We start from the raw sequence: 144,179 nt of genomic DNA, 5'->3' as shown, positions 1-144,179 counted from the left end.
ATTTTATTTTATACTTTATACTTTTTTGTATGCCTGAAAAGTTTTATTAAAAAAATCAAACCCTTCACCTTGGCAGTAAAGCCACCTATGATCTTGCCCCCTCAGAGGCTGTCTTTGCCACCCTCTCCAATCTCCCACCCACCACGCCCACGTGTTATACTATTGGGCTGTCGATATACCGAAGTTTGTGTCATTTCCTGAATGTATTTCTTGTCACAGCTCCATGCCTTTACTTACGCTGTTCCCTCCCTCTAGTCCCCACCTGGAAAACCATTCATCCTTCCAGATTCGCTTCATATATCATCTCTGGTGTTCTCCAAGGTATGCTTCTCAAGCTCTCATGTGCAGAGGAGTCATCCTCAGATCTTGTTAGAACGCAGGTTCTGATTCTGCTGGTCTGAGAGGGCCTCCCGCCCCCGAGGATTGCACCGAGTCCCAGGCCCTCAGGACCCCACCCTTTTCCCGCAAAAGTAGGAGCTCCCCACTTTGGATTCCCACAGCCTCCCCTACGTTCCCCTCTTACAATACTTATTGCATTGTTCTGGGTCTCCTTTCTTTCTTAAAAATACATATCCATCTTTTTCATGAAACTCTTAAGGGTAGTAATCTAAGGGTAGTTATCCTGCCCTGGACGTCACCGCACTGCCAGCACCTCGCATTCATTTGCTGAATATTTGAAACATTCCAATGATGAAAGTATGATTGTCTTTTGCACCTCAGGTGAAGCCTTATTAAACCTGTTCAAACGTATCTGTTTAAATTGTGTTTTATATCTCAGGCCAGTAGCAACAGGTAGGTCGGGAAGTAAATGCGTATTGTGTGCAGATCAGGTCTGAATAAGTTCCTAATTACAGTGCTTGTTGGAGAGCTGAGTTGGAAACCCTTAAAGATGTTCACATCCCCTAGGGCAGAGAAAGCTTGGGAGATGCGAGGATTTAGTTACTTAGTCACAGGGCATGGATTTTGCTCTGAGCATTAAGATGGCTTAGGGGAGCTTTGCTAAGAAAATGGGCCCTCTGAGAGCAGGAAGAGTGAAAGGGCAAACGAAGGGCTGCCCGATGATGATTAACTCTAATGGCCTGGCCGGGGCTCGCCCGCTGCGCTGCCCGGCCCGTGCGTGGGCAGGGAGCCCGCCGGGCTGGCACCTGCCTGCCCGATTCCGCTGCGGGCACTGCTACTTGGTGGCCACGCCACCTTGAGCAACTCCCTTCACCTTTCAGGGCCCAGGGGTGCTGGATTCAACAAATAAAATGTTGCATGGGAGACACGTAGACTAAAAAAGCATTCCTTGTTTCTCTGAAATTCACATATAATGGGGCCTCCGCATTTCATCCGGGCCTTGCTTTCTTCTTTCCTAAAACGGGGATGGTAACCTTTATGATCCGTATATGGTGGGGAGGATGAGATGGTTTAATGTATGGAAGGTGCTGAGAACGGAGCCTGGCTCGGGGTCCAAGCTCGCTGGGGCAGCTTTAGCGTTACTCCTCTGTCGCTGTTGTCAGCATCGCTTGCCTGAGCCGCTGCCAGAACCGTTGCCACAAGCTCTACCGGGTCACCCTAACTCCGACTCCTTTTCCCACCTTTCCTCTGTGTGACGACAAGGATGTCACTCGAAAACAGAATTCTGAGTGTGTGTTTTCGATTCTGAGGCACCTCTTTTCATGGCTCCCAAATCCACCATCCTCTGTCCTGGGCGACCTTTGTGGAGGAAGGTCAGAGTGGAGCTGGCCAGCTGAGAGAGCTCCCCACCGTGTGGCCGCTGAGGAGGCGCAGCTTTGCGCGTCTCAGCCTGGATGGGATCTCAGCTCTTGACCACTTGTCCTAATGAAGACATCCAGAACATCCGCCAGAAGCTCAAGATGCGTAGCACACCCTTAACCTACTACTTAGCAGATCGCCTGTCTACTTGTCAGACCCCTACTCCATCCCTTATGAACAAATATTTATTTCTTGTGTCAGAGAACAGCCTTGTGGCTTTCGCCTTTATAAGCCCCTGACTCTTTCGGTTTTACCCGAATCTGTGTCTCCCGAATTGCAATTCTTAAGACCCCCAGATAAAGCTCTTTGTTCTTCAAAGCCTTGAGATTGGTTAGTATCTAATGCCTACAAGATTCCCCCCCCCCACTCACCTTTCCCAGCCCTATATCCACCACCTTTGCCCCATGTGCTCCCACGCCCAGCCTCTCCCAGGCCTCTCTCCTCCCTCCGTGTCCTTCCAAGGCCGCCCCTTCTACCTGGAATCCCTGTCTCCCCTTGGCCCCTGATAACAGCCTCTCATCCTCTGGAGCTCTGCTGAAGAGTGCCTTTTCTGGAAGCTTCTCTAAGTCTCCACAGTGAGCCTCACCCAGTCCTCACCCATCTCCACATTTGGGTTCTCATACCTTTATCTGCTTCTACCACACTATATTATAATTATTTCCATTTTTATGTTGTATTTTCTCTAACAGGATAACATCTGTGTGTACATTAATATTAACCCACAGCCTAGAGCTTTTAGTTAGTATTTGAAGTATCTTAGGAACTCACTCATCAAGGGTGGTTATCAATTGTTATAAAAAAAAACCCTGGCAGGAGTTCACAGCCCAGAGAGGGCTGCAGCAGCTTCAAACATCCTCATTGCCACCTGCACCAGAGGATTTGCTCTTTGGCTAAGGGATGCAGAAGCACCTTTTCATTTCTAGGATAGTCAGTATTCAAAGACACATGCTGGACCAGAACGACTTGTACAAGTCCTGTCACGGGCAGAAGAGAGGGAGCCCGAGGTCTTCCACTTCCTGGAGGCTTCTGCCATCCGATTGAGTTGATTTATTGTTGGGATACAGTTGCATTGTTGGAGAGGCTGAAAGAACAGAGTCACAGGGACTTCACCAGAATTAAGGAACAGCGGGAGAGACTGGTTGGTGTTCTACCTGCTTGCTGACAGAAGTTGGCTCCCGTTTGGGAATGTGGCCTAAGACTTGCTCTCATTGCAACACACCACCTGGTGGGGAGGTGGAGGACAGGAGGCACTTGTATCCTTCCATGCATCCTGGATCATTGAAAGCCACTGTCATCCACCAAAAAGGACCTGACCTTGGTTTAGCTTGCGGTCCCTTGTCTCTCCAGCTGAAGGTGAGCTTGAGCGTGGACACCTATATTCATCCCCTTTGCGACTCTGGCCCCTCCCCCTGCAGCTAGCACCACAGGGGGTGCTCATAGTGAAGGAGCAGGAGAAGGTCAAGGCCCTTTCTTTAAAACATTGAGGACAGACTCAGACATCTGATTAGCAAATAGGGTCAGGATGAAACCACGTAGGGAAACAAAGAATACATGAGAAAGGTACCTTTTGCTATCTCTTCCTTGACATTTTTTCCATAAGAAAGAGCTTGCCCTCTTGAGAATTCATGTTATTCCATTAGCATTAAAGGTATTGAGGAATCTTTTTTTTTTTTTTTTTTAAATCCCTTTCAGGCACTTTGCCTGTTGGTATTCTTCCTCAAAACCCAGATCTTTAGTCTAAACCATGAGAAAATATCAGACAAACCCAAATTAAGGAACATTCCACAAGATATCCGGGCAGCACTCTTCAGAACTGTCAAGGTCATGATAAACAAGGAGAGACTGAGAAACTGTCAAAGATTGGAGAGGCTACGTGGACATGATGACTAAGTGCCACGTGGGATCCTGGAACGGAAGGACAGTAACGGAAAAACTGACGTGATCCAAATACGGCCAGAGTCTAGTCGGCAGTACTGTACCAATGTTAATTCCTTAGTTTTGACAAGCGTGCTACGATCATGAAAGAGGCTAGTGTTAGTGGAAACTGCATGGAGGACATTTAGGAATGCTATATTGCAACTTTTCTTTAAAACTAGGATTATTACAAAATAAGTTTATTTAAAAAATAAATGTGTTTTTAAAATAAAAGTAAATATTTGACTGACTGGATCTCTTTTAGAAATAAGGAGGAATCTTTTTCTTGATAATAACAAAGTTGAAAGTGAGAAAGTAAGGCTTTGGAAGAAGTAGAACAGCTTCTTCAGGGTTGAGTCTACAAAACTAAAGGCAGAGAATCAAACATCGCAGCGTCCTAACCAGTCCTTCTAGTAAAGATTAAAATAAACATCAAGGCTCATTCCCTCCGGCGCCCACCACAGTGTGGGGCGCACTGTCGGTACGTCATAACTATTTGCTATGTTCACGCCACTGTAACCCAGTTCACGCTTCCCACACTTCCTTCGATGGGGAAAAGGACAACCAAAGTTGATAAAAAGCTCAGCTCTAAAAAAAAAAAAAAAAAAAAAGCGCAGCCCTGTTTTCTGATGTTTGCGTTAGGGTCTTCAAGTCTGAGATGAGGGGAACTAGTATATCCTTTTGAACTAGATGTTTTCGCAGGCAGCTATTCTACATATTGGTGATGTAAACGAATGAAACAATTAGATGAGGATTTAATGTTACACAATGTCTACAAAATAATTTATTGCTTTTCTGACTGTAAAGTGAATAATGCTCTCTAGCAAACATTGATACCATAAAAATAGAAAAAGTCACACCTCATCATTCCACAACCCAGAGACAAACCACTTTAACATAATGATGCGTTTTCTTTTTATGCAAATACAAATTTTTCACACGATTGGCATCATATTATATAACCAACTTTTAAATGATTGTTCCAGTAATCAGCTTTCTGACTTAAATAGATAATAGCAGCTAATACTTATAGAGCACTTATTATGGGCCAGGTGGTGTTCTAGGGCTTTACATCTATTAACTCATTGAATGCTCACAAGAATCCTGTAAGCTGCTTATTTTCATTCTCATTTTGCAGAGGAAAAGAGTGAGACACGTACTGGTGAAGTGTCTTGCTCAAGATAATACACATTCTGACATTTGATAAAACCATTATACATGGCTGAACTAAGATTCAAATTAGGTGCTTTGGCTCCAAAACCTACACCTGTAACCACGACGCTACATCGTTCCGCGTGATTCATTTACAGAGTTGGAGACTGCGTTAGCCAGCCTCCAAGAAGATGCTCACCTCCCGGGATGCATCCCCTTGTGTGGTCCCGTCCCGAGAATCAGGATTAGTCTGAGTATCCAATAGAATACTGCAGAAGTGACCGTGTGTGACATCTGAGGCTAGGTCATAATAAGGCACTGCAGCGCCCCCTTGGTCTGGTGGGTAGCACTCACCTTGGGGCACATTGCCGCAAAGAGGATAATTGATGGAGAGGAACCGGCATGGCAGCCACGTGAGTGAGCCCACTGAAGGCAGATCCCCCAAACCCAGCTCAGCCTTCAGGTGACCGCAGCCCCTGCCGACATCTGACTGATCCTAAGGAAGAATCGAAAGCCAAAACTACCCAGTCAGGCTGCTCCCAAATCCCTGACCTACAGGAACTAGAGAAAATAAATAGTCATTGTGTATTTTAGTCACCAAGCATTGGGATAATTTTTACACAGCAGTTAGATAACTAATATAGAAACACTAGGAAAGGTGTCAGAAAATCTCTTCAAATATTAGAATTCCAAAATCACTTCATCATAGCTTGGATATAATCCCTTCTTTTTATGCATCAACATGCTTAAATGAAACGTGTGTATAGTTTTAAAACATACAGCGGGGCTCATAATGTTAGTTCATTTTCGTATACTGACGTTTTCCCACATACTATATAAATACATTGTAGATAACTTACCCATGTCATTAGAAAATTCTTCAGAAATATAAGTTTAATGGCTTTATAATGTAGCAAATGAATGGTCCACTACCGAGCCATGTGTTTAGCCATTTTAAGTTGTTGACACATTTCTGCTGTTATAGGTGTTACCACAGGAAATATCTCAGGATGAGACAGTATAGTGAATTATTAAGACCTGTGAAAAACTGGTCAACAGAAACCTCAAAGAAAAAGAGTCAGGAGACCAGAATGGGGAGCTCTCACATCCTGTGACACCTCTTCTTTCCTGGCAAGCACTCAGCCAGTGAAAAGCCATGGCTTCTGTGTCTACTGTAGCCCTCCCAGCTTCCTGTTCCTCTTTATAAGTGTTTTCCTTCCCTTGCTGTGGAGGGACGTGCCCTGTGGCTCACCGTGGTTGCAGACCCTAACTTGCAGTCCTCTGCTGATCTCAAATAAACCCACCTGTGCTGGGGAAATATCTGGCAGTCTTTCTGTTTTAGGTCAACAGGCTCGGAACTCATTCTGTGTGCAAATTCAAGTTCTGCGCCTTCTTAGTACCCTTTTGAGCAAGTTCCTTGGTATCTGTGCAATTTCCTTCTTCTATAAAAGAAGGATTGCAGTGTCCCTGCTGGTACTTATTATTATTTTTATTGTGGTAAAATATACATAACATAACATTTACCATTTTAACCATTTTAAAGTGTGTAGTTCGGTGGCATTAAGTACATTCACACTTCTGAGTAATTATCCCCACCATCCATCTCCAGAACTTCTTCATCATCCCAAACTGAAACTCGGTATCCATTAACCAACAACTCCCCATTCTGTCTTCCATCCAGGCTACCGTCACCACTATTCTACTTTTTGTCTCTATGGATTTGACTATTCCAGGTATAACGCTTGACCTTTTGTGTCTGGCTTATTTCACTTGGTGTAATGTCTTCGGAGTTCATCTGTGTTGTAGCATGTGCCAGAATCTCATTCCTTTTTAAGGCTAAATAACATGACCTTGTATGTATACACCACATTTTGTTTGTTCAGTCATCCGACAATGCCCTTTTGATTTGTTTCTGCCTCGTGGCTATTGTGGGTAATGTTGCTATAAACATTGGTGTACAAATATCTGTTCCACTTCCTGCTTTTGATTCTTTGGGGTTTATAACTAGAAGTGGGGTTGTTGAATCTTATCATAACTGTGTGTTTAATTTTGGGGGTGAGGGGAACTGCTGCACAGTCCTCCACAGTGGCTGGACCATTTTTCGTTCCCACCAGCAACGCGTGAGAGTTCCAGTTTCTCCACATCCTTGCCAACATTTACTTTCTGGGTTTTGTTGGAGGGGCAGGCGGAGTGGATAATGGCCATTATAATTATTGGGAAGTGGCAGCCCACTGTGCTTTTGGTTTGCGTGGGCCTAAGGATTAGTGTGGTCCAGCATCTTTTCACGTGCTTACGGACCCATTTATATGTCTTTGGAGAAACGTCTATTCAAGTCACCTCTTGACCACCACCTCTGTCTTGGAACTCCTGTCTGCCTTAACGTCCAACCACCTGCTTTCCTCTAGTTCTCCCTCTAGCCCTCTGATCAAGCCTCCTTTCTTCTCACCCACGGCGGTAGAGTCCCCTAGAGTTAGTTCCCTAGAGTTAGTCCCCTAGAGTTAGTCCCCTAGAGTTAGTCCTCTAGAGTTAAGTCTCTGACCCTCCCTGTACTAATTGAGCTCATGCAGCCTCCTCAGGGAATCTCATGGCTGATGTGAGATTTGAGGGACTGATTTCCAATGAAGAAATTGGGTATTTAATTGATACATTATAAATAAATAAATAAAACAAGAGGTTCAGTTAAAAGGCCAATAAAAGAAGAAAAACTGAACACCAAGAAATAGGTAATCAAAAGAAATCAGGAAAAGCAAAAAAGAGAGAGAGATCAAATGGGACCAGCAGAAAAAAATAGGAAGATAAGACCTAAACACAAAGATCTCAAAAGTTACACTAAATTTAAAATGGACTAAATGTTTCAATTGAAAGAGACTGTCAGGCTGGATAAAAAAAAAACGACGCAAGATCAAATTTTATTCTATAAGAGACATATTTTAAATATAAAAGTATAAGTAGCTTAAAATTATGGGAAAATATGTACCATATGAACACCAATCATAAGAAAGCTTGTCTCTGTATTAATATCTGGACTTCAGACTTTCCTCACCTGCCCCCACAACCACATATTCCTTGCAATAAATCTTTTAATGTATCTCCTACTAATTCTGTTTCTCTGATTCAGCCTTGAACGATACACACTGATACCCAAACTAGTTAGCAACAGGCAGTGCACCTGGCAGATCCACGGAGCTGCTCTTGCTTCAGTGGTGTTTGGATGAAACAGACCCAGGGATGTCCCTTCTTCCAGACTCTGACAACCTTCCAGCCTCTTTTCTGAGAGAAATTAAAGATGCAAATAAATAGATCGTGCATAGGTTGGAAGGCAATATTGTTCTGACGTCGTTTCTCCCCTTGTTGCTCTATAGATTCAGTGCAGTCCCACTCAAATCCAAGAAGACTTTTATTGTAGAAATTTGCATGCTGATTCTAAAATTTATAAAGAAAGGGGATTTCCCTGGAGGTCCAATGGTTGGACTTCACTTTCCAATACAGGGGGTGCAGGTTTGATCCCTGGTCGGGGAGCTAAGATCCCGCATGCCTCGCAGCCAAAAAACCGAAACATAAAACAGAAGCAATATTGTAACAAATTCAATAAAGACTTTAAAAATGGTCCACATCCAAAAAATCCTTTAAAATAAATAAATAAATAAATAATTTATAAAGAGGTACAGGGAACTTAGAATGGCCAATTTTGAACGGGATTCAAAAGTTACTTTAACTATAAACTGTAAAGTAATAACAATTCTGAACAAAATGTCGTGTTAGTATAAAGTTTCATTAATCAAGAAAGCATGGTATTGATGTAAGGTATACCTACACATCAGCGGGACTAATAGACCCTCAATTGTATGGTCAACTTGTATTCAGTATGGCTGCCAAAGCAAGTCCATGGGGGAAAGCCTCTTCCACAAATGGTGCTGGAACAACTGGATGACCATATAGAAAAAATGTCTTGACCCTAGGTCACACCATACCCCAAACTAATTATGGATTAGAAACCCGAATGTAAAAACCAAAACTATAAAGCTTTTAGAAGTATGCATAGAATATCTTTTCAAGCTTAGAATAGGCAAAAATTACATAGATGAGACAGAGAACACTATCCAATGTTTTCTTTTAGAAAGTGATGATAAATTGGACTTCATAAAATTCAAATGTCCTGCCCATCAAAAACCACTATGAGAAAATTAATAGGTAAGCCATGGATTGGGGGAAAAATTGCAATAGATAGATAGATAGATAGATGATAGATAGATAGATAGATAGGCAGATAGAGATGTCTATAGATAGATACATAGATACCTGACAAAGGATTTATATTTGGAATGTATTAAAAATTCCTGCAATTCAATAATAAAAAGATTTTCAACCCAGTAAGTGAATAAGTGATCTTGATTAAGATCCTGAGTGCAGGGTTTGCCTCATATATAGTCTCTGGAGACAAAGAAATGAAAGTCGAACTATACTGGGAGAAAATCCACTCCATCATCAGTAAGGTTCTCCAAGGCCTTCAAGAGAAAGTAGCCACGTAAATTCAAGATACAGTATCACGGTTCCAGTCACCTTGGTGCATTCTGTACAGAGGGTCCACAGAGATCTTTGGAAAGATTAACCAGATAATCCTCACAGTTTCCCTAAGAGTCAGGTGAGGGAGTGAACAGTTCAGCCCAATCCCATAAAGAGAGGGGGCCATGGAAGGTCTGCGCCTGAGCGCAGCGACCCGGGCTCCAGGCAGACAGACGGATGCGCGCTGTCGCCGAGGCGGGACCAGCTCTGCCAGAGCTCGCCTTTCCCACCCTTCGTGCCTGACTCACCCGCCCGCCCACTCGGCAGTTAATCACGCCTCCCTGCCTGTGGAAGTCAGGACTTGTAGCCCGACTGTGGCCTCTCCTTCTAGGAGCCTGTGGTGACTCACTTCCTGCTGCAGCACGCAGCCGGGACCCCCGGGCTCCACGCCTGGGCCTCTCTCTGCTCCTCGGCCTCTCCGGGGCTCCTCTCCATCTTCCCTCCCCATCGCTGCGCTCGATGTTGCTGGAGTAACAGGAGTAACGTCTCTCTGCTAAACCCCGGTGTGGACTCCCCGCGCTTCCAAAGCTTCACCTCCGTCCTGGCCTCGGAGCCTTCGTGGCTGCTGGTGCCTCACGCGCGATGCCGTTCCCACCCTTCGGCTCCCCAAACAGCAGCGCGGTTGGTAACCCCCATGCCCGTGAGGTCCTCCCTGCATCCTCTCTCCTCCCAGCGCGGCATCCCCCGCACTCGGGGACTTTACGGTGTGTACCACTCCACAGCTTTGGCCGCCTCGGAGAAGACAGACGTGAAACTTGTAAACACATAAATGAGACAACCCAAAGTGCAGATAGGTGTCATGGAGAAAAGAAAACATCCTACTTGACTTGCGATGAAGTGTGGGGGCGTTTAGGCGGCGTAACCTCTGAGCAGGCGACGTCTGAGGACAGACCTGAGGGGTGGAAGGGAGCCAGCCTCCAAAGATCCGGGGAGAATGCATCTGGCAGGAGGCACAGCAAGTTCAAAGGCCCAGGGGTGGGAATACTTGGGGCGTTTGAGGGAAAGAAGGAAAAGCAGCGTGGCTGGGATGGGGGCGGGGGTGGTCCAGCCAGGTCAGTTCAGGCAGGATTGGGGGGAGATGAGGAGAGGCAGGTGGCACCCTAAGTGTTTGTGGAACAAGGACAGGACCAAGGGCTGTGCGCTGGGCCCTGTCTCCTGACATCACTGGGACCCCACGGGGGAGAGGCATTTGGTCTCTTCTTTCACAGCCTCGGGAGTGGAGCTTTATTTGCCAGGCCTTTTGTCAAACGTTCCGCATACCACCCTGTTGGAAAGAAAGTAGTTCCCGTTCAGCGGCCGTAGAGAGGGAGCTGCGGTTTGAGAGGGCCCTAGACACAAATCCTTCCCAATAGTCAGGAGACACAGCAGAGAATTTTCTAACAGCTTCTTTCCTCCCGCCTCCTAAGAGCTAGAAAACCAACCTTTCATTTTACATAAATCAGACCATCAGGGGAAACTCTCAGTGTCTCTGAATGATTGAAAAAAATTTTTTGTAACGACAAATAGGTTAGAAAGTGGAAGAATTCATGGGGTGAAAGTGACTGGTTCCCAATTCAGTTTCCAGTCCATTAGCCCTGAGCTTTGAGAGGTCAGATGAAGGGGTGTGGTCTGTGAACTTCCTTCCTCTTCATAATCGTAACCATAACAACAAGCACGTTTTGAACACACCCTGGGAGCCAGGCACACATCATGTTAAGAAGTTTACCTGGGAAATTCACAATCTTCACCACCACCCATTTTTCAGATGAAGATCAGGAGGTTGAGGAATCTGCCCATGATCACATACTTGGTCAGAAGATTTTGGACTCAAACTCTGATTCTGGACTCTAGGTTCTTAATCCCTGCCTCTGGGTGGCCACGCACCTTCGGCGTCTGCTCCAGGCCTGCTGGGGCCTGGCAGAGCTGCTCCCTGGGCCTGGCAGCTGACCCGAGGCTGGGCCTGTTCGAGCAGGAGCCGCCGGCCCTGGGAAGCCAGCCACCACTGTCAGGGCTGAAGGACAAAGCAGAAGGGAGCCCAGGATTGGCCGCGTCAGGCCAGTCCCCTGAGAGGGAAAGGTGACGAAACGGTGGTTTTTATGAACGCGTTTACCCTGGCCTCTCCTTGACTCCACACCCGAGCACACCCAGCCTTCTCTAGAAGCTTCTTCCTAGGTGATGGCTGAGACGTGGACAGTGGAAGGAGAAATTCCCCACACTGTTTATTAAAGCAGCACGCATCTCTTAGGTGCCGTGATCCTCAACGCTGAGCCCTTGTCTGAGCAGAGGCCCTAGACATGTGCTGTTCTAGATTCAAAGACGGAGCTGACCTGGTCAGCAAAATCGGTTTAAAATGAGAGCCAGGTGTGACAGTGAGGGGCACCCTTGGCGAAGGTGGTTTGCCCCCAAACAGTCCCATGGGTGGGCCCGGGACCCTAGGGTGCACCCGTGCAGTGGGTGAGCTGAGGTCCCCAAAATACATGCCCAAGTCCCAACTCCCAGAACCTGCGACTGTAGGCTTACCTGGAAAAGGTGTCTTTGCGGATGTGTTTAAGATCTTGAGATGAAATCACTTTGGGTTTAGGGTGGGTCCTAAGTGCAATGACAGGTGTCCTTAGAGGAGCAGAGGGAGGTTTGGGACACGGGGGAGAAGGCACGAGAAGCTGAAGCAGAGGCCGGAGCAATGCGCACAGGCCAGGAGGCTGGGAGGGGAGACAAGTGTCGTCCCCCGGGGCGCGTGGCCCAGTCCACACCCGGCTTTCGGACTTTCGACCTCCAGAACCAGGAGGGGTGAATCTCTGTTGTTTTAAGCCTGCCAGTTTGTGGTAATTAGTTAAGTGTCCCTAGAAACTAACGGAGGGCTCTGCCACCCTGGTCCTGAGGCCGGACTTACTAGCTACCCTGCACCCCCTCTGCCCCAGGGCAAGGGGCTGCCTATTTCTAGGGGAGGCCACGCCTACCCAGTGCACTGTCCCTCGTGGGCAGCGCCCGGGGGCAGGAAGTGGATGCTGGCTGGGATCCAGCTTCAGGAAGGCCACTACTCGGCACTGGGGGGGACCACTTCTCCCAGCCGGACTCTGGACAGCTTCGGGGGTCCAGCCAGACCCTCCCTCCCTGCTGGGGGCAAAGGTCGGTTTGTCTTCGGTGATCCCCTCTCTTCTCACCATTGTAGGCTCCAGAGTCACCCTGGGGATTCTCCCTGCCCTCCTCTGGGCAGGGCCTGATGGGGCCGCCAAGTCCATATCACACAGGCCTGCGCTTCTCATCGAGCCACCTTGAGTGTTGAGGGATGCCAGTTTCTTTGGTCACATGTTTCCCAACAAGTCCCACCAATGGCTGATCCCATCCTTCCCTTGCGGATTTTTGTAGTTTCACTGTAAGCACAGTTTCCAAGGTCTCGAGGGGTGGGGGCACCCCGTGGTTGGGGCTCCGTGGGGACACCTACCCGGGGACAAGCTGGTCCTCTGTGAGCTGAGTAGCCACCGCAAGATGCCAAGGGGATGTCCTCCAGTGGGCGTTTGCCACGGGCAGGTCCGTCCTCCCCGCTCGTTTTCTCCTGTGTGTGAGGGAGGGAGGGAGAGGCTGAGCGTGTGTGCTGCGGTGGGAGTCTGTCACCAGCCGCCAAAGTTGTTGGCTTTCTCACACTAAATAAAGGGAGGCTTTGAAATTCTTACTCTTTTTGCCATCAGCACGAAAACCCTGAGATTCTGTGGAGCTTGTCCCAGAAGAATTTAAAACCAGAAATAATGCGTTCACGCGTGCTTTCAACAGCTCAAGCTTACAGAGAACTCCGAACCTACAAGAAAAAAAAAAAAAAGAACCCTTTCAGACCCTCTTCCTCGTCAGCCCAGCGTCTGCAGCCACTGACGCCCTTGGGGGCAGACGGCACTGCTCACGGTGAGGGACTCACTTGTGCGGTTGGTTTGTTTTCGCAACATCTGTCCCTGAGCCACCTTCCAGCAGGCCAGGCTGCCGCCCGCCCGCCCGCCCGCAGCAGGGGCCTGAGGCCGCCCGGGAGGCCCGTCTGCAGGCGGCCCCCCCTCAGCTCAGCACCTCTCATCTTGTCGGCCCTCTTCTGGGCAGATTTCCTGGACCTCGATAAAGGTGGACAGTGAAACCCAGGACGTGGCATGAGGCAAGACGTAGACCCAGGGAGGTGCAGGAGCAGGAAACAGTGAGCCGAGGCGCCGTGGCACGTCTGTCCAGCTCCGTTTCACCCACTCCTGCATCCCCAGGGGCCCCACTGCCCCAGGGTCTCAGGATGCCAGAGAGACGCTCACGTGAAGATGTTGTGGCCTCCACGTGCCGGCCCTCGTGCGAGGGCTTTGCGCTCTTCTCCCTGCTGTTCCTTCTTTGCTTTGTCTGCCCTGTGTGTGTGGACGTGCTCTGGGGAGTGGGGCGAGTGGGTGAGTAGGGACTGATCTCCCAGAAATGGGCCTTCTTGTGATGCTGGGCCACCCTCGGTCGTACTCAGCTCCACCCAGTGGAAAGAGCAGCCCAGGTACAGACCTCACGCAGAGGTTTACAGGAACTTACATGTAACTCTGGTTCCTGAGACAGATGAGGCAGAGGCCAGAGAGACAGCCTAGGAGCATATATGGGGTTGGCCAGACAGTTAGTGCGGGTTTTTCCCGAACATCTTACGGAAAAACCCAAAGGAACTTTTTTTGTTTTAATTAATTAATTAATTAATTAATTTGGCTGTGTGGCTCTTAGTGGCAGCACGCGGGATCTTCATTGCAGCATGCGGGATCTTTAGCTGCGGTGTGCGTACTCTTAGTTGCAGCACGTGGGATGTAGTTCCCCAAACAGGGATCGAGCCCGGGCCCCCTGCATTGGGAGTGCAGAGTCTTAACCACTGGACCACCAGGGACATCTCCTGAAGGAACTTTTTGGCCAACCCAATGTATTCAGATATGGTCTAAGAAGAATACGGTCCAGCTGCGATCTTGTCCTCCTAGGCTCCTTCATTCGCTCCTTCCATTTGAGAAACACTGATTGTGTGCCTTCCCTGTGCCGGGCCTTGTGCAGGATGCTGAGGTGTGCACAGGTGAGCAAGCCCGGCATGGATCCTGTCCTGGACGCAGGTGGTTGGCTTCCTTTCCTGATGCTGAGGAGGTGCCCAGGCAGGAGACCATGGCTGTCTCCTCCCTGCCCCTAGTGCGTGGATCTTGGAGTTCAGTGCCTGCCCCAACTCCTACGTTTGAACGCCCCATCTCTGCCCCCGATCTGCAGGGAGCCGAGCTCCACCACCCCCAGCACCAGGCAGCCCTCTGGCCCTGGCCCTGGCCCTGGGCTTGCTCTTTCAGGCGTATAGCACCCTCTGTTGGTGACCCACACCCAGTGCCCTGGCCTTGAGCTGGGACTCCGTGCGGCACTGGGAGCCTTTTCTATCATCTGAGCCCTGTGTGTGGCTGTTCACCCATCCGTCCATCCATCCAAACAGCCACTGCTGAGGGCCAGGCCCTGTCAGAGGGAGTTAAGGATACAAAAAGCAGTCTTCTCACAGGTTTCACGTTCTACTCCCTTCCCTTGAATGAGGATCCCTATGCTGGTGGATGGATGGCGGAGGGGGTGCTTTCCAGGTCCCATAATCTCTTTCAAAGGGCCTGGGCTGAGGGGTCCTGCCATCAAATGGACCATCTGTGGTTGTCCTTTGTGTCCTAGAGATTCCTACCTAAGTGGGCAGATCTGTCCCCGCTCTGTGCTACGTGTGGAATAATAGGCTTAATTCCCTTGGGGGAACAAACTCCTATCCCCCAAACCCACCTCCACCACCACCTCCCCCCCCCACCCCGCCCTGTAACTCCTCCCTTCCCCTCCCCAAAGGGGAGCCCACTGGCCATGGGTGTGAGCGAGGACGGGCAGGGCATGATCAGGATCTCCTGCCACCTTCCCTCCAGCCACCCACTGCTGCTGGGCTCTTCCTGCACCTGTTCCTCCCTGCCTTCAGCATGCTGGTCCCCCACCAATCCCTCCATCTTCTAAAGGCCAACCCACACACCTTGACTCTCGGCAGTGACCGTGGGGAGACTCACCCTCCTTTTCTTGCTCCAGCAAGTCTCAGAAAAATGCAGGCGTTGTGGCGTGCGGCCCTCCAGAGGCCAGCAAGGGTTCCCACATCCCCTCAAAGTGAAGACCACCTCTCTGAGGGACCAGCCCTTCAAGTACGGAGTCTTTCTCGCTGGCAGAAACACAGAGCACAAGCTTTTTTCTGTCTTTCTGTGGTTTAACTCTTTTTAAAAAAATATTTTATTGGAGTATAGTTGATTTACAATGTTGTGTTAGTTTCTGCTGTACAGCGAAATGAATCAGTTATACGTACGCATATATCCACTTTTTGGATTCTTTTCCCGTATAAGTTATTACATAATATTGAGTAGAGTTCCCTGTGCTATACAGTAGGCCCTTATTAGTTACCTATTTTATATATAGTAGTATGTATATGTCAATCCCAATCTCCCAGTTTATCTCTCTTCCTCCCCCCGGTTTAACTCTTTTTAAGCTTTTGTTTCGATATAGCAGCTTTACTGAGCTGGAATTCATATATTATACAATTCACCCATTTAAAGTGTACGATGCAATGGTTTTTAGTATATCCAGAGTATTGCAACCAACACCCGATCAACTTTAGAACATTTTCCTCACCCTAAAAGGAAATCCGTCAAGCCTGTTAGCTGTCACTCCCCACTTCCCCCCAAGCATGCCCAGCCCCTGGCAACCACTAATCAACTTTCTGTCTCCGCAGATCTGTTTATTCTGGGTAACTCATATTGTTGGAATCACATAATACGTGGCCTTTTATGTCTGCGTGGCTTCTATCACAAAACAAGCTTTTGCTCCTTATTTCATTTACACTTTAATTAGACTGATAATATAATTTATCAACCAAAATGGGACACTTGTAGAGTGAGAGGGGTGCTCTTGAGAATTACCCCGTGACATCAGGCATAAACGGGGGCCACCCCTAGCCGACCTGGCAAAGGCGTGGGCATCCTGCCTTCATCTGAAAATGGTGCACCTCACACCCACTGTGAAGCCACCAACCTCCCCTTCCCTAAGTCAGAATTCCCAAATCACCCTCAGCAACCTCGGGTCTCACCGGGAACTGAAGTTAATTTACTTCCAGAGCTGCTAATGCTCTGTTCAGAGCTGAGGCGTGCTCGTGATTTATGGGAGAAATAAGACTAATTTCCCCCAAAGAGATGAGAACCGGCGGTTATATTTTTCATTTTGGAAGCATGAAATTTGACTGCACAGGGTGCAAACTGCAAAGGAAAGCAGACGCGGAAAACAAAGCTGTTGTGACAAACGTGAAAGGCATGGCGTGAACTGTGGGCTGTCAGAATGAGCCTCTCGGAGGCTTAATTGGGTGGGTCACGCGTCGCGGCTCTGAAAAGGGCAGCATAATTATTTATCGTTGGGCTGTTAAAGGCACTTGGCTTCGTGTCCTCTCAGACTGTGCCTGTCCCTCCCAGGCTCTTTTTGGTACTCTGGGGAATGTTCTCAGTGTTGGTAAGCAAATGAAAATTTTATTATTTTTTAATTATAAGTATCTGCTGGGTGGAGATAGAAGTTATGCCTTTTGGACAACAGCTTCTCACGGTCACTGCTGACTCATGAGCATGAGATGCATCTCAGCAGTAAATGTTTTTAACTGTCCATCCCCCACCCTTGTTGCAGGAAAGTGGCAGCAAATAAAGAGATCTTTATTACCAAACATCAGCATCACTGTCACCAAACACACATTGATCCCCTCGCCACCCACCCATGCAAGATGCTCTGCTCCACGCTGGTGGGGCGGGGAACAAAATACACTTAGGCTGCCCTGAAACGCTACACCCAAAGCAACAATTACGTACAGTAACCAAGAAGTGGTCTTCTCCAAATCTCTGGCTCTGATCATACCTCTGCCTCAGCCTTGAGTCTAAATTCTCTAAGGAATCCAGTGATGTTTCCATGATTCGTTTGTGTTCTGAATTCCCTACCCAGGCCAACTGGGGGCCGCCTGTCGCAGTGTGGCTGGGGATCTCCCCACGTGGAAGCTGGTTTTGATTCCCGCTATTCAGATGCAGGGAACGTCCTGGGAGCCAGACGTTGCGTCTAGACGCTCCCAAGCCGAGGGGGTCCCTCGCACCAGCCCGGTTCTGGGCCCCGGATACACATGTCCTCCTCTGGTGTCCAAGCAGCTTTTGTTTGTGTGTGTTTTGTGCCTGAGCTCCTGCGTCTGGCTCCCCTTCTGCCACCTTTTCTTCTGTTTACACCCACAATCTCAGTTTGTCTTCCAGCGCTTTCCAAACCAATTACGCTCTAGACAGATTTAGTCCTTTTCTAGGCCAGATGCTCAAATACATCCTTTTCTGCATTCAAAATAATCAAAGTAGGCTCCCAGCCAGCCGCAGGATTTACAGACCCTTGAAATGCTAGGAGAAACGCGCAGAAACTTTTCTGATTCTGGCGTGATCCCCAAAATTCATTCATCAGGGGAAAAAGGCATCAGTTTCATAGGAACGTGGAAAACATCTTAAGTGTTGGTGAGAGCACCCAGTCTCTCACAGTCAGAAAATCTGGCCTGGACCCACCGGCACAGTTCTTTCCCGATGAGAGATTCCTCCCCAAGGAGCTCACTCACCTCTCCCGCGCAGGGCAGGCCGCTTCGGAGCCTTCCCCTGGAATTCATCCCTCCATCCCCTCCAGCCTGGGAAGCTGTGGCTTCCTTGTCAGCACTCTGCTCTCCACTTTATTGCTTATTTGGGTGCTCTGTGTGCAGATGCGTCATATTCTCTACGTGTGTCGCTGTTTAAGCTAGGACCGGCATTTCTCACCTCATCTTAAACTCCAGGAAAGTGTTTGCTGATGAAATGAGTCTGGCATTCCAAGGAGAAAAAGCTCATGCCATCGTGCCCAGGGGAGGAAAGCAATTCCCGAGCTGGAGCCCAGCAGAGAGCTTGCAGAGCAGGTGCTGGTGCCACTGGGAAAGACACAGGATGCCGTGGGCTTCCTTGCTGGCGGGAGAGCCGCCCACAGGCAGATGCCTCTTGGCCACTCAGACTCAGACAGAGGGCTCCCTCGGCTTCCCGGGCAGAAAAGCCAGTCTCAGAATCCAGGGTGCGAAAGACTCCAGCCTCCTCCCAGGGACCTCGATGAGGTGTCATAGGTGAGGCCCAGGAATCTGCAGGTGAGTGGGATGCAGGAGGAGCCAGGTACAGAATCTGGCCACGCTGTGCCACGGCCTCCCTTTATCCCCCAGGATGCTGAGCTCCAAACACACCCAGGTGCTGTCATGCCGCCCCAAGGCTGCGCACAGAGTGGAGGTCCAGCGAGAGTCTCGGGGTCTGAGCAGAGGGGGACTGATGCATCATACCTGGGGCCCAGGTGGAACGCTCTGCATGCAACCCATGGGCAGCGTGAAGAGCCCCTCATCAAATGTACAGTTGGAGAAACACCGTCCCAAGTCACCCCACAGGAGCCTTGGGTCCAAGCATCAGAGGAAAAGAGAGAGATCAAATGTCACCTGTGATTGTCACGACACCATAGGTTAACCGCAGAGGTCAAGGCTTCTCAAACAAAACCAGCTCTCCTTTATCCACGGGCGACATTGCCACTAACTACATTCTGTACTGTATGTATGATGCACGTGGTGTGGTTTAACAAGCATTTGCTCTGGGCCGCAAGGTGGGGGTCCTTCCCGTGAGAGGAGGCGGCACGTGAAGACCCTGCAGAGGTCACTGCTCCCCCCCCCATCGCTTGCTCTTCAGAGTGTGGTCCGCGAGGCAGGGGCAGCGTCGCCTGGGGGGCGTATTAGACATGCAGGATCTCAGGCCCCCAGCCCTCCTGAGTCAGGGGCCACCTCCCACTAAGCCCCCAGGTGATCTGAAGGTGAATTAAACATTGAGAGGCACCGCGCTGCTCCTCTGAAGCCCCCCAAGCCAGGATCCACAGAGGCGGCGGTGTCCCCATCATTGATGCCTGTTCTGGTTTCTGTCTGAACCAATAAATATGCCTCAGCTCATGCCTTTTTTTCTTTTTTCTTTGAAGGGCATGAGTGCAGATTCCTATTAATAAATGAATTCCAAGTGAGTGATTTCTGAAGCCAGAGGGGACACGGCATGGCTGAGCCCGGGGGGTGGGGGGGGGGGTGGGGAAGAGGGGCGAGTGCAGCAAACGGGACTGTCCCCGGCACCTCAGAAGGTGCTTTATAAACAGCCAAGTCTATCCCCTTATTCAACAGCTGCCCCCAAGCCCCCAGCCCTAGAAACACAAGGCCTGCATTTCCTGATGCCGTGGACGTGGACAGGGCCTCCTCTGCGAGGGGAACCAGTGACCACGGGAGCCCACAGGGACCCGGCTCTGTCCCCTGCTCTAAACGCACATGTGTTGGGGGCCGATAGGGCTGGGATCCCAGGATGGAGCCGCCCGCCGAGCCAGGACGGCCTCCCTCTTCCCGACCGCTGGTCTGGCATTCCATGCAGAATACAGCAGGCTCCCTGAGTGACCATCGGATGAAGGGTGACCAATTGGTCGGAGTGCTTATCGCAGGCTGGCGGGAAGAAGGCTTCCGTGCTGGCCTCGGAGCTGGAGCTCTTGTGCCCTACCATCTGCCCACAGCAGTGGCTTCCTCCTCACCTCCCACCTGTTCCACCAAAGGATCAAGGGCCCTTGGGACCGGATTGCAAACGCTTCCCTGTGGCCTGGGCCAGTTTCATCCGTCTTAAGGAATGTCATCTAGTCCTAATATGGACTTGCTGGCTGTGGGCTTCCTGACGTTGCTAGCATCAATATTAGAATCAGTATTCTAAGACATTGCTGAGAGGCGACAGGGAGGGAGGAGGCGGGTCAGCAAGCCCTTCAGCATCCGATGCAGACGCTGCTGCGAAGAAAAGTCCTTTGCTGAGTCCTCAGTTTCCTCAGCCTCAAAATGGTGACGATGTTAACGGTCTCGCAAGGCTTTTTGGAGGATCCGGTGAGAAAACATAAATGAAGCTGCCTCGTGCATATTAGGTATTTGGTAAATGTCTGTAGCATCTAGAACCTTCCTCTTTACCACTAAGTAGAACGTGGAACAGGGAAAATCCACCTGGGAGTCAATCCCCAAGGCTTGGTTTCCGGCGCACGACGTGGGTATCCTTGGAAGGCGATTTGACCCGAAGGTATTCGCGTTCATGGCGGAGCTGTGCTGTGTTTACAGGGGATCCTGACGCAAGGCAGCGCCTCGGCCCCCCAGAGATTCACCAGGAGACAGTGGAAACTCAGACACTATGGATTCTTTCCTGCCAAGCTTTAAAAAAAATTATTTGAGTGTAGTGGCTTCACAATGTTGTGTTAGTTTCTGCTGCACAGCAAAATGAATCAGCCGCACGTATACATATATCCCCTCCTTTTGGATTTCCTTCCCATTTAGGTCACCACGGAGCACTGAGTACAGTTCCCTGTGCTCTACAGTAGGTTCTCATGAGTTATCTACTTTATGCATAGTTGTGTCTATATGTCCATCCCACTCTCCCAGTTCATCCCATCCCACCCCCCCACTTTCTTCCCGCCTTGGTGTCCAGAGTATGTTCTCTACCTCTGTGTCTCTATTTCTGCTTTGCAAATAAGTTCATCTGTACCGTTTTTCTAGATTACTCGGCCATAAAAAAAGGAATGAAATTATGCCATGTGCAGAGACTTGGATGGACCTAGAGACTGTCATACAGAGAGAAGTAAGTCAGAAAGAAAAAAACAAGTATCGTATAATACAGCTTATATGTGCTACCGCATGTATCTGCTGGGCTTTTTTGGAACACAGAACCCCCTTGATCTGTCTACCTTCCGACCTGTGTGCTCACATGAACCAACAGAGGGCAGCCTTCCTGTCAGAAGGTGTCACCTAAGGCAGGGCCAGCTGTGCGGACAACTTGAGGTTTTCCCCTGGGCATGTTGGTACCACGCCCTGTCAGCCAGGCCTGTTCTGCTTTTTACAAGGAAACAGCTGTCTTCTTGTGCCCGCCCTCTCCTGAAAGTGTGTCATCACAGGCCACTCCTGGGCTGCTAGGTCCTGTGGGGCGGTCAGAGGCAGCCAGTGACCCCTGTTCAAGAGAATTTACTTCTCCCCGTATGTAGAAGGGCCGAATTATTAATTTTGCAAGCATCATTGAAGTATTTGGGAATGTTTTCTTCATTAGACAACCAAAGTCCTTCAAAAAGAACAATAAGCATATTTCCATTATAAATGCACTATGAAATGTTCAAGGGAATTAAATCAGCCAAAAGTCCTAAAATCCTTTGGTAAACAATTCCTTGAATTTAAATAGATCGCTAAGTAAAGTAAGATTTGTTAAATTCAACTTAAAAGCTTGAGAAAACCTGAGTTTTACAATGTGTTTTTTTTAAATTGAACACTGCATTAATTTTTAACACTGGAGTCACCAGTTCTTGGTGCTCAAAGTCTCCTTTCAGGACCACAACAGCAGAGGTACGTAGGAGAAGCCAGGTGATGTGCTTCGCTGGGGAAACAAGATTTCTCACCCCTGCTCTTCTGAGTCTTGTTCTTTTCTCACTGGATCTGGTTTTGTCCTTCAAGGAAGAGAGAAGAAACATGTGCGTTGTCAGAGATGGATGACTTCACACGCTGAGCTGTATTTTTCTGCTAAAGAGTAATTCCTTCCGCCCTATCTCCTCCTAATAAATGATCTTCCGTCTTGATTCTGTCTTCCTGAGATATCTCATCTACCTCTGGATCCCAAACCTCTGTGGCTTCTCTTCCAAACACCGGGCCCCCGCCTCGTCCACTAGCGGTCCCCGGGATGGGATGCTGTCATCCCGAATTCAACACATCTGTGTGATCTCCTCTGCCTCCTTCCCCTTTTTCTTGTCACCCGGCTCAGAACCTCAGGCATCTTGGATGTCTTTGCCGTGGTCCCACTTTTATTTAATAAGTTCATTCTTTCTTAGACGTTTCCTTACCACCACCATTACCATCAGAGGCTAATTCCTTACTTCCAGACCACAAGAACTGTTTTTATGGAGGGAGGAGGATTTTTTTTTTTTTTTGGATTGATATGTAAGTCACATACCATGATATGTAAGTCACATACCACTGATATGTAAGTCACATACCATAATATGTAAGTCACGTACCATTGATATGTAAGTCACATACCATGTGGTTTCCACTGTATCCTCAGATATGTACAACGATAACCACCATCTAATCCCAGGACATTTTCATCATCCCCCAAGGGAATCCTGAACAGTGACTTTTGAATGAGCCATATTGCTGGTGATCTTTGCACTTAATTAAATATAACTAGAGGTGGTCTGAGGGTTAAGTCGTGTCCGGTTCAAATGCTGAGTGTGCCTTGTTGTCCTTACCTGAGGTGACTGTGGTGCAGTGGGCTCTGTCTGGGCCCCAAACCCCAGGATTACGGTATACTATTTTTGTGGCCTTAATATTTCCTGTTCTCAGTTTTATCATCTGCAAAATAGGATGACAGTGGTACAGTACAAGAGTAAATAAGAGAAACTGGCATGATATGAGCAACCAATAAACGTTAAGTGGTTATTTTATAAACGTCTGATCCAACGATATAACTTTAATGCATCTTCTTTGCATTTTAATTTTGAGATGACTGTAGATGCACACGCAAGAAATCATATGGAGAGGTCACTCGGTTTCCCCCGGTGATATCGTGCTGAAAAACCATCGGCCGAATCAGCACCGGAAAGCTGAGACTGCTGCGGACAAGACACACAGCGTTTCTGCCACCCCGAGGATCCCTTGCATGGCCCCTTCATAACCACCCACTCACCCCTCAACCCCTGGACACCCCTAACCTGTTCTCTGTTTTATCACTTCCATCATGTTAAGTCAATGCGATCACAGGGTAGTTGGGGTTGACGTTTTTACTCAGCGCAGTTCCCTTGAGTTCCATCCACGCTGCTGTTTGTAGACACCGGATTCACTTTCACGGCCCAGGTGGGTCCTTCGGTGTGGACGGACCACGCGTGGTTTGACCACCCGCCCGCAGAAGGACTTCTGAGTGGTTTCAGATTTTCACCATGACAATAATGCATATTTATTCAGACTTCACAGCTGAGAAAGAACTCTTTCGTACACCTCACCTGTTCCATGCAATAGCTCTGGGAGACAGACCGGGCCGTGTTAGCCTCACTTTATAGCGAGGAAATGGACTTGCCCAGGGTCACCTAGGTTGTATACGATAGACCTGGCCCTCAGATCACCTGAACAAATACCCTGTGCTTTTTCACCATATCGTTCTGCTTCCTTTATAAACTCATTCACTCAACAAACGTTTCCAGAGTGCCTGAGCTCCGAGGACACAAAAAAGATAAGATGCTGTCCGTACAGAGCTTGTGTTAGAGAGGGCGTCAGAAATTCCAGTGACAAAATAACAACACAGAAAGGTGATGACTGTGATGCTCAAGGTGGGAAAAGAGAAGATGTGTTTGAGTAGGAGTTTGGGGGCGGCCTCGCCAGGTCCTGCACGTCGTGGGCACGGGAGCTGGAGACGGATGTCATTCCGTCGAAGGCAGTGGTGTGTGTGCACTGCTGTATAGAAGGTTCTGCTGAGATTTCCCCCAGAGTGTGACCACTCCCGGAAGGCACAGGCTGAGGACAGATGCAGGCTGGGACCAGATATTCTCATTTCTATGACTATTCAAGTCCCAAAGATAAGCAGAGCTTTGTATGCAGAGACCCAGAGAGATACAGCTTTCCTCGGGTGGCTTCTGCAGGAGAAGGAAAGACATTCACATTTGCCAGGAGACCCTAACCTTAGACCCTGCACACAAAGGGACCCTAAGAAAAGCCCCCGGTCGACACAGGAAAGGAGCTCCGCTGCTTCTCAGATCCACGCCACGTGTCCAGGACAGCACACAGCAATGGAATCCCGGCCACCGGATTCAGAAATGATGCTGAGGGCAAGCCTGTCTTCACAAAGGCGGTCATAGTGTCGGGGAGACAGACCAGCTGACGCACAGGGCGAATACAGTGTGGCGGGTGCCGTCCCAGGGACCACAGGGTGCGTGCTGAGGGCACGTGACAGCCCAGCAGAACCTTCCCGCAGGGCAGACGGGCCATTTGAAGGCATGTGGGGAAAGAGTGAAGGCCATGGCGCCCCTTACCAAGTTTGTTGCCCACGGCTTCCTACCCTGTTCCTATCCGGCCAACACGAAAGAGAAAGCACGCATCCCGGACTTCTCAGCTGGGCAGGACCCCGTTCTATTTTAGGTCACAGCTCTGCCCCCGGGGGGTTCTCGGGTGTCCTCTGAAGCATCCTTCCTTCACTGCAAGGGAGGGCTCTCGTTTGCTGCAGAATAGCTTCCTTAGCCTGCTGCCTGCCCACGTCAGCTGGGAGGTCCAGAGGCCTCTTTTCATGTTTGAACCATCTCTGCCCCTTTAAGTTCAAACGGATGATGCACCCATCGATTCAAACCTTATAAACACGGTGTGTGTGTTTCCCCAGAACCACAAGGGGTTTGTAGAAGTCACGCTCACGAACATTTTGAGACGGGGCCCTGTCTAGCTTGGGATTAGATTTAGGATGCTGTGCGACCACACCCTTGAGCGTCTTAGAAGACTTCTGACCGGCTGAGGGGTCTCGGAGGCATGCCCTTAAATAGTCCTGAAGCCAGAAAAGAGAACCACATCCTTGAGAGGACTTTTTACCTTCAGGCCATCTTACTTTGAGAGTAATTTGCCCTCTGGAAAGGCTGGGAGTGTGAAGCAGTTTAATTCTGAACCCAGAAAATCCTGGCTTCTTTATATATTCTCTAAATTATATTTGGAAACTGAAAAATTCTTCTTCTAGTTCATTTCTCTCCACCTGCCCCTTATCGGCTAAAAGAAATCAGTCGATACTTTCAGCATTCTGCCTGAAACCCCCTTAGCCAAATCCATTATCCATTAGCTGTGGGTAATTTTCTTTTCCACATTTCATTTCTACATTTCCACATTTGTCACAGTTTAGCGGGGGACAGCTTTGCTAAACTTTCCGCCACTACATCACACAGATTTTCTTTTTTTGTATCCAGCTCCCAATAACAATTTCCTCCCTGCTTTTACAGGCCCGACAACTGTCTTCCTGAAGCTCTTTAAGCTGTGGCATAGGCTTAAAGCCAGTGCTGTATGATTTACGTTTTTAAATGTCAACACCGCATTCCTGGTACCAATTTCCATTTTGCTTATCACAATATTTTATCATCTTTCACTGCTCTGTGGGTTGACTGGTCAGAGATGAGTGGTGCTCACCGGGGTCTTTTATGTGATCGCAGGCAGGTGTTACTGGGTAGTAACGTCCAGGATGTGAGACCAGAGAAGAAGGTCAGGGTTAGACCTTGAAAGATTCGTGTACCTGAGTAAAGAATTTGAACCTTAAAACACAGCCACTGGGGATTCCTGGGCAAATTTTGAGCAAGAAAGTGAGGTTATTAGCTCTTTCATAAGGAAATAATGAGAAGCCACGTAGGGGTGGGGCCAGGGAGAGGCCAGAGAGGTGCAGGTTGTTAGAAGGGCAGAGGCGGTGGGGTGGGGGAGAGCCGAAGTTCAAAGACAAAAAGTGATGTCCAGGCTCACCTGCTTCTCACCATCAGTCCTGGAAGCATCTCCTGGACGCTGCAACCATGTCATTCTCTTCTACAAGCATCTTGGAGTGGGCTCCGGGTGGAGAGTGGTTTAAGGATATTTGGAAAATTGTTAGGAATTATGTTGGTTTTTAAGGAATTATCTTTTAATAACCATAATAGAGTTTTGTTTTCTTCCTAAGTCTTCCAGAGGACAGTTTGGGGGGCTCAAAGACCACGCTGCCCCCATGTCCTCGTCACGTACTGAACTTAACTCATGCCCTCTGCTGTCATCTGACTTGTCAGCTTGATTCCAACTTTTGATGACTCTTTCCTCCCTGAAATACTTTCTTCCTTCCGTGCCGTGTCCACGACCCTCCATTCTCCTCATCCTTCTACCTCCCTGCCTTCTTCTTTTCTGTGTCTCTGCAGCTGTAGCATCCTCTTCTTGACTATTCCACGTCAGAGTTCCATACCCTCGTCTTGGAAACTTGACTCTGAGCTCAACGACTTCCAGTACTTCTTTGCTCTCATGACTCTTGTAGCAGTTAGGATTGGGTTTGACTATAGATAAGAGAAATCCCAGTATCAGTAGCCTAAATGCTGTAAAAGTGTATTTCTTTTCCAGGAACTAGACTTCTTGTCATCCTCAACATAGGACTTTTACTTCATGGTCCAAGATGATTGCTTGGGCTCCCGTCATCACAACCACATTTTTATAGGCAGGAAGGAATAACACAGGAGGAAGGACACATCCTTTCCTTTAAGGATTCTTGACAGAAGTCATACCTGGCACTGCGTATATTTCATTGGTTAAAATTTAGTCAAGTGACCACTCTGGCTCAAGGGAGGTTTGGAAATGTATGGCCAACGAAAAATTAGATGTTCTAAAACTAAAGAAGGAGTAAGTGGATGGATAGCAAGGTCCAGTTAGTTTTTGCGACAACTCACAGATACATACCTCCAGGCCAGACTTCTCTGTAGTCCCTGCCACTTTGGTACTCAAAGACATCTCGAAACCACATATCTGAGACTGAACTCACGCTCTCTCCCAAATGTGTTCCATTTCTGGTATTTCCTTTCTCAGCGAAGGGCACCACATTATACCCAACTGTGCAAGCCAGAAACCTAGGCGCCATCCCTGGCTCCTAAGACAGACAGCATTAATCGTGCACAGTTCATCCTTGCCGTGGCTTCCCTGGGGCAGAGTCTAATTCCCTGGCCCACTGTCTCTGGGCTTTGCCACTTGGCATCCTTGGGCTGATGGTATATGAGCAGGCACTTTTTAGGCCTTCTCTAGCCAGAGGCTTGAAATGTGCTTGCGTGTTTGGCTTGGCCTTTTGCCTTTCTGCCGTCCACCATGGATGAGCTTGCCCCCAGATAACTGCAGATTCCCAGATGAGAAATGCACGGATCACGTACAACCCGAATCAAAAATGCCCCAACCACCCCGCAGACCTATAACAAGAAAAAGAAATGATTGCTGTAACCACTGAGAATTTGGGGTTGTTTGCTGTCCAACATTACAGTGGAAACCACTATAACTGTTTGTTATTCCACTGCAGTGGAAACCTAATTAGTATAATTATCTTGTTCTTCCATATCTGCTCCTGCATTTAGTCCTGTCAGTTTATCTCAGTAATATCTCTGGAATCTAATCACATCTCTCCTTCTCCAAGACCACCCTTATCTTCGCCCAAGTGATGGTCACTTTTTGCCTGGACCACTGCAAAGCCTCCTGCCTGGTCACACACCTCTGCTCTGGCCCCTTGCATATAGCTCTCCACCCCATAGCCAAACAACCTTTGAAAAAGGCCAATCCTATTTATTTATCTATTTATCTATTTTGGCCAGACCAACAGGCTTGCAGGATCTTAATTCCCCAACCAGGGATCGAACCTGGGCCCACAGCAGTGAAAGCTCTGAGTCCTAACAACTGGACCGCCAGGGAGGTCCCGCCAATCTCATTTTAAAGCGAGATGGGTCTCACCACTTTCTTGGCCCAGGTGATTCTTTTATTCTCACTCATGTACAGGTAAGAGGGGACTTCCCTATCCACGGCACCACGGTCCCCCACTGGAGCATATCTAGGTTACTATTTCACTGTTATCTCTTCAAAGGAGAACTTCTTAAAAATTTATTTTATTGAAGGATAGTTGATTCACAATTTTGTGTTAATTCTGCCATAAAGCAAAGTGATTCAGTTACACACACACATATATATACATTCTTATTCATTATGGTTTATCACAGGATATTGAATATAGTTCCCTGTGCTCTCCAGTAGGACCTTGTTGTTTATCCATTCTATATATAATAGTTTGCATCTGCTAATCCCAAACTCCCATTGCATCCCTCACCCATCCTCCTTGGCAACCACAAGTCTGTTCTCACAAGTTCATTTGTGTCATATTTTAGATTCCACATATAAGTGATATCATATGGGATTTGTCTTTCTCTGTCTGACTTACTTCACTTAGTATGATCATCTCTAGGTCCATCCATGTTGCTACAAATGGCATTATTTCATTCTTTTTTATGGCTGAGTAATATTCCATTGTATATATGTACCACATCTTCTTTATCCATTCATCTGTTGATGGACATTTAGGTGGCTTCCCTGTCCTAGCTGCTGTAAGTAGTGCAGCTATGAACAGTGGGGTGCATGTACCTTTTTGAATTAGAGTTTTCTCCAGGAGTGGGATTGCAGGATCATAGAGCAACTCTATTTTTAGCTTTAGAGGAACCTCCATACTGTTTCCCACAGTGGCTGCACCAACTTGCATTCTCTTGGGGGGAGAACTTACATGTGTCGCGAGCCTTTGAACCAAGGGCGACAGTCTGCATGGGCTGAACAAAGGATGCCGTCGCTCTTACTGGGCTCACGATGCGGGGAGAGCGGGCTGTGAGAAAGATGGCCCCTCAGCCCGGGCCGCCTCCTGACAGCCTGCCCTCCCGGGGTACACACAGGCTGCCCTGTGGGCTCGGGTCCCACCTGGCCCTCCGGTGCTCCTGGGGCAGAGGTTGGGCGGTCTCCCAAGCCCTTGTGTCTGCAGGTTCCCGCAGCCCCGCGCGTCCCTCTGCCCCGCGCTCACGCTCCCTCCCCACCTCCCACCCCCCAATACGGTCCAGGTTATGATCCACTCACTCTGGATGAACTTCATCCACCTGATCTCTTCGGGACTTTGCCGTTTGATTCACTGGGTGCTCTGCTCTTACACATCAGAGCTCTGGCTCTCACAGCTGTTATCTCTGCACCGGAAGCCACGGGCCGGACCTTGCCCCTGTCTTTGTCTTTGCCATCCAGGAGAGCGCAGCCTTCATCCTCGCCAGGAAAGAGCCGTGCTGGTTTAGGAGCGCAGAGAAGAAGAGCACAGTAAGACAGGGACGTATGCGAGGCGTATCTCAACGCATGAGGACGTCCCTGTCCGTCTCCACTGAAAACGACTCCGCAGCCCCCTGCTCATCTCAAGATAAAGAGTCCCTTCTGAAACAGGGCCCCGAAGAGCCTAAATGGTCTGGCTTTGGGCTTCCTCTCCAGCGAATCGTCCGCTCCGGCCCCTCCAGCCTGCTTTCTGTACCTCGGGGGAGCCAGGCTCCCTCCGCCATCGAGGCCCCCTTCCTCGGGGAAGCCCCTCTAGACAACACCCACCCGAGTCCTGTGGGTAAACTCCCGTAGCCTCGCTCCTTTTATCTGAGGAATTTCTTTCATGGGCTGAATTCTTTGGTTGCCGTCTCTCTTGCCCTGAGTCTGTAAGCTGTGAGAGAACTGGCGCGTGGTTGTCTTTTACGTCACTATTTTCAGTCTTTTTTGGCCACACCACACGGCCTGCTGGATCTTAGTTCCCTGACCAGGGATCGAACCCGGGACCCCTGCAGTGCAAGCTCGGCGTCCTAACCACTGGACCTCCAGGGAATTCATTACTGTCATTCTTCAGTGAATGAATGAATGAATGGGATAGATGGATAACAGATGGGTGCAGGGACGGTAGTTACTGGCTAAAGGCCATCTTGCATCTCTGGGTCCTAATCCAGTCTGGCCTATCAGAGTGATCAAGGAGCAGAGGCAGCCTGATGAATGGTCAGAATATATAGGTGCCTATGTGGGATCATTTGAAATGGGAAAATTAAATCCCCCTAAATCACCCGGTCCCATCCCCTGGAAATCTTACTGCTTAGGGTTATTCCTTTATGCTGGTCCCTCAAGAGTCTTTTACTAAAATTCCAATAATGCTCGGAGAGTTCAGTCCTCACGAGCTATATTTTAGGCAGCAGAAGTCATGACTGAGCCCTGGAGATGAAGGGGGTGGGGGAGGGGGGTAGAGGGAGGATGGAGAAGCCAGAGAAATGGAGAGTTGGGGTCCCTAACAGACCGGGAGTAAGACGCTGAGAGGGAGTCAAGCCAGAGGAGAAGTCATCAGCTTCACAGGTTTGCCAAGATCCCGTCCTTTTACTTTCAGGCTTCACAATCCAGCAAAGTCATTCTGCTGTTTTTTTGAGTTTTTCCCCCAAGGCACAAGGATACAGAAACAAACGGGAAACTTCTTTGAGGTAATTGGAAGCACATGGATATGGGGTGTTTAGCATTTGAATAAATCCTCTTGGAAAACTCGTTCATTCATCCATTTTACTCATTAGAGAAATGCTGTTGTCAACCGCGTGCCTGGCCCCGGGCTGGGCACTGGGACTAGAAAATGAACCAAACAGACCATGTTTTTACCCACATAGGAGAGTGGGAACTTCCCACAAGGGCTTTTAGAGAAAAAGACATGTGTTCTTCTGGGTCCACCCAGACTCCCCTGGCTTGTAACTTCCTGGAAGCTGCGGGACAGGGGCTCGGGGGAAAGTTGGGGACTATGTGACATTGTCGGGAGGTACAGAGAGCATCCAAAGGGAAAGGAAAGAATATCCTCCTTTCCCATCTTTTTGAATTTTTGGTGCCAGGACGTGGGCAGATGAGGGGAGGGAGGGATGTGGTTAGAAGCTGGACTCCAGGAAGCGTCATGGCGGTGGTTTGAATGACTCTGATGGCCTGATGCCAGCCTGTAGCTTTGAAGCTTTGCTGCAAAATAGAGAAAAGATGTCTGATCTGCAGAGGAGAGTTTAACTGGCTGGTGATGCGAGAATCAGATTGGTTGCCTCTTACTTCACTTATTTCCTTTTGTTCCCGATATTCAATTTCTATCCTTCTTCAGTTTCGTAAGAGCTGGAATCCTCATGTTCTAGCATCCTACCCTTAATGAAATTCCTTCTGTTCCTTTTCTTTCTTTTATTACACATTCTTCCCCTCAGGCCATTACAGAGGGCACATACAAAATAAACCAATTCTGCAATTTCAATAAAAGCCATGTAATCTCTTACTACAGCACTGCTCCGCTTGGAAAAAAATCAATATTGCTCCAATGGCAATTTCCCATAATGTGGTTAGTTTAACAAAATAAAATGTGAAAAATCAACGTGCTGTGAGAACAACTGCATCCTTCCAAGTTCTCCTTAATCTCCTGCCCTCCAGTGTTTCTTAGACTGTTCCATGTCTTACCTCACTGTTGGCTAAGGGAGAAAGGCAAGAAAAGCTGGCCTTGAATCATTGCGGAAGAAAGGGTGTATTAGTGTCACTTGGTTGTAACGGGATAGAAACTGGCCGTGAGTTTAGCCCAAGTGGAAAAGGTGTGGGTGGAGGGGGTGCAGCTTGTTAGCGGAGGGAGGGGAGAGGGCCTGGGGAACAAAACGAGCAGACGTCCCCCACGGAGGACCAGGCAAGAGGGCCCTTCCCACCCCCACCCGCAGCTGGACAATATGAGGCTGGTAGGGATGAAGCTGGAGGAAGAGGCTCTCCTGTTTGGAAAAGATGTCTGGGCTGAGGGCTTGAGTGCAGTTATTTGGGAAAAGTGATTGTCTTCTTGCCCCACGTGCGGGGCCCCATTCAGACTCCCCTGCTCGGCAAAGAGGAGACGCTTTCCGCGGAGCTGTCTACAAGAGCTGTATCTGCTTCCTCACCAACGGAGCTTCCAGCCGCCTGTCTCTGCCCTGGAACTGTGCTTGGTTAGATTACCCACAACCTCCACGCCGCCCGCTCCAGTGGACTTCCTGGTCCTCCTGTTGCTCTACTGGACGTACGTGACCTCTCTTCCTTCTGGAAACACTATTCCCTGGGCGTCTCCGATACGCCATGTCCTTGCTGTCTCCCCCTGCACTGGCCTCTCTTTCATGCTCTTCTGCTGGCTTCTACTCCTCCTTTTGTCCCCTAAATGTTGCAGTTGCGCAGGGCTTGGTCCTGGACCCTCCTCTAGTCTGTGTTTTCTCGTTAAGCAGATCCATTAATAACATTCCCACTAAGATTTGCCCCGGGGTATCTCTAACTTGACATATGAAACAGAGCCCTCCCTCAGTCCAAGTCTGATCCTCTTCCACTCCTAGTAAGAGGCACCATCACCCCCATAATCACTATCGCCCCCTAGTTACTGGGTTCGATCCCCGATTCCCTGCATTTCCACGCTTCTCTGTGGAACCCAATAGCATGTTCCTTTGGCTAAATTTAAAGTACATCTGCCATGAGCCTGTCTCTCTTGGTCTCCACCATAACCATTTAGGTCAACGCGACCATCACATCTCACGTGGTTGACCAAGCAGCCTCCTAACTGGTCTCACCATTTCCTCTCACCTCCTCCAACCAGTTTTCCATAGAATATTCTTTGGAAGGCAGATTATGTCACTTCCCTACTCACAATCCCTCAGTGATGCTCCAGTGCCCTGAAGATAAAGGCCAATATCTTCGCCAAGTCCCTCTAGTTTCCGCCTGTTCTAGCTCCCCTTCACTGTACAACCACATGCACACCCATCTCCTGCTCTCTCACTCGGCCAAGGCACACAGGAAATCCCTAAATTCTTGGAATACACAAAGCTCTTTCCTGTCCTGGGACCTTCCATTCCCTCTTTCCTCCGCCTGGGCCTCTTCCCTCTATCGCTTGTTTGTTATCTTATTTTTCGTATCATTTATGACTCAGCCCAAGTGTCACCTCCTCCAAACGACCCACTCTGCTCTAATACTCTGTTATTCCCCTCCAGGTACAAATCAGCATTTGCAATTATTTATTTATTTGCTTATTGCATCTCACATGAGACTGTGAGTACCCCAAGGACAGCGAAAATAACACCTGCCGTGTTCTCCGTTTTTCCATAATGCCTGGCAGAAGACCTGGCAGACTATATGTGCTGAAGGAATGGCTTTTGAAGGGATGAATAACAATAGCATCGATGATAACTGATACCATGTCAGGGTTCTCATGTTGACTATTGAACAATAGATATTTTTCATGGTGAAACTTTTGAAGAAATACTTAAATAATCTGGAACAGGGATCATCTTTATGTCTTAAGATGTACTCAGAGAATTCCATGTTGCATTCATTTTCAAACAGAACAAAGCTACATTCCTTTAGAAGACATCAGAGGAAAATTTTTATGGCAAAAGTATTTCTTACTCCAATTCAAAAACTCTCCTTATAAGTAAGATATAAGCAGAGTATTTGAAGTTAACATGGAAACTCTGCATTGGAATCTTGATATGTGATAAAGCGAAAAGGGGGAAGATAAAACCGAGATGCTTTTTGTGGAACAAGATTACAGCTTGCTATCAATAAAAACATTCAGACTCTGACCACTTTTTCCTCCGCTAAAAAAAAAAAAAGTTATTTAAAAAGAATTCTTCAGCATCATCAAGCAGGAGGTAAGATTATCTGAAGATGAAGTCTAAGGAGATATTTGACATTAGCTTGTAATTACCTCCTCACAATTCCTTTTTTTAAAAAAAAGGAAAAAGAGCTTTTTTGGTAGCTGCAAAATTTTCAATAAAAATAAGTTCACGCTTCAACAATGACACCATTGAACCACTTATTTTTCGAGATTGAGCTCTGAAAAAAAGAATCAAATAATCTTATTTTATTTCTGATTACTTATGATTAACTCTTCATTTTATGTAGCTTTTGCGTATTTTTCAAACACTTCACTTTTAATAAGATTGTCTAAAAATGTTATGTTTGAATGATAAAATATAACCATTATAAATGTTTTTGCATATTTGTAATATGTTTATAATTTCTCTGATGTGTAAATACTTGTTTTCACTGTTTTTTTTTAATTTGGTAAATTTCACACTCATAAAAATATCCATAAAAGTTAATGCGAATACTTCACGATAAATCTAAGGAGATGCTGGTGTGACCACACTGCTGTTTGTTCCGGTGCTGCCATCCTACCCTTGCGTCGGCCCAGCGGCCGAAGGCAGCAGATGGGGAGCCTGGTCACCATCAGGGCTCCCCGTCTATTATGTGGTGCTTCATGTTGATGGGGAGTTTGACCTTGATCAGGTTTGGTGATCAAGGTGTTCACAGCCTACCTGCTCTGACCTTGACTTAGCTGGTGCGCCTGATTCGGGCTGAGGTCATGTGGTTCCTCACCCAACCAGGAGGTTGAACCGTCACAGGACATGAGCTTTGTGTCTCTTAATCACTACAATCACGCCATGGTGTGGGTAGCACTGGTAGTGTTTTTCCGTCGAGGACACTAGGGCTTAAAGAAGTTAGTAATTTTCCCAAGATCCTACAGCTAGTGAGTGTAGGAACCAAGAGCTGAGCCCAGGCAGGTCTGATACCAAAGCCTTTTCCGCTCTGTGTCCGGGCCTCGTGGCAGAAACCAGCAAAAATTGTGCTTTTGCAAGAACCTAACTACAACCTTTCTAAGAGAAAGAGGTGAAGGGTCAAAGTGTCTTTGTGTTGTGCTAGACCTGGGATGGAATTTCAGAACCAAGCCCAGGGCGGCGGAGGGTGAAAAGTGGTCCCGGCAAGTGAGCTGGGGACCACTCAGTGGCATCCTACCTTCTGCGCATGCTCTTAGCCGAATGTAACCGGGGGAGGGTGTTTGCTCTCTTTCTGGTTCTTGCCTCCAAGAAGGGTTAACCCACTAGGACGAAAGAAGGGAACTACGTCTACGAGAACATCTACCGAGGCTTTCCTCAAGTTCCAATTCCTGTAAATACCCCAAATCCTGTAAAACTTTAATTGCAGATGTTTCATTAATTAGGTTGGATAATAAGTACTCCTGCTGTTGCTGTTAATACCACCACTATTATTACCGTACTGGTGAAGGTTTTCCTGGAGACCTAACTCCACTGTCCTCTATTGCAGCCTCGCGGTAGACCCATCATCCCTGAGGGTCTGAGGGAGCTATGCAGAGAGGTATGAGCGTGTTGACGACAATTTAAAATAAAACACTTTTATTGCTTTTCGTGTTCAGAAAGAGAAAGTTCACATTTTAATTGGCACTGTAATATTTGAACAAGTTATATGTGAATTATCACTATATTTAGTTAAAGTTAGATATTCTAACTATAACCTAATAGGTACTTGCACCAACTTGCATTAGCACATTCTGCATTCTGTTTGCCTCAAATTGATTTTTAAATAAAATCCATAGATCTTTTTCACCAGGTGGAGCTCGCGCACGTGTGCACGGCCAAGCAGCCAGCCGCTAGCCCCAGAGATCTTTTTTAATCAGCACACATCTTTTTAGATTATTGCGCTTGCTTTTGTTTTGAGCATAAAAGAAAAGCTATTTGCTGCTAAATTGAATGGGTAAAATGTACAAATAATAACTGACATGGCTAGAGTCAAAGTAAAAATCTTTTGGAAATGGAATAAAACAATTATATGCACCAAAAGCATTGTGAAACATGGTTAAATCTCTCACAGGTAATGGCAGATTGCAGGGCCCGTCACATCTGGTTTATGGCTCAATGTCCGAAATAAATTATATCAGCTTTTCTGGGCCTGAGGGTTGATGTTAACACAGAATAATTCGGTTTCAGTACCAAGTCACAATGAAACGCAAATGGTCAGCGGGCCTCGTACATTCCCAGAGCTGCAGCTGAAGACTAAAGTGGAATCCCACCAGGCAACATTCAATTGACATTTTAAGGAATTTAGCACCAAGAAATCAGAAATCCTTTCCAGTTTGGGTATAAGTTCTATGTGTTGAAAAAAGTACATTGTTCTGTTGGAGTTTGTTTTTGTTTTTTGGTTTGGGGTTTTTTTTTGTTGAAACCATGACTTTAAGGAATATGACTCCGCTGAATTCTGAAGAGACTGAGGACTCTGGTTCTTTTTGCCTTTTTCAAAGGCATGACAGTTTATTCAAGCATAACCATTCTTATTCCCTGTACAAGTTTAAAGAAACCAGACTATTTAAACAGCCAACTAAAACTAAAGAGCTATTTTTTAAAAAAAAAATAAAAACTCTACTAGCAAACACTGGAAACAGTTTAAAAGTATGTCAATGAGGAAAATGTTAAAATATAGGAAGATCTCAGAGCCATATAAGTGAAAAAGAGTTGCAAAATAGTATGTACAATGTCATACTATTTACAAAACCATCCTCTAGCTGCATGCATTCACCCTAAGTTATAACAAGGGTTACACGGGGCGAGGAGATGAGGATGGGGTGGAAAGGGGATCTATATGTGTATTATTTTGAAGTTAAACAGTCACGAGCAAAACAAAACCAAATGCCAAAAGGCAAACAAACCAACCAACCCCTGAGGATTCTAAACTACTAACAGACGTATTAGTTTGCTACGGCTGCCACAACAAAATGCCAGAAACTGGGGGACTTAAACAACAGAGATGTATTTTATTTTCCCACAGTTCTGGAGGCAGGAAGTCCAAGGTCAAGGTGTCAGCAGGGCTGGTTTCCTGAGGCCCCCACCCCCTGGCTTGCAGATGGCATCTTCTCCCTTTGTCTTCACGTGGCCTCTTCTTTGTGTGGGTGCCAATCCCAGGCGTCCCTCCCTGCGTGTCCTAATCCCCTCTTCCTATAAGGACACCAGTTATCTTGGATTAGGGCCTGCCCTAAAGATTTCATTTTAGCTTTAATCACCTCTGTGATGACCCTATCTGTGTACACACTCCAAGGTCCTAGGGGTTAGGACTTCAATATAGGAATTTGGGGGCAGACACAATTCGGCCACAACACAGTATTTTTTTTAAATTTTATTTTATTTTATTAAATTTTACTTTATTAATTGTATGGGAATTGACGCTGCCTTCATTAAACACAAGTTTAATAAACCACATTCGGAGAACAATTTTGCATGAATATTCAGACACGAATTACAGACATAATTGAATAAATTTCCTAAACAATTTGAACTAAAATTATAGTCTTACCTAGACTGATCATTTGAAACTTTAAGTATTTTTAAGTGCTAGGCCAGACAGCTTATGGGCCGCCGTATGTTAGTTTTAATAACTGTATGGTTTTACACGATAGAAAAGCTAAAGACACACTGAAGGTGACTTTGAAAATCTGGTAATATCGCCTTCATCTTCACTAGGATGCAATTCAAACTTGCACTTTGTGCCTCTCAACCCAGTAGGCAGTCGTCAGTTCTCTGAGGCTCCCCCCTTCACACTCCCACGGAATCCGTGTTTCCGTCATCCTGCTGACCACGGCCCCAGCTTGCAGAATGCTCCCTGGACGCCCCCAGTCTGGCCCACCTCCCAATGTGTCCAGAGGCAAAAAACAGCTGGGATGGGTCTGTTAAAAAAAAAAAAAAAGGAAAAGGAAAGGGGGTTGCCTTCTTTCGAGCACTTACACACGCGTGAGGCTCCAGGCAGATGTCAGCTTATCGAATCTCAGCAGGGATCAAGCCGCTGGGTCACCGGGTGTTAGATCCCTGTTTCACACGGAGAGATGGATGTGGGGAGGAGGTGAACTCCGTGTCCACACCCATTAGACTGGTGTATGGTGGGCCTGGGATCAAAGGCACATCTGTCTGACTGTTGGGCCTGTGGTTTTCCGTGTTACCGATGGGTTATGTCAAGGCTGTGCAGCTGGGTCTCCAGTAAACAGAACAGGAGGCTAAGGGTATAAGGGGCTGTGAGAGGGTGTGAAGCAGAGCTGAGAGTTTTCGGGCCACCAAGGAGCAGGTCGTCTGATAAACAGGTCAAAGCAGTTCATCAAGAAGAGGAAACTTTTTGAGAAATTTGCTACAAAGGTGTTTTGTCATTATGGGGTCAATGTCATGCTGTCTAAGGCCTCCCACCACCCAAGAACGATCTAACCCCTCCCCCCTGGAAGGTGGGGCTGCGCTGGTGTGGGTTCAGTTGTGCACCATGTCCAGGGGTGTGGGCAGCATGGGGAGGTGAGTGGCACTTACTAGAAGCAGGTGCTGGACACCCGGACACCAAGATGCCAGGTCACAGTCAGAAGGAACGGGCCGGTGCCGGGTATCCAAGCCACGTGTGTGTGTCTGTGTGTGTGTGTGTAAAAGATGGAACCAGTGCTTGAGGAGGTCAAGCAGATGAAAATAGGATAAGTCTGGAGCCATTCCTGATCCGAAGGCAATCTGCTTCTGTGCTTTCTTTCTTTTTTAAAATTGCACCTACAGAGCTTCCCTGGTGGCACAGTGGTTAGGAATTCTCCTGCCAATGCAGGGGACACAGGTCTGAGCCCTGGGCGGGGAAGATCCCACATGCCATGGAGCAACTAAGCCCACGAGCCACAACTACTGAGCCCACGCGCCACAACTACTGAAGCCTGCACACCTAGAGCCTGTGCTCCGCAACAAGAGAAGCCACCGTAATGAGAAACCAGTGCACCACAACAAAGAGCAGCCCCTGCTCACCACAACTAGAGAAAGCCCATGCTCAGCAACGAAGACCCAATGTAGTTTCCAGCTGGCCACATCCACCCTTGAGGAAAGGTGAGACCACAGGTGAGTTCCCGGAAGGCACTCCTGTGGGTGGTTCGTGTTGCAGGACGTAGCCCTTGGTTGCAGGGGATGCTGAGAACAGCTGGGACAAACGGACATGAAAGCAGCTGAGGGTTTCCAGCGTCCCCACGCCCTGGGATGGCTGCACACCTGCCTGGGACGGGCCCTGGGAGTCAGAGCAGCCTGTTCCTCTGAAGAAGGGCCGTGTGTGATGTCACACAGATGATGTCACCCTGGCCTAAGGGTTCTGCCCGGTCTGTCTCCCGAGGGCGGGCCCGGTCCGTCTCTCAATGAGCAGATGCTCCCTGGCGCTGACTTTCCAGAGCCTGCGATGTGGCCCAGCCCGGGGAATGCTCTGTTCTCAGGCCTGGTCGTCAGCCTCTGTGGGAACGTGTCCTGAGACCCTGTCCTGGAGCCTCTCCCATCAGGCCTGCGCTGCAGCCCAGAGGCCTTGGCCTGCAGGCTAGTAATGGAACACGGGCAAGCTGTGCACTGTGTCTGTAAAACAGGGCCCACGCTCTGAGGGGGACCCGCCTTCTTGAGAAAGAATTCTGCTCCGCATCCCTCAGGGCCTGGCCCTGCCCACTGCAGGGATTTCTTTCCAGCAATTACAATAAACAGCCCGCATGTGCACGGCCAGCCTTGGGGGGAAGGTGTCAGGGAGCAAAGAGGTCCCAGAATTTGAACTCAAATGTGTGTGAGAGCAGCTCCGCTCTCTTGGATTAGGAGCTAGCTTTTCTTCGAGTTTTAGAGTCTTAGCAACTTTTGAAATGGAGGCAAAGGCATTGGTTACGTGACCGAACCTCCGCATTTTGTGGCAGAGGAAACAGAGGACGAGATTGTCCCAGATCGCCTCTGGATGGGAGCGCTGAGGCCCTAAGCCCGCTCTGCCCCTTGGGGCTGGTGTCCCTGCCCCGTGAAGGGGACCAGTGGGGACACGGGGCCAGAGGATCCAGGGAGACAGTTACACGCAGGGGAAAGCGAGAGTGGGGGTGAAGGCAGGGGACAGGCGTGAAGGGTGTCCTCCCGGGGCCAGCGAGGAAACGGCTTGATAGGTTTGGGGGGAAAGTGAGAAGTACCTCTGGGGAGTGTATTGGTCAGAACAAAGGATCGCAGAAGCCAGGGTCCCTGGCAGCTAGTTAAAGCAGAAAGGACTTGGTGGTACGTATCACCCAGAGGATGGAGAGGATACACAAACAGGCTCTAAGCTGAGCCTCCGAGAATGACTGCCTTCCCCACGTGGCAAAACTGGGCTGCCGGCAGGGCCGAGGCCTCCCTCATGATCAGGAAGCTTCTACATGAAGATGCTGCCTACAAACCAAGAGGTCACTGCTTCCAAACAAGCCCCTGCACCATCTGTACCAGCAAAACGGATGCTTCATGCCTGGCTGCTCTTCCCACATACCTCAGCTGTGAATCAAAATCCCCCTTGCGTGCATCCGCAGGGAGAAACTTAACTGAAAGCTGGAACTCTAGCTGCAAGAGAGTCAGGAGAACGGATTTTTGCTTTCACCTGTGCAGCTGACTCAAAAGGGCTTGGAACGAGTGTTGAACAAGCCAGTCCCTGGGCTTTGCTGCAGACAGAGAGCCTGGAGCTGCAGGATGGAGACCCACTCTTGGGAGCTTGGATTGCTGTGGTCGGAAGTGAGAAGTCACTACTAAGTTCTTGGCCCTAGGAGAGTCACGGTGAAAGTGGTTTTAAAAAGATTTATCTAAAAACATTATTCCCACTAGATTTGTCACCAAGAAGTCTGAGGTAAAAAAGAATGGGTAGGAGACGGTTGCTGTGATCTGCTAACAATCTCAGAGATAATGGAGGCCTGGAACAGGGACAGCAGGAGCAGAGATGAAGAAAATAATAACTAATAGTAAATAGAGACTGTTTGGTGACTGATGAGATAGGTAACAAAGTGAACCATAAACTCTGTGAGCAGAGACTGTCTTACTTGTCCTTGAACTCTTAGAGTCTCCCCCAGTGCAAGGCTTACAGTAGGTGCCTAATGAGTGAATCTCAGGTGAATGAGGAGGACAAGTCAAAATGATAAGTGATCATCAAAAAGCAAGTGACTAAATAACTATTTGTAACAATGAGACAGTAGATTTTGCTATTTTTCCCTCTTTGTGACCAGCAACTAGAAAGAGCGCTTTACAAAGACCTCGGGGGGGTGGGGGGGAGACAGAGGGGTGAAGGAATGGGACAAAGTGAGCACAAGAGCTGATTCTCTGGCAGAGGTGAGGGTCCAGGACTGTGCCTAAGTTGGGAGAAAAATCCGACCCTGAGTGGCTTTTTGCCAAGGCTTAGCCTGGAGAAGCTGTTGAACTTCAGGCTTAAAGAAATCTCCAGGCATCCAGAAAAACACAAATCAGCTACAAAAGAGACAACTTAGAATGACCTCAGAATCATCCACAACAATCAGAGCCTTAAGACTTTGGAGTAGTGTCTATCAAGTTCTGAAAGAAAATGCAGCCTAACATGATTCCACCCCATCAAGGTGTCATTCAAACATAAAGGCGACAGACAGACATCTTTAGGCAGTGCTGTGAGTCTTCTTAAAAAGCTCTTCTACAATAAAAACTTACCCACTAGTAGATGACTCATGACTTAAAAACAAACAAAAACCATCAGGAGAAGGGAAGCTTTGATGAAAGACTGATAAATGAATGAGTCCACTTAAATATAGAGTTAAAACTGAATAATTATGATGACATACTCATAGAGCAGTGCATATATTAGAAATAGGGAAGGTATTGAAATAACCATAAAACTTACAAAATTCAGAGGGGGTCAAATGGAAGAAGTAATACATCTTTCAGAGAAAGGAATTGATTAGTATTGTCTGAAATTGATACATGAAGTTCTTCTACTTTCCGTCTCTATGAATTTTCCTATCCAAGGTATTTCGTGTAAGTGGAATCATACAATATTTGTCCTCTTGTGTCTTCTTATTTCTCTTAGAATAGTACCTTCAAGGCTTATCCGCGCTGTAGCATGTGTCAGAATTTGCATTCTTTTTCAGGTTGAATAATATTCCGTTGTGTGACGATACCACATTTTGCTTTTCTATTCACCTGTTTGGGTAGTTGCCACCTTTTGGGTACTGTGAATAACGCTGCTGTGGACACTGGCGTGCACATCTTTCTCACGTTCATGGATTCCATTTGGACGTTATCTTCTCTCCAAAGCCAGTTTGGATTCCCCTCTCTGGGGTTGGGTACCTGTCTTTTGTGTTCTCATGACATCTCGTGCCTACACATCAGGTTCGTCAGGTTGTATCACAATTTCTGGCTTCTAAGTTCTGCTCAACATCTTCCTCCACTAGACTTAAGGGTTTCTTGAGAGCAGGAGTCATCTGATTTGACTCAGCATCGCTAGTGATTCTCCTAGTGCTAAGAACACAGGTCATCCTCAACACTGAAAGGGATTTATTGGCCAGGGCTGCACCATATTCTGGTAACACAGCTGGACCAGTGATATCAGGGAACGTAAGAAGCCCATAGATGTTCTAATATGCAAGCCTATCAGAATCCAAAGCTGGTAGGAAAAGAGAACAAAAATCAAAAGCTAAACAGGTAAGAAATAATGAGATAGGATCTCAGAAGATGTCGTTTCCTTGGGAGCTAGGATTCAGATAAACAAGTGCATCAGGAGATAAAAGAGGGAAACACGTAAAGCATAAGGAATATTTGTGGGCTGTACTAAGCGAGACGTGTGTGAATAAAACACATGAGTTTGAAGATTGTGGGGGAAGATCAATGAGAGAAATGCAGCTCTTCTGGAGCTAGCTCTTCGTGAAAGATCCCTGGACCTCAGGAGGCTGTGGGCGCGCGGCTGCATCCCCGGAGCACGGAGCACATGCTGAGCACTGTGGGTGTGTTGGACCACTTTGTCTCCTGCAACCCAGTGAAGCAGACATCCTCCTCCTTTATGAGTGAGAGGAGTCTGCCTAACTCACCCAAGTCTACCTGGCTGGTTGGTTGTGGAGCCGCTTTTCAGAGTAGGTATGCATCTAATTCAAGTTCTTTCTACAATATCCTGCTGTCTTCTGAGAAGCAACAAGAAAGTTTGGAGTCTGTTGTACTTTCATCATTGTCAGGGATGCATGGTTGGATCCGATGGTAGGCAGAATAATAGCCCCACCCACCCCAAGATGCCCACACCCAAATCCATGGGACCTGTGAGTTCCATGTTCCCATTACATGGCAAAGAGGAATTAAAGCTGTTGAAGGGATTAAGGTTGCTAACCAGCTGGCCTTAAAAATAGGGGGTCTATTCTGTACTACCTGGATGAGCTCCGTGTAATCACAGAGGTCTTTAAAAGCGGAACAGATAAGCAGGTCAGAGAGACGCAGTGTGGGAAGGACTCCACCTGCCACTGTTTTCTCTGAAGATGTGGAAGGGCCTGCAAGCCAAGGAATGCAGGCAGTGCCCAGAAGGTGGGAAAAGCGGGAAAACAGATTCTTCCTGAGAGCCTCCGGAAACAAATGCAGCCTCCAGAACTGTAAGGTAATAAAGACGCATTGTTTTGAGCCATGAAGTTGCTGGTCATTTGTTACAGCAGACATAGTCACTCACACAGACCCAGAGCCTTCAGTGTCACATTGTCCTTGTTGTCTTTGCCACGGCCAGCTGTTACTTTACTGTCCGTTCAGGTAACTTAAAGTCATTTTATATATATAAAATATAAGTGTAAGGCGTGTTCACAAGCAGTTCCTCATTTGTCACTAAATCGTTCTTAAAAGAGAAGCGGGACTGACATTCTCTTTCACTTGAATAGGTAAGGGATCTGAAGAATGGGCATTGAAATGGCTTGTTCAAAATCACACAGCTTGGAAGTGACATATAATAATAGACCCCTAAATACGGGATGGTGTCGATGTCTTCCATGTGCCAACTGCTCCAGCTGACAAATTGGGGTGGAAAGAAAGGCCAGAAGAGCATCCAGAAGAAGTTCCCCAATGCACAGGGACATGCAAAGGCCAAAGGTTCAGGTGCAGGGGGCGTGGTGATTGGTGAAGCTGGGAGGGGGAGCGGAAAGGCAGCTGGCCATGCTTTGTTCCGAAGCTGTAGCCAGTCTGATAACACCTTTCCCTCTTTTCCTGCCTAATTTCCGTTTTCCTCTCATTCCTATTGTCCTGGGATGGAGACGTCCAGTAAAGCCTTAGCACGTAAGCTTTGCCTCAGTCTCTACTCTCTAGGAACATTGGCTCAGAAAATTTATATTAAGGGGTGGTCACATTTCAGCTAAAACATGGCGGTAGCTCTTTGGAGAAATTGAGGATGTAAGGGATTCTTAGTAATTATGTAGGGGTCCCAAGATCATCCTCACGGCTAAGAAAGGATGCACTAGAGGGAAGATGGGAGGGGTGGGTGCCCTAAAGTGAACTAGGAGCTGTGTGGGGGCAGGAGAATAACACTGATGCAGGGAAGACGGGCACAAAGGAACAGAGAAACTCAGGAGGGATAGAACCAGATTTGGACCTATGTTAACTAACTCATCCTACAGCCAGTGCACGACTCTGCTCTGCAGCCTCCCTGCACGATGGGGCCTTTGTGCCTTCTGACAGCCACTGCTCGAACATTTCCTGTAACAGCAGTCTCACTACTCAAAAAGAGCTGCTTCTGGGACTTCCCTGGCAGTGCAGTGGTTAAGAATTCGCCTTCCAATGCAGGGGTTGTGGGTTCAATCCCTGGTAGGGGAAACTAAGATCCCACATGCCTTGGGGCCAAAAAACTCCCAAAAAACAAAACCAAACCAAACCCAAAAAAAGAAAAACCCAAAACATAAAATAGAAGCAATCGTGTCACAGAATCAATAAAGACTTTAAAAATGGTCCACACCAAAAAACAAACCAAAAGAAAAACAACAACAAAAAAGAGCTGCTTCCACTTTTGCACAGTTCAGAGCCAAGCGGAATCAAGATCTGCCTTCTTGCAGTCTCTATCCACGAGTTCTGTTCTGACCACCGCAGCAACTCACACGAGGTATCGTGCCTTTCCTACACTGCAGTCCTTCAGATACGTGAAGACAGTTATCCATTCCTTCTTCTTCTTTGGGGGTTTAACAGCTCACTCGTGTTTCACCCACAATTCATTTCTAGGTCCTTCGTTACACTGGTTGGTCACCTTCGGACACACTCAGGTGTGTTAATGAACCGTGAAGGGAGGAGGCTGTGTTCCGCGCTGCCCCCTGCCCCGGGACCTGTGATGCTGGGGCCAGTGTTATTGTCCCCGTGCTGAGCTCTTGTTCGGGTAAGGAAACTCAGGTGGGACTTGCCTTGGGAAACCTTTCCACATATTAGGCCACACGGAGCCTAAAATCAGCTTTAAAACCCAGAGCTGCCCAGCAGGTCACCTGTCATCTGGCAACTTGAACCCAAAGCGGCCGGGCCCCTTACTCCCGTCACCATCTGCTCGCCCGGTTTCCATTTCTACTTTAACGCCACTTATTGCAATCTCTCCACTGTACTCCCTTGTGTTCTTGGTATTTAATCAGTTCTGCAAGAATTAAGACCATTCCGAGCCACGCTGAGATTTATCTCGGCTGATGGGAGAAGCCCAGGCATCAATATGGAAAAGTAAAAAATTAAAACAGTTAGAACTCCTCAGGTGGTTCCGGCGTGCAGCCAGGGTGGACGCCCCGCAGTGTACCCCTGCCGTGTTCTTTCTGTTTTGAACACAGCAAACGTGGACTTTTTATTTCCTTTCAACCCCAGCTCATTGCAGGCCTTTGTAACATCATCCTCAGAGGGGTCTGACACTAGATTCACCCATGATTTACAGAGCCACACTCCCGGTTCTGCTCACGCTTTTAAATTATGACACTGGGGAGCGGACTTGTCGCCACTGTGATCTGTTCAGTCGTTCTTCCTTCCTCATCAGGATGATTTGTGACTATATGGTCAGAATTTACGTGTGAGAGATCTGTACGCAGAATCTTCCTATTTTTTCTCCCCTTTTCGTAAGCTGCTTCTTCATGATGTCTGGAACACACATGGGAGCCTGGCTCTTCACTTCCGGCATAAGGCCCTCTGACAGGTTTGCTGGTCAGCCAGATAAGTTCTTGGGCCATCGGTGCTCAAAATATCTATTTTAAAATAACCCTTACAACCCTACAAAATAGCTATTATTCTTACTCTATATATGAAAAAACGGAAGCCCAAAGATTAAGTAACTGGACCTCGAGGCCAGGCCTGATTCCAAAGCCCTGCTGTTCTTGTGCACGGTGTCCTGCAATCTGAGGACTGAACAGCAGCGTCAGTCGAAATGGAGATGTGTTAAAATAATCAAAATTTTTAAAATGCTTGAGAAACACTGGTGAAAGCTAGCACGCTAAATTAGTGGAACTCATTTAAGCAACACCCCTCAGAGAGAAAACCATGTGATGAAGAAGGGGACTATGAGAGGAGCCAGGCTCCAGAGTGCAAGAAAAACCATCTTACCCAGCAGACAGCTGAGAATGGAATTGATCCCATTTTATCACCACATGGGACACCTGGACTGTCTGAACAGCAGCACTGATTAAAACCTGAGGTTCCAGCTCCACTTGTGGTCGGGCACTATGCCCCTCTAGATCCTGTTCCCTCCTTATGGTATTTAAAAGAGCAAAGTTTCTTCTGCTAACGTAAACTCCCCTTACACCAAAATAAAGCTTGAGAAATGTCTGCAGAAAATAAAAATCAGATACTGAACAATGTCTGAATGTGTAGTAACGATACTCCAGAATCAATTAAGAGTCTCTGCCTGAGACGCTTGTTTCTAAAACAAACCACTTCCAGAGCTACATTAAGAAATATGTGTTTGTTTACCCAATTCCTTTTTCTTTTTTCTGCCTGTGCCACGCGACATGCAGTGGAAGTGCAGTGTCGTAACCACTGGACCACCAGGGAAGTCTCCCAATTCCTCTTTTTGTTGGCTGAATCCAAGGAGAGATTGACATCCCCTCTTTCCAAGTGTTCATTTACTATGCCTACTGTATATTTCTTGCAAATCATCAGTTTCAGAAAGAGGCAGAATATAAAAAATAATATTAAAGGACATTTGATGTCACTGCCAGGAGCCACAAAAGAGCTTAATAAATGGAATCTGTTTTCATACTCTAGTACTGGCTTCAACTTTACCAAGACCGAGATGTTTAATCTTGTCCATGAACTCTTTCGGAAGCCAGCCCCCCAGTCTGAGAAAGGGCTGCATCTACGCTACAGTCTTCTGAAGAAAGCGCACCAAGTGGCGGGCGGGGTTAAGTGGCGGGGAGTCACAGTCAGCCACCCACTGCCCATGTCCAAGAGGCCAGGCCAGGGAAACTGTGCCGAGGACGTGGCCAGCAGCCTGCAGTTTTGTTTCAACCACAAGTATGGGTTATACGTTCTTCTTCAAGCCCTCCTCAGCAACCCACCAATCACTCTGGCTAACCAGTGACTATATTACAAGATAATAATGGGAAAGAAATTAAAGAAATGCCTGCAACAGTTACTCATAAGGATGGTGTGAAGGCACACTAAATTTTGGTTGATCTTCTCTTTGATTTTGGTAATACAGAAGAATAAAGGCTGACACAATGCTGATTTTACTGAAGAATGTAATAAAATAAATTGAAGGAAAAAAGAAAAATAGTAGAGAGACAAAGAATATTTTTACACCAAAATTATGAATAGAAGTCATTTAAAAGAAGGGAAATATTCTACAACAGATGAAAGTTTTAATTTCTTTTCACATTAAACATCGTTTACCACAATCAGCTAACAGAACTTATGATAACATCAATCAAGATGACATAAAACTAAGGATAAATGTTTGTTATGAGAAAACCTCATGTAACGTGAATGATGATGTTAGGTACCATATTTTTTGTGATAAGATATAACTTATCTTGAAGAGAAAGCAAGTAAGTCAGATCAAGGAGACATGCTGAGGTTTTAATAAAGAAGAAACGCTCTGCCTCTTCCGGAACACTTAAAGTCGAGGACAATTTAGGTAAAAGACAGGAGTTAAATATCAAGTGCGGGGCAGGGTCACAGGCCCGCAATGCAGGCTTTATTTACAGGACTGGACACGTCTGCGGCTCTCGCTTCCGGTAAGCGGGCTGTTTTTGGAGGAGGGACCGTCAATGGGATGTGATCAATTGATTCTAACCGGCGGGCAGTCCAAGGAACTACTTTAAAAGGGATGGTTGAGTATTTTCACGTATACACTATTAAGGCATCTAAATTTTTGGTGTTTTCAGTATATAATTTTACTGCTCTTTTTTATTCTTTTTTTTTCATTTTGCACAATAATGATATTAGGTATTAAGTGACATAATTCTTTCTCTATTAATGAACCAGTTTATCCATTTTGCAAACTCTAAATTGAGATCTTGTGAAGGGAAATTTATAATGTGGGAACACACAGAAAAATATATTGAAAACCAATCGAGAATATGGTTAACCATCATAAAATTTCAATCATAATTAACTGTAGTCTTTAACTTTGGAAAAACAGAAGAAGAATTAGAATTAAAATAGCTATTAAAAATAATTACCAGCAGTTTGTATTAGGAAAGAAGAATACAGCCATAAATGGCTTAACTGCCCAATTAAGTAACTACCAGATTCTTCTTTAGTCGACACTAACAGAATTCACATTTGAGCTAGTCAACAAAGCATATAAATATTTAACATCTCTTGAATAGAACATCTTAGTGATAACAGAGACTACATAATTCTACCCACTGTCGTGACTGCACAAATTAACCAGGTTAAATATCAGAGATACACTGGGAATCCTCCCCAAACTAACAACAGAATATTAAACAAATTTTTAAAAGATTCAGAAATAAAAACTGAACAATTTTAACATGGATGAGACAGTGCTTAAACAATTATCAACCTAAGCAAGACCTTTAAAATTACCACCAAAATGCATTACAATTTTTTTTTCTGTAGTTTACAGAAAGAATCTATAAGTACAGGCTGCAGAAAGGAAATGTTTAGTGCTATTTACATTCATTTTAAAACTCTGCTCTATACAAATTCAATTCTGATCAGTATGAACAATAGTTTTGTAGATCTACTGCATATAAAGCCTTTCCATCAAAGCATTAACAATGAAGAAAATAACCTGATTACCTTTAAACAAAGCTGACCGTTTGAAACCATCTACACTTACTATTTGTAAGGGCCGTGGACACTCACTTCAGTACAGAACGTAACGTCAGCCTGCAACTTCATTTTTATAAAGGCTAAAGTTATTTATATGGAATATTGTTCTATATACTACACGCCAATCTATATTTAAGTTCTATAGTTAGGTATTTTATAAGTTTTTTATTAAATATATTCTACACATATTTGTAATTTCATCCAGGAAGAATTTCTTCCCAGTGAAAAAATATAAAATCTTTTATAATTTTTTACAGGTTCAGATGAAACTAGCTCATGCTTTAGTGCTGTGCAAATTGTTTTTAGCATATCAATTTTTTAATTATTGGTACAAAACAAAAGAATGGCATCCCTACTCAAGTATGCCTTAAAAATCAGCTTCTGATTTTAACTGCAAGCACTAATACCCAATGCAAACTACATAAAGAAACAAAATTAGTCCTATGGAGAATTTTTTAATTTTAAGAATTCATCTGAGCTCTCTAATGAGTAAGTGTGACACTGGGCACAGTTAGAGATGAGCAATAATTATGGAAAAATTCAATTTGCTGATATTCAAATACACAAAAGTGATGAATAAATGAGGTTCTCTAATATTTCTGCACAGTTGTGGAAGTCTACAAATGACTGGAATTCACCCCCGTTAAGGCTAGGACATGCGCGCTCACCCCTCTTGTGCTGTGTGAACAAGCCCTCAGTCACCGTCTGACTAGAGTGCACGTGTTAAAGGAAAAACAACTGGTTTCATCGGCCCTCTGCTGAGTACTTTCAACAACAGGCACGTGTTGTCTTTTCACTCGTCGCAGTGAGAACAGTGGCTCTCAGTGTAGGATTCTGTGTCAGTGCAGCCGCCATGGCTGACTTTGGTAGAATTCACCCAACATTTTAGTTTCTTTTCCATTTTTTCCTCTCAAGTTGGCCCAGTAATTAACTTCATTAATTGCTGAGTGTCTTCCACTGTGGATGCGTATATATGAGTATTTCTAGGTACCATAAACCATGTTATAAATCCTGCTGATCTTTTTTAGTGCAAACTGTACTCGGAACACTTGATTTGTTAGTTCTGGTGATGAAAAGTTTTGTGGCAGCAAAACGGTTTCTGCTATGAAAGATAACTTGTTAACTTTTCCCCTGGAGATTGACTTGCATTCAAAAATCAACATATTTTAAAACTGCTCAACATAAACAAAAATACTAGAAATAAAAAGTCATAGTGAAAAGTGTTCTTGGTTCTTTTTACTTTCATGAGAAAAGATGACAGTGTTCATGGGATAGTTGAGGTCCATGGATTTATAGGCAGACTCTTCCTAAAGGTTCTGAAGCAACGTTGGGTCTCCTCTGGCCCAGCAGCATGAAGACAAAGACTACATGACACCATACCTGGCAGACAGTGTTTACAGGATCACACAACAATTACTCTCGCCAGTCTTTTCGCGATTCCTCTGACCTAGGGAAGACGAAGAGAAGCCTTGTTCATAAAAATGCTTGGGGGAAGGGGAGGGACCCAAGCATAATAAGAAACAGGATTTTTTTGTTTAATGTTTGCATTTTTTTAAATTAAAAAGCTATAATAAATACCCTTTTAATTTTAGCCTGTTTCCAGAATGTCTGGTTACGTGCTTACTAACAAGCTCTATAAACATAAACTATGAAAACTTCCACTCCCTCAGAATGTCCAAGAAAAACTGAAGCATTTCTGAATGCCTGTCTCTGGGCTCCAGCGCGCGGCTTACCTTGCGAGTTTGGCTCCGGCAACGTCTCTCTGGCCACCAAGTGCATCACTGTTGTCTTGCCGAAAGGAAGTTTTAATGCTGTGTGAAAAGTACAAGATGATTGGTTACCTGTACATCGACCTGTGGAAATCACCAACCAAAACTGAAACCATTTAAAAAATTGACTGCTCTTTGTATAACTTCCTCAGCAGATGGCACTTCTTACCGGACAGAGCATCTCTGACAAAATGAAATTAGGTTACTATTATCAGAAACAATTTTTATAATCCAGAAATTATTTAGCTATATTAGCTTGACACATATACACATATTGTTTAAGGAAGGGGACAAGAGAAAATACATAACTGGTTAATACTGGATAATCTTGAAAGGAGAGAAGGAATTTAAAAAAATTTTTTAGGAATACTTTTTCCAAATTTGGGGAAGTTTAGATTAGGAGACATTTGTTTCTAAATCTAATTATGTTTAGTCACCTAATAAAATTCCTGCACCAAACAGGCCACTATAATGTAGAAACAGAAGAAATGACAAACATAATTTTAAACACAATAATTAATCATTTTATTATTTTCAACTTTATATTCTTCAATTAGAAAATAATTTTCTTAAAAAGGTTACTTAAAAAAAATCATTGTGTTGGCATTATTAGTAATCACTGTTTTCTAATCAAGTCTTTAACAGGTGTTTCTCATTTACAAGTAATAATTTTTATTATGAAATATTTCAGACACAGACTAATATAATGCACCCATGTATCCATGAACACTTCCACAAAAGTTTCATGGTAAATCCCTTTGTCATTCTGTGTATAAAATTAGAAGCAACGTCTGGAGTTGTTTCCACAGCTGTGATGTTTTAGTTCTGACATTTCAAACTACTCTTTTCACTACAAACTTAAGGCAGGCTAAGACCATTACTTAGCAAGCATGGTCCTCTTGCCACCTGCTCTTTAAACCTTCTCTATAGGATGATGGCTAAAAAGAGCCCTCATTATCTTCAATATTCCTAATGTTCCATGTAATCAAGCTGAGTTTCCATCTTACTTAAAACTAGCCACTATTTGGTCTATTCTCTTAACTTCCAAAGTTAAAATGAAGCATGATGGCCCCAAAATACACACTAGGCTGAACACAGAGGAGGGCCTTTACTGGCTAATCTCCTAGGCCTGATTTAACACTGAAATGCAAACAGGACTTTATATTATTAAACACTGCACTAAATGTACTGGGGAAGCCTGACTGAATGTGAAATGTCCACACACCACGCTGTGGACCACTCTCACACCACCGTTTTGGCTCCAGGAAGCAGCCCTGGGTTGAAATCGCACCTGCTGCTTGCTGGCTATAAGCTGAGTTGTGAGTCATGCACCCCTCAGTTTCCTCCATCTAAACTGGGGATAGTAATTCTATCACCTGCCCCCTACCGTGTACTGACTGAAAGAAACAGTCCAAGGAAAGTGCTTACCTCAGGGCTTGGCACAAAAAAGCATTCCATAAACATTCCCATGGCCATCATTCTCATCTTTCTGAGCAGTAAGGAAATGGATCTCAGAGAACAGGTGAGTGAACTGAGATGTAAATTTGGAGAAGTGCTGGACAGGCCTGGAAAGCTGCTGGGGGCTTACCATTTGAAGCTACAAAGTTGACTGATGGGGACTGTTATTTTCTCCTCCATCTGAATCTTAACTAGAAAGAGTAGATATTGATACTAACGGTATCAGAGAAGGTAAAGGCAGAGGGATACAAGATCCGAGATGCTTTCTCTCCTTCACTGTCGTGCTTCTGCTTTCTACTGTGACCCTGACTACAGTATCCAGAACAGAGGTTCTCACACTGTACATAAAAATCACTGGGGACTGCAAATCACTAGTAGAGTGGAGACGGGGGGCGGGGGGGGGGGGAGCATGCAGAGATCTGCATTTACAAATAAGAATCCAGTGCCCACAGGGTTATACATACACAGCAAGTCTCAAGCTGTGCAAAGCAAGCCTAGGCCTTCTCCCACTAACCATTCAACTATATGTCCCTGGGTGCTGTCTCCTCAGTAGCCACATTCAAGAATACAAGAATACACGGAGACAAAGAAAAACAGTGACCAAAACCCACAAATAGTTGAATGTTATTACCTAGATTGACCGATCAACTTAAAAGGTCTAGGTTATACTCCTACGTTATTTGTCTAAATCGCTAAGACCAGAGATGGTTTGTTTTTGAAAAGACTGACAGCAACATGCAAAGAATGACAGTAATAATGTAAGTCAATCTGTGAAACATTCAAAAACAAATTCTAAAAAAAAAAAAAAAAAAAAAATCAATAGCTTGATTTTAACACAAATTCTATGATCTTTAATAGGAAGTTGGGGAACTTTGGGGCCACAACAGAGGCAATTAAAGAATTAAGTTGGTGAGAAATTGCTCACATAGATCAACACTCCATGGGAAATGGAGTCTCCAGACTCATTCATTGAGTCAAGAGATCAATTCAATCACCATTTACCCATCAGCATTACAGCAGCTTACGGGAGGCACAGACACTCAAAACAGACTAAAATATGGTCTCATCCTTAATGTAAAATACAGCCATGGACGACACTTACATTAAGAGTTGATCCACGTAACTATACAAAGAGCTATTAAAAAATAATAACTACAAACCAAAAAAGCTCTATTTTAAACGGCAGATACCTCGTAGTAAATAGCAGCACTTTTTAGACCAGTGTTATCACTGCCACCGAAACTTGGCTATGTGTGCAATTACATACTGAAACGTTCTATCTACTTGATATTGTCCTAACATTCATTTGCATTCATCTATTCCAGCCCTTATCACACAGTACTTTAACAGTGAATTTTATGTTTCTACTATGTAATACCAGAGCGAAGAGATTCTTTTTCAACCCTGTGTCTCCAGTTGTTTAGCAGTGTTGGCACATAAGAAATAAATACACGCTGAATGAATGAATGAATGAATGAATGAAAATATTCTACCTTTAAGGAAGAACAGATTAAACATTTCAGTTGTTAGGTTTCTAGGAAAAAAGTCATGACTTTATGTAAACAAAGATATATTAAAGTAGATCACTTCCTTTGCCTACAAATTTCTAATTCTCATATTTGAAATACTTGTACTTAATAAAAACAAGTCCTGCCGATGGTAGAATGTGTACCCCCATAAGGGGGCACTATTGAGCTACCTTCCCCATTCACTGTTAGTGTTTAACATGTGCCAAGCACTGTTCTATGTGCTGTGCGTATATAAACTAACTCAACCCTCCTAACTATGAGGTAGGCACTACTGTCATCCTAACTTACTGATGAGGAAACTAGGATAGAAAGCAGTGAAATGACTTGCTCACGGTTACAGAGTCAGTAGGTAGTGGAGCTAAGATACAACCTGGACAATCTCTGCTCTCTCGGTCACTGCTCTACACTGTTTCTCTAACATTACTCACCTACCTTTATTCCTGCATGATTAGTGATGATATCAGTCAGGGTCAAACTGAAAACATCCCTTCAGTCTTATATATGAAAGTCCATTATCAGAAACTTTTCCTAGTTTGTGTGTCTGGCTTTAACTGAAAAATACTACATCTAAATTATATTATCCAGAGGTACAATTAAATTACATTTATAAAACAATAGGTATGGACTTCCATCTATAATGGCTTAGAGTTTCTTTTACAAGGCAGTAAACACTTAATCATATGCTAAAATTAAGCAGAATGCAAAATGTAAGGAAGACATATCAAAAATTAGGCAAAATGCAGAGTTTGAAATTATATTTTTAGTAAAATCAGATATTAGCATTTAAACAAATGAATAATGCTGCCATGAGACAGCCATTAAATCCCATTACAAAGGTGACTGTTACCTCCTAATGTGACATTTCCATGTAGAAATCGTCCTTGATAAATAAGCCGTAGAATATTTGGACTGCTGACCTGCTCTTCTTCCCAGTCTGAAAAGAACCAGGGAACTGTTAGATGCATTTCAACATAAAATTAAGGTACTAGTGCATTGTTCTAAAATTCCGATCCAAATCAGACAGAATACATCAGAGAAGATGCTTGGAGCTTCCTAAGAATTGGAACAGTCACTACCCACGCAATCACTGTTCTTGCTGGTTCTCATTAAATGGCAAGAGCTGCTTAAGACTAGTTTTTGCTTCTTAAAGAACACTAAAATGTGCTAGAATATAGTCTTGAAATTTAAACATTAAAACGAGTTGGGGAAAATCTAACCCTAGTTTTAAAAATGCCAGTTGAAAATTAATTTTAATTACCAGTAATTAACAGAAAACATGATGTTCCAATATTTATGCCTTTTAAAATACACATTTGAGGCTAAACAAAGGTTTAACAAACAATAGGTTTCACAAAGACTTTTGAAAGAATTAATATATTGATATAGACCATAATAAAAAAATTATACCTCAATAACTGGAAAACAAAAATTTAAAAAACCAAAAACAACAAAAAAACGAACAGTTTACTTTTGGGTAATGTTGATAACTTCATTTTTTTTTGAAGCCAATTGATAAACATTACAGAAAACACAACTTTAGTTCACTTACCCAAAATTCTCAGAATAAACTTGAAAAATAACATACTAGAAGTAGTATACAAGTAGGAAAGCTAGGATAACGTGCAAAGAAAATCAAAAGACAAACTGGTGGGCAGAATGGCTAACAGGATATTTCATTTTAGTGTATAACTTACATTATATTATAGTGAAATATGGAATATGATTCTGTTAAAATATGGTTTGAGAACACAGATATCATGACAAGGTGTGGGGTTAGTCATTTTCACTAGCTTGTAGATACAGAACTAAAACTCGGATTTTGAGAAAGATTTGAGAATTCCATCATCACCTTTCTCAAGAATTCTAGTATCATGTGTTTGTTTCCTATAGAAGCTCCTGTTTTCAGGAGATAACCGTCAGCACACAAACTAGTTTAAAACAGCCTGAAGAGCAAGTGACAGGAGAGGGAGGCGGTAAGTAGAACACTCTTCTTCTGGCCTTTTTTTGAGTGTTCCAAATGATGAATATGAATGTGATAAAACCAGTGCCTGTCAGTGACTCAGCATAAGAGGAATGAGCAAGGAGAAGTGAAGCTCAGTCATTCTCCTCCAGGCCCCCATCCTGTCCCTCCCCCTGGGGTGTCCTTGTTGCCGTGTGACTCCACTGCGCCCAGGCCCCTCTTCTCTAGAAGAAAGAGCAAGTAAGCTGCTAACGCTTTCATATGGATTATTTTGAATTTATCACACCCGAAATTACTAACAGAATATTTCTTTTTTTTTTCCTTTAGCATTGTTCATTTTATTTTGTCATGATAATTTTACATGGGTCAAATTGTATTTTGTGTTAAACATCCTCAGTGTCAAAATGCCAGGGTTAAAATATTCTCCTGTAAGAAAAGGGAACCCTCCTGCACTGTTGGTGGGAATGTAAGCTGGTACAGCCACTATGGAAAACAGTTTGGAGGTTCCTTAAAAAACTAAAAATAGAACTACCATATGACCCAGTAACCCCACTCCTGGGCATATACCCAGAGAAAACCATAATCCAAAAAAGAAACATGTACCATAATGTTCACTGCAGCACTATTTACAATAGCCAAGACATGGAAGCAACCTAAATGCCCATCAACAGAGGAATGGATAAAGAAGATGTGGCACATATATACAATGGAATATTACTCAGCCATAAAAAGGAATGAAATTGAAGTATATGTAATGAGGTGGACAGACCTAGAGACTGTCATACAGAGCGAAGTAAGCCAGAAAGAGAAAAACAAATACCATATGCTAACTCATATATATGGAATCTAAAAAAATGGTACTGATGAACCCAGTTGACAGGGGCAAGAATAAAGATGCAGATGTAGAGAATGGACTTGAGGACACAGGGTTGGGGGGGTGGGGCGAAGGGGAAGCTGGGACAAAGTGAGAGCTTAACATAGACATAGATACCCTACCAAATGCAAAATAGACAGCTAGTGGGAAGTTGCTATATAACAAAGGGAGATCAACTGGATGATGGGTGATGCTTTTAGAGGGCCAGGACAGGGAGGGTGGGAGGGAGTTGCAGGAGGGAGGGGATATGGGGATATATGTACAAACACAGCTGATTCACTTTGGTGTACCTCAAAAACTGGTACAAGAGTGTAAAGCAATTATATTCCAATAAAGAGCTTAGACAAACAAAAAATATTCTCCTGTAATTTTTCTTTTTTTAATAATTTTTATTCAATTTATTCAAACTAAAAAAAAAAGTTTACCCATCTCTACCCCCACCCCCCACCCCACTCCCACCTTTTACAACCACCAGTCTGCTCTCTGCTATCTATGAGCTTGGCTTTTTTTTTTTTTTAAGATGCTACATGTAAGGGATGTCATCCGGTATTTAACCTTCTCCGTCTGACATCTCACTTTAAGCAACTGCCCTCCAGGTCCATCCATGTTGCAAATGGCAATATTTCATTCTTTCTTTCTTTCTTTTTTTTAATGGCTGAATAACATTGCATTGTGTATGTATGTGTGTCTCACAATTTCACTGTCTACTCATCCACTGATGGAAACTCAGGTGGCTTCCATATCTTGGCTACTGTAAATAAAGCTGCAATGGACAGAGGGGTACATATACCATTTCAAATTAGTGTTTTCATTTTCTTCAGATAAATACCCAGAAGCAGAATTCCTAGATTGTATGGCTCTATTTTTAATTTCTTTGAGGAATCACCATACTGTTTTACAAAGTGGCTGCACCAATTTACATTCCCAGCACTTGTGGGCAGGAATGTAAATTGGCCCCCTTTTCTCTACATCCTCACCAATACTTGTTATTCCTTGTCTTTTTGATAACAGTCATTCTAACAGGTGTGTGGTAACATCTCCTTGTGGTTCTGATCTGCATCTCCCTGATGATGAGTGATGTTGAGCGCCTTTTCATGTGCCTGCTGCCCGTCTGTATGTCTTCTTTGGAAAAATATCTATTCAGGTCTTCCGACCATTTTAAAACTGGTTTTTTTTTTTTTTTTTTTGCTGTTGAGTTGTATGAGTTCCTTGTATATTTTAGATATCAGACTCTTATCAGATATATGAATACTCCTGGTCAAGATATAAAGACAAATGACAGTAACTGTTTAATTCACAGGGAAAAAAATTCTAAAAATGTTTAAAATATTTTTTTGAGATGCAGAAACTTGATGCCACATATTTCTTTCCCCTGCACAGAGCCTCGTGATTCTCATGGGCTTCTGTGGTTTAATACGCTATTCTCCCTCTCCCTCTCAGAGGAGCTGAAATTTAAAGAGACCCATAGAAGAACAATGCTTAAAGGAGGAATCTTGGCTACTAGCAGCAGGTATCGAGTGGGCTGTGTTCTGGACCTCTGACCCAATAACACTACGCGTCTGACTATTCCATCTACTAACGACTTTCCTCTAAGCTGCAGAAGAATATACCAAAGGAAACCAATTCCTTCCCCAAATATACTGCACAAAGTATTTCCTTCTACTGATTTAATATTCAATACACTTTTATTATCAGCATCAATAAACATTCACATTTGCTGACCTTCAGTGCATTATGTGATACAAAGCAGACCTGCATTTTTAAATATTTTATATAAAATAAAATTATTTATTTTTATTCCCTGCAGAGCCTAAAATTGCTGAGTAGAACTGGCAAACTGAGGAAAGACTGGGTTCAAGATTTTTTCTATGAAAGTAAGTAATGCAGAATTGACACAATCAATTTCCAACACTGGTAGATGGTTTGAGAAACTATTTAGAGAAACTATTTATGTTAAAGACCTGCATCTGAGTCTTACCTTTGTTTACCATGAATCAGGATACTTTAAGGAATTAAAACTAATTTTAAGGTCTAAGTCAAACAATTATTAAAGTAAAAGTATTCTTTTACTTCAAGTTATAGTGTAACCTTTCATAGTTATGGTTACAGTAATGTTTTCTACAATATCCATATATGTCAAAAGCTATCGTTACCCTCCACCCCCACAAAAATCACAAAAGCAATCTTTTATACTGAGTACATCATCGCTATCAGACAGGGATTTAAAAATGCTTTTCATACTCTTACTTATCTATCCTGCCTGGCTATGAAGAAAACCCAGTTTAGTTTACTTCTGCTCTTCTCAAGTCGCATCTTATCTACGACCTTAAGCTTCGGTCTCTTCCTGATTTAGGAGCTAGTGTCGACTTGCTCCTTGGTTATCAGTGAGAAGAAAGATCCAGTCATTTGAAAGTATTTGTCTAAAACAGTATTTCTCAAACTCGGGTCTATGAATTCATGAAGACAGGTTCTTAGGGTGAAAGTCCTCTTCAAGAATTTTTATACTGTGTTTTCATTTTAATGATAATCTGGAAGAGATTATCTAGATAATTCAAGTAATTACCTTACAACCAAGTACAGCCTTGGGATTTTAGTGTCCAGGTATGCATTTAAGTTTATGATTGTACTGGTGCCAAGTAGTACTTCTTTAATTGTCAAGAGATTAACAAGAAAAGAACAGAGGTCGACAATACATAAACGTGTGTTCTTGCTAAGCGAAGGCTGGATGACAATCTGGTACACTGTGTGAAGGGAGGTCCCGTGGTGAACCTGTGGCTAATCGGGCTCTCATACAGCAGGCGGGAGCAGAGGCATGCCGCACGCAGCAGCACCCTATTCATGGTGCAGGCAGTGAGTTCATTTTAGCAAAAAGATATCATTCGGCACATTAAATTTGTTAATTTGAACATTACTGGTTCTAGAGTTATATTTGCATTTTCTTTGTAGATCTGTTTTAGTTTTATGCTTGTATACAAGTTAATAAGGAGAAAGAGTTAATTGAGTTTTTGTCTCTATCCTTAAAAATAAACATAAAAATAATTTGTCAGCACTAAGGAATCTACAAGAATTTTGTTCCTCTAGAGAGTTCCATATATTTTTTTAGGTTGAGAAACACTGATCTAATTGATTCATTTTGTATACCCTGTGTCCTTTGTTAAAAAAAAGTCTTGTGCTTTCAAAGTCCAAATTGCTTTGGTAGTAAAATTAAGTGAAATCAGCTGAAACAGTCATATCACTATGGTACGTGCCACTAAAGGGTCAAGATGACTTGGGTTAAGTTCAAAGGAAGAACATAAGCTAAAGACTCACTTGAGGATGGCAAGACAGTCTTATTACATAGAAAAGAACCAGAGAAAGGAATATCACACACACACACACACACACACACACACACACACACACACACACACACACACACTCACACACGCACACCCCAGAATTTTGTTTGTCATGGATACTGGCTTGAAAACACAAAGCATAAATGGATTTTATACCTTCTTGACCTTGTAGTAGTTCAGAGAACACAGAAAGTGATGTGAATTACAAATTAACTTTGTGTCAAACTCAATCTTAAATAGGCTATGTATAGAACAAAGAATGTATTACAATTTGTTACAGATAGTTTTTCTCTCCTTTGATTTGTGTTTTGGTATAAATAGGGTCACTGATATGAACGTGTGTATGTGTGTGTGTTAGCTACCTTGTGTTTTCTTTTAAAAAATCATTTTCTGTTATCAATACTTGAAAACAGGGACCTGAGGCACTGGTGCCATCACCATGCTGCAGTGAGGGAGCTGAAAAGCAGAACCCAGGAAGGAGCCGGCAACCCCCTTACCTATAAGCCTTATTCCCTCAATCATTTGTTCTCTTATATTTTATCTACCTACAACTTTTTCAAAATGTTTGTGAAACAAGGCAGGGCATGAAGGATTAACATGACTCATTCTCAAGAGAAAAATACCACTCACCCATTGGCCAGTTGTCATACACATGCTTTGCAATGTCAGAAGCAGAATCATTAGGAGAAAACAGGAACTCTTTTGTCTTCCCGCTGACCAAGATGAGGCGCAAATTTATCTGAAAGAAAACAATTATTCTTTTAACATAAATCTTGAAATTTTTAAAATAAAATAATGACTCATAGTCTTTCCATTTCAATCACATTCTCAGGTGTTACTAGTGCCATTGCTGGTTTTTATTTACCTAAATTATAAAAAGATTCTTTTTAAAGAACAGGAATTTGAGATGATTTTATTTCCGTTATTTAATATATATGGGGGGGGGATGATTTACCATAATAAATGAACAAAGAAAACCAAAATTCATTACGCTTTTAAACTTAACTACTCCAGCAATGTTCAGAATCGGACTTTTACAGGTTATCACTATAACCATAAAATACACGTTTTCCATGGAAAAGCTAATCATAGTGGTTACCCTGCAGATCACATCACTAAATAGGAAAAAAAATTTAGTTGCTAATCTGCTTCTTAGAAAAAAGAAAGAGAAAAGAATAAATCATACACAACTTTTTATCCTATAAAAATTATTCAAACCTAAACAAATTAACCAGAAACTATAATTTTAAAAGAACTTCATTAGAGTTAACGGAGGATTCAATGCCAGAAGTTACTTTAATCCCAATGACATGATCATTCATTTTTGTGGGAAGGGGAGGAGGAGCTATGTGTGAGAACACAGATTCACCCTCAGTGGAAAACCTACGGTAGACAAGAGAATTGAAAATTTCGAGATCTACTGGATTTACATTTCCTCAATATATATTTGCTTATACCATTCTTAATATATTTTCCAAAATGTTCACTTTTTTATTTTTGTCTTTATCCATAATTAATGATGTTATTTTTTAAAACCACAATATTCATTCATTTCCTCTATAAGTAACAGAAATACAAGTGCAGTTTTCTATACTTCCAGGCCTCTGTTAAGAGAGCAAATAACACCTTCCTGAGAGTTGAGTCCAGTCCTGAGCTCAGCGCTGGGACTAGCTTAGCTTCTCTATACACAGAGAATAGAGAATGCCATTGTACCAGTTTGAATTGTGCCAGGTCCCAGGTTACCCAAGCTCTCCTCCTCAGTTACTAACTTGTTTTTTCTTATTAAAAAAAACCCCAGAAAATCTTAAAGATGACAAAGTCTACACTGAATAACTGGTGCCTACTGCAGCACCCCCAACATACCAGGTCACTGATTTACTACCTGCCACCACCATGGCCTGTGCCACTCCCAGGGCCTCACCACTTTGAAAATGTACTGAAAGTTATAAAAGATCTCCTCTAGGAAAATGCTATACACAAACAATTCCGTATTCAATGGGATGCAACTGGACTCCACAGTAGATGGAGTAGAACTGGGTTCCATATTAGAAACTGTATTCTAACTGGATGTACACTATATCTCAATTTTTAAAGTATTTTAAAAGATAAAAGAAAAAGAAATCTACATTTCAGGTGAAAAGTCCTTTCAATATGTCCAATAAGAATTTTTTGCTGCCTTTCCTAACTAAAATGAAATTAGTCCAAAAAATTTAATATAGGAAGAGATCTGATGAAATCACACTGCTGTAAAGAAGCAATTTGATTCAGAAGCTCTATAAGTTCCATTAGAACAAAATTCAAGTAATAGTTTGCAAGAATGATTAAGTTGTAAGAAATCACCATGTTATTTGTTTCCTATAAGAAATGAGTGATTCCCAAAGCAAAGAACCTAACATCCACACAATACAATGTGAATTTCAGTTCTCACACATACATCACTGTTCAAGGTTGTCTCTTTATGTGTGAATATTGGTAAATATATATTTGCTCTGAACTTATATGAAATCATTTAATAGCTTCAAACCACTGTGTAGCAGCCCTTCAGTCATTAATGCCCAAGAAATTATGCCCTTCATAATGGTTTAGCCACATGTGTCTGCTTGACCAGAAAGAAATATAATTAAATTCAGGCTTCCTAAGAATTACGTATGATATGAACCTACTACTTCCTGGAATCAACTTTAAAGTTAATTTCTATTAAGCTTTTACTCAAATTATAATATTCAAAATAACAAAGAAAATAGGAAGAAGGACTTAATCCTTATCTTCTGTAAAGGTTACACTAATGCATACTTTACATTTTCCCTAATATCCATCAATATGGAAACGGAAAAAAAAATGACAGCACATCCTTACTATGGAAATTTCCCACAGTCATTAAATGACATGAGATATATATCTATATGATATGACACAGAAAGATATCCACAAATATTAAACAAAATAACCCACACACCCCTACCCCATAAATACATACCACTAACTGCACTCATGCTGCAAAGTTCTTGGCATTTCCTATTTTAAAATGGATACAATCACTGTCACTAATAACTGATATTTCACTTTCATATTTCAAAGTCAATGGTCTAACAAATTTGTGTTTATCTAGATGTTCAGAATGTTGAAAACTTTTGGCCTGTAGATGTGTTTGACACAGGTTAAAAAATATTTTTAAAAATATTTACAGGTGGACATGAACATTTAGGTTTGGCACATCATCTCAATACTCACACTGGTCTGCTTCACACACTTACACCTGGCTAGTCCCAGAAAACATTTAAATTTATAATTCATGGTAATGTTTGAAAGTGGCTTTGGGCTACAAATGAGAACAGAAAGCAGAGTCTACTTACAGCGAACCTAATCACCCTTTCGAGTGGGGAAAGGGGAGAACGTTACAACTGCAAGAATAAGTCTAAAAGTACATAAATCTAAGAATTTATCAAATCTTATAAACTATCTATAACTGACAGTTACAGTTAAAGACTGCATTTGGAAAGAAGCTTAAGTCCAAAATTAAAACTAACAGCAATAAACCCACAAAATTAAGAGGCTGAGTAAAGTAACACACTGCCTGGAACACTCCCACTGCCTGCCTGGAACAGGGCCTGGCACACAGTACGTGTTCAACCAGTACTGCTGATTAATATTTCAGTTTCTTCAATTTGAAGATGCAAGGAGAGATGCAGATTAGACAGGTCAGCACCAAGATCCGAATCCAGGCTTCCGAATTCTGGGCATTCTATTCAATGAGAAGTGCAGTAAGTGGAACAAGAATGGATAGTCATCCTGTGGCCGGGACATGGACACGTGGCTATTCCAACGTGTAAACCCCAGTGTTTAACCTGCCAGGGTCTGGATCTTTAGTGTCAGCAATACGCCACAATTTACATAAATGCTGTCACTGAGTAAGGCGCAGTGAAAAGTAAAATTAATCTTGAGCTACCATATTAACATGTATATTGTGCTTAGTTTTCAAAAGAAGATAAAGGCTGGGTTATTGATATGTTAGATTAACAGATGAGTCTGGACTTCTTCGTATGCTTATATCTATGTGACAGCCTTGTCCCCAGACTAGAAGCATGAATCTGTCTATCCCAGTATGCAGTCAAGTATATCTTAGGACTGTAACACCAAGGGAGGAAAACACTGAATCCCCATAATTTCCTTTAGAAGAAATCCTGAAAGCAATCACCCAGGCAAACATTTAGCTACACAGGTGGGTCAGTAGGGAACTGTTCTTGTATTATAGTTAGAATCGCTCAGGCTTATTCAGATAAATAATGTCAATTATAGCTCCTCTCAGTAAATGTAAGCAATTCCTACAACCGTGCACTAGTTTCTTTTAAAAGATTCTGTATTCATTACTTAACTACTTATTAATGAAAGACCTTTTCACTTCTTTGAAGCCAAGTTAAGTCAATCTATAAAATACCTTAAAAGAACCTCTGCTTGTGAAGTAGTGGGATTCTCAACACATCAACAATGGGTTACAAGCAACACTCTTATTTACAGCTTAAAATGTGATACACTCATATACATACTTACCTAAAGACAAAAAACTGTTAATCAGGACTCTGAATGACCTGGTATGAGATGGGGTTCCTATTACGTAACAAAATTCTCAAGGGATGGCATTTAGGCCATCCAAATGAATTATACATTTTATACCTACTTTTGAGGCAAAACAAATCAAAACAAGACTATTAGTGAGGTAGAAGTACTATGGTAATTTCCTGTAAGGCCAATGGAAACAACAGAAGCTCTTCCCTGCCCGTAATTTCAAGTTTAAAAAAAAATTTTCTTTCGGTCAAATTGATTGCCATTCCTATTTGTTAGATTATATCAATTTGGAGAAATCTCATCTAGAGCTTAATTCACTCAACAATTTTGTTTTCAGTTGGTCAGGATGGAAAAAGATGAGAGGACAGAAAGAGAGGGAATGGAAGATGGGATCAGATGGAACAGTCTGGAAAAACAACAGGCAGTTATGGAGATGGACCGTGCCCTTTGAAAGAAATCTGAAAATATGACTGTTTTCTACAAAACGATCAACACGTTGATCAAAAAAGGAACTCCTGACTTCTCTGAGAGTCTCTGAGGAGTAAAACGAGTCCTGGAGCACTCTACTCCCTTCCTAGGGAAGCACCTGTGCCTTCACAGTGCTCATTCCTGCCTCTTTTGCTAAAGGACAAGTTAAGTGGCCAGCGGGAAAGATGTTAGACTTTCTTTACAAATCATTTTTTAAAAGCTCTCAATTTATCTCAAGGGGATTTTACCGAGATAAAAAAAGTCAATCCAAAAGGCTACATCCTGTATGATTCCATTTATATAATATTCTTGAAACGACCAAGAGCTGGAGGAGAGATGGGCGGTGGCCAGGTTTTAGGAAGGGGGAAGGCAGCAGGGTGGCTGTGTCTGTACATGACGCACAGGGATCCCCGAGACGGAGCTGGAATGTGTGCTGCTGGGTAAGTGGCACATGACCCTGCATGTGCAACACAACTGCACAGAACTAAATACACACAGACACAAGTGAGTGCACGCAAAACCAGAGACATCCGAACAGTCTGTGGATTTCATCAGCGTCAACTTCCTGTTGTGCTATCACACTAGCTACAAGATATGACCACTAGGGAAAAGTGGGTGAAGGGCATATGGGATTTCTCTGCACTGTTTCTTACAACTGCATGTGAATCCATAATTATCACAAAGTAAAAAGATTTTTTAAAAAAATCAAGGGCTCAACTTGCTAAAAATTTATATGGTATTATATGTTTGCCTTTACTTGTTTTTCTTATTTTCATTTGAAGATGAATAGTGCTTTTTAAAAAATAATATTGTATTAAAATAGCTACTTGATCTAGAGGAAAAAATATAAACCTATCAATAACTTAAGACAAGGTATGAAGTTGAAAATAGATAAGCATATTTTCTTCTTTCTAGAGTTATGGATTTATAAACGGCATATTTTGAATTTTTGTTAACTGTATGTTAAAGAAAAATGGAATGGAGGAATGTGTTCATGTTTCTACACGGGACTGACAAATTATTCAAATAACTGCAGTACTTAAATATGATAGTTATATATTTCATAAACTTTCTTTTAGTTGTTCATTTATTCAGACATTTTCTGAAACAGACACTATGCTTGGTGCCTGGATTACAAAACATTTACTATGAAATCCCTGGAGGATTTCACACCCTTAAAGCTATGAGACATACGAACTTCATTATGGAGGAGGGTGGTGGCTGCAAGGTGCTCAACAAATACTTGCTGAGTGAATATAAAAAAGAACAGAAAGGAGAACCTGTGAGTGGGAGATGCCAGAGCAGGGCACGTACGTACAGTGAAAAGAAGTAAAAACGCTACCAGCTTGCCAGCTCTTGTGAGGCTCACGACACACGCACCTAGGTAGCACTTGGCCTGGCCGGGCTCTGAGGCAGGTGCTCCAGCCCACACTTCAGAGCCCTGGGAACGTGGCAGAGACGTCAGTAGGCGGGAAGCTGAGAGCTGAATCCAGCGCACGAACAACACAGCACCTGCTGTCTGCCACTCTGCTCAAGTGAACCAAGCGGTCCCGGCAACTTCCTCACCACGGTCTCCATGACTGTCTCTGTCCCCTTGACCACTCTCGCCCCCGTGATGCCCCAATTACAGCTGCCTTCTTTCAGTCCCTCAGAACTGCCAGGTCCTTCCCGGCCTCAAGGCCTTTACCCAGCTTGTTCCTTCCGCTTGGAATGCTTGGGGCCCCACGCTCCGCACCCCAATCCACACACACACTGGGCTTGTATGCTTCAGAGGGGACGCTACAGAACATTCTCCCGAGCCGCACCAGCCTGGGTGAGATGATCAAACTAAATTTTGGGGAAAAAAAGCAGAAGAATTTCAAAATACAACTGAAGAAGCCAAGAAAGCATTCCTACTTTTTACTGGAATGAAAGTCCTGTTTGTGAAGAAATTAACATAAGGCATTCGTGAAAATAGATTTTAACTTCTAAGAAAATACATCTGAATTCTTCTCTGAATTTATCTGTATTACGTAGCCATGAACTAAGGTATACTGAGACTTGCTAAATGGATTAAAACCACGGGATCTTTTTCTATCTTCTTTTTTAACACTTAAAATGATGTAGATTCTAATACACATGAAATATTGAATCTTTAGAGGTAAAAACTCAGTGGGATTCCTTATTTTTAATTGTAGAAACACTTACCTACCCTGAAAAACAGGTAAAGGGGAGGTCAGAGTTCTCTAGCTTAAGTTCCCAGGTAAAACTTTTACAATATCTCATTTTACTTGGAATGTTAATTTCCAGAACATCTGACTCATTTAACTCAGAATGTAGGTGGAGAACTACATTCCAAAGGAAAATTTAATGCTTTTTGAATTACATGAACCCGTCAACTATTTTTTCATTATTTTTTGGCCACTGAACATGAACAAGAAGCTGTTGGACAATAAAAATGAACGAACAATAATAGTGAATTACTTGTTTTCTATACAGACTTTTTTTTTCCACCAGTGAAGAAAGAAAATGTTGAATTCTTATAAGCACAATTCAGAATCAAATAATGTAGCTTAAAATTTATACAGCATTTAGTGCCTGGCACATAGTAAGTACATACTTAACTCTTATCATAAGTCAGCTATTACCACCATTCTCATAACCATCATCAGTTCAGTAAGTCATCTAATACGAACCACATGGTGCTCTTTCTTTAGATACTTTAGAATGTACATTTACTTTAAAATAAGTTTGGGAAACTTGGATAAAATTAAAGTCCCATAAGAAAACTGGGCAATATATTTTCTTGAGAATCCTTGAAAACTATTCTTAATATTATAATTTTTTCAAGTTCCAAATCCTATAAACTTAGAAAACACATTAGTTCTGAAATTAAATTATGATTGCATCACTTTAAACCTGACTATAGGACAGCCCTTTAAAACTTTCCCATAGGATACAAACTAGCCGCTTTAACCAGATTTCAATATGAAATAGTAGCAGTCTAATTTCCTATACATACTATGAACTAAATAGCAACTCTGAATGAAAGCAAAGCACTCTCTTTGGGACACTGGGCTTATATACAGGGAAGCCCTTGTTTTGAGGATTTTTAGGACTTATAACTCACTTTAATAAGAACAACAGTTCAGTACAATTGTTTCTGTCAACCAAGCACTCAATATATTAAATTATAGACAGGAGAACAGGAAATGGCAAAAGCAGAGCAATAAAGGACACCGGGGAAGGGAGAGAATCACTTAGTCTACATTCATAATATATACTTTCATGTGTTTTAGGAAGCTGACAATTTTTTTCTCTGCCCGTCTCCCCTTTGTGGAAATATGATGGTGTACGTTTTTTGGCTAAGAGCCTGAAATCATGAGGGAAGAAACTAATATTTATTGAATACCAACTAAGTACTAGAAGTTTCCCTTACATACACCGTGTTTTGGCACCTCTTTTATAGCACTTTCTCTCCTCTCTAATCACCTAGCTACTCCGATGAACCCAGGTACAACCCAGGCTGAATCTTCCACACGTCTATACCCCTTACACTGTTTTGGCTTTGCCACTATTTGAGGTGTATGCCGGGTTACCTTTGAAGTGAGTGTTTGCCCTTTACTTGTGGGTGTCAATTCCCAGATCCTCTCATCATACTTCTTCTAAGTTACTATCAAATTTTCAGTACTACTTTCAATTCCATGCCTTTTAGAATACCCCTCAATCATTCAACTTTTAAGATTGGAAAGAGTCTCAGAATTCATCCAGCTCACACACAAGGGAAAAGAGGCTGAGAGGCTAGCTGGTTGGTGGCAAAGCAGAACAGAAACCCACACCTCTCTCTCCTAGGTCAGGGTTTGCTCCAGCATAACTTCAATGTCTCCGTAAAACACCTTCCTCATCTCCCCTAGATCTTTCTAAATATTGGACTTATGTCTTATTCAAATAGGCACTCCAGAAGGGCTTGCTTTTCTCTTAGGAGTCATGCAACTTTTGAGGCAAAAATACTCCTTAATCTGCTACATACTAGCTGAAAACTAATCTTGCATTTCTCTGAATGATGGAACTTCTAGGGAATATAAGGAAATGTTAAGAGAAAAAGAGTTCTCACTTACTGTAAAATAAGTTTGGAAGTGCCAGGCCAAAAAATTCAAACAAGGTATCTGCCAGGGGCTTGGGGGAGGAGGAATGTGGAGTTTATTGTTTAATGAGAAAAGAGTTTCAGTTTTGCAAGATGAAAAGAGTTCTGGAGAGGGATGGTGGTGATGGTCGCAGAACGTTATGAATGCCTTTAATACCACTGAACTGTACATTTAAAAATGGTTAAGATGGTAAATATTATATGTATTTTACTACAATCTAAAAACCAAAAAATATTTATAAAACAAAATTCAAAGTTTCTTCACTACAAAACTTCTCAGAATCTTTCATGTGCCAAAATGAATTTGTGAATTTCCAAGGGGAACAGGGGTCTATATCAGAGTATTCAAAGACTATTCTACTTTCAGCTGATATTCCCAAAGACTGAACACACAAATGTTTGTTAAACAAGCAACGAGGCTAGATGCTGTAGAAGATACAAAGATGACCAAAACTCAGTAGCTCTCAGTACTCTGGGTTTGCTTGCAAGCATTCAGCCACCTCCACAGACAGTGGGGCTAACACAAGGTCACTAAAATTCAAGTTTGTTTCCTTGAATGTCACACAGGAGTAGTCTATGTGACCACTCCAGCTTACGCTGCTCATTACTGGTTTTCAAATTTGTTGGGCATGGTATGCTGATGCAGAACCTGATTTGCATATAAAAGAAAATCAGCCATCAATTCCATGGCATATTTTACCGTAAAAAATGCTGAAATAGTTTTAATTAAAATTATCTACGCCTATTGTCAGAGGATGTCAAAATGACTTTCCTCTTTACAGCATAACTGTGAATTAAATATTCGCATCACTGTCAAATGAAAGGACAGGATATATCCAAAACAGTCTTTAATATCAGAGTAAAATTCACATAAGATGGACCACTTAAAAATACACTATTGCTAAGTCTTATCTTTCCCATATACTTAAAAAAAAAAAAAAAAAAAACACGAGGAAAATAGTTTAGACTTGAAGCTGTTACTGTGGCTAGAAAAGAAAACAATTGTAATGTGTGCCTTTGCCTTAAGAAAGAAAAACGAATAGTTCTCTGTGAGGGGTTGTCCTAGATGACTGTTAAAGTCCCTTCCAGCTCTAAGATATGATTAACATTAAACAAAAAGGGCATGTTATTCGGAAATATAACAATTTTATTATGCATAATAAAAATACACAGGATATATAAACATTCACTAATGACCAAGTTATTCCTATCAGTCACGCTTCACATTTGAATTAACAGAGGTGTAATGATGTAAACCCCCTGCCTTCCTTTCCTTGTCATGTCACTAACTCTGATCTTTAACTCCCTATAAACCAGTGCCTCTTGAAGCCATACTAGTGAACTGTACTCGCAAAGGTCACCTAGGTCCATCTAATCAGAAACATCCACTATTAGACAGCTTCCTCTCATCTCTCCTGCTCCTTATTCTCTCTGAAACATTTGACATAGTTTAATTCCTTTCTTCTTGAAAATTTTTCCTTGTTAGCTTTCTAGAATTCCCCAAATGTGTTTTCTGGAACACTAGCATCCATGAAGTATTCGGAGATTTGCCATGTATGCTAACATTAAAAACCCAGAGTATTCTTGCCGTAAACAAATTCATTTAACTTTCACACAGTTGTATTATTCAACCACAGAACCAATTTTCTTTCCCATGTTACCTGTTACCAACCCACAGATCAAGTGTTGAGAAAAACAGGCTTTGGGGAATACTATTCCTGCTCCTTGAGCCTCTTTTCAGTTGTTCTCTCTCCTCTCGCACTTACTCCAAATATGGGCTTCCCAAGGTTCCCTCATCCATCTTTCCTTTCCAACACCCTATCCTGGAGACATCTTCATCCTCCCCCGAGGCTCCAGCTGCCCCTATTTGGGACATCCTCAGTCTCCATGGAGCACCGCTTTCCCTTCTCCAACTGCCAGCTGACCATTTCTAATTAAACAGCCTGCTGTCCCCTCAAACTCGTATCTTTACATTTGAACTTATTTCTTCCTAAACAATGGGTATCCCTCTGACCTATTTATTTCTGCTCAACTCTCCCGGTCTCCGTCATTCCCTCTGCCCTAGTTTCTCCTCTCCCCTCTCAGTTACTAAATTCTTTCAGGTTCCCTCTGCTGCCTCTCTCACCCCCAATCCATCCTGCACATTGCCAAATTCTCTCAACAATTTAAAATTTTGTCAGTGTGCTACAGGTAGCTACCATTTACTTATCACTTGAACGTGCTACACACTACTTTGCATGAAAATACGCAGTTCATGGCAGTACAACCCTGTGAGGCAGGTACTACTGTCTCCATCTTGTAGATGGTAAACTGGGACACGGAGGTGAAGTAACGTCTCAAGAGCACATAGTTACAGTCCAAACTTCTCAGTCCAGTCCAACCACAGGTGTCCCTCAGTATCCAGCGGGTTGGGGTTCCAGGACCCCCGTGGATACCGACGTCCGTTACACAAAATGGCACAGTACAGTAGGCTTAGGCTCTCTGTACCGCGGATGCAGAACCCGTGGATGTGGAGCACCAACTGTAATACTATTTCCCTATGCAAATTTCTACTCCAGCCAAATCGATATATTCATTTTAAATCTTATTCCAGCAAGAACCACAAGAATGACTTCCTGACTCCTCTCTTTCAGTTCTAATGCCTCTTTTGAAGCCTTTGTGACCGCTCCAGGCTACACTGCTCATTCCTCAGAGTTTCTACCCAAACACAGGTGTATCTTGGGGTGACCCTATGTGTCCACGTCTGCCTGGAACAATTGTGATCGTTGTTGTATAACTGCTGTCTCGCTATTATGATGCACAGTACCCCCTTTTACTCTCAAAAATATCTCAATCTGGACAATAAATTATAGGGTCATCCTACACATATCATTTATTGCAGCAAGATATAGTTCATGTTGTGTGTCTTAACTCTCCAATTAAATCATGGTCCCTGAGGGTGGAAAAATCAGTCTTCAACTTCATAGCTCTCTTCTTTCATAAGTTGCTAACTTACACACACAAGCACAGTTGCTTATGTGTGTGGGACAGACCAATTTTGGAGATGAGCCTTTGGCTGTGTTTTGTTTCCTAATTAAACCCTACTTTTAACTCTAGGGGGGAAAAATGCATTTTAAATTAATTCATATAGTTAACCTCAGTCACTGTGCCTGAAAAATACTAGATATTTAATATTTTGGAAAATGAATGAATAATGTACCAGAATATGCCAGACTATAGCCAACATTCCTAAAATATTTCAGTAATGTTATGTAACAGGATACTTTTAAGTATAACCAGGGAGTGGATCTACCAACAATTACCAAGAAAACATGTATTCTAATATTTTTACTATTCTCCACAGATGATAGACTCACTGTTTTCCACACACAACTATCATGGAATACATGCCCTGAAACAGCCCATAGCGGTAATAAAAAACAGTTGTCCTGAAGAGGGAAAAAAAAGAAAGACATTTTAAAAAATCATCCTATTCTTTACAATGTGTTTGTAGTCAAGTCACTATTCAAAAGTGATAGCAAGCTCTCCTATTTAAGAAGAATACACTCTGTCTGGCTATGAACATGACCATTGTTCCAGGCTGCCTGGGCCTTGCAGCCCTATTCAGCTCGCACAGACAATTTGCATCAACCTGTGACTAGTGATACTGTCACTTAGTGGTGCCCCAGATAGGCATGACCTCATGTGCTCTTAACATTGAGGTTCTCATTTATAAGTTAAAGTCTCTGGAATACTCATGAATTCTTACTTGAATATAATTGTTTTTTTAATTATTATTTATTAAATTTTAAAATCATAATAAGTGATTTTACTTAGGATTAGTGTGACAAATTATTTAGCAGCAGAACTCTACAAAACAAGCAGGAAATGAAAAAGGCAAAAGTAAATGCATCAACATCAGCAGAGAATATTAAGTACAATTATCAGTAAAATACAGCACAAAATTCTGCATCTGTGCAGGATACACAATCTAAGCTAAGAATGTTAACGTGATCACTGAGTGCTCATCACTGGGGGTGAATACATCATGCTATTCATTGAAAACAACACAAGAACTATATGTTCATAGAAGTTGTTACTGAATATAAATATAAATCCAGCAGCATCAAAATATTTAGATTACAGTACAGGAAGTAAATGCAGTGGCAGCAGACAGCTTCAAAGAGGGGGATAAAGAAGAGAACTAACTACTCAGTAGTTAAGTACAAATTAAAACTAAAAAGAAAAATTTTACAAATAAATAAGGAAAAGGAAAGATGAACTCCTGGGAAAAAGTAAACGACTAACAGAGAGCAAAAGAAGGAATATTTATAAAGAGGAGAGATTGTTATGAGCAGATTAGACAACTGTCTAGAGACATGGATATGAAAAGGATAGAATGCATCGTTGCCAGAGAAACAACTCAAGAACTAAAGAACCCCTGGCAGTGAGCTAGAAAATATCACTTATGCTTTTTGCAAATTTAGAAACTTAGGTTTAAGGTTAAAGCAAAAATGTCTAAGGTTATTAAAAAAAAAACTCAGAAGATAGTTAGAAATCCAAATAAATTGGTGCAGGTCAGTTACGTATGACAACCTTCTGACTTGGACTATATGCTATAGGCTGAGCAATGTTCTATTTTTTAAATCAATAAAATAGCCTACACTCATGTCTATTAAACACAATCCAGAAGAATAAATGAGGAATTTCAGAAGTTTCTAACGTATATCAACAATGGCTCAGAGTAATGAACACCATAAAACAGAAAAGTCTGGAAAAAAAATTTAATGAGTGTCTTGCTCTCTCACTGTAAGAACTTAGTAACAGTGCTCCTGTCAGTTTCATTTCTTATATTAGAGTTTATTTTCAGAATATTCATGACATTAATGTTTGAACAATTACCAATCCCTAACGTACTGTCCTTATTCTATCTTCAGTTTTAGAAAGTATTAATAGGGCATAAAAATTGCTTTCTTATGGAATAGAAAAAAATTATTTTTCCAGTTTTCTTCAAAAGCAATTTCACAATATTCTGCATTTGATGATGTTTTCTTGTAGCAGTTGTGGGGAAGAACAACATGCATCAGGACTACAAATAACAGAGGCAGAATTCTATTCAAAGCTACTGTTACGTTTATTACCTACTGGAGCCAGAACAGTCTTTCCTTGGCGCTCCTAAATGGTCAGACTGCAAACATGCATTTCACATTTAAGTATTCAGACTATTCACTCATAAGTGGAGTGAGCAGTCTTGATTACATATAAGTTTTTACATACATAGGACCTAATGCCTTCAAGGAACAACTCGACTGGTAGTGACTTTAACCTAGCAAGTACTAAATAATCTGGATCCTAACCAACTCTAATTCACAAGCTTTGATGTCCCAAGGCTTCATTTGTAAATCCACTGTTTGTAACCTGGATTACATTTTTACAGAAAAAAGACAATTATAAGCAGTTAGTTTCCCAGCGAATTCCTAAATCTATTTAATCTACTGTAACAATATGAATAAAATACACCTGATATGCAGTGAAAAGCCGTAACAGTGTCAGTAATCGCAAACACCCACAACCCTTGCTGTGCGCGGGATTCTCCTTTAGGTGTTTTACATGTGTCCACTTATTTGATCCTCACAGCAACCCTCCGGGAAAGTTACTATTGTTATGCCCATGTTTACAGAGGAGGAAACTAAGCAGAGACTAAATAACCTACCCAAACCTGGTTAAGAAGTACCAGAGCTGGGTTTCAATCCAGCCCTGTTCCAGGGCCCGCACTGTCAGCCACTAGGTTAAATCACCTATAATCATTAACAAGTTTTAGTTAGTTTAGCCTGCAGAGCATCCAAAGTTTTAAAAGTACGTCATGGTTTTACTTCAAACGACTCATCTGATACCTTAAAAGATCCTTCCGAGGCTGGTTTCATTACTTCACTCAGTCTCTGTTATTTAACGAACTGCTCACACACACGCACACGGAATTCACTTCAGGATCAGCCTACACAGCCAGAGCCCCTGGCACCTGGCTGATGCACTTGGTTAGCTTCATTTGTCTCCAAAATATATGCTTCCTAAATAAACAAATCTGAGTTGTTCTGGCTTTTAAAAATAAAAGTAAAAACAGATAAATAATCTCTATCAGGAAGTTAAATGACAGTTTACCATGATTTCCACTAATCACTCCAGAAATATAGTGAATTAACCTTGATCCTTGTTCTTAGTGCTGTCTTCTATGTTGTATTTACTGGGGGCTTGAGAGCTTTATCTGTTCACTTTCTGTCAATTTCCCCTCCACCAAGATTGGTGTTGCTCTTGGCAACACCATCTCCTCACCCCAGGAAACAAAGATTTAAAGGAACTACTGGGCTTCCTAGGTGGCGCAGTGGTTAAGAATCCGCCTGCAAATGCAGGGGACATGGGTTCGAGCCCTGCTCCAGGAAGATCCCACATGCCAAGGAGCAACTAAGCCCGTGTGCCACAACTATTGAGCCTGCACTCTAGAGCCCGTGAGCCACAACTATTGAGCCCATGTGCCGCAACTACTGAAGCCCACATGCCTAGAGCCTGTGTCCCACAACGAGAAGCCACTGCAACGAGAAGTTAGTGCACTGCAATGAAGAATAGCCCCCACTTGCCGCAACTAGAGAAAGCCCATGTGCAGCAAGGAAGACCCAATGCAGTCAATTAATTAATTAATTAATTAAAAACAAATAAATAAATAAAGGAGCTACTAACATAGGTTCAAATTCAAAAGATTCACTGGTGTGTGTACAGGACTAGTTTTGGACTAGTTGTTCTGTGAAGATAAGAAGGCAGGGGCAGGGGTGAAGGGCTGGAGGATGGAGAGAAGACTCAGTGATGATTCAAACTAGAGAGAAAGAAATGAAGACAGGGTCTCCAAGTCAGTCCTAGCTTCTAAAATTAGCTTTAATTTTTATTCAATTTACAAATCTGTCAAAATGTATCACTTACCAGTGACTTCTGATTAACTCCTTAAATTTTAAACTGCAATTATAAACTGAGTAGATTCTTTTTTCCTTTTCAGATATTTCAACTACCTAATGGCAAATCTTCCCAATTACTTAATAATTCCTATAAAATAAACTAAACATATAAAAACATGAACCTTAAATTCTTATCAATGTCACAGTAATATAAATAAACTTGTTTATCCTAGAAATCACAAGCCAAAAAAAAAAGCAACTCAAATATTTTAAATTGGAAGTACACTGACCTTAGCATCATTTAGTCAGTCATCAGAGAAATCAAAATCAAAACCACAACAAGATATCATTTCAAACCTGCTAGGATGGTTATAACCAAAACGACAGACAATAAGTCTTGGCAAAAGTGTGGTGAAACTGGAATGCTCAAATACTGCTGAAGGGAATGTACCATAGTGCAGCGGCTCTGGAAAACAGTTTGGCAAGTCCTCAAAATGGTAAACACAGAGCTGACCTATGATCCAGCAATACCAATCCTAGGTATGGTTGATTCTCATTATACGTGTAGTTCTGTTCTACACAGTCTCATGAACACTGAATAAGGGAATACTGAGCCACTACTATTAAGGTTAGGTTGTGAGCCTCTAACAATTCTGTCAACCAATGAATACATAACCTTATTTTATATGTGTTTCTGTTTAAAGATACTTTAAAAAGATGTTTATACAACTCTGTGAATATTCCAAAAATCCACTGAACTGTACACTTCTTAAAAGGGTAAATATTATGGTATGTGAATTATTTCTCAATTTTTAAGAATTAGAATTACACTGAACCTGAATCTAATTCAGTCTCTAAGTTTCAATACCAGTTTACAGGAAAACTGACGAAGAGAGAAGAAATAAAATAACACTATGAAAAAGCAAAACTTCAACCAAATCCAAAATGTAGTACGTTCTACAAGACATATGTCCAGTTCTTCCAACAAGTCAATGGCATAGGAAGAGAGAGAGAAATGGGTTAAAGAGGGAGGGAACTAAGAGAATAAAAGATACTCAAATGATATAATCATATGCAATGTGCAAACCCTTTTTAGATTTTGATTTGAACAAACCAACTACTAAGTAAAATAAGGGAGACCTTAATGTGGACTACAGAGTAAACGCTGTTAAGGAATTACTGTAATAATGAAGTCATGATTGCACAGATTCTTATCTATTAGAGATTCACACCTAAGAACGTAGGAAGAAATGACCAAAAACCTGGGATTTGTTTTAAAATACTCTATTATTAAAAAAAAATACTCTATTAAAAACAACTTGTTGGGAGAAGATGGTGCTGAATGGGTATAACAAGAATAGTATGTACACGTTTTTAATTGTTGAAGCATGGTGACAGGTACATAGGCGGCCTTTAGGCTATCTTTTCTACTTTTATGAACGTTTGAAACTTTCCATAATGAAAATTTGTTTTAATTATAAGGCAGTCTTATCAAATTTTCTTAACTATGAAAACTACATAAACTGCCAAATATGGAGAGATTGTTTATTTGTGCATTCTTTTTAAACTTAATTCAAAATCTTCCAGGAAGTAAAAACCATTTGTCTCATAAAACCATTACACCATTACAAACAATTTTGGGATAACTTTCCTATGAAACTTTTAGGGCTACCATCTCAGCTGTTAAGATTTCCTCAAGATCAGAGAGCCCAGGGATAGCCTCTTGCTGGCAATCACAACTGCCGGCTGAACCTGCATTACAGCTATTACATCAATGACGCCAGAACTTAAAGCAGACAAGTTCCTCAACAGCCTGCCTCCAACCTAAATGATGTCTTCCTGACCTCCAAACGAGACACTGATTGTTCCCTGACAGAAAGTTGTCAAACAAATACATACAAATATCTGTCTTCACAGTCAACAATTACAATAAAAAATGAAAAAACTTTCAAAATAATCAAAGCTCTGTTTGATATGAATGGAGCCCCTACCTTGGGTGGGACAACTCTGACCCTTAGATTCAAGTTTATTATTAATGTATATATAATTTTTCTGTTTACTCAAAGAAATCTATAACTCTACTCAGGTGGCTACAACACGGATTAGATGTGGCATTTATCTGAATCTTAAGACATGTACATGTCTTCCCATATAAACATATAAGAACCCTGAACTTCGTTTATATATATTTTCTACCTTTTGGAGCCACACTTCTTTGAGGTGATAGAATAAGTGATATAATCTTGGATCTTTTTCATGACCTGGTCTGAATTCTGATCACGACGGGTAAGGCCATTCTACTGAGAGATATCATCTGCAGGTTCTTTCAGCACTCTTCTCAATCCAGCTGCTGTCCCCCAAGGGTTTCCTCGTCTAGATGTAAGGGGATCACAGGAAAATTTTAGGAAAAAGTCTGAGGGGAGGAGCTCCCTGTCATGTAAAGAGGACATGTAAGCGTTCCCTTTCTTTAACAACTGACACTGCAATCACAGCGCCACGGAAGAAGCAGTTCATGTACGTCTACATTAATCATTCACATAGGAATCAGTAGAAATACCTTATGAAAACACATCCTAAATAAATAGGCTCTAAAGAAAAAAAACTTGATGTATTTTTCTTATTCCCCATATTTTAGCACTTATGTTCTGTTGGTTTGTCTTTGTTTTTGTCTCCCCATCAAAACTGTACATTTCTTCAGGTCACAAAAAGGAGAGGAAAGAGGAAAAGTATGTGCTAGATGCTTTGCTAGTTTGTGAATGAGATGTAACACAGTCAACACAGGCTTCTTTGGTGAGTAGAATATGTTTGAGGAGTACAGACAGAATCTTAGAATTAAAGGAGGGTAATGTCTCCAAGGACGTTTTCATCAACAGATGGTTCTCTGGAGAACACCCCTCATCTTCCTTAAGGTCTCCTAACACATTTCCATTAGGCCAGGATAGTGGTGGAGACTATTACTCTCCTAATTCCAGCCTGACATCCCCCAATATATTTTCAAATCTGTTATTTAATTTACATTACCAACATGCATTTGGGAGGCACTTTAATAACTGTTACTTTACCTCTAATGGCTACGGCAAAGATCAAATACGTATGAACATTTACTGTAAATTCTAAGACCTTAAAGTACTGTTAGTCTCAAATTTATATATAACGAATAATTTGCTTCAATCAAATAAACTGGCTCTCCTTGATTTGCCCTTTTCCTAACCTTGCTCAATTATTTCCTGCCTTCTATATGACGTCTGCCTACATTTAGGCCTATTAATCCCGTGAGTATCAAACATGTAAGTCCTTATCTCCTCCATTAGACTCTAAACTCCTCAAGGGCAGGACCCACGATGCCCTGGTTTCCTTCTGTCTTTACTTCCTTCAACTTCCTCTCATCATGGCCAGTTTTTTACAGAGTGGGTACTGGTGGCAGCATTATTAAATATCCTTAATGAAGGCATGGCACAAGTACTGAACCAGCTCATCATTCTCCCTAAAGTGCGTCAATAAAATCATCAGGGGGCCATTAGAGAGGAAGAGAAAAACAGCATGGTTACCAGGATCACCATGCTGTCTCCAACAAGGCCTAGCAACCACTGCAGAGGCAACCCTGCCCAGAAGCAGCTAGAGTCCACAGGCTTACTAACAGTCCTTATGCCAAACACTCGAGGTCCTCTGAATGTCTGCAATCACTCTACGAATTTTTCAGTCTTTAAACCACTATTATTTTGATAATTTAAATCTGAATAAGGTACCCTGAAGGATGTACAATTAGAAAATATGTGGAAAACAAACACTTCCAAGCGGTCTACTATGCTGCAGCACTGCTATTACACAATGTATATGTGAATTACTTCTCAAAATGAGTTAGCAAAGGATTAAAAAACCTGTAAGACTCAACACACTACATTCTAGTACTTTTTGACATGCTTGATATTATTGGTGGTGATAACAAGATTTACTGACTACTTACCATGTGTCAGAAACTGTGCTAACTACAACTACATAAAGCAGATAGTGTCTTTATTTTCCAGACACGCAAATTGAGGCTTAACCGAGGTTAAACATCTTGCCAAAGCTGGAAGGTTTTTCCAGTTCACTGTACAGCCTGAGGTTGGTTATCAGCTCTACTATGTAATAGCTGTGACATCCCAGACATACTACTTGAGTGTTCTGGGAGGTAAGTTTCTTAGCTGTAAGGCCACTACCACCACCATCTGTTTCATACTGCAGAGTCTGCAAAATGTTTTGCTGTGTATTAAGTCACTGGATACCCACAGCACCCTTGTTTTCTCATTCTGCAGATGACTTACCCAAGCTCACGTGCCTGGGTAAGTGGCTAGCTCAGGGCTTACATACAGAGAATACCCTGACTACTCAGAATCTATTCTGAAGCTCAAATGAGACAATATGTGAATGTATTTTGTAAACTCTACATCTTTTTGTAAAAATGTAAACGAGCATATTATTATCCATGTTCCCTGATTAGGGAGCTTGTGATTGTATTCAATGATCTCTAAAGTTATAACTAGATGTAAAACTGCAAGTTAGAAGAGTTCTTAAGTCTCCTTTTGCTATTATAAGTTCATTTTCTAAAACAGATTCCCACTAGCTGAAGTCTATAAACATTTTTACACAGTATGATCATGTTCAATAGAATATAAATTTTCTTTCTTTTTCTCAAAATAATGTAAGAATCTCTCCATGGTATTAATCATGGAATCAGCACCCCCCCCAAAAATATGAGCACCTACTATGGACACACTGAGTATGTAAACAAGCAAACAAAAGATAAGCTGTAAGAAAGTGCCAAAAAGGAAACAAAGCTCTAGAATAGGGAGCTTTAGGAAGGCTTCAATAGAAGGCCTCTCTGAGGAGGGGACTGTCACACTGAGACCTAAAATAGGAGCCAGAAACACGAAGAACAGGCAGTAGGAGACTCCAGGCAGTGGGAACAGCATGTATGAAGGCGACAAGGAAGAAAAAGAAAAACCCTGCCCATTTCAGGAAAGAGAACACAAATGCTCAGGGCAGACTAGTAACCGCGCAAGAGTGGCACAAATGAGGCTGAAGGGCACACAGGGGTCAGATCTCACACCGTGGGAGGAGTCTGAGTAGTGCTCAGAGTGTACTGTGAAACCATTTAAAAGTTTTAAACAGGAAGGCACACAATCCAAATTCCACTGAAGATCACCTTGGTAGCTGTATGGAGAAAGCAGCTAATAAGATAGAAGATGAGAGCCCAGACTGAGCCCTGAAGAAGGGTAACATTTAAAAAGCAAATTGAGAGCTGGCAAAGGAAACTGAGAGGGAGTGGCTGATGAGATATCAAGAAAGCTCTGTATGTGGGGTCATGGAAACCAAAAGAAAGTGTTTAAAGAAGACCAGATGTTCTACTATTTTAAGTTCTGCTGACAGGCAAAGTAAGATGAAGAGAGAGAAGTATCTTCTGGATTTGTAACCTACAGATCACTCATGAATGACCTCAGAACAGTTCCAGTGGTGTTTAGGCTATTCTGTGCACAACCTTTATAAATATTTAATGACTACTTAATATTCCACCGAGTGAAAATACAGCCATTTTTCCTATAAAAGTGAGTTTTCTACATAGGAATTAGATATTTTAAATTCAATTAAAGAACATGATTTACCTTACTTGAACCAATATTGTTTATAATACAAACTATGATGAAGAACTAGCCCTCTACGTAGGAATAAGCAGCTGCACACAGAGCACACAGGGACACAGAGCTACTCTGGTAAAAGGCTGGCTACTATGCTGGTGGTGTGTTTTTTCGCTCACCGTTAACAGTTATGAATTTCCAGCCTCTACAATAAAGGCTTCAAAGAGATACTCAAATCCCCAGCATCCATGTATGTGGGCCCTTGACAGCTTCAGGTTAATGGGGTATAGGTTAAAGCAGCTGGGGAGGCAGGGCCCCTTCTCAAATAAAGTACTGCTCAGGAAACGCCTTCGGCCCTTCTATCTTTTCACCACCTGGAACATAATGTGATGTTTGGAATTACAGTCACCTTTAGACAATGGGAAGGAAATCCACAGGCTAAGGAGAGTACCGCAGGGCGACAGGAAGAGCCTGGTCCCTTGAGGGCGGTCTCAGGCCACTGTACTAGCCCTTCCAGATTTCTTGCTGCAGGAGGCAGGTAAACCCACTTGTTTTAAGCCACTAAGTATGACTCTGCAGTTATAGAACAGCTAAACACACTAACAGATACATGTTATGTTCACAGATACATGCTATGTGCACAGACACATGCTATGTTCACAGATATATGCTATGTTTACAGATATATGCTATGTTTATTTCACTCCTTCCTCATTAAGAGTATTTTTAAAAGAAGCAATGTTTAATACAAGAGGACATCAGAACTATAGCAAATTCCACTACAACTAGGAGTGGCCATTTGATCTACTTCTGAACAATGAGCTACAAGGAAGACTGATGGGGGCTCCTAGGAAATGTAATCCTATGCTGATAAGAAGGAAGTGCTGAAGAAAAGTGGTAGCTGGTTGGTCCCTGCCATGCCCTCTACTCCACCTCCTGCCCTCCGCCCTTCCTGCCTTTTGAAGTGGCTGAGATATCTGGAGCCACACGCAATCTTGAAGCCACAGGGCAACAAGCACAAGGATGAAAAGCCCACCTCCAAGAACAGAAAACCCTGGCTGTCGGACAGCCTCACCAACTGCTAAACCAGACTGCTTTTCTCCAGATTTCCGATAGTTAAGTGTCTTTATTGATAAAGTCACTTATTATTTACTATTTTTTAAGGCTTTTCTTCCCCCCAGCAAAAAGCATTCCTACCTTCCTTTAAATATTCAAGTGCAGCATTTCCTCCTTTCCTCGGGTTTTGCCTCTCCTTTCCAAGATTCTGCTCCAACATTGGTTGAAACTGTACTAATGTGCCTGTCCTTGGAATGCTCTTCCTTCTAAATCTTACCAATTCTTAAAGGGCCTAACTCACTCCTGTGTTCCTCAAGAACTGTTCCAAAGGAGCCACGAGGATCGTGTCCTGATGTCCACAATTCTCTCCAGTCACTTACTGACAGCCACTCACCATTCTCCACCCCCTTTACTCGATTCCCCATTTAAACCCTCCCTTTCAAATCAGCATAGCAAGTAGCCAATTCAAAACTCAATCTAAGAATATTCAGGCTGGGAATGCAGAATACCTGCACAGTGGCTCTTTTGCTATTCTTAATGAAGGCCTAGTTGCAAACTCATGGTTACATTACTTTAAGTATATGCAACTTATTTTCTCTCCTGGATCAGTTATTCTTAAGTATAAATCAGAATGTATCTCGGAAACTTTTCCAAAATACATACACCAAGAACCATCCCAAACCTACTGAATCATTTCCAAAGGCACATATGTTGAAGGTCCCAGGTGATGCTGATGTGTTCCCCTGGGTAAGATTTTTCTGCTGTAGGTATACTATAGCTGCACTGTTCAATAAGGTAGCTGCTGGCCATATGTGGCTATTGAAGACTTGAAATTAATTTAAGTTTAAAATCTGATGTGAGAGTCAGTTATCGGAAAACTTTACATCTGGAACGTGGGTGTGTGAATTTACTTTTGAAATGTAGATTTTATGAAATCTAAATTACAGACGGTATTTCCAATGAAAATTTAACATCTGAATTGAAATGTGCTGTAAGTAGATTTCAAAGAATTGGTATAAAAATGTAAAATAATACTAATAATTTTATATTAATTACAAGTGAAGATGATAATATTTTGGATATAGCAAGTTAAAATATATTTTAAAATTAATTTCACCCATTTCTTTTACTTTTTTAATGTGGCTACTAGAAAATTTTAAACTATCTATATTGCTGCATTCTATTTCTAATGGACAGTACTGTTCTTTAAAGAATCATTTTTACCCAATTGTGACTAGGAGTTATGCTATTTAAAACTATTTCACTTACTTGGAGAGAGCTACTCACTATACTACCCAATGTCTCCTTTATAAAGGCCTATGTAAGAAATTTCTCTCAGACTTCAGTGTCAGGAAAAAGAAATTCCTTTTCTTAAGTAACTGGTATAGTTTTACTTTAGGAACAATGCTAATCTTATTATAAATGAGGTACCTCTTTCTGCTCTGCCCATAGGAAGCTCAGAGCCAAATAATAGCTAAACTTTATTAATTACGTAGACTCTTCAGAACCACTTCTCTATCTAATGCCCAGATTCTATTTTTCTTTTTGAAAGTTACAAATCTTTTCTTTTTTTTCCCTTTTGGCAATGAGGTAGGAAACAATCTTCAATAAGAATCAAAGCCTAGATAAACACTCAAAACAAAACTTAGTTTAAGTTAAATATAAAAAATTATATTAAATTCCTTAAACTGTTATTTCTTATTTTCTAATTTGCACTGCATAATTCATTCTTTTCAATCAAACAAAGCAACCTTTAAACACCACACCACAATACAGCCAATTTGAGAACCACACAGCCGGGGCGGGGTAGGGGTCCAGACCCTCCGAGCAGTTGAAAATCTGAATGTAACTGACAGCCGGCCCTCCATATACAGAGTACTTCCGTATCCACGGTCCTGCACCCATAGATCCAACCAACTGTAGGTCATGCAGTACTGTGGTATTTACTAGTTTAAAAAATCCACGTGTAAGTGGACCCATGCAGTTCAAACCCATGGTTCAAGGTGCTCTCACAGACTTTGGAGAAGGAGAACCAGAGTCACTTTTGAAATAAGATGAAAATTGTTAGACAACAAAGAAAAAAAAGATTATGTAATGTTATTTGACTAAAGATTTTGTGAAATTATCTCATTTATTTACAGCCAATAAGAATAAGTATAGATTGTTTAATTACCTCAAATATCATAAGCGCAACAAGATCTTTCAGCAGTTGCCTATTTTATCCGTGAGTCCTTAACTAAAACTGAGCCTACCTACTAGCTTGCAGATGTTATCAAGGAGAACAGATTTATATTCTACCAAACAGAAAACTTAATCTAGAAATGAAACTCATGGTAACAATCTGAAAGTATGCTAAAAGCTTCTGTTCTTCACATGAATAGATCACTTCATATAGATATATACCAACCATGTAATGAGAAATAATAATAAAAATTTTAATTCTGACTTTCCAAGCCAAGTTTTGCACACGGTTAAAGGGAAGAAAAACTAATGCTTTTCCAACAATCCATCAAATAGTCACCGAACATACACTCTTTCAAGCACCGCAAAAGGCCCAAGATACAAGGCTGAATAAGATGCTCAGGGCCCACACTCACTGCGGAAACCAGAGTGTGATTAAGCAGGGCCCAGGTGCGCTGCTATCTAGGAATTCAGGTCTACAAGGGCCATTAAAGCACCACTGGACTATACCGTCCACATATGGCTAAAGTCAGCTCAAGCTTCAAAATTGAACCATACAGAGATTTTTATCAGGATTAATAAATATTATTATCTAAATTTTAAATGCCCTTTAGGAAGCTGTCTGCTTTAAAAAATTCATTAATTAAAACTACCAAAACTTGGGAAATGTTTTGTCTAATTCTTTTCAGAAAACTGACCCTGCTTTAGCCAGTAGAAATGAAGTTGTAAGGTATTTGTCTATGCAGAAATGTTATGAAAATAAAATTAGTTTATCCTTATTCCATTAAATACATGTTGAGCAAGCATTTTATAAATATTATTATTAGTTACTAACCCACATGAACAGACCCAACTCTGGGCAAAACAAAGTGGCAATTGAAACGTCAATCCAGAGTAAGTCAGCACTACAGAAGAAATCCGGTGTCACCCACGGGGCACGCAGAGCCAACAAGCACCAACACAGACTAAGAGGGCCTGGAAGAGCATCCCAGAGAAAGGCGCTCCGAAACTGAGGTCTCAAATAGGAGTTGGGCAAGTGGAAAGTGGATGGGGGAAATACCCCATTTGACACATCTGCTTCAAACTTCTGAGATCCTCTAGTCTGGAGGCTATTGAATTATAAATACACATACTTTGAGAAATAACCATGAATTGCCAATCTGCTGTGGATCAAAGGAATCAAAAATATTAACATTAAAATTACTTTACCAAATTAGAAGCTTCCTGAATAAATTTGGGAGGGCCGGAAGTCAAGGAATATTTAGCTCACTGCAAAGTTAAAAACATCCTCATTCTGTTCTCAGTCTTCTGAATACCATTTAATCCCCAAAGATGTACTATCTTCTCAACTCAGAACCACAAAACAACAATTCAGGCAACATTACTGGCATTTTGTGGAAATTCTCAGGAAGCTGTGCTTCCTGAATTGCACAGAGATCTAAGTTACTAGATTAGTTCCATACCTGGGCAAACACGTGCTTTCATCATCCTCAGGTTGACTAAATGGATTCCAATCCAAACAGGAAGGCACTCAGTGGAAGATGTCTAGAAAACTCTCTTAATGCAATAAAGGAAACCCATCCAGTCCTTTCTTAACTTTATCTTCTGGGGCCAACTAACCTACACATTTCTAATGGAGATAAGCTTAGCATCTTTCAACATCTATCAAATAATCAGTCCCCGCATGGAGCCATTATAAATATCATTTATCACACAATGATGCTTTTAGGACCTGTTAAGTCGGTGCTTAGAATAAAGCATAAACATTCAGAATGCTTGCTAGGAATTATCTTTTTAGGATTTCTTTTTTCAGTCAGCAGACTCTGAATTAGAGGAAATAATCTATTAAATAAGGCAATGTGAACGAAAGCATTTTGTTAACTATATGAAATGCACTCTATAAATATAATGCAATTTTATCAGTATTATTTAATTACATTAATGTTACTGTTATTATGTTACTTTGTATAGAGTCCCTTCTTACCCTCAGTTAAATAACTGAAGGTACTGAACTGACTAGATTATGAAATATTGATATAGTCATAGAATTTAGGGAATTTACTTTTAGAACCAACTAATAGTAAAGAGTTTTTAGCATAGAAGCTGCCTATTGTGGCTACCCAGAAAGCATCTCTCTTGCTATGGGCTAATACAATCAGTTTTAAACTGTGTCTAAAATAAGAGTAACTATGCCATCAATGTTGACCTTTGGAAGTCTCATAACCAAAATCAATTTGGTTATAAGAACTGACTATAAAAATTGCTGTTTAGAGGCCTTCATTGTCATTTTCTTGGTCTCGGCTAAACTCTACACAGCAGAGATTGCTACACAGATAGCTACTAGGTAAGTTAGGGGTTATCTATCCTATGTTGTATTATATCTTGATTCAAGATATGAACACAAATTACCTTGGCTGCATGTAAAAATCCTCAAGGGCAAGACAAAACTGTGCCAATGCTGCTATGCTGTGTGCTCTTTACTCCTGGACATTTTGTGCTGAGGACTGTTCAAATTCCAAGCTATAGTGCTAAAGACTAAACCACTTCAATTTTTAAAATCATATGTAGAAGGTGAAGACATGAATTTAATTTCGTGTCTGCTTTATTTTACCCACTCTGGAATAAAGGAACGAAAGCATTTTCTAGTTTAGACTTTCAATGTCAACATGGGGAAAGGCTACCACTACATAGCTCAGTATGCTATAACGTTTAAAACAGAAACATAAATTATAAAAATGTCAGTTCCTCTATTTACTTTGCCTCCTGTAGACAGGTCGGTAGAGGCAGCAGAAACCTTGAATTTTTACAAATATGATTTCAGTCGTCCAGGCTTGCTCTGGTGATTTAATCACACTTTAGTCCCCTCCCCCACCTTGGGGGTGGGGGTGTGTAATGAGCAGGGCAGTTGCAGTAATGGTAAGAGAGAATGGGTCAGGGAGGAACAGGGAAAGGGCGACAAACAAAATAGCTTAAGTGTATTAGAAAGAAGAGGGCTTCTAGAGGCTTTTGATGTTTTAAATTCAATTTGTGATCTAAAAGCAGAAAGTAGTCATAGGAGAAAAAAAACTGCCAGCCAACAGAAGATCATCCAGTTTGTTAAAGGGATATTCAAGTGCAAACTCACAGGTACAGGTGCACATGTACGGATAAACTTGCACATGTGGCTGATTCCTACCGGATCCAGAGCTGGGTCAGGGTTTTGAGAGATGGGAGGGCAGGGAGCTGGGTGAATGACAACCAGACATAAAGAAATGCCTTCTCTGTAAGCCAAGGATTCCAAACGAAACTTGCTTCAGAGGATTTTTTTAAACTTTTGCTTTTAGTCAGTTCAAGGGTTACAGAAAAATAACCTCTAGCTTGAACTGTTTGCAAACGTTCATTTTTAGCTCTCTATTCACCCTTAACTGCACAAAGGAGTGAAAAAAAGGAAGAAGCAAAATAAAGCTAAAAAATAAGAAAATAGCCATACTTTACCTCTAGTTCAGATACAGTCACAAGCCTTCTAATGTATGATCAAGAAGTCTAAATTTAGACTAAGGAAAAAAGTTACTATCACACACATCCTCTTCAGTCAGGAAGAGAAAGTTAATAGTATCTGCAAAGCCTTCAAACCACAGGAATTCAGAGACACTTCACATCAATTATTTAAATAACTACTAACCTATTACAGAGCAAAGGAAAATGAGAACAAACTGTTTAAGTCACTGACCAGATGTACAAACACTATTTCCTTCCTTTTCCTTACAACAACAAAAGGAAGATAGCAACCTAATGATTTTCCAAATTAAAGCCAATCAATCACCTGAAAGATATTTCTCTGTCCAAGAACTATTTGTAAATGTTTAGGCAATTGTTTTAGCTTTCAAAAAGCTTCTTACTTATTGAAAAAGTTCTTACTTCACATAACATGTATGTCACACAAGGGCACTTGTGCTCAGCATTAGTGGCCAATGTTTAAGGTTGACAGCAAAGTCAGAATACTTTTTACTTCTCTTAGAGGTAAGAGAGAAAAACTGAGAACTCTAAGAATACTGTCTAAAGTAGCATTAGAAAAGAACTTTCCTATACTATGCCTTCTCCACTTCTCAATGTTCATAAGACAAAAATCACTTTAATGATAAACAGTTTTGAAATATTAAAATTTTCAGTGCCTTCAGTTCAAAATTACTAAAAGGTAGCATAAAAACTTGTCTTTATATATGCTTTATATCTGTATAGTTGATAATATTAGGTAATTATTGCTAATTCTGCAGCTGTGATGATTACTGTGGTTGTCTTAAAAGAGTCATTATCATATATTTCATACATCTATATCAAATATCGTAACATTTGGGATTTGTCTCAAAATCATTCAGGAAGAGCGAGTAAACATGACTGACCATGAGCTGATAACTGTTGAAGCTGGAATATGGACACATGGGGGTTTCATTATACTCATCTCTCCACTACTGCATATGTCTGAAATTTTTCATAAAACTTAAAATAAGTGTTTACGAAATCCCACCTAAAGGACTCAATGTTGTACTCTAAAGGAGTTGAGTCAAACTGTAAAGCTGGTCATTTAGCTTTGGGACAGAAAATGAGAAATATTCATAGCAAAAGACAGAAGTGAAAGGCCAACGAAGGTGTTTTGCTGCAGTATGCAACCCTACCAGAAGTGCTGGGATAAAGAAATACAGATATAGAGTTTAAAAGAAATACAGCCACCAGTGGATAAAGGTTTCCACCAAATCCATGAACTAAGATGGATGTTATAATGGTACTTTTACAAATCTGGAAGAAATTAACCTAGATATTCTTACAATTAGAAGACAATATAATAAAGCAGTTATATATTTTCTGTAATCCATCCTGGATAAGTACTGCTTATTTATAATAATGAATTAAACTACTAGGGCATTGCAACTTATGTAGATCTATTTTTTATGAGCAGTTTTCCAAAATAAAATGCGCTCTTCTTTCCACCAGAAAGGACATCATTTAAGGAAAGAAGAAGAAGGAGGAAGAAGGAGGAGGAAGAAGAAGAAGGAGGAAGAAGGAGGAGGAAGAAGCAGGAGAAGAAGGAGAAGAAGAGGAAGGAAGGAAGAAGGAAAGTTAGAAGAGGATCGATCATATTACTGACTTGGAGAGAAGCAATTTGAAAGAATCCAAGAACCTCCCCCTCACAAGAATTAATGAGCAACATTCATTAATGTTAAAGGCTGATGAAAAGGCTGGAGACCTCCACCACAGAGAATGACTCCCTATCCCCCAAGTTCTTCTATAGACAAGTGCAAGGCTAAAATGTCAACCACTTCAGAAATGTGAAAGATTCTACAAATACACTTAATAGAATGATTTACAGTGTTTGGATAAGCCTAACAACGTCTCCTAAACTTAGAGTACTCCCAACAAATGGTATTTTCTTTCTTTCCTGCAAAGAAGCTTCTCTAATGAAGATAGTGGTATGTTACTGACCCTGCAAAAAAGATGTACCAGAGATAGGCAGAATCTCACTGAGAGGTGCTCAGACTTTTTATAGTAACAAAGAATGAATTCTAGATTTAGACGACTCCCAGATTCCCCGCAGTCTTAGAGTTTATTTTACAGTCATGGTTCCTATGTTTGTAATGGTATTAGACATTTTAAAAGATTAAATTCAAGGTGTTTTTTGCTTGTTTCCCCTTGAGTTATCTTCAACTCTCTTGTTCTTTCAATTTAAAGAATCAGATATAGACTCTGTTCAAATCAACATGGTAGGTTACAACCATGATATAAACAATAAGCTCAACTGCATAATAAAGATATTAAAGGTGAACCTTGGCCCGATTTGCTATTATTTGTTAAATAAATGCTGCCTTTTTGCTCTACAATCTCACTGCATGTGTACATAAAACAAACTGGCTCACTTCTAATATACACAGTAGTACTGAATAATACAGTGCACCCTCCCAGAATTCCAGAGACGTCACACTCACATAACAGGCTTTGGAAATAGAATACCGGGATTTGAATTCTGGTCCCACCACTCACCAGCAAACTGCTTAATGTCTCCATGTTTCAGTTTCCTCATTTGTGAAATGGGGATAATAATAATTCCTAGCTCATAGCATTGTAAGGAAATTTTATTGAATGAATGTGTGAAGCACTTATACTAATGAAGCTAAACTGTATTTACATACTGAAAACAACAGAAACTAGGCAAGAAAGCTTATTGACTTAGGCTCCAAAACGACTCTGTTATAAAAGCCTGAAATCTGAGCAATGTTTCAATATATGTGATACTACCTGTGGGTTTTTTTTTAAAAACCTATTGTTTATAGTACCTGATTTATTACACTTTTTATTTATTTACTACATTTATTACATCAGAGAAAAATAAAATACCTCCCTTGTGACATAACAAACCTGTAACAGATCAGGACTGAACTTGTGTTTATTATTTATAACTGTGCTATGTCATTTCATTGTAGTCATAGTTCTTGGGTAATTAATCAAATTGCTCAGGAAGTTATTCTGCCAAAGTTTCTCGGTAGGTCTAACTTTAAAACATTTAAAATGAAGTAAGAGATGGTGCTACTCTTGTTTTGCAGGTATTTAATTTCACCTGGAACTTGAAGACTCAGTCCTTTCCAAAAGAACACGCTAATTTCTTTGGTTGAATTTTCCACCATTTCCTATTGTGTATCCTTTAGTCATTGAATATGTATCGACAGATAGCAAACTTTAGCATGCCAATAAAAAACTTTCAGTTGCTTTATATTTCGCTAATAATAAAAACTGCCTTTCTTTAAACTTACTTTCAGTTTATAGTATTTGTGTACTGACTTTGTAAAGAAATACATATTCTGAATTTTCTGACTGCACATAAAAATCACCAAAATAGAATCATCAACAGTGGCTCTCAAGGAATTTAGATGAAATTAAGAGTGTTTTATAAACAGTTGCCAGGTGATTGCAACTGGTCTTCTGAAGTTCTTTGTTAAACTACTTAAATTAGAAGACCTAGAAATCTGATCTCATTCAGGACTGTGGAGAAATAGTGTTGATGTTCTTAATTTTGATATAATTAACAATACCATCTCTGGAATATGCTGCCTTGGTCGAATATATCTGTCAGACAAAGTAGCTTATGAACTGGCAGAGACCAAACTCAATAAGTCAACGACCTTCACACAAACGTGATTTCTGAAGAGTAAACAGAACATATAAACTTTGTAAATCATACACTTAAGAGACTTGTTTTTAGTCTATTTACTTTTGACAGGTGGACTGGAGAGTAAACTATAAATAAAATTTAAAGTATGATTCTTTTAAAAAACTGTATGTACCATAAACATGTCTATAGATGTTATCATCTTTGTATCATATATGTATTTCCAAACCTAGAAACAGGATAAAGCAAAGTACTAATTGGAGAAGGGAAAAGCTTAAAAAAATAAAAAAATAGTTGAGTCTTTTTGTAAGATCAGAAAGACTTTAAGCATTCCTGCAAATCTCAAATATAAATAAACTCCTCCTTCTTTGATGCTACCCAGTCACTGGCACTCCATATTAGATTCCACAGAATCCTCAGAAAGAAGACTGAATTTTAAAAAGCAAAAATGTTTACACCCCTATGTTCACAGCAGCACTATTTACAATAGCCAAGACAGGGAAACAACCTAAATGTTTCCAGTGACAGATGAATACATAAAGATGTGGTGCATGCATATATGTACACACACACACACACACACACACACACACACACAGGAATACTACTCAGCCATAACAAAGAATCAACTAATTCCATTTGTAGCAACATGGATGAACCTAGAAATTATCATACTAAATGAAGTCAGAAAGACAAATACCATATGGTATCACTTATATGTGGAATCTAAAATACAACACAAATGAACTTATCTATGAAACAGAAACAGACTCATAGATGTAGAGAACAGACTTGTGGTTGCCAAGGGGATGGGGGGTAAGGGAGGGAAGGATTGAGAGTTTGGGATTAGCAGATGCAAACTATTATATATAGAGAATGGACAAACAACAAGGTCCTACTGTTATAGCACTGGGAACTATATTCAATACCTCCCAATAAACCATAATAGAAACGAATATGAAAAAGAATATATATACATATATAACTGAATCATTCTTCTGTATACCAGAAACTAACACAGCATTGTAAATCAACTATACTTCAATAAAATAAATTTTAGAAATTAAAATTAAGAAAATATATAAATATAAAGCAAAAATAGTACCAATACAATGTTTAAAAAAAGAAGCCGATTTTATTCTCTGGAAAAGCCCAAAGACTTAAAATTTTTCTTATGAGTAAATGTAACCTTATGAGTGAATATGTAAGCCTACACATAGCTAAATTTGATCTTTAAGAGCTCCCCAAATCAGAACATTTCAAAGTGAATCACCAACCGTATACATTTACATATTATACATCACACACAGAAGAGGTCTAGCGGGTAATGAGCAAAAATATGAACAGCATTTATACTAAGTAAAAGAATTTTATAAATGGTATTATTTTCTTTAAAATACAAGTTTTTCAGTAATCCTATTCCTTTTCTACTCAGTTACACAATCAGAATAAAACAATAACAAACAAAACAATGAAACTTAGATTTTTAAAACTAAATACATAAAATAAATAGATTATAGCCAAGAAAGGGCAAATAAGACAAGCCAGATAAACACCTGCTTTTAGAAAACACTGGTCAAGTACACGGTGACATCAAAGAAAGGATAAACGTCATTCATCTTATTGTGGAAGATAAGTTACATTTCATTGATTGCTGAGTGGCAATCACACTAACCTACTTGATAATGCACAATTATGATTACCTTTCCCTCTAAGTAATTAACTTAAAAAAAATAGATGCTAGGACTAAAAAAAAGGATGGTCAAATTAGGAAAGTTATGCTTTACCTAAAATTAATACTATATGGTCACACACGTACTGACTATGTTTTCAAACAGATAAGAGTAGAAGTGGGTACTACTGTTCTTGTCTTTGTACTACCTGATGTACCTAATCCGGGGCAGCCCCCCTCTGTACTTCTGATTATCTTTGATGTATGTCTCAGGTAACTATAACTTACATAAGTTATTCAAGTCATCTGGGAAACAAGAAAGGGTTTTGCAATTTCAGAGTAGACTGCCCTTCCTTTTGTCCAACTGAGATGACCACTTGAAATATTCCAGGAAGACTTTAGCTGTATAGCTAGTGGTTCTACTTGAGAAATGAGATTTCAGAGATGACTCATGTGTTGGCATAATCCGAAAATAATAATAAGCTTACAACTGCACGCACTACAAAACAACCTAAGAGTGAACCCACCTCTACTTCAGAATAAAGATATTTAGGGAAAATGTCTTCCCAGTTTTTCATTCTTCTTGGCTGCCTGTCCTAAGTCCCCAAGGACTAAGGCAGACACTACTCTGGGAAATGAAAGAGCTGTCTGTTCCCTTCCTATGCCGGCTGGGAGTCTGACAGCACATCTCAGAGGCAAGACGTTGCAATTTTTCAGTAAACCTGTCTTTCTCTGGGAATGAAGAATTAAACAAGAAACATCCCTTAGTAAACCCTGCACCAAAGCATGAACTGAATGGCTGCTACTGAACCAACAACTCTACTACTGGGTAATAGAGAAAATCACCCGTGCAGGACAAAAAAGGGTCAATTTCAGAGCAAAAAGCAAGTATTATTCATGCTTGTCCAGATCATATATAATAGCAAAGCAAAATACTTTGACAAATAGAAAGGGCTGAGAGAAGGCAGATATGGACACAGAAACTGAAAAATAGTAATGACTTCAAAAAAAGTGGGCATGTTGAATTCTTCTATGTCTAGCACTTTGATTTGGAAGAAAACTCTTTGAATTATAACAAAAATACGGTTTCGTCCACATTAAAATATCTGACAATGAATTAAGATCCACACAACCTTCCCCAAATTACACAAAATGGACTTTAACTGGTCCGTATCGAGTCTCCCTGCAATCTCTGCTGTTGTCCACCACTATGCCTCCTTGGGTTTCTCCTTGCATGGCTTTCATGACAGTCAAACTTTTTTAAAAGGTTTTTTCCCCCATAACTGTGTTCCTTTTTCCATTTTAAGAATTCTCCTATCTCTAAATAGAGGCACTGTACTTCTGGGCTGTTCCCCATCTCTTAGTGAATTCATGTAACCTCATATCGCTCTTTTTCTTCAATTTAATGCCCACACTAATTTCTATTTTTAGCCCTCTCTTCTTTTGTGAGGGCTATTCCACACTGTCACTGGGGTTAGGGTTAGGTCAAAGATGACTCCCAGGTACCTATAATTTGCTCTTTTTAAAAAGAATTCCATTAGTTCCACTGCATGTCTTCCTATGTCGCGTAGACTAACATCCAGAAAATTAAAAGAAAGGCTGATGACAGTATACACAATGACAGTAGCAAAAAATGAATGCCGACACTGAGCGAACAAAAATCACAAGAGTAAAACCAAAAGCTTATTTGAAATATAAGCCAAAGAAAAAAAATATTAGGGATCTCTAAAGTCCAGTAAGAGAAATAATTATGTAAACTATATAACTGCACTGTCCAATGTAGTAACCATTAGCCACATGTAACTACATTTAAATTAATTAAATAAAATTTAAAATTCCATTCCTCAGTCACACACCACTTTGCAACTGCTCAGTAGCCACATATGGCTAGTGGCTACTTTACTGGACAGCACAGATAAAGAACATTTCAAGCACTGCAGAAAGTTCCACCGGACAAAGCTGCAGTGCTATTTCTACATTCATTGAGTATTCCCTCTACAACAGGCACAGTGCTAGGAACTGGGGTAGAGAAAGATGAGTAAGATAAGGCCTCTTTCTGCTCTGAAAGAGCACATAGTCTTATCTAGTGGACGAAACAAATAAAAAATGTTTACAAGTGCTAGAGTAGAGGGAATACCATTTATGAGAGAGTAAGTGATTAAGAGCCCCAGCTCTGAATTCCAGACCACGTAGCTGGAATTCTAACCCTTTTACCCAGGTTTTCTGTGGACTGGGCCTTGTTCGCCCTAACTCCAGTGAGAGTGTGTTATGATGGTACAACAACCAATGCTGAGACGCATCACTACCTAGCGATCCTGGGCTCATCAGAACCAGAGACGCTGAAACCCAAACAGGATTTGTGTTAGCTCTGTCCCTCTGGACTTGGTGCTTCACACTGCTGGCAACCCTTGAAGGAAAAAGCCATCCTGCCACTCTGGCTTTATTTCCTTGGTCCCTCCTAGGAAACTGCTTTGCCTCAACTGTCCCTTTGGTTTGGAGCTCCTAGGATGTGTAAGTGTCTGACCAAGTAATTAAGGCATTCCCAAGGAATTAACACTGGATTTGAGAACAAGTCTTCAGTGCACATGAAGCAAGAAGGGAGGGGAAAGGTGCTCCTAAGCAGAAAGGGCAGGCTATGCAAGGATGAAAGAGAGAAGCATAAATGTTAACTGAAAGATCTGTGGGCAAGCAGAGGGTTCACTACAACCCAAACCCAGGGCGCACAAGGGGGCAACAGCAGGAGATGAGGCTGGATCGAAGCCCAACTACTAAGAGCCTTAAGGCCACCACCTAAGGAGCTTGGCGTGGATTGGCCTGTAAGCCACAGCCAACCGTTATTAAGTAGAATTCTTAAATGATGAGATCTGTGTTTTCAAAAGCCAAACCTGGGAAAAGGGTGAAAGACAGCTAAATAGTAGTAGATAAAGGGGAACAATATCTGGATGGAGACCTGGTTGAAGCTAGTGGAGATAAAGAATAGGAAATTCATTTGAGAGACACTGGAGAAAACTGATTAGCTCTGACTGACAGGAGGCATCTGTACACTGGCATCCAATAAATGTTTCTTGCACAAATCAGTGAGGAAGACACCAATCACTTAGATGATACACAAGGACAGAACATGTTTTCTTCAAATATGTGTTTTTATGTATAATATATTCAAATATAGGCAATTAATTGTAACATAGGCTTTCTATTTAGTCACAAAGTAATGAGAGAGATTTCATAGCTTGAAAAATCACTCAGAATATTTGACAGCCACACTGCAAATCTACCACTTCAAGTATTTAAATCCTATTAATACTTTTTCAACTTCCATTACAAATTTCTAATTTCCTTTCTGAAATTTTGGCAATTTTAACATGTTAAGCAAACAGAAGTTAAAGTTGAAATACCAGAATCACTGTCATTAGCTTTAAGACGTAATGAAGAGGATATGACATTAAAAAGGTAAAGAACGGTCAAAAGTTAGAAATGCAAAAATATCCAAGAACACAAAAAGGCCCACCTAGCTAGTGGGCTTCAGGAAAATGACCAAATATCATTAGGTCTCCCTTTCCTCACCAATAAAATGCAGCTAACACCAGCACCTACCTACCTGATAAGCTTGGTGTGAAAGTTTTTTTGGAGGACTATCTCTGTCTCAAGTAATTAGCTTGGTACAGTGCCACAAATATTTATGAAGAACCTACCATACAAAAAGCATCATACTTATTGGCTACAGTGGCCAATGAAAGTGATATACCTACCCTCATAGAATCTATAACAACTAAAACAAATCTAAAAATAAACAAATGAATTACCAAGTGTGACAAGTGCTACAGAGGAAGCCTATGGGGTCCTGAGTAAGAAACGGAGGAAGTGAGGGAATTCAACTTTAGGTGTGGGCAGGAAAAGTACCTCTGAGGACAGTCAAGCTAAGAAGGCATTACTCATACATGGAAAATACAGAAGCACACTCATAAGGATTTCAGGCAAAAGGACTGATATGTGCAAAGGCTCAGCCCAGGTGTGGGAAAGAGCCTGTGGGCTGTTTGAGGAATTGAGAGGACCCAGTACAACTGAAGCACAGGAAGCCAGAGAGAAGATCACAGAGACAGGCCAGAGCCAGGTGATGCAGGACTCTGAAGGGCCACTGTAAGAATCTATGACTTTATTCCATGGGAATTTAGTCTTCAATGGAAAGCTGCTGAAGTTTTCTGGGGTTTTTTCAAAGGGAAAGACGATCCAATTTATGTCTCATAAAAATTACTCAAGCTGTTTTGGTAAAGTGTATTACAGAGGAACGTGAACAGAGGTAAAATAATCAGTTCCGTTAGTCTTTAACGCCATAATCCAGGAGAGAGTGATGATACTTGCAATACGGTGGTAGCATGGAGATGAAGAGGAGCTGATGGAGTCCAGATACAGTTTGAAATGGATTGAATGTGGGGGATGAGGGGGAGGGAGAAATCAAAGATGACTCCTAGATGTCTGACTTAAGCAACTGCTTGGCTGATGGTCCACAGTAAGTAACACAGTTAAGAATGTAATTAATTTTAGCTATTCATGGCTACTATTAGGATAGAAGAGAGACCAAAAAAACCCTGGTGATCCTACAGCCAAAACAGAGGGATGGAGGGAGGGAGGGAGGGAGGGGAAACTAAAGCACAAACAGAAAGGGCAGTTAGGTCAAGCGATGAGGGAAGAGCAACATCCGACCAAATTTCCCACTGAAAACAACTATGAAAGTGACAAAATACCAGCTAAACAAACTGAGCTATCTAAAGGCATAGAGAGAACAACCAAGAGAGCCAGGACGTCGGGAGCCTAGAGAAGGGAGACACATCGAAGCTCCCTGTTTTCCCCCTGAGGTATGTGCCAAATACCAGCACAGGGCATACAGGCCAAGCAGAAAGCAGCATCTCAGAGCTTATACCAGTCCCACTGGGCTGGGAAGACAAAATTGGAATGCTGTACTACACCATGGTAGCCAGGAGCTGAGGATCCCAGATGAAAAGGAACGGCAAAGAAGGAGCCCATCATCTGCTCCATTTCTGCCCTCCAGGAATGTGCTGAATCATAAACAACATGGATTGAAATGCAGGAAGACTCCTCAAAAAGATGTGGCAAAGAGGCTAAAAAGCTAAGGAGAGCTTTCATCAGCCTCACAATACTTAAAATTCAGGGCTTGCCAAGGAAGGGGCAACTTGGTAAATACTTCAAACTTTTAAATGAGACCTCAGAAGAGCTATGTGCAAGAAGCTACTTGCATTTCCTGACTACCCTGAATTCAGACTTCTGCCTTATCAATCACTGATAAATCAAAGTGATCAATGTTTTCCTAACAGCCTGCCAGAGAATATTAATAATATTTTTCTGGGACTTCCCTGGCGGTCCAGTGGTTAAGACTCCACACTTCCACTGCAGGGGGCACAAGCTCAATCCCTGCACAGGGAACTAAGATCCTGTATGCGGCATGCCCAAAAAAATAAAATAAAATAAATTTTTTTTTAAGAATATCTTTCTATCTGAAGAAAGATAACATCATTCAGATCCTCTATAATTTTTCATCACAATGTTAATAAAACATTACCAGGCACACTGGGGAAAAGGATCAAATGCCATACAACAGAAACAGGCTCATGGATGATGTAGGTATTAGAGTTATCAGGCAGAAACATCACAACAATGTTTACATACTCAAGAAAACAGGTAAGACATTGTGAGAACTTGAATCTGTATAAGTTTTAGGACTGAAAATACAAAAACTGAGATTAAGAACTCAATAACTGGATATAACTGGATGTTGGACAGAGAAGATACAATAAGTGAACTTGAAGAGTTCAGCAAAAATATCCAAACAGATACACAGAGGGGGGAAAAAGAATGAAAACTGTGAAATGACTTAATATACATGCATTTGTAGTCCCAGAAAGAAAGGAAAGAACTGGATAGTAACAATATTTAAAGAATCCCAATTTATGGAGAGGGTGTAGAAAAAAGGGAATCCTCCTACACTGTTGATGGGAATGTAAGTTGGTGCAGCCACTGTGGAAAATAGTATGGTGGTTCCTCAAAAAACTAAAAACAGAATTACCATATGAACCAGCAATCGCACTCTTGGGCATGTGTCCAGACAAAACTCTAATTCAAAAAGATATATGTATCCCTATGTTCATAGCAGCACTATTCACAACAGCCAAGACACGGAAACACCCTAAATGTCCATCAACAGATGGATGGATAAAGAAGATGTGGTACATATGTACAATGGAATACCACTCAGCCATAAAAAAAAGAATGAAATAATGCCATTTGCAGCAACATGGATGTAACTAGAGATGATCATACTAAGTGATGGCAGAAAAAGACAAATACCATACAACATCATTTATATGTAGAATCTAAAATATGACACAAATGAATCTATTGATATCTATGAAACAGAAACAGAATCACGGACATAGAGAGTAGACTGGTGGTTGCCAAGGGGGAGGGGAATGGCAGAGGGTTGGATTGGGAGTTTAGGATTAGCAGATGCAAGCTGGTATATACAGAATGGATAAACAAGGTCCTACTGTATCACACAGGGAACTATATTCAATATCCTGTGATAAACCACAATGGAAAAGAATATGAAAAAGAATATATATATACCTGAATCACTTTGCTGTTCAGCAGTAATTAACACAACAGTGTGATTCAACTATACTTCAATAAAAAATAAATTAAAAAAAAAAAAACAATCCCAGCTTAGAAAATTCCCAAAATGACAAAGATAGCAAGCCACAGACTCCAGACGCTCTGCAAACTCCATGCAGAGCGAATACAAGAAAAGCCGTGCACAAGCACACAGCAGTAAAACTGCTAAAACCCAAAGACCAAGATAAAATCTTAAAAACTGCCAAAACACATTAAGTTCAACAGAAGTTCAACAGAAAAACATATTAACTTCAAAGTAAGACCAAAAGTTGACTTAACAGAAACAGTGGGAGCCAGAAGTTATAAAATAGCCTGAAGGTGCTAAAAGAAGAGACCCTTTGAAGATGAAGGTAAGTAAATACATTTCCAGGCAAACAAAACCAGAATTATTACTAGAAGACCTGCACTAAAAGTAATACTCAGGAGAGTTCCTTAGATAAAAGGAAAATTACCCAGATGCAAATGCAGTAAGACAGGAAGAAATGAAGACTTCCAAAAAGGGTAAAGGCGAGGACAAACTGAAATGCGTAATGGCTACTTTAACAACAACATCATTATTACTAGCACTAATATTACCATTATTATTATTATCTCGAAAACAACAATAATGATGTCTTTGGGGGGTTAAATAAAGCAAGTGTGGAAGAGAGGTAAATGGGATTAAAGTACTGTAAGGCCTTTCCATTTTCCTAGAAGTAGCAAAGGAAATAATTTATGACAGACTCAAAGAAGTCAAAGATGTGTCCTGCAATCTCTACATTACCTAACAAAGAGATAATAAAAGAATTTATAACAAACAAGCTAAGAGGGGAGATATGAAATAAAATCAATATTCGATTAATCCAAAAGAAAGCAAAAAATGGGGGGACGGGGGAGTTATAAAGGACCGATGGTACCACTAGAAAATAAACAATAAAATGGTCAATTTAAACCCAGATAATGTAGGATAGAAATTTCGTTAAGTGTAAAACAGCCCAGACTACCAAACTTAATAAAAAAACAGAACCCAACTATATGATGCTTAAAGAGATTCATCTTAAGCTATAAGGACAAAGAAAGGTTTTAAGGAAATAGATGGAAAGAGAAATTTTTTTAAAAAAGAGGTACTATATGATATCCAAAAAAAGAGACTTGAGGCAAAAAGCATTACTAGAGACGATGATGAAAGGATCGCTCCAATAAGAAGATATAACAACTGTAGATTTATTTGCAACCAAGAACTCAGCCTCAAAATATATAAGGCAAAATTTGAGAGAACTAAAAAGACATATAGATGAATTCTCACACATTTGGAGATTTTAACACATTTCTCTCAAATAAAGTGATGAAAGAGACAAAAAAGTTGGCAGTGACACAGTGGATTTGAACATGATTAATAAACTTGACATGATGTTAAGCACACCACACTCAATTTTCTAAAACTACCATAAAGCAAGTGTCAACAAATTACTCACGATTGAAATCACAGAAAGAATGATCCTGGACCACAGGAGTATTAAACTAGATATCAACAACAAAAATATAGCTAGAAAATCCCCAAATGCTTAGACACTATGCAATACACTTCTAAACAACGCATGGATCAAAGAAGAAACCAGAATGAAAAATTTAAAACACTTCTGATTGAGTAATAAAAATATGATATATCAGACTTGTAAGATTCAGCTAAAATGCTTTTATAGGGAAATTTCATAGACTTAAATGTATACATTAAGAAAAGAAGACTGATCACTACTGATTTGATTATCTATCCCCAGCAACTTGAAAAAGAACAGCAAATTAAATTTTTTTAAATAGAAGGAAAGAAATAAAGGTAAAAGCAGAATTTAATAGAAAATAAAGAAGGTTTTAAATCTGAAAATTGGCTCTTTGAAAATCGATGGTGATCAGGAGGAAGCACAAATTACCAATAATCAGATTTTAAAAGCACGTATCATTACAGATACTACAAACATCAAAAAGATAATAAAAGGATACTGTAAAACATTTTAAGCCACATTGGAAAATTTAGGTAAAATACATAAACGCCTTGAAAAGCAAAACTTGTCAAAATTGACAAGTAATAGAAAACAGGAATAGTCCTACATGAACTGAAGAAACAGAATCAATAATCCCCACAAGAAAACTCCAAATGGTTTCACCAGTGAATTCTTCCAAACATTTATGGATGCAATAAAATCAATTCTCGCAAACTCAGCGAATAAAAAACATTTCCCAGGTCATTTTATGAAGTCAGCATAACCTTGATACCTAAACGTGTCAAAGACTTTACAAGACATTAAAAATTACTAGTCAATCTTTTTCACGAACAAAAATGCAAACAATGTAAATGAAATATATTCTAGCATATTAAGAAGATATTGCATAAAGAAAAAGTTAAGTTTATCAGAAATTTAAGGATGCTTTAAAATTAGTAAATGTGTATCCCTCCCCCATCCCCTCAATTTTTAACGCATATTTAAACATACAGCAATACCTACCTTTCTAAGAATTTTATCCTAGGAAAATAATCAGACAAGGCACAGAGATATACTCTAAGACAGGCATTACAACATTGTTTATTATGGCTTTTAAACGCTATATGAACATGGAATAGCCAAGCAATTTAGGTACATCTGTCAGAATCAGTTCAAAATTATAATATGGTTCTGTACTTACTTGTATGCATAGTTGTTAATAATATGTGACTAAATGAAAAAAGCAGGATACAAAAGCAGGAGTATTTCTAAGGCAAAAACACTAATTTTATATGAAAGTAAAGAAAATTAAACATATATCATGAGAGAACATTTTGTCTGGACATAATGAATTGCCATCTTAATTTATGTTCATAAACAAAAGATATGACACCTAACTTAAGACAATTTTCTTCAGCAGAAAGAACATTTTCTTCTCAAAATCTCGTCATAGAAAATTGCCCACGTATATATTTTATTTAGACCATAAAAAAATGCTACTAGATCTGAATCAATCAACAAAGAATCTGCATCACACATAAGCAGATATACTAGTATGGAGACAAAAACAAAATACTCTGAAAGCACTAATCAATCTATGTGTTATATACATAAAGCAATCAGTCTTTGCACTCAAAGTGGTAAGTTTATAAGAAAAAATTCTATTGTATAACATATATACAAGAAGATTCAAAGTTTCAACAAGTTTAAAGAAAACTCCCTTTAATTTTAGCAATTAATAAGAAAATCCACCTGCATTAAAATCATTCCAACCCAGACGTTACAGAGTATTTTGCAAAGATTCCTGGAGCAAGGTGTTGGGAAGGAATCTGAGGTATCTGCTTAGGAGGGGGGGGCCTGAGGCCAGGAGACCCGAATTCTACCCTAGCTCTGCATTTTCCTACCTGTGTGATTCCAAAGAAGTCCCTTACCCTCTCTGAACCTAGGTTGTGAGAAAGTAAAACTAGCTCTGTTGATAATCACAGTGTGATGTCTCTAAAAGACTGAGATAGACAAGGCCAACAAAAGGTCAACAGGTAATAAACTCTCCCAGGACCACACTACAGCTCCAAAATGATAACCAACACTCTCCTCCAGCCCCCTTCCTTTCTCCTGCCTCCTAAACAAAGACAGCTGGAAGACCCAGTTACCAGCCCACTCCCACCCTGTGCGCGCAGCATTCTATCCAGAGCTAGTCTCCACTTCCCCTGCTTTCCCAGCAGAATCAATGAGGAACTTTCCAAACCCCAGCAAGAACCTCTCTGATACCCTCTCATGAGACTGCGTGGCTGCCCGGACACAGGTTCCTCCTTGCTGCAGCAAGTCAATAAACCTACAGATGTATTCCTGGTGCTCTCCACCTGGTGGGCAACAGCAGCTTCTTTTCCTATATTCCAACCTATTTATCCAGGGTCACTGAGAGGACTAAACTAAATATTATCCTGTAAATTGCCAAGCATCTCCCTGGGAAACAGCCAGTGTACAACAAACATTAGTACCTCTCCCCTATGAGCTCAAAATAAAGCTACATGTAATTTTATTTTTTAAATTGTCTGCCTAGTTCATCCCTGCCAGAATCTACATCTCTGCAAAACACAGCTAACAGCCAGAAAATAAACCCCTCGAGTAAACAGAACTCTAAGCAACCAAAACAGACCTGAACAAGTCCATGAAATAAAGATTATGCACTTTACCATAAGAACTCCTGAAAAATCCCACTTGGACACCATTTGTTCATTTTTTAACACACTTTATCCTAATAAACTTTGAAAATCTAGTTTCCATACTGACAGCAAATTAGAATCAGCAACTGTAAGGAATTAGGAAAAGGTAGACATACTGACCACAGAAAAATGGAATTGCTTAACAAGGAAGGAGACGGGAAAACTATAAATATCAAACGGAACTTAAAATACTGAGAAATCTGAAGTCAGCTTACGCACAACTTCTAAAATGTTTTGGCTGAACTCCCCAACTATAAAATACTTCAGCATATACTGCCATTATATACAATATATTCATTTCTAAACCATATATTTTACATATATTATAAAACATACTAAAACAGAATTAAAAGATTAAAATCTTGTTTTAATTTTTATTATTAACTATCTTAAACATTTGTTTTAATCTTGCAATCATTAAAAATACTACTATTGTTAACATATTAAGTAAGAGCACTGTTATTGAACATGCCTCTTTACTTTTTAAAATCTTGGTTTCCCCTTTTGTAACGTTCAATGTATTCTGAAACTTGGTTTTAAGAGAAGTCATAAGGCATAATTGAAAAACCTAGCTTACAAAGATGCACAGATCCAGACAGAAGAATATGTCACTTACTGGTTCACAAAATCATGTCACTTTTCTATTTATTCTATCACCAAATATGCACAAATTTTTGTTAAAAGTCAGTTACTTGATGTCAATGCTATTACAATTTTATTTTACCTGATGTCAGTCAGATATTTTTGCAAACTAGCGTTTTATGTTTCTGATAAATGGGTCCAAAGCCCACTGAAATTCTCTGTGAGGAAGATTTTTCAACAGACTGGAAAAATCTAGACATGTTTTCAAAATGTTCTCTCTATAACATTTCTTCTGAAAAGCAGCTGTTTTCTTTTTTTTCACTTAGTGGTTAACAATGCCAATTTTGCCTTAAAGAGGCAACATATTGTTTGTTTTCTCAAAAATACCTGCTAGGTAGCATACTACTGATAGCTTCTTGTCATCATGGAAAAGATCAGCAACTAAAATATTCATCTTTTGTAAAATAAGAATGTGTAATTCAGCTTTGAGTTCTACAACTCTTTTAAGTACTTTGACAGTGAACCTCTGGCTCCCCATTTCCATACAAAGTATCATAGATTCTCTGAAAAACTATTTTTTAAAGCAACCACATAATATACTATAACAGAAAAACTGCAAAAACTTTGAGAAACTCATGGTGCTGCTGTTGGTCTCTACATTACAAAATTCCCACACCTTCCTCCAGTAAACCACGCTCATCAGAATATGGACCTAGAAAAGCCTGGAGGGTTTTTCAGAGCCACTTGCTCAATTCCTCCCTCTTTTTGGAGCACAAAATAAATACCTAGAAGTTCTAATATTTTTATTTTCACAACTGACCTGCCTCATCTCACTTTGTAAATTACTAGTAGTGAAGGGGCATAAAGCTTCACAATGTATATTAGATGCTGAGGCTATGACAGCTGCAGTTTACAGAATAATGATACTATGTTACACAGGGAGGTAGTCAATGAACTTCACTGAAAGGAATAATTATTATTCAAATGATGGCTCTAAGTCACCAAAAGTAAGTTTAATTATGCACAGCATATTACACATAAGCAAACAGGACAGTAATCCAAAATAGATTGGGATATCCCCCAAAACAACCTTCATGTATTCAAAACACTTACTGGTTCAGAATAATTTATTACCCAGGGTTTCCAGTTACCATGAGTTCTAGTCACTTTCAATTCCCTCCCCACCAAGAATGAGAGGAAGTCTTAAAGAGCATATTTAAGAAGTATATACTTCAGTCTTCTAAATCATATTTACTGTTCCATGTTATGAAAACGAGTAGAGCCATCAGTACTTTATCCACTAATTTAAAATAACTTCAAGCGTTACACTAAAAATATATTTTTCATATTCAAAGTAGTAATAGAAGCAGATATCACAGACTTCATATTCAGCACCATTATTATAAGTAGTAGCAGTACGGGACACTGTTTACCTTTCCCATAAGTAACAGAGCGAGTAATGCTTTAGGAGTCAAGAAAATCACTCAACAGTTTTTAAATGCCTACTCTGTTTTAGAAGTTATGGGAGCCATAATAAATATGACACATATTCATGTAAATCTGACATCATATGAGAATTTGAAACACACCGGAAAGACAGTGGTTCACAGGGAGGAAAGAACACTGTGGACTAGAATGGGCTAAAAACCGTGACCACAGGAGAGCGATGTAAGCTGGAGTAGGATTCAGAGCTAGAAAGGACAAGGCATTCAAAACGAATGGAAATAATGTGTCACTTGTTTTCTCAATTAAAATATCTAACTCAGAACAGCAAATTTAAGACACATTCAAGGAAAAAAATTTAGAGAAACATTCCATAAGAGATATATTAATTTAATAAGCTGTTCATCAAGTCACCTACGTGTATGTGTATAAGTATATATATACACAAATGGTACTTATCTACCCTTTAGTTTCATAAAACCTCCCAACTTATACTTGGAATAAGAGCCCCAGCAAGAGAAAGAAAAATTAAAAAGAGCTGTAAGTAAAGAGAAAAATCTAGGGCATTAGATCTTAATACACTCTTTCTTTAAAGTCAAAATTTTTCTATTCTCTAGACCTTTTGCGAGCATGACATTTTCCTCTGGTACACTCTATATCTGTCATTTTACTTTAACTTGGAAAAGTGATAAAACTTCACTTTGAAAAGAAATTCATTTTAATAATATCCTGTCCACTAGAGGGCTCCAATATTTTTTCCACAAATGGAAGAGATACAGCATTCCAATAAAAATACTCATTAAGCACTGAAAAAAACTCAAATTATCATTAGCTCACTTAACCCCAGACTAAAAAATGGTTACATCTGCTACAATTTTACATTAATAGTTTTAAAAGATACAAGGTTTTTATTTTATCATCTAAAATGTTTCAAATAACCAAAATTGCTTTGCCATTATTCTCACACAAATTGTCAATGTCTCCCTTAGGTAGAGTTTTCAATTTTACAGAATTCATAAAGTATAATTTCAATCCAAAAGTCTAAATAGTAGTTCAAATGTTTTGTATAACAACTTTATAAACACAATAATTTATTTCTTGATAATTTTCCAAATCTAGAAAACAAAATTACCAGCTTATCTACCCAGCCTCAGACTTTATTACTAACAGAAAGAGTAAACACTCTCTTTCAGAAAACCTAAGTCATTAACATAATTCATGCTACAATTATAAACAATGCATATTGCCCCATCAGGAACCATGATTTGGGCTGAGGGAAAAAAATGAATCATTTAAATACAATATATTATAATGATATTCTGTTCAGATATTTCCAGATTTTTCTCACAAATAAGTTATTACACTGGAATGCTAGTAAATCTTGTAGTTCAAACTCACTCTCAGTAAAGGAAAAGCCAACATTTTAAGTAAATACATTTATATTATTTATAGGACATCTTTACAGAATGTTAATTGAAAAAGCATCAACTGCAAATTATTTTTTTGTAAAGAATATAGCAAATCCATTCACTAGGGGTACCACTCCCACCCACCCCCAAAAGACTTACTTGCTAAATTTGGTTTATGAGAAAAAGAGAAGGGGTAACCAAAAAAATTTACTGAATGTTTAAAAATAGATTTCAAATATCAGTTATATTTACGAAATTTAAAAAGTGAGGCTAAAAAATCGATTTTAAAGCGAGTCACAATAATTGCCATAAGAAGACCTTACCAAAACCATCAACTGATTTAGCAATTATTATAGCTCGAGAATGAACTATCTCCAATGAAAACGCGACAGAGCTTATAACTTCAATGCCCCACCTCCTCTCCCAAACAGGATTTTCCTGCACGACTTGACAAGCACCATTAAGGTGTGAAAAAGTGTAACATTTGTTTCTAAATAGCACACACTAACTGTCACCACTGAAAAACATGAAATTTTTACTGCATCTAGCAAAAATGTATGTATCCATACTTGCAAGAGGATATATCCTGATCAATTTACACTTACACTTCAAGGGAAACGTCAGATCGTGGAAAGAGGTGGGGGTGGGAAGGCTGCTGCTTTTCAAGAGTGGTAAAATTTTTCTCACTTTAAGCCATGAATGTAAATGCAGATTGTCAATTATTGATAATGAAAAGTTTAACAAATATGAAGCATTTAATCACAACTTCTAACCAGTATTTATCATGTTCTATTTCAAAAAGTTGAGAATTCTAGGTACATATCTAATGAAGGCACTTCTTAAGCAAAAATGCAATGTAAGTAATAGCAAATGAAGGTTTTAAATGGTTTTAATGCCGGAAAAAACCCTCAAGACCTCCAACAAGTTGGACAGCTAGAAAATGAGACATAAGAAATATTTCAATCTAATCTGAGCTGTACCTTAGACACACTCTGAAATAGCATCACCAGGGCATTATATGTTTATTACATAATACTGCTTTGCCCTTGCATATCACCTTTAATCAAGGGATCTCAAAGCACCACAGAATCATCAAGGCCTTAAAATACAGTCTAAAACAGAAATAGTTATATTTTATAACTGCAGCTACTAATAAAACCTTGCCACTATTTCCCAGTCCCCGATCCCAACACTAGCTTCTCTGACTCGGAAACAGTATTCCACAAATCATCTCAATCTGTGACTGTCGCTACGCACATTCCAGCTTTTCTTCACCACTGGGCCTAAATAAAGTTGTGGCACTGTTTTAATGACACAAATCTATTTCACGACAACTTCTATGACAGATAAGTAGCACACAGGGTGATCATATCTCACATTGTGCGTGATGATATAAGATGGAGGCTTTAGAGAGAGAGTGGATCTTTGCTGGAGGTGATGAGCCCACAGAGCAAGCATCCAACAGCAGAAAGAGCATTTTCCAGCTCCGACCAGAAACCTCTCCAGGCAACTTCACGAGTAGGGTGGAGGAAATCAAGTCCAGCTATCCTTAAGCGGGCAGGAGACCATTCTCCGGCGGGCACGCCAGGAGGGAAGGGAAAACTAAAAGGACAATGCTCGAGTTTTAAGACTCAGGAAGGAGACTGTAAGGTTGCTCTGTGGCCACCCAAGAGACAGAACACTGTGGTTCCTTTGCGTTTAAATAGCACACTAACAGGGAAATCTAACACAAGCAAAATGTCTTTAAACCAAGGTCAAAATATGCCATTTAGAGGCATTTAATTTTTTTTATTTTACAGCCTGTAAATGAGGTTCACTCTTATTGAAACAGCTGACATTTAAAAATTTAATCATCAGCAAAGTGCAACTTTGTTTTTTCGCTGAAATAATACAAACCCTCAAATGTTAACTTCACGGAAGTGAGCATAACTATGTTAACTTCAATTCTTTCATAGACAAGATTATTCATCTTCCTGTTAATTGCATTACGTTTGTCCCGAGGACGACAAAGTGTAATTTCACACTCACACAAACCCACCTCCCAGCACTGTAAACCTACACGGGTCCTGTTAGTCAACAGTCTCATAACCTTAACCTTTATGAGCAAAAAGAAAAGCGTCAATAAACAAGAGTACTTTGTGTTTCAAGTTTCTTAACATTCCAGGATCAAGGGTCAATCAATAACATGTTTTATTAGCTTTTGAAAGTCCAATGATGTAATACTACTAAATATTTGGTACTAAAAGTCCTGGAATATTCATTAAAAGTACCAAAATCCAGTCAGCCTAGATTTGTGAAGATTCCAAAGCGGCTTAATATTTCTGTTGCCATACTTGTTCACCCAGACGTTTCAAAAGCTCACAGCAAATTCTGGTCGAGTTTCTCTCCAAGAGATAATACGTCCCAGTTCTTGGAAACATAAAGCTTGCACCTACTGCATTAACGATCAGTGCCACAGAGCAAGATCCCCGTTTTCCTGTCCACCTCTGTATCTAGCAGGGGCACCCGTCCTCAGCTCTGCCCACTGCCACTGACGTTTTCAGAAGCTTTAAGACACAAGTGTTCAGAGGCTTCCAGCAAAGAGGAAGAGATTTTTCTCCACGTCAGGCTACCTTGCTACAGGTTCCCAACTTCTCCATTGTCTTTAATCACTTAGAAAAACACAACCAAATGAGAAAATCCGTATTAAAAGCAGTACTTTCTACAACAGGGACACCAGACCCTCCAACTTCTCCAGCAACCCCAAGGACCGTGGCTTTTCAACCGTCCCCCGGCACACCTTCACCCGCCGCCTGCATCTTTTCTGATCAAATAAGACTGGTAACCACAATTAAATCAGAGAGTGTCGTAACTCTCATCCTTCACTTACCATATCCGCCGGGACATTACTGGACATCTTGCCGTTTGATGTATACCCAGATGTTTACGCCAAAAACAAAAATCAAAAGAAAATTAAAAAAAAGATAACACACACACACAAAGAAGACAAGTCTTTGAGCTACAGCAATCAACCTTCACGATCTTGATTGGCTCGGGATGCGCTTTCCCCAGAAACGAAGTTCTTTCGGAGCCAGAGCGCCGGCCTGGCCGGGGTTCCGGGGTTCCGAGGTTCCGAACGAAGAGGAACAATCGCCGGGAGCGGCGTGGCCGGAGCAGGAGGGAACTCCCGGGGTGGCAGCCCCGTCGCCGTCGCCGTCGTCAGCAGCAGCAGCAGCCGCCCCAGGACCGGCCGCGCCAGGTGGCCCGAGCCGAGTGACACACGGACATGGAGCGGGGTGGGAGGGGGTTAAATCGCCTTCCTCCTCTCCCGGCCCGGCAGTGATTCACGCTTGCTCGCGAGTCGAGTCCTCATTAAGCAGGAGGAGGGTGCCCCGGCGCCGCGCTCCACAGATAACTCTGCGGCCACACATGGACGCGTGCCCCGGCGGACGGCGCGGGGAGGCGGCTCACCTCGCGCGGCCGGGGCTGCGAGCCGGGCCGCGGAACCCCGCGCTCAAGGGCATTTAACTCGTTGGCGGCCGGAGCGCGAGCCCGAGCCCGAGGGGCCGGGGCGGCGAGCGCGGGGCGGGGCGCTCGGCCCGGCAGGAGACCCCACGGCCCGTCGGGGCTCAGGCCGCGGGCGCCTCCGGACAGCCGCGGGGCTCGGGGCGCATCGTCCCTGGCTTCCTGGCGCTCCTCTCCCGCCTCCGCGCCTCCCCCGTCCCCGCCTTCCCCTCCCCTCCCCGGCCTCGCGAGCTCCCCGCGACGCCGCCTGCGGCTGGGCCCCGGAAGAGGCCGGGCCCTTCCCCTCCTCAGCCCGAGAGCCGCTTCCTCCCAGAGCCCTGTCTCTCCTCCTCCTCCACGTTTCAGTCCCCGACGCCGCAGCCGCCTCCTGTCATCGCTCCTCAAACCAACATGGCGGCGGCGGCGACTACCCGAGCGCGAGTCGGGGACTCGGGGAGAGCACAGCTCCCCCCCGCCGCAGCCCCCGCCCTCCTTCTCCCCCTCCCCCTCCGCGAACACCAAGTGCGTCACTACGAAGACCACCCTCGAGCATCACGGGAAGTGTAGTCTACGCCCCGCGGCCCGGCGGGCGTGGGGGGGCGGGGAGCGGCCACCTAACGAGTCGTCGCCCGACTCCGAAGCCTCTTAGCAACAGTTGCTAGGAGAGGAAAGCTCGCTTTATCCAAGCTGCTGCTCAAGAGTTGGGAGATAGCTGCTACCAGGAGTGCTGGGATCGTGCGAATTATTGGGGGAAAATAATTCTGCACAGAGAAATTCCCTCATGCACAACATACACGCAAAGTTAAGACATGGTTTACCTCCAAGCAGAATCATTCGTCTTAATGACAGCACGCTCTCCACATCCTGCACTCTCAAAGCGTTTTGTACAGTGATTTCACCCAGGTCTCTCCCCAGTAATACATTTGGAAGATCAGAAGCAATCATTGATTTCCAATAAGGTCATAGAAGTTCAACAAGAGTAAGGATATCATTAAGCAGGGAGAATGTTTGAACATGGGTTTCTTGAAGACCCAGGGCCATAAAGCTACAATCTAGTTAATTGAAATTACCAAAAACCGCATTAGATACAATAGTGTATGAACCAAAGACTGTATTAGATACAATAGTCTATGATGCTAAATTTCTATCAGAAAATAGCTAGTACAAACTACAAGTCTGTGAGGATTCACCAGTGTACGCGGCTAGCCCTGAAATTCTGTTTAACTCAAGATGTAATTGAAAACTTACACACCTGCAGTGCTTAGCAGTGAGAGACTTAGATGAAGAATACATCTACCCCAGATTTAGGAACAAAATGCGGAGGCCACGAATGTCTATCTGACCCCCCATTCATATCTCTCTTACTGCTCAGAGTATTTTAGGAAGGGCCGTCTCAATAAGACACCTGTATAAAAATGCCAACACATTAAGAGTCTGAAAGCCACCCCTCCAACCTACAGCTATGTGACCTCATCTGTAAAACAGTCTTGCCTACCTTCTAAGGGTAAAGTAGGGGCAGTTGTGAGGATGAGTTCATGTAGGGGAAATAAATCATTTTGTAAATAATCAAGCATCATTTGATGTGAAACGTTACTACTTATTCATTCAGCAAACAAACATGCCAGGCACTCTGCTAGGCCCCAGGAGTTTAAAAATGAATAATCCTTGTAGTGTCCCCCATTGCTTAGGAGCCTGTCATTCCCCACAGCAACCTCTCCAGTCAGGTGTGTCTGATCACAGTGGAAACTCACCGGACGTTTGGAGTACCTGCCTCTTGAGTTAGCCTGGCTGGAGAAATTCCAGCCACTCCTGGGGCCTGCATCACCCTGGAGTGTGTTAGGGTGGTACCCAGGGAGGAGAAGGGTAGATCGAATTCCCAGGGAGACCAAAGGACAGAAGGAAAAAGAAGTCTGAATCTTGCCCCAATTAGGCTTCAAGGCTTGGTCTAGATATTTCTGAGTCTGTAGCTATATGATTCTCCTTGGCCTCATTCTCCATGTTTAGCAAACACAGAGGCCTCTCTACCTACCCTCCAGGAAATAAGGGCAGCTGAAGATGCTTCAGTGAGTTCAGAAGGAATATTGGAACACACTTGGAAGGCTCTTGCTCACAAAGTTAGTCCTTCACCCCACCCCAGACCCCAACTTTCATCCAGCTACTGCCCTGGCCAAGGCTCTGCTGGACCTAAATGTAGAAAGGTAAGAAGCAGAAGGTAGCAGGATGTATAGAAGCCTCAACTCACTTCCTCTGCTGTTTCCCAACAATCATATAAGAGACGAAATGACCATCACCGCCAGCCCAAGACCTTGGCATTGCTGACACGTGGTGTTGCTGTTTGACACCAGTTACCCCTGCCACCACCACAAAAGGCAGCACCTTTCAAAAGTAAAGTCCCTGCACCTGGCTGTATTTCCAATCGCTCTTCTAAGAGAGGCTGTGACATTATTCTCCATAAGACTCGTTACAGCTCTTCCCTAACAGAGTTAAGGCACAAGGGAACATGACTGGGCACAGTCGCGGATTTTTCCACTCTCAGATTTCTCTGGTGGCACAGTGGTTAAGAATCCATCTGCCAATTCAGGGGACATGGGTTCCATCCCTGGGCTGGGAAGATCCCACATGCTGCAGAGCAACTAAGCCCATGCACCACAAGTACTGGGCCCGTGTGCCACAACTACTGAAGCCTGCATACCTAGAGCTCAAGCTCCACAACAAGAAAAGCCACTGAAATGAGAAACCCGTGCACCTCAAGGAAAAGTAGCCCCAGCTCGCCACAACTAGAGAAAGCCCTGGCAGAGCAATGAAGACCCAACGCAGCCATAAATAAATAAATAAATTTTTTAAAAAAAGATTTTTCCACTCTCCTCTTTTTACTCTTTACTTCCCCACTCAGCTGGGTGACATGAGAGGCTGGAGAAAGAGCCCGCCTATCGACAGCCGGAAAGGGTATCATCTTCTTGATACGTTCATTCTACTGTCAGCATCAGTTTGAAGGAAGCGAGTGACACAGAATTTTTGTATTAGAAAAAGTAACTCTATGGAAAATCAAAAGACCTGGCTCTGTCAATGAATTTGCTGTGTAACCTTTGCCAAGACACTTTACTTCTCTGAGCCTCAGTTTCTTCATCTGAGGAGATTGGACTAAAATCTCTAAGGCCCTTTCTAAGAGTCTGTGAAGTCAAGTGCCAGAAGAATAAGGTGTTTAACACTCATGACCTGTTAAAAATATCTCCCCCAAGTGACTGCTCATGGGTATGAGAGTTTTGGTTTTTTCTTTTCAGGGGCAGGGTGTGATGGAAATGTTCTAAAATTAGATTCTGGTGATGGCTACACAATTCTATAAACATACTGAAAACAATGAATGTGTACACACTTTAAACGGGTGAACTAATTTTTTATTTTTAAAATGATAGTTAGATACACATAATATAAAATTTACCATCTTAACCTTCTTGGGGTGCACAATTCAGTGGCATTAAGTGCATTCACTCTGTTGTGCTACCCTCACCACCATCCATCCACAGAACTTCTCTTGTGAAACTGAAACTCCAAACCCAGTGAACAACTTCCACCCAGCTCCTGGCAACCACCATAATACTTTCTGTCTCTATTAATTTGATTACTCTAGGTACCTTATATAAGCAGAATCATACAGTATTTGTCCTTTTGTAATTGGTTTATTTCACTTAACATAATGTCTTCATGGTTCATCCATGTTGTAGCACATGTCAGAATTTCCTCCCTCTTTAGGACTAAAAAAACACTCCATTGTAGATATGTACATATTACATTTTTTCTATCCGTTCATCCATCGATGGGCCCTGGATTGCTTCCACCTTTTGGCTATTTTCAGATGGATGAGTTTTATGATATGTAAATTGTATGTTTGTGAAGATGTTAAAAACATAATCTCCCCTATCTGCCATGTCAGGGGTCTGAAATGATTCCCATCTTTGGATCATTCTTTAAGGGTCTTCACCAGAAACGCATGAATTTAAACTAGACAGAAGCATTATTTTCTACGAGACCAGTAACCTTTAATCAGATGTTACTTTGCTTAATTATCTCATTATGTCATCCATCGTCATTTATTAAAGATCTGGGAGTAGCAAAATGCCACAAGAGGCAGAGAAAGGTCTGGAACAATGCCTGGGGCTGGGGGTGGGGCAAGGGGCGTGGACACAGCGTGCACTGCCGGCTTTGAGAACAACCTTTGCCACCTCCATCCGGTTTTACCCAGGGCTGGCCTGGTCCCCTTTGGTCCCGGTGTAAGAGTCACTTCAAGGTTTTACTTTGTAAAATTATACTACATTTCCTTCTCATGAGAAAATCTATATGAAGCTCCCTAACACCAATGTGAAGTCTCCTATCATAGAAGGGTTCTCAAGAAATATTCATTTCCTACTGCAAAAAAGGTCAAGGTCTTTTCTCTGAAGCTAGAGATAATTTGCTAGTTACTGGTTTAGTAATGGACTTTCCCCCTTTAGTCTTTATACGTATGTTTGTAGATTTGAGAATTGTGCTCTGAAGGCGTTTGCGATATGAAGAAAAGAACTATATTGTGTAAGGCAAGGGAATAGCCAGGACACGCCAGCTGACCTATTTTCACTCCTGAGGAGGCCCCCTACACACGCTTTGCACATATGTCCAGCCCTTTAACCCTACACTCCCCTAACCAGACATTCTCAACCCGGTTCCCGTGGAAATCACTAGATGCCCCAGCCCTTCCCCAGAACAACCGCATCAGATGCTCCTGGACCAGACCTGACACCGGTATTTTTCAAAGCTCCCCCAAGTAATTTGCAATTGGGTAGCCACAATTGCTAAACACTGTGTAAGTCAAATTCCTTCAAGTTCAGCTTCCTTCCTTTTCCCCAATCTTGTCTTAATCATAAGAGCAATAACCTGCAGGTACCATGGTTGGGAAAGGCGGCCACAGTCACAGAGATCTGAGGAATAATCGTAACCCCACTGCCCCCCAGCCCCACCCACTGTGTTCATGAGTCACCCAGACCTTGACCTCTCCGCTGGCATAGCCCACATCTCTTTATCGCAAGATGTTTCCCTTTTTGGTTGGAGTCCAGTCAGAGATAGAGACAGGGAAGATGAAATTTAAAGTACCATGTGATGACTTGATAAATGCCACCACGGGAACAAGCAATGGGACTTCGAAAGCACAGAGGAAATGAACACGTTCAGCCTGGAGGTGTCTGGAGTTGAACCAGGGGAAGGCCGGTCGAGCAGACGGCGGGATCGGAAAGAGCATACACACACACACACACACACACACACTCACACGCACTGAGACCCAGACTCTCGAGGCCAAGGGGTCAGGGAGCCGAGAATGCTGCTTGGAGGTAGGGGACGGGTGGGGCAAGAAAAGGGCAGGAGAGAGAAACTGGAGGCCAGTCACCAAGCACTTTGCAGTTTGGATTTACTCTTATAGCAAATGGGAGCCACAGAAAGGTTTTAGATGAGAATGTCATGATGAGATTTGTTTTTATAGAAGGTTGGAAAAGGGCCTCTGAGCTCCAACAGTGCCTTTTGTCTGTATGTTTTAGGCTACTGGTCATGGACACGCATAATCTAAAAACTCTTAGGTGGTCCTGAAGATAATCAGGCCCCAACTCTTTTTTTTTTTTTTTTTCCCAGATCAGAAATACCAGTTTTATAGGAGACCAGGGCTGACTCAATACAGTGCTTGTAATTCTCTTTCCTGCCAACAAAGTTCTACAAAAACAAGGAGGAGTCATTCTACTCCGTAATGTATATTCAGTCCCGTATGTATTTTCTTTTATTTTTAAGTTAAAGAGTAATGCCAATATTATAGAAAGTTTGGAAATTAGAAAAACTATATTTGTTTATTATATATTTCCTTCCAGGTTTTTTGTGTACATCATTTCATACATTTGTGGTATGCATAAAATTTTCCTTTCAATATTAAATGAAAATTCATTTTTTAAACATTAAAATTGTTTAATGTTACAAATGGCTACCTAATCTTCCTACTCCTCATTTGTAATGGTTGCGTACTAGTCTACTGCATCCATGCACTGTAATTTATACAATCACTTTCTATTTGGGGGACATAAAGATGGCTTGCGATTGTACACCCTTTGTGCAAATAAATCTTTCTGTGTTTTGAATTACTTGCCTAGGCGAGAGTCCAGAAACTGTTAACACTAAGTCACGTCTATCAGCATCCCTGTGGCTCTTGACCTGTGCGTTCAAGTTATTCTCCAAAGGGTTTGCCTGCTTAGAATGCTATCTATGAATGAGAACACCAACTTTACCACCATCATCACCCAGGCCTCATGCGTATCTATCGCTGCATCTACGTGTTTATAATATGTATGTACACCTTGCGCACAGCAGCAGTGCACAGTGGTGACTGGGCGACTGGGCGGGGTGGTCTGAGCTCCTCCCCCATTGCCCCATCAACTCTTCCCTCCTCCAAGTAAAGATACAATCCAAGTAAAAACAAGTGTTTTCTATGTAAGTACAGCTTCAGCTGTACTTCAAGCTTCAACAACACACCCACACCCACCCACACCCACACCCACCCACCCACACACACACACACACACACACTTCAGCCAGATAGGAAAGCCCTCATATTTAAAAATGTTGGATCTGTCCCATAAATGTATGCTAATTTATTAGGTTAAAAAATAATCCTGTTCCTTGTGGTTTTTCATTTTGCATTGAGATGATTTCTATCTGGGTGAGGCTTTTTTCTGTAAGAAATAAACATTTTTGAAGGCTTGCTATTGAGCAAGCAGAAACAGGGAAGCAAGCACAGCAGGGTCTGGGGCCAGTGTGGATAAAGCCCCAGAAGCTTGCCTGGTGCACGGCTGGGGCGATCCCTCACGTGGGCAGGGTGCATCTTCCCTCCGGCTGGGCATGGGTGACAGGACCCTGGAGCTTGAAGGGTCAACTTGGTATAGATATCAATCAGATAACATTCAGAAAATTTCTTCTTATTTACAAATAATTCACTGGCATAATGCAGCCCCTGGGCCACCACATCATGAGTGAAGGAGGTGACACCCAGTTTTGCTACATGTTGGCAGCATCGTTATTTCTCTCTTCGGCTGCAGCCCCCTTTCTGCCTGTTTGTATCGTGGGTCTCCAACTACCTGCAGCCTCCCCGAGGGCCTGAGCTGGCTTTTAGTCATCTCCGTAGCCCCAGCACTTAACATAGTGAGTGAATAACACCCAACAACCTTGTCAGTAAGTGCACGAAAGAGATGAACCTTTAAATTCTTTTCCCAGTTCCATGATTTTGTAAAGTCAGCGGATTACCTTTGGATGTTCTATTCAGACCTAGATGTGTGTCTCATTCACGCAGAAATGGTACTCAGGCTCAGCTCAGTTGCTTTCCCATGACTGAGAGAATATGCCAACGGAAAGTCGATTTTTGTGTGAAGGCTGGAATTCGCTTTTGAAAAAACAGGAGTTATGCTTTTTAATAGTGACAGTTTTAGCAAGTTTTTGCAAACATACAGGCATGGGAGTTGGGCAGTCTAAGTGCATAGGCCACTAGAAAAATAATACCCGTGTTTAGCCTCTTGCTAGTGCCTTATAATGCCTTTCTTCCTGACCTGAGCCCACACGATCGTCTGCCCACACGACTGAATATCTAACACTAAAGCTGGAGGGAAACAGTGATGGCATCACCTCCAACTCTTTTAACAAATGAGGAAATAGACACTCTTTGAGAAGCATGCACATTTTTTCTGTAATTTTGAAATGTACGTGAGACTGAGTTTCCTCTAAGATGTTCCAAGAAACGAAAAGGCAGAATAGTTCCTAGTGGCGTTATGTAATCGTTGAATTATTACATAATTTCATGTTAAGTCATGACAAATATACCAAATGAATATAAAATGTATCATCAGATTGGCATCCTAACACACAATCATTGTTCTTGGCTTCCATTGTCATAGACATCAGCCCACCATCACAGGATTGTTCAATGGAAAAAAAAAAAAACTTTTTTAATGCCAAAAGTAACAAAACTCTATTCGCTTTTAGAAAAAGAAAAAAAATCCTGTATTAGCATTATACTCCCACCAATGTAGGCAAAAGAACTCTCCTTAACACAAATCTTGTGGCATGAACTGAAAATCCTGTTTCTTTTGTACCCCAATAACCTCTACCATAATCACTGGGGTTTTGTTTGGTTTTATTTTTTTCATTGAAGTTGATTTACAATGTTATGTTCCTTTCAGATGGGCGTTGCTTTCCACACTAGTTTTTTGATTGATTGATCCAAAATTATTCCACGCTGTCCAAATTGTGTTTTTTCTCTTCACCAGGGGAGGCAGTGGCATTGCCCATCCATAAATGCATTGCACCTTAGATTAATATCTAAGAGAGCAGAACGAAAAATCAAGGGACGATTTCTCCAAAGCCACGAAGGCTTCCAATGTATCACACTGACAGGGAGGTCACCGGTCGGAATAGCTGGGGCCAAAGAATGGCCTCTCTCATCACTGATTCAGTTCTTGAGTCAGGTCTTGTTGGGCAACAGCCCATGTGGCTGAATTTCACGACTATGGTGTCTACACTGAAGAACCAGCGCGCGCCTCCGCCAGCATGCTGATCTGAGATGTCACAGAGGAGCCAAAGAGCCAGTGCCTAACTCTCTCACAGCAGAAGCAGCGGAGGAAGAATTGTTAACTGGGCATCCCATCCAGCAGGCCGGGAGCCTTCATGTCCCATCACCGTCTCATCTTTCAGGAGGGTTCAGACGTCATTAATGTATCACAATGACAACCTATGACTTAATACCATGGGTAAAAGAGAAGACCTAAAATGAACTTAAATCAACAGATGATAGTGAAAGAGAGAGGGGAAAATACGTATTGGTTATAAGTGTGGGCCCTGGGTTTCAGTCCCGGCTCTGCCGTTTGCTAGATGTGTAAACGTAGGTGAGTTACTCAATTTTCTCATCTGAAAAATTACGAAGGTAGAAAAGTGCACACAAAATATGTACATTGAAAAGAGAACTCTTTCTAGCACGTAATAAGCTCTCAGTACTAAGCTATGAAGGTAAAGATTGTCATGAAATGGGATACAGTGACAGGGGCTTCGAGTGTTCGTGGTGCAGGTTTGTCTCTATTTTTTTGCTATGCTAGCATCTCCGTATGTGATAGTAACTCGACTCAACCAACTTCTCTTAGGGCGAGTGTTCCCAGCTATGTGTTCACGCTCAGCTCCGGTCCAGCCACACTGTCTGCCTCTCGTTATAAAGACCAATGGAACCATATTTATGAAAAGGTTGGCCTCATGGCTAGCAGAGTAAAGCAAACGGAATATGGAATTTGAACCCTAAACTGTGATCTCATGGCCTCTTACTTCACAGAGAAAAGGAGTCAAGTAAGAAATCTCACGAATTTGTATCTAGCCCCTAACCCGTAGCATCCACGCTTTCCCAGCCATCACCCTCCCGCTTCCGGGGAGGCCCTAAGCCCCTCCTTCTATCCGCCCAGAAGCCACCCCTTCTGTCCCCAGAACCCTGATCCAACAAACAATGCTTCTCTTGTCTTCCATCTTCTGTCTCTCCCTCGCAAGTTTCTTCTATCCAGGGTGACCATGTAACATGCTGTCCCAGACCGGAAAAGTTAAAGAAAACGGGAAATTGTGGTTAATTACACAGGGAAGCTGGGACAACCCCAGACAAACTTCTCCTTACCATGGAAATATGCTCAAATCTCCCCTATTTAAGAAAACAAAAACAAACCACCACCACCACCAACAAAAAAAAAGGCTCTCCCATTTCTCAGAGCTCTTTCTAGTCCTCCCATATCTTGTTCCTCCCTTAATATCAGCTTCTTTAAAGTATATGAGAGAGCATCCTGTTCACTCCATTGAAATCTCACTCAGGGCTGCTGCCAGGGGAGCCAGTCAAGTGAAGGGCCAGGGGCAGATGGGTCTAGATATTGCCCACTTAAAAGACGTATCATGCATACACATCTAAAATCGTAACCTTCCCTGTATGCAATCAGAGCGCATGGTAGTTGCTCAGTAAATGCTGTGAGTTGGATAGTTAAGCTGAAGAAAGAAAGAAGGCTCAGTAGCCAGGCTCTGCATCTCTGAGGATTCTCCTACCATCACCCTGTTGGGAAGATATTTCTTTACAAGATTCGTCAGATTGTCTTGGGGAAGCAAGGAAAATAGAGTCAGTGGGGAGGCACTATGTTTTTGATTTGTAAACAAAGCAGCCACTGGCTCCTGGGTACGGCCAGTTCTGACAGTTTCAAAGTGCTGTAGGGATTTGGAGAGGAATTTTCTGTTTTGACTTTGTGGGTAAGTTTTTCATGAAATATTCCTCTGTACGTTTCCTACTGTTATTTTCTCCTTTGTCACTCTTCTGTCCCTGATCTTATACCCACGTGACATTAAAGTGGAAATGTAGGTGCTCAGTGAGATCAGGTTCCCATGGAAGAGACAGTAACATGGTAATTTGGTTAATTTGTTAAAGCCCCGGAAGCACATTTCCCAGTTCTACTTAGTGAATTTGTCTCTTGCCAGCTTTAAGCAGAACTGAAATCACAAGCCTTTGGATTTAGCTTGAAAATTAAAACACATGTGGGTTCTAAACCAGTTTCACAGTTGAGAAAAAAAATGTTATTTCCTACGTATAGAAAATCTAACACAAGAGATTTCTGTAAAAGAGGTTATTTTGTGTGTTCTTCAAAACACTGCATCTTTGAACAAAGATGTGCTTGGTGGTGCTTACCACGCACATGGAGGCAGCCCAAGGATTTGAGGAGTGAAGCCCAGCCATTTCCATTATCATTGAAAAAAATCTCCATTATTCATTATATTATATTTTAGAAAGTCATCTTTTCCCTAAATCCTAGAAGCTCTGAACGCACTTCACCCCCAAATATTTCTATGTGCTACAGAGGATACAAGAAGAACATAACATAAATAGAAGAGAAGGGGAAGAGACAGAAGTGGTACACCCAGACATAAAGTTTGCAAAAGAGTTAACAGAAAAGTAGGCAACAAACACAGATGCCATGTGTGCCCTGGGCAAGAGGCAGAGGATGGTAGCAACTCCCTTCGGCAGCTCTGCCTCTTCCCTGAGGAGCCCAGGGCGAGGTCCTTGACCCTCTCCATCTCCTTCTATCTCTCAACACTTGCATCTGTAAATTACGCTCAGGCTCTTTAGTTAACTTGCCCAAGGGGAATTACACCAATTACAGAGTCGTGGATGTGAATGATTTTGTGAAGCTCTTTCGCTTGCAATTTTTCATACTGCGTGGGGCTTCTTTAATCAGGTAGCAGAATGGGCAGAGAACATGGAATGTGCCCCCACAAACCTTCCAGACTCTATCGTGTATCTGCCTGCTTTCAGGATACAGAAGGTGAGGACAAGAGACCTCACATCAATCAGAATGGCATCATTAAAAAAGTTTACAAATAACAAATGCTGGAGAGGGTGTGGGGAAAAGGGAACCCTCCTACACTGTTGTTGGGTAGGTAAACTGGTGCAGCCACTATGGGAAACAGTATGAAGGTTCCTTAAAAAACTAAAAATAGAGCTACCATATGATCCAGCAATCCCACTACTGAGCATATACCTGGAGAGAACTCTATTTCGAAAAAATACATGCACCCACCATTTTCATAGAGACACTATTTACAATAGCCAAGACATGGAAGCAACTTAAATGTCCATCGACAGATAAATGGTTAAAAAGATGTGGTACAAACTGCTGCATAGCACAGGGAGGTCAACTCGATGCTTGGTGACAACCCAGAGGGATGGGATAGGGAGGGTGGGAGGGAGGCTCAAGAGGGAGGGGATATGGGGATGTATGTATTCATACAGCTGATTCACTTTGTCATATGGCAGAAACTAACATAACATTGTAAAGCAATTATACTCCCGTAAAGAAATGAAAAAAAAAAAAAAGATGTGATACATAAACACAATGGAATATTGTGCATCTATTAAAAAGAATGAAATAATGCCATTTGCAGCAACATGGATATACCTAGAGATTATCATATTAAGTAAAGCAAGTCAGACAAGGACATATCATATGATATCACTCATATGTGGAATCTAAAAAAAATGATATAAATGAACTTACTTACAAAACAGAATAGACTCACAGACATAGAAACCAATTTATGATTACCAGAGGGGCTATTGGGGTGGGTAGATAAATTAGGGGTTTGGGATTAATATATACACACTATTATGTATAAAATAAACAACAAGGACATACTGTATAGCACAGGGAACTATTTTCAATGCCTTGTAATAACCTGTAATGAAAAAGAATATGTATACATGTGTATAACTGAATCACTTTGCTGTATACCTGAAGGTAACACAACCTTGTAAATTAACTACAATTTAAAAAATAGTTTAAAAGAGAGAGAGAGAAGGAAAAAACAGAAGGATAGATAAAAAGGAGCGGCAGCAGAAGTTGAACTGAATGGTACCAGCTCTCCTAGGCAACTTCCATATGTCAGGCACCACTTGGGCTTTACATAGTTTATTTCATGTAATCTTTACAACAACCTGTGAAGTCGCATCATTTTGCCCATTTTTAACTTTTTTTTAATGTATCTTATTTATGTATTCATTTATTTATTGGTTGCATTGGGTCTTTGTTGCTGCACACGGGCTTTCTCTAGTTGCAGCAAGCATGGGCTACTCTTCATTGTGGTGTGCGGGCTCCTCATTGTGGTGGCTTCTCTTGTTTCAGAGCACGGGCTCTAGGTATGTGGGCTTCGGTAGTTGCAGCATACAGGCTCAACAGTTGTGGCTCATGGGCTCTACAGCACAGGCTCAACAGGTGTGGTGCATGGGCTTGGTTGCTCTGTGGCATGTGGGATCTTCCTGGGGCAGGGATCAAACCCATGTCCCCTGCATTGGCAGGTGGATTCTTAACCACTGCACCACTTAGGAAGTCCCATTTTGCCCATTTTTACAGATGAATAAGAGACTCGGGAGTCAGATAACTTTCTCATGGTCACTGGGATTCAGACTCAGATCTGTTTAATTCTGAGAAGGATTGAGAGGGGCAGGGAACAATTAGAAGAAGTACCATGTGGCAGTTTGCATTAACTCACGAAGGCAGAGTTGAATTAAAACCTTAGAACATAAGCTTCACTCTCCTTACTTCATGCGTATACACTTTTCTTCCATAAAGAGCAAAAACAGATAAGTAGCTTTAGGGACCCAGAAATAAGTTATTGGTTTCATAAAGTGCTGGCTTTTGAGCTTAGTTTCTTCTAAGGATATAATTTATCCATTAATCCACTCCTGGGTTTCTCTTATTCCTGGAAGGGTGTTCTTACTTTCTGTGCAAATATGATTCCAGGTAGCTCTGCATCATGGCATAGTCAAAGAAATCAAAATAAAACCTTGCCATTTATTTAAAAACAATTCACAGGACTAACATTTATTAGTATAAAACGATGGCAAGTTTAAATGCATCTCCTGACACTATAAAATGCTTAGAGGCCTGAATAGCTCCTGTGCCTTTTTGCTATTCTTTTTCTTGCAAGCTCCATCCCTTTAGGACATAAGCAAGTGGCCCAAAGCTCATTTTTTAAAGTGTTCTAAAGAAGCGCTTGTCAAATTTCAAATTCAAATTTCCTTACAGGCTGCACATTGAATGAAGTGAAGGATGATTCTGTTGAAGCTTGAGTGTGCTTTCCCTACACCTGGTGGTTCTTTGGGGCTTATCCCGTATGGTCATTGAATTAAAAGACCAGTTTCCTTTGAATAAGGTTACTCCTTTGGAATATGCCAAGTAACAGTTATAAAAAATACTTTGGGGAGGGTTTTGTTGGCATTGGAGGTGGCTTTTTTTCCCCCAAAATTTAAACTTCAATTATATTTTAGCATACATACATTCTTTACATGGGCAGGTGCTGTTTTGTTCCAGTTTCTGTGGTAAATCAAATGTGCAAAGTCTCAAGCTTATGAATAAATCATATTAATGATAATTCTTACGAGGCTAAGTATGAAATTAAAAATCTGGATTAAAAACCATCGGTACCTCCATTGTCAGGGATGCACTGTGGTTCTTGGGCCAAAGCCTGGTGGTCTCCATGCTTTACTGAGTTAGGATGCCTTCGAGCTGGCGCCCTTATTCACCCTTTACTTATAGCACTATGGGTGTGTTTATTTCCATTCTGGTAAAAACTTTCTGCTGACTGCAAGATCCACAAAGCTCTCATATCAAGGATAGGGACCTACCATTTTTGGAAGCAACCATTTTTCATGGGATGATTCATTATGGTTTCTTTAGCTAAAGCAGATGGTCTTTTCTCAGCCTTTGTTCTTAGCACCACTAACCTAACTGGCTGTGGGTCCGGAATTCACTTTATCTACACAAAAGTGGAGGGTTGACATTTCTAGGTTTTGATCAGCTGATGTAATCTAGTCTGATTCTAGAATCAGAGGAAAACTTAGAGAGGCAAAACCCAGAAGGGTTAATCCACCAGGCTTCCAGCTTGAGTTCCTTCACATCAGGGATACAAGATGATGGTGATGGGGAAGAGAGGGGGGAGGAATCCCTGAAATACTTTCAACTCTTTAAAACGGTTAATAGAAGTTGTATATTTATAACTAATAAGGCTCCTTGGGGACTCAATGTCACATTCCTTGGATTTTTTGGCTGAAACGTGACGGCATCAATCATCTCATGGAAAAACCTATTAATAAAAACTTAATAAATGCAGTTGAGAAGATAAAAATCTTTCAGAAAAATGGGGTGCATTGGGGAAAGATAATACAAAGTTATGCAAAACCACTGGCAGTTCATTGCTTTGGTATAAACCCTTAGTTCCTCCTATGAAATAACATGGTGGTGGACAGCAGGGCCACAGTGTGAACAGAGGACAAATCTCTGCTCTTGTGATGATGAAAATTTAGTACGGAGAGGCAGAAAATAGACACGTAAGCAAGGAAGAAATTGACCTGGGCTGAACTGTGTGCCTCTCAAAATCCACATGTTGAAGCCCTAACACCCGGTGCTTCGGACGGTGACTGTATTTGGAGATAGAGCTTTAAAGGTAATTAAGTTAAAAATGAAGCCTTTGGAGTGGAGCCCTATTGCACTCTGACGGATGACCTTATAATAGGAAACTAGGACACACAGAGAGACAGCAGAGGTGCGTGCACAGAGGGATGGCCATGTGAACAGGCAGCAAGAGGGCAGCTGTCTGAGAGCCAAGGAGAGAGGCCTCGGAAGAAACAAAAACTTGCTGGCACCTTGATCTTGGACTTCCAGCCTCCAAAACGGTGGGAAAATAACTACCGTTTTCTTTTCTTTTTTTTTTTAAATAAGTTTCCGTTGCTGATGCCACTCCGTCTGTGGTATGTGGTTAAGGCAGCTCTAGAAAACCACTGCAACTGAAGGAGATACGGCCACTTCAGGCTGCGTTAAGTGCTATGAATAAAATGACCCAGGGAGACAGCACAGGGAGATGCCGGGGGGTCCTGTCTACCAGGGGGTTGAGAAGGTGGCTTTGAAGAGGAATATTTGTGCTGAGTCCTGACGGTGAGAAGAAAAGCCACATAAAGAGTAGAGGGAAAACCGATATCCAGAACCTGGATTCTGGTAAAGTTACCAAGGAAATGTCACCCCCTCTTGGGGAACCGATTAGCTGTGCTCTGTCCCAGGTGAGCCCCCCCCACCCCCACTCTGTTGCGTACTCTTGCAGACTTGGGCATGGTTACAAAGCACTGTTGTCCCTTAGCCTAGCAAAATGTTATGATTTTATGCAGTATTTGTGTATGGCTGTTGTATCTGAAAATTTGTAAAACTATCTGTGCTGGAACTTCCCTGGTGGGGCAGCGGTTTAGAATCCGCCTGCCAAGGCAGGGGACATGGGTTTGAGCCCTGGTCCGGGAAGATCCCACATGTTGCGGAGCAACGAAATCTGTGTGCCACAACTACTAAGCCCACATGCTGCAGCTACTGAAGCCCACGCACCTAGAGCCCGTGCTCTGCAACAAGAGAAGCCACTGCAATGAGAAGCCCACGCACTGCAACTAGAGACAGCCCGTGCGCAGCAACAAAGACCCAACGCAGCCAAAAATAAATAAATAAATAAATAAATATGTAAACTAAATTTATAAAAATAAAATAAAAATATCTGTGATAAAAACCAAACTTAACAAAACAAAACAGAGTAGGTTAGAGTTTTCCAAGCAAAGGGACCAAGACTCTGAGAGGAGGACAAGAAATGGAGAAGTGGGTGTGGCCTGAATTTGACCTGCGTGGGAGCCAGGGCAGGGGATGCAGTCAGAGTCGGATAGAAGTGGTTCGTGCTGGTTTCAGGGACCAGCAAGGAGTGCAGCTTGATGTTAATGCAGGATGGTGTCAACATTTGACTTAGGTTTTATATAAATCACTCTGGCTGCCATATGGAGGATGGATTACAGAGGGGCATGAGGAGAAGCCGGGTGCTCCATCTGGAGAGTTTTACCATAATCTAGGTAAGAAAAGATGATGTGTGGTTGGATTCTGGATGTGTTTCAAGGTACAGTCGACAGGACCAGCCAAACTGACCGCTTCAGCATCCCTGGCAAGCGGTCATATAAGGGAAAGGGTTACAAAAGAGATGGGGATAATTTTACAGGGACAAGCTCACATGCAGAAACACGAACGTTCCCAAGGAATTACAGCCGCGGCAATGAGGAAAGCCAATTCCATCAGCGTTGCTGCTTGTGGCAGGGATACCCACAAGCGTGCTTCAGCGGTCGAACATCTGTGCCCCTGCTTTTACCTCCTGAGGAGCTTGAAATTCTTCTCTCTGCCCTTGGCCCAAAGTCTATCATCTTCCCTGTACTCTTCTCCCGGGGAGGCCGTGATCTTGCTAGCGACACACACGCGGGCTGGCCTTTGTCAGCGGAGTGGTGAAAACCACTTTCCTCCAGATGGTAATTGACAAGGGTGCAATCTGTGCAGGGGCAGGTGGGTACAGGTGATAAGACAGAGCCTGGCTTGGTTCAGGTGACTCAGATCCCACATGTGCAGAGCTCTGTCCAGCCTCACAAGTCAGGTCTGTGTTCATCTACCATCATCCTGATTTCTGCCCAGCGCCAAGTCCCACCTTCCTGGTCCACCCAGCACTAGGCCACGCCTAGTTCTTCCTGAATACCAGGACCGCATTTCTGCAGGGCCCTCGATTCCAGTCCCAGTTCTGGCAAAGCTCCCAGTTAGACTTCTCTGACCCCTAAAAAAGAGGTCTTTTCTGATGCTCAGTTTCAACTGAAATAAACGCCCAGTCTCTCTTTTGGAACTGTCCTCTGGTTTCTGCCTCTTTTCCCTTTCAAGCTGTTGTTCACTAGACTCTAAGCCATCTGGTTTCTCCTGGAGGAATAAAGGGGGTATTTTTTGTTTGCACATTGAAAGATAACCCTTAATAATCACGAGAGCCATTCAACAGACGCATGCACTGTACCATGTACTGCTTCTGGGCGGACCCTGCCTGAATTAGCTTTCTGATCCATTCTCTCATGAAACTAGATCATCATGGCAACAGTCCTTTGGAATATCTATTCGTATCAATATATAAAATCAATATCAATACCTAAAAGTCTTCTTTAACTCTAATCTTTGCAAAAATAACAAAAGGATTAATTAAGAATGACTAAGTTCAGGAAAGGCATAGAAATGAATTTGTCTTTTAAAAATTGCCCCACATCACAAATACAAAAGTAATACACCTTCTTTAGAAAAATCTGAAAGGACAGAAAGCCAGAAAAATAAACCCCATCCATAACCCTAACCCTAAATCTTCTCCTACCCCACACCATTCACCTTGTTTTCTACATTTCTTGTAAATATTTGGACTCAAACTACATATAAAATTTCGAATCTTGCTCTTTTTTTCCCTACCATAAACACTTTGTCAGCATCTCAACTCTTCGTAAATATCATTGTGAACGACTGCATATCATTCCATCATAAGATCATGTCATAACATATATTTTCATATGTATATGTATTTATACTTATTTTTACCTGAGCTGGAATAGGCACCTGAATACGACTTTTATTTCCTCTCTCTTGCTGAACACAGCATCTTGGGAAGATCCTAAGGAACAGTTGTCTAAGGTCCAGTTATAATTAAGGAAAAAAATCCTTAAATTGTATCATTAACGCCTAAATAGTCAAAGTTGAATATATTTTAAATGTGCATTTCCTTTCTTCCTGTTTGATATTTATAGCTCAATCTGGCATCCTTTAGACCCAGGTCTTTGGGCTCCTGGCAACTGGTAAAGATTTATATTTTGACTATGTACACAGTAGAACAAATCGATGTTTCCACCTCCAAAATTCCCTAATGCCAGCTATCTATCTTTTCACTTTATGTAGTTTTTCTTTTTTTTTTTTTAAGGGATTTCACAATATCCTTGAAGTACTTGGAGTTGCCCTGGAATATTACATAACTAGGGTCTTGGAACCAGGATGAAAGGTATGTTAATAGCACGTCTTACACGGCAGGAACAACATTCTTCTAGTGTTTTCATGGAGCAAAAGTTTTGAGGAGCCAACAGGAAAAAAAAATGCCATTGTTTGCCTGGCTGATTTTACAGTCTTCTTTTCATGGAATGACATTCATTTAAATGTCATTTTAAGGCAGTTTTTAGTTATTCCATTCTAGGGATGGAGGAGTTTGTAATGTATTCGTAGAAATAATTAAATACTTATAATAGTGCTCTGGTTCACCATTTCTGAAAACAGCATTCTTTTAAACTATAAAAGCTCAGAACACTCCTGTTATCTCTGATTGATCTCCCGAAATGCCCTCTTGTTCAATTTCAAGTAGTAAAACACATTGAGGATTTGGAGAACCCGAAAGGAAAGTTCATAGAGGTTGATTGAGCTGAGCAGTCAGAATTAGAGGTTTTCTTTTGAAAATGCATTGCCTTGAACAGCATTCAGTTAAAATTCTTGAGAAAAATGTAGATAGCTGGAGAGGCAGCGCCCTTAGGTGGGATAGATCCCCCCGCCCACCGCCCCCCCCCACCCCCCGCCCTAAATCCTCTGTTGCTTGGGATAAAGTTCCAGAAAGGAACCCTTAAAGGCATGAGGTAGATGGTCTAGGCCACCAACACAGCAGTCTTTATCCCAGGAGACATGACTTTACATTTATCTTGTCTTGGTTGCAGGAAGGAAAATTCTTTTTCTGCAAAACCTGCTCCCACTCCCACCATCAGATTTCCTCTGATTTGTAGAAACTGTATCAGCATTTTGTGAAGGTGAAAGAGCTCTGAAACAAAGGGCTACGTTTGCTTTGAAGGTCTGGTGGAGACAAAGCAAGATTCTTTTTCTCCCTGGAGGATTGGACAGCCGAATAAAAGACAAGCCTGTGAGTGAGGGTCACAAAGGAGAAGTAGAAAGGACACAGTCCAGCCCTTCTTGATAGGAAGGCAGTCTTATTTTTAGTTGTCTATTCTTCTGGTTAGAAAAACATACTCCGCCAACTAATTTTGTCCTTTTCCATCTCCGTGGTTTTGTTTTACAACATCAATTTACAGATTTCCTTGTTCTGCCCTCATATGTCTTTGTGCTGGATTCATCCACTCTTGTGACTACCACTCTGAACAGAATCAGTTGTAAATTTATTCCTACTTTTTCAGCTCTGTAGAATATCAGGGTTTTCTTTGTTTGTTTTTGTAGGGTGTAATCTCCCAAACAGCCTGGTAAATTTTAAAAGAAAATCAAAGATACTCAAACTTTGGCCATGCAAGAATCTTGACCACCCTGCTCTGTGGCACAGTGGCTGCCAGGCCACTTCTATACCTTACATTCCCTTCCATTTACAGCAAATTACCCTTTACACACTAATCATTAACGCCGCCAAAACCAGAGCATGGTTGGAGCAATCGTTTTTTTTTTTAATATTTTATTTATTTATTTGATTGTATCGGGTCTTAGTTGCGGCAGGCAGGCTGCTTAGTTGTGGCATGCGAACTCTTAGTTGCAACATGCATATGGGATCTAGTTCCCTGACCAGGGATCGAACCCAGGCCCCCTGCATTAGGAGCGTGGAGTCTCAGCCACTGGACCACCAGGCACGTCCCGCAATCGATTATTTTATTCTTTAAGTTAAAATTAAGCCAAAAGACCGACACTCAGAGTAGCAAATAGGGAAGGGTCTACCTGTTTTAAGAAAGTCTGAAGGATTACATTCCAGATCTGCAAACAGCATGCATTAGGAAGTGGTTGTTGGCTTTGTAAAAAAAAAAATCCTTGTCTTTTCGAAGGAGCCGCTTTAGAGGATTTGTTTGCAAGCTCTATTGCATTGAAAATCATTTGGTTTACCTACCTTTCATTTACACCAAGAGCTCTTCTCTTGGGTAAAGCCAGTGATATCCTGCAAATGGCCAAGGATGCCAACCTGCCTAACTAGAGAAAGTCTGACAGGTAATAGCTGTTAAAACCACTGACTGCTGAGTGTAAAGCAATTATATTCCAATAAAGAGCTTAAAAAAAAAAAAAAAAAAACAAACCACTGACTGAGTTGGTGGGAGTTTCTTTAAGAATGAATGACAGGCAGACATCCATACATTGCACTAAACTCTCCCCACTTTGCAGAAGCAGAATAGTCTTGTCTGTCCATGGAGACCTGTTTAGCTTGGTGAGATGATTATACGTTGTTGACCTTAGATCTTGGCTGAGATAATAAGGTTACTAAAGTACCCAAAGGAGAAGTAGTTCTAATACAGAAACTTCCTTGAGTTTTAGGGAGGGTCCAGAATAATTAAACAACTGTGAACATTTTCAAAGAGTTTCCATTGTGCATTTTAAACTCATCTAAATGGAAAAACACGAGGTGAGTTAATGAAAAATGTGGAATGCTCAGATCATAGCTTAATTATACAGTTTTGTTAAAAATAATACATTAACATTTACCGAGCACCATACACCATGGCCAGCCAATGTGCTGGGTACTACCTCTCTAACTCAGTGAACACCAAGTCATAAATTGATGAACCCAACAATTTAAACCATGTTTAAAGGCAACCTTTCTTTAAATCTAGAATTAAAAGCAAAATCTTACTTCCTTTAGACTGGGTTTTTCTTCCTAATGGCGAGAATTTTACATTTGCAATGGGACAAATTATGTTGAACTCATGGGTGATTAAATATTGACTTTAATACATCTAAATTATTGCCCATTTTACAAAAAGATTAGAATTAGGCATTATATATGCATGATATGGCTTAGAAGTAAGATTAAAACCTCATTTCATTTTCATTTATTTCCTCAAATAATTTTTAGTGGAAGGGTTTCTCTTTCCTTCCTCTCCTTGCATCCCAAAGGATTTTGCTGAAGAAGGGAACCCCAAGCTGTCTCGTAGGTGGGGACAGAGGAGAGGTAGAGGTCATTCCTGCCCAGTGATGGAACTGGCTTTCCCACTGTAGAGAAGAAAGGCACACATCTGAGTCCTTTTCCTCCTAACCAATGCCGAATGCCTCAAAACTGAAATTTCACGAAAGACCTTAACGGAATTAAGTTCTGGCCAAAACAATTGCCTTTGGCAGTTCTGAAAACTCTCTCTGAAGTTGGCATGACTCATGCTGCCCTCGCTGGACCTTTCTGGTTCTTACACCTCTCTACGCACCTAGTCCCTTACTCACCTGAGCTCTATTTTTAGGCATCGACGTTGTTATTTCAAGGACTGATTTATAGCATGACATCATTGTGAGCTACCTTCAGATGACATTGTTCTCTAATTGTTGCATGCCTTCTGTCTTGTCTCTCCCGACAAGACTAACCTGTTAATCGTGCCAGTCATGTCACCAGGTGACCCTCCCTCCCCCCCAGCACCTAGGAGTGCACGAGTCAGTCAGACGACACGTGTGCTTCCGGCTCTCAACTCTGTGTCAAGGGCTTGGATCTCTGACTTAGTGAGCTTAGGAGGTAAGGGCCTAAAACAATAACAATTATATAGTAAGGGATTTTTTTTTTTAATATTCACATGTTTACTTATTCAATAGTAGACCTTTTCTGATGGTTTCTTCCTTGACAGACAAAAATCACATTTACTTCTCGTCTTTCACCTTCTCAATATACTTGAGAAGGTCATAATTCTACCAATGTGTCATAATTCTACAAATATCATCACTGCAGAGCCAAGACGTATACACCATAACTGCAGTTTCTTTACAGCACAGAGTTATATTGTTGTTGAAGTTTCTAATAGCCTCATCACTTCCCTGTATAACGCGTCAGCCTCTATTTTCCCCGATGCTCCATCTGATCGTTTACATTTTTGAATTTCTGCTTTTTCCTGGTTGCCTTCTTTTTAGACCCCTCTCCCCTGCTCCAACCTGACGTATTGCCTCTTCATCCTGCTTTCTAGTTATTTTTCAGGCTTTCCTTCCACCCTATCCTCACTGGATTCGTTTCTCCTACATGCCTTCTAATTTTAGTCCTGAGTTTTCTGCGAGTCTGTCCTCCAATATCTGGGAATATTGCTTGTATGAAATAATGGCTTTATGTTACACCTCAGTTGGAATTGCTAGTTTTGCTGGGTGGGGGCATTTCTTCACATGAAAATATGATGTTTTGATAGTTTTGTTGTTGTTGTTGCTGATTTTTTTTTAACTTGTTTCCTGCCAGGGGTCTACTGTTGTGAATAGCAGTGGGATGAAAGAGAGAGGGAGAGGGAAGAGAATGGCAAGATCAGGGCGCTGAAAGGAAACATAAGAGGTCACCGTGAGTTTATTTGCTCCCTGCTTTCCAAGGCTGGCCTTGCATTTCAAGGCGCTGCTGTCTTCAAGGAAGTTGGTTAACAATTACACGCCTGTCATAAGCTGTTGCTTTGGAGTCCAGGACACAGGCTCAATTTACTGTATTTCTACTGGAAGTGATGCCAGTGAAGGCTCAGAAAAGTGATGTTTATTCAGGTGATATTCGGTGACTCAGGTGGGCTCCTTTACCTCCTCATTGTCTATTTCCCTGGATGTTAGCCAGCTCTGAGTTTTAAGAAGTTGAAGAAAAGCTATATATAAGCTACTAAAACAACAACTCATCACTGTTTCACAAATAATTAGTAGAGTTTGAGTTGATGGTTTCAAGAAGTAAAAAACATAGTATTATGTTAATCTGCAGTGGCCCCATAATTCCCAAATGGAAGGATGTTGGGGCCACAGTTTTGCTGGAAAGACCAGAGCTGAGGGACTTATCTAGAAGCAGTGTTTCCGTATGGCATGCACTGTTTTTATTTAGATTGTCTGCTTATTTGGGGTAGTGAAGGGCTAGCTGATGGAGATTATAGGGAGAGCCTAAGACAGTCCAACACACATTGCTTTGTTGGATGTGGGGGTCTTTTTCAAACACTGTTTCCAGTTTCCATAGTAGGAAAATCAAAAGAATACCATTTCTGAAAACTTTAAAAGTTTTCAAACTGCAAACTTCCGCGTTCCATCTCGCTCTGGCTCCAGGTATCTTATTTTGAACACCATTGGCGTAGTTTTACACAAGTAAGCAATGTAAGGAGAGAGTTGAGGTAAGTATCTGGGAATCCTAATTGAATCTGACGTGCTATGTATGTAAACTTGGAGCTGCCTGACAGTTTGCAGAACTGTATTTCTTAGATCAGATGTCAAAAAGCCTGCCTGCCTGAAAACACCTACCATAATTACCTGCTAGGGCACCCACGTTACTCATTCCCTGGGTCTGGTCACACAAGACCCTATTAGAATGCTATATTAGAATAAAAATACTCATTATATCCCATGAATAATTTAGTATAAATTTAATTATCACATTACCTAGTTGGTCACTTGCTAGATCCCAGGGGAATGGGATGTAGGATTGGTAAATCTGGATAAATGAATAATGATTAAAAAATTGCAAAGCATGGGTGCTTCAATGGAGGACATCATTGCAGAGGCAGACAGAGGGCATCAGAGGAGAGTGGCTTCTGGGAGAAGATTCATAAAAGAGGGCCCAGAAGATGAAAAATCAATTCACCTAGTCACTATTTTAACTATGGCTAGTTCTGTATTTGTGGCATATAGTAAGGATTAATTTGGCTGCAAGTAATGTGTAACAGTGAATTAGGCAAGAAAGATTGTTTTTCTCTTATGTTCTGTAAGTCCAGAGACAGTTACTTCTGAGCTAGATTGTACTTCATAGTGTCAGGAGAACTCAAACTCTTTTTGTTTGGTTGGTTGGTTGTTTTTGCACATATAGTTTCCATTTTCCACGTCATCTCATGACTCAAGATTGCTGCTGGAGCTCCAGCCATTGCCTCTATGTTCTCATCAACAGAAAGGTGGAAGGAGAAAAAAGGGATATGAAGCCTCTCCTCCATTTTCACTTATATCTCTTGGGCCAGAATTTAAACACTTGCTCCTACATTTAACTGCAGAAGAAGTTAAAAAGTGTGGTCTTTATTTTGCACTGTGAAAATGATGTATTCTATTACTATGGAAAAAGGGAAGAAAGTCCAGAGTCCCTGACACAGGTTTACAGCTCCCATCTTCTCTGGTTCCACTGTTGGGTTTCAGTCATACCACAGCATTTCTACCGATTTTGTAGGCAGGGCTGGCCAGAAGTCTGATGCGTGTCAGTGAGGGGGGAGACTGGAGGGCCGATGAGTGACCAGCAGAGCTGGCAGGGTACTGGGGGAGCTGTACACTCAGGGACACGGCCGCTGGTCACTGGACCTGCAGATGTGGCGCTCTGTCGTGGAGAAGAGGGCTGGGGTACCAATACCAGGGAGCCTGAAAAAAAAAAGAGAAACAACACCACAGCTGCCCCTTGAAATTCCACTGGGCTTTTTCACAAGCACATGGAGTACGTGGGACACTCTCGGAAATACTTAGAGACAGGGAGGCGGACCTTGCTTGGGACCAGGATCTGACATTAACTGTTAGGGCAAACGGAAGTGAAACACTGCATGCCGTTAAAACCTCCAATAAATAACAAAAGAAAGAGAAGTTCTTTCTGTGAGTTTAGGTTATGATTTGGGCAGAACTTAGAGGAGCACATTTCCTCACATGAGAAAATGTTTCTCTTTTCTGCTTGGGAAAACTGATGGTGGTTTAATTATTCCCAATTGAATATCAGCAGCAGAGGAGGTCTGATTTGTTCCTTTTTTTAACTCTGTCAGATACTAACATCAAAGCCTCCGTGGACTTTGTCATTGTGAGTATTACTCTTACAAGCATTTTTCACTCTGCTCTGTTTCTTCCTTTTACGCATAAAAATTAAGACAGAGTCATTTCAAAGTTGTGGTTTAAAAAATTAGGCTTTTCATGGTAACATTAATTTATTTCCTCATTTTCCATGTCCTAGTCTAAGATTTTGCAATTAGCAGAATAATTGGAAGTTTAAAATACCATGGTCAATATGACCGGTTTAATGTTTTGTTTTGTTTATGAAAACTTAGATGTTCTAATTTTATAGGTTTCAGTGTTTTATGGCTTTGTTATTGCCTCTGCAAAGGTTTTGTCTTAATATATATGAAAGTTTTTAATAGTCGCATCTGCTGACATCTATTTTATCCCTATTCTACAGTAACAAGTAAGCATGCAAAAGATGAGATTAGAACCTTGCAATATACACAATTGAAAGAACATTGATGATGTGAATAACATCATTCAAGCTTAATGGCCTTTGTTTCCCTCACCAGGGGGCATGGATTATTATATTTGCATCTGAAGGTTGTGTACTTAGAATAGCTCACTGCCTTGGGCACAGAGTGTGGCAGGTGACAGACATTGTTAGGTGTCTACCCTACCACCCGTTCTGGACTTGCTCTTTCGGATCAGAAACCTGATGGGAAAATGATGAACTTTCCCATCCTCTTTTGTGTGGAGGTGCAGCCACAGGACTAAATTCTGCCCAATGAGGTTAAGAGGAAGCCTCCTAAAAGGATGAAGGATGCTCTTTTTTGATTTCCCTTCTTTCTGTCACCTGGGATGTAGATTTTAGATCATGAAATGATCTAGTAAGATTGATGAAACAAGAGGACAGAGCAGCCTGGATTTCAGAAGAGCTGCCATATTAGTCCTGGAGACAAACTCTATTTTTTTTTTCACTAAAAGAGAAAGGTTGATCAGGTGTAAGCACTACTGTTTAGGGTTTCCTCAATTAGGCATCCAGGATGAATTCTAGTGGATGGACTAGGATTCCGAAACATGGGATGGAGGATACAAGTCAGAGATGGCAAAGGCAAGAATCTTCTGTTCTACAAGTTGTGGGTCCAGATCGGGACTCACAGTCACCTCTCAAGCTTCTGGGCCAAGGGGTATTCGTCAACTTTTCTATCCTCTGCAGAGACTGGACGATGCTTGAGCAGGTACACAAAATAGCTGTGGAATGAATCAATAAACAAACGAGTGAAGAAAAGGAAATCTTGTTGGGGGTGGGGAATGTGGAAGGGATGATTTTTGCTTATTAAACCAAAAACACATGAGAAAACTTGCTTTGGATACTTAAAAAATTAATTTTAAATTCATGACGGATGAACATGCTTCGGAGTGATTCAAATGCTAAAGTAGTCTTAAAACTTAAAATTGAGTCTCTATAATTAGCCCATCAGGTATGTGTTGAACATCTATGGGTTCAGCAATATGCTGGGTATATAATACTATATTTACAAATAATTTCTCATTTGTGATATAGGATATATGATGAGGCACACTGGAGCCTCATTCTTGCTCTCTCTCACCTAGAGGGTTGTTTCGAGGCAGTGGTAAGTCAAAGGAGAACATGAGCAAATACTCTCATTACCCTGAAGATCTTTTTCTCTCCTGCCCACTGGTGTTGCCCATGCACCCTGTTCCAGTATGGAGACTAAAAAAGATGCCTGTAAAACCCAAAGAAATGAAGCTCTAATGGTGGAATGTCAGGCATCTTGCCAAATAAAGAGACAAGTAGGCAGCAAACTAATATAGTCTGGCTCTGCCCAAATGTGTTGTAATGAAGGCGGAGTTCTACTGCTCTCAGAATCCTCTTTTCTATGCTGCTCTGATTTCTCAACCTACATCTTCTTCATTGATGATTCAATTCCTGGTGTTTGTGACTTTTGGGAGATAAAAAAAGATAGATCATCAAAGGGGCACTATAGCATTCTGGAAGGTTCTGAAGGAGCTCTGAACCACTCCTGGAATTATCTCAAGAGAATGCTAATGAGATTATTACAGATTCATTGATTTCAGTTTCACATTACTTGGACTGGGGGAATTTGGGGAAGATGCCAGAGTCAAGTTGGTTACCACTTGGGGTTGGGATATGAGTAGGAATGTCTCTAAATCAACACTGTTCAGTAGAACTTTCTTCAGTAAAAGGAATGTGGCTATTAAGCACTTGAAATGTGACTAGTGTGACTGAGGAATTGGGTGTTTATATTTTATTTAGTTCTAAATGATTTAAATAGCCACATGTGGCTGGTGGCTACCATATTGGAGAGCATAGCTCTAGCATTTTGTATTCCTAGTTGTTATACATGTGTTTAGAGAGCAAGGATTTAAAATCTTATCCAAAGGAGAATGCCGAGGTCAGCCAAGAAAAATGCTGCCAAAATGGGTGGTCAAGCTCGAGAGACGATGGCGCAGAGTCAAAGCTGAGCGCCAAGGATCAGCCGGGGCCAGAGAGGGACAAGGCCAGGTGGAGAGATGAGGGCAGAGGGTCCAGTGGACACACGGGCAGCTTCCCCTCCACCCACAGCTCAGGACCCTTTGCCTACAGCTGTATTATTTATTTACTTATTAAATTTTTATTGGCATGTAGTTGATCTACAATGTTGTGTTAATTTCAGGTGTACAGCAAATTGAATCAGTTATACATATGCATATATCCACTCTTTTTTTTTTTTTTTTTTTTTTGGATTCTTTTGCCATATAGGCCATTATAGAGTACTGAGTAGAGTTCTCAGGAGGTTCTTATTAGTTACCTATTTTATGTATAGTAATGTAGATATACCAATCCAAATCTCCCAATTTATCCCTCCCCCACCTCATCCCCTGGTAACCATAAGTTTGTTTTCTACATCCGTTACTCTACTTCTGTTTTGGAAGTTCGTTTGTACCCTTTTTTTACATTCCACGTAAGAACTCTCAACCTGCATTTGATTAACTCAGCCTTCTTAGAAGGTCCAGGCCTGACATCCAAGCAAAGTTTGGCAATAGAGAGAGATTTGAGAATCACACTTCGGAAGCCCACAGATTATACTGTGTGCCATATTTAAATACTAAGATTTTTTTAAGTAAAAAAACTTTTTTGCTAATAAATTGCTTTGGGGTTTTCTAAGGCTTCTTTATTTCCCACAAATCAATCAAATACCAAAAAAGAAAATTTGGGATGAAAACAAAGATATAACTTCAGTTCAAAGTGTTTGTAATTTTATCTAAATACTTATAAGTTAACTTTCCCATGTTTAAATAAAAAAGTATGTGAAACCCTATTTTAAAAATTCATCAAAAAGCCCACCTGACTGAGACTGGCATTTTCAGTTGCCCTGGAAACAGGCTTAAGACTGCTGCATTGTTTCAACTTAATGGGACAAACAATAGTCCAGTGTCTTTCTGATCCTGCTGTTTCATGTGTCTTTAAATTTATCACTATAGGCACTGGATACAATTAACAAAGACTTTGGAAGGAGGGATCCTGAGAGCATTGACATCACTGAATCATGCCTTTTTAGTTTTCCTCAATGTAAGGCTTTCTTTGGAATTGTAGAAAAAGTCAGGGGGGAAACGTAATCCCATAGGGAATTGATCTTTGAAAATCCTTAAAGAGAAAGGACTCTTCTTGAAGAGTTCTTATTTCTCAGCCAAGGCTCAGAGCGGCTAGACTACAGGGCTCAAGACTTTTCGGGACAGAGAAAAACATCGATGCTCCTTCAGTGTTATACTTGTGAGATCAGAAGCGATCAGGCTCAGATTCATGCCTGCTGGCCAAGCAGATGAATGAAGTCTCTGGTTAGGAAGTTGTGTCACTGGGGGTGGGGTGGAGGAGGAGAGCCAATCCCGTGCATGGACACTGTGTGATCGGCAGAGAAGTCGACCTATCCAGGTGTGGTGGGGAAGAACAAATTTTCAGGGTAAATATTCACCACCCAGGAGAACTCTGATTTTGCTAGCCCATTTTCCTGGGTCTAGTTATATAAATTACTTCGGTCTTGATAAGAGGAAGGATGGATTGATTTATGCTGGAAAGGGCAGAGAACAGCTCTGTGCTAATCCTCAGCCCTGCTTGATACGCTGAATCAGAAGGTTTGCAGTGGAGGTGAGAGTGCTGTGTTGAAAGAGTTCCCCAAATGATTATTACCTTCATTCTTAGTAAAGGACCATTGTCCTAATCGATGCAACCATAGACTAGGTCAGATTCGAAGAGAAAGGTACATGAGGAATAGGCATGGCAGCAGTGTGTACCACAGGGGGCCTTGGATTTGGGTATGAGAGAGAGAGAAGTGGATTTTGGCAGTCAGACAATGAGCAGTAGCTGTAGTACAGAACGTCGATACTCACAGTGGGGTCTGCGGGTCATCAGCATCCATGTCATCTGAGAGCTTGTTAAAAAATGCAGAACCTTGGACCGTATCATAAACCTGTGGGATCACAACCTGCATTTCAACGAGATCCCCAGCGTGGTGGGAAAGGTGGTCTAGGACCTCCACTCAGATTCTGCCTCCACCAGCTTCTGGTGGTGGGAGAGGCAAACGACCCTGGGATGAAGAGCCAGCGTTTGGGAGACAGACTGCCTAGTCCACATGATCCTGATATGCCACCCATGCAGAGCCTATGGGCAAGGCGCACCAGTGCTCTCTGTGCCTCAGCTTCCCCATCTGTAAACTGGGGGCAGTCATATCCCAACTCTGGGCTGTCGTAAGAATGAAATCATAAATCCAAGCAAAGCGCTTACCTAGAATGCGGTAGGCGCTCAGTAAATGCTACATCCTAGTCATTGTTTCTTAGCTGGAATGGTGTTGGACCAGTCTCTTCACCTCTCTGGACCTCAGTTTCCACCTTGAGAACATGAAGGCAATAATAGCTAGTCACTGGGCTGCACCGAGGGTTATCAGAGATGTACGCGTTCTGTGGCCAGGAAACACCTCTGCAGATGTGAGAATGCTGCTGTCAGCAGCCTGTCAGAGGAAGAAGGACAGGTATGAAGACGAAGCTTTCAGCCAGCCCTGGCTAGAAGGCAAGATGTCCCCAGGGGAAGGGGACCACCAAGGTTTTTCTGAAGCCCGGTGAGAACCAGACCGCCCTCAAATACCTGATAAGGTAAAAAGTCTTTGGGCTCCAGTCATCCTGTTCTCTGTCTTATTCTCTCCACCTCCACCCATGGCTGGGATCAGACCACCCATAAAGGGATGTTTGTGCAGTGGCTGGTGGGTAAATGACATCTTTGTGCAACCCTGGCTGGAGCGTGGTAGGGAACAGCAGGGGTGGACCCCCCAGCTCTGTCCCAGAACCCCCTAGGGGCTTTAGGGGCTTTAGCCCCCCCTCTTTCTTTCTTGTGCTAGGCAGTCCTTGGACAAGCTGACAACTCAAACTCTGACACCTTTGGCCCCTTTTTTAATCTTGACTTTCCTCTGAGGGTGCAGCCAAGCAGATCTGGGATACATTTCATTATTTGCAGGACCGAGAGACAGATAAAATCTTTTGTACTCACTTCCTATAGCTGGCTTAGTGCCTAAGGGGCAGAAGAGCTGACCCCGGATTTATTGCCGCTGCTGGGAGACTTGGGAGGTTTCTGCAGCAACATCACGTTTTTTTCCATCACGGCTCAGCTGGATGGAAGCCCTGTGAGTGAGTCTCAGTCCCAAGTGCCCCGGGACACTGTCAGGGCCAAGGTGTTAATGCAGCCACTACAGGGGCCCCTAGAGGCCTCCAAAAAGGCCTGTCTGAGAAGATGTCCCAGCTGGGAAGAAGAATCTGTGCCGAGTCATCAGGCGCTGACTTCTTGTTCCCTGTGCAATCCCCTGCCTCGGCACTTGCCTTCTGCTTGGAGCACCGAGTCCACAGCACCTCTTTCTGTGTCTTCCTGCTCCTCCAAGATGGCCTCTACAATTACAGTTGCAAAATCTAAAGCCCAAGTGAACACTTAAGGAATGTAAGCTCTGCCGAGCAAGTCTTTGCTTTTCCCTTTCATCATCTGTTGCCCCATCTAGAACCATCTGTCAAGCCTTCGACAGCAGAATGCCCCCCTCATAAAATTTGAGTTTAACCAGAACGGAAATGCTAGTCCTGACCTTCTTCAGTCGTCGGACCTCCTGAAGGAAACCCCTTGTCCTGCCCTGCCCTGCCTGAGCTGTCCTATTGTGTCTTTCTAGTTGGGGAAAGGACTTTTTCTGTCTCAGGAACAATGTTAGTCACTGTTCCGAAGAAGACACATTTGTGACACTCCAAGATGTTGAATAAGTATGCCCTGATTCTCCCGAGACTGTCTGGGAAGACAGAGTTCTGAAGACTGACTCAACTATTTACGACTGAACGTGGAAAGGACTGGATGGTTTGCCAGAGAGAGGCAGCACCTGCTGGTCTCGACGCTGGGCAACTGCAGACCGTCTTACTTGTCAGAAGACAGATGGTCTGGTGGGAGGGTTGGTTGTGTAGCAGGACATCTGTGTGTGTGTGAGTGTGTGTGTGTGTGTGTGTGTGTGTGTGTAGGTTGTCTCCCCAGTATCCCCTAAGAGGATCCCACATCAGGAGGTGAGTTCTCAGAAGGAAGGAAGGCTCCTGGGACACCACGCCCATTCACTGGTCCAGATCGACTGATTGGACTCACTTCCCAGGGTGGTGCAGCTTCCGGATCCTTCCGGGGTGTCGGGGACCCTGGCCCTCGCCAGTGCAGAGGGGCCCCAGGGTCCTGCTCAGAGCGGAGCAGGTGGTGAGGCTCCTTCCCCAGGGGGCATCGGGCTGCTCTAAGACAGTTTTGTCCTTCGAAACAAAAGGGTCCCTTGATGTAAAAGAAAATGCTGGTCCTAACTTCTTAGTTTACTCTTGGTGGGTAACAAGCCTCCCATTCACTTTCCAGAGGGTCTCTTTCTCTGGGGCCTCAGAGAAGGCGCATTGTTAGGAGACTGGAAGATGGAAATGTGGGCCAGTCAGGCCCGTGCTGCGGGCTCTCGGGGCGCTTGCATACTTGGAAACAAGCCCCTCCCTCCACGTGCAGAGAAAGGCTTATTCAGGTTGGAGACTCAGAAACTTTCTCTTTTGTGATGTAGACTCTTTTGATCCATCACCGTGTCATTAGTTTTTTGTCCGACCAGGTGAAAAAATGACTCCAATAAAAACAAGGCTGTGTTTTCCTTGTTTGTGATGCACCCCAGTCACCTGGACACAAACAATTAAGTCTTCAAACCCCTGAGACATAGTTCTCTAAAGAATAGGGGAAGCGTTTGAAGACAGGTGATAAGTTCCTCGAAACAGAAAGGAATGTGTTCTTTGGATAAGAGCAAAACTTCAACTCATCCTTTTTTTGGTGGGAGAAGAAAAGGCTCTGGTTTAAGGTCTCCTTAAATCACTTTGGCAGAAAAACCAAGAACATCAGCAGAAAAAAGGAAACCAGTTTTCAAAAGGAATGAAAACACTAACATTGAACTACACCCTCCTGGTCCTGTGCTTTCAACTCGCATCTCTCTGTGGGCAACTGTAATAGCTGTGTCTGGGTGCTTCTCTCTGCGCTCCAAATCTACCTTTCCAGCACCTGCTGGATTTGTTCCCCAGTGGGTAACTTGCTGTTCCCCAAATTGAATGTGCCCCACTCTGGATTCCACCCTCCCCTTCCGAATGGCATCTCCTCTCGACTTCCTTATTTCTGCTGATGGCATCAACTATGGTAACCAAGCAGGACTCTATGGGGACTTGCTGGAAGAGACACCCCATGTACTCTGCCTGCCTCCTGTTTGTAGAAAAACTCTAGCTTCCCAGGCCTTT

At 42.0% G+C, this 144,179-nt stretch overlaps 1 protein-coding gene across 1 annotated transcript; it reads right to left on the bottom strand.

Annotated features, from left to right (window-relative positions):
• Positions 1 to 47,365: 47,365 nt before the first annotated feature.
• On the bottom strand, positions 47,366 to 111,741 carry UBL3 (ubiquitin like 3). Its single transcript, XM_057707260.1, has 5 exons — positions 110,657 to 111,741; positions 60,387 to 60,495; positions 54,432 to 54,518; positions 50,562 to 50,639; positions 47,366 to 50,275 (listed from the first exon to the last, which is right to left on the bottom strand). The coding sequence occupies exons 1-5, from the start codon at positions 110,681 to 110,683 to the stop codon at positions 50,223 to 50,225; spliced, it is 354 nt and encodes a 117-aa protein (XP_057563243.1). The 5' UTR covers positions 110,684 to 111,741; the 3' UTR covers positions 47,366 to 50,222.
• Positions 111,742 to 144,179: the final 32,438 nt, after the last annotated feature.

Source organism: Hippopotamus amphibius, chromosome 14, assembly GCF_030028045.1.
Source record: "Hippopotamus amphibius kiboko isolate mHipAmp2 chromosome 14, mHipAmp2.hap2, whole genome shotgun sequence".
NCBI lineage: Eukaryota > Metazoa > Chordata > Mammalia > Artiodactyla > Hippopotamidae > Hippopotamus > Hippopotamus amphibius.
This window is presented reverse-complemented; position numbering and strand designations above follow the sequence as displayed.

Coding starts and splice junctions, on each gene's coding strand:
- UBL3 (XM_057707260.1), bottom strand. CDS start 110,683: ATGTCCAGTAATGTCCCGGCGGATATG. Junction 60,496..110,656: donor GTAATGTCCCGGCGGATATG/GTAAGTGAAGGA, acceptor GTTTTCTTTCAG/ATAAATTTGCGCCTCATCTT. Junction 50,276..50,561: donor GCCGGAGCCAAACTCGCAAG/GTAAGCCGCGCG, acceptor CGTCTTCCCTAG/GTCAGAGGAATCGCGAAAAG.